The 144,179-nt window shown below is 35.3% G+C and overlaps 3 protein-coding genes across 3 annotated transcripts; 2 read left to right on the top strand and 1 right to left on the bottom strand.

Annotated features, from left to right (window-relative positions):
• Positions 1-39,056: 39,056 nt before the first annotated feature.
• On the top strand, positions 39,057-40,770 carry LOC105216916 (ficolin-1). The gene is made up of 3 exons (XM_011191669.3): positions 39,057-39,302; positions 39,400-39,927; positions 39,988-40,770. Exons 1-3 carry the CDS (start codon positions 39,106-39,108, stop codon positions 40,121-40,123), a joined length of 861 nt encoding a protein of 286 aa, XP_011189971.2. The 5' UTR covers positions 39,057-39,105; the 3' UTR covers positions 40,124-40,770.
• A 15,727-nt stretch (positions 40,771-56,497) lies between these two features.
• LOC105216915 (uncharacterized) lies at positions 56,498-117,720 on the top strand. The gene is made up of 7 exons (XM_011191667.3): positions 56,498-56,637; positions 64,404-65,061; positions 102,772-102,980; positions 107,762-107,897; positions 116,270-116,532; positions 116,591-116,714; positions 116,806-117,720. The coding sequence occupies exons 2-7, from the start codon at positions 64,791-64,793 to the stop codon at positions 116,919-116,921; spliced, it is 1,119 nt and encodes a 372-aa protein (XP_011189969.2). The 5' UTR covers positions 56,498-56,637; positions 64,404-64,790; the 3' UTR covers positions 116,922-117,720.
• A 24,249-nt stretch (positions 117,721-141,969) lies between these two features.
• On the bottom strand, positions 141,970-143,283 carry LOC105216914 (angiopoietin-related protein 1). The gene is made up of 3 exons (XM_011191666.3): positions 142,980-143,283; positions 142,328-142,906; positions 141,970-142,274 (listed from the first exon to the last, which is right to left on the bottom strand). Exons 1-3 carry the CDS (start codon positions 143,195-143,197, stop codon positions 142,136-142,138), a joined length of 936 nt encoding a protein of 311 aa, XP_011189968.3. The 5' UTR covers positions 143,198-143,283; the 3' UTR covers positions 141,970-142,135.
• Between the last annotated feature and the right edge of the window lie 896 nt (positions 143,284-144,179).

Below are 144,179 nucleotides of genomic sequence, written 5' to 3'. Positions count from 1 at the left end.
GATTACTTCCACTAGCCATATATCACACTCTGAAACCCTTTTTCTTTCAATGCCAAGGGCTATCAGAATTTATGTTGTTAACGTTTGAATTTTACATTTTTTTTGACATTTAATAAAGAAAATATAATATAAAACGAAGTTGCCGAAATTTATCAAGCCATCCTCCTCCTATTTAATTTGCACAAGTTCTATACCAAACATAAAAACTTCTTCCAAACAAATTTACTCGACATTCAGAGTTAGAAAGAATAAACCTTATATTAATTTAGAAATATTTTATTGACCAGACTTTGCTGAAAATAAATTGGAAATACACATGACATAAGTTTTGTGTTTAGAAAACTTTCAGAAAGTCCAGGCACAAAAACAATCAATATGAAATTAGCAAATCGAAAATTGTGAAGTTCATCCAAGCCAATAGCAATTATAATAGCATATGTTTGTTGTAACAAATTCCGCTGCTGAATATTGGTTTTGGTATTTGTTTTTATCGTCGGCAAGATCTCTGAAAGTAATTGGCACACTTGTCACATAAATCGATGATTGGAAAAAGTTTATATTATACTAATGCTTCATTGACACATGCGCATAAATTTCACACCAAATCTAATTAAAATTTTTAACAACTTTAGCACTTATACATTCGCATAAGCTTACACGAGAGTTAACTCATACTACTCTTTGGACATTGAGCCACATACAGGGTTTATTTTTAGATATACGGGAAGATCTTAGAAGCTTAAGGATGAAATGGTTCAAGATGGTTGTGGCAGGCAGGGTTTAAAGAACAGCTTTTACCATGATTTATACAAAGTTACTAGACATACGGAAAAGCTATTATGTTTCTATGAATTATATATTCTATAGTATTATATAGATAATCAAATATTTATATAAATCTTCTAGGCAATTTGTTGTCTACAAAGTTTTATTTTGTTGTTCTGAATAAAATATATATTTATGGACCCGATACTAAAAACTGCATCCAATGTTTCAAGAACCCACGGCGCTTTGTAGACCAGCTATCAAGAGGTGACTGCAATTGAATTGGGTGTTACTATCCCCATATCTCATCAGTGGTTCAATAAACAACTCTTTAAAGCGAGTTCTTTCCTACAAAGACATGGAAAAAGATGTATGTTAAAGAGTTCAGACCAAACGGACTTATGCTCGCAAGAATTATAAAAAAGGTTAAAATCCATGATGAATCATCTCTACATTGAAGACTACTACTCGACATCATTCTATAAAAAAATTGCTATTACGCTTTTCAAGTGAAACCAAAAAGGCACCCTTTCAAATAACTGTCGGAAATTGTTTCACCACACTGAAAACGTTTACTGTTTAGATTTGTTTTATGGATAACTTCTTCGCAATATATTCCCAAACTAATGCAGTCTCACTCCGAGCTCTATTGAAACCGCAACTGTCCACAGCTGAACGTCACCCAAAATTTATGACTTTAAGGGTGTGCTCACATAAATGCCGATTGTAATATGCGGTTGAATGGAAGGAAATAATGCGCACACATACACATAAGTGCAAACGTTCACGCGTTTATTATAGTTATTGAGGTTTGTATGTAAATAAGTCAAAGCAAATATTTGCACAAGAAAAATCAAACCAACACAGATAGATTTAGTTATATAAACATATATAGAGTACGTGTGAAAGGACCATGGAAGCCAAACATGGAAAAATTGCGGCGAAATTGAAGCCAACACAAAGGCGATCAACGGAAATCGTTATTGCAACAAATACTCGTACAAGCGTCGAGTAAAAGTTAAATTTGAAAATAATAGAAAAACTTTGTAAAAATATCAGCAGCAGTGCCAAACTACGTATATATGGTCATGGCAACAACAAGCGCCGCCGTTATAATAATAACAAGTGGTATTCAGCCAGTGCCACAACCGAGCCGGAATAACAAATAGCAAACACGTCGATGGTGACAGCAGCAGCAGCAACAGCAGCAGCCGACTCCAACCAGCGGCAATAGCAACAGCAGAAATCACAGTAACACCAACAAGTGAAACAAACCACTGCCGCAACACACACACAAAGTGTGTGAGAAAAAAATGCTTCAGAGAAAAAATGCTTCATGAATGCATTCAAATCGGCATAAATCTAACAAAAATAGTTGTTGTTTGTGTAGCAAAAAAATGTAAAATGTTTTATTGTATCCGTGATTGCGGTTCAATTTAACTAAAATCCACGAACGCCTCGACTTTTAGTTACAGACAAAGCGAAATCGTACTTATATTTGTTTGAAATAAAAATACTCATACACATGTAAATATAAATGTACTATGTGTATGGTGGTGTCAACAAATAAAAACCAATCCAGTAAACATTTGAATGGTGGCTGTGAAATAGTTTCCAGCTGCACCTGAGCAGTCCAACTCATTCGCCTCTATATTTCCTTCTATGACTTTATGACCGGGTACCCATATGATATTAACTCCTGCTAGTATACGCAGCGGATATCCTTAATTGCTGCTTGGCTATCCACAAAAAAGTTGTTGGACCTGCTAGTTAGGATGCAAGCCCAGTTAGCGCCTTCTCTTAATCCGACAATCTCGGCCTGAAAAACCGTTCTCCTCAACGGTCTCAGTTTCCGGGTCACAAGACCAATCTAGTTCGAGTTCTGTGAAAAGACAAGATCCATGTCCCCATCCAGAGACCCAACACTTTTAGCTGACTAGCTGTGAGCGCTGCATCATACTTCACTTGAATATGTAAAGACATATGGTGTTAATAACTAGTAGCGAATATGCTTTACTATTCTTTGAGAACAAAAAAAAAATGAGTGGCAATTTTTTCCGCTAACTGGCTTGACAATTATAATGACAACTCTATTTATCGGGGTGTCATAAAGTGATCGCTATGTCGCATCGTTTTTGAATACAACAACAACAACGTACTTTCGTTTCGGTGAGGGTTGGTAATGAAAATAAAATGAATCACTATATGAACATATTTTTTATGACTTAAAAAAGTAAGTTGAGCATTTATCGAGGCAATTTATTCAACGAGTCTCTATTTAGCAGAAATAAGTTACAAATCCATACAATAGCATCTGTTTGATGTAGTTTTGAAGTATGTAATTTACCTTCAGAAAGTTTAATTTAGCGAAAATTCATTTAAATATTTTTTACTTATAATAACTTGTTGCTGAGAGACTTTAGACTTATCATCTTCGGGTTCTATCAGCTCTAAATCATATTCGAGTGACTGTTCGAGAAGCAGTTCTAATGCAAAAAACTTACGTGCATATAACCTGTGAAGAAAGAACCCATACTTTTATCCGACCAAGGACTATAACTCCGGTAGCATTCATCAAAACTATTTGGAAGATAATTTCAGCCTCAACAACAACCACTACACCAAGTTTTAGAACATAATATCACATAAGATCATTATCTCTACGCTTACAGCCGATTATCCTATATGTTGAAAGGAGGCAGTTCCAGTCTTGGACTCGAAAACATACTTGAAAACTATGGTTTTAATGTATTATTGGACAGGACGTAATTTCAAAGAGTATTAGCTTGCCTAGAGAACAACAAAAACTCCTGTGCCACCTATATATCGCACAAAATATTCCATAAACATGCAGTGGAAGCAGACTATAAATTTATTGTACATTGTTATGTGGCTTTGCAGGTCCTAAAGAAATTTACAAATGTCTATTCACAATGGCTTATTGGGTTGCAGCATAATACTTTCGACATGTTATACATCATCAAGTTATTGTGGCAGCTACTATATGTACAGAAGAAAGTGTGAATTTAAGAGTGAGTTAGTGTTACTGATGGTCAGGAAGTTTGTGGTTATTGAACTGTTGTCATTTCCATGACAAAAAATAAAATGTTTTCATATATCTCTATATTTGTTATTTATTTTTTAACTGTCTAACTTTAAAATTTTACATATCTGTAATTGTCTATATATTTTTTTTTTATTTTTCGTATTATTGTTATAACCATTTGTTTCTTTGTGTTGTGAGTATTTTTTCAGCGTTATATTTGCTTACTGACTGTTTTATACTTCAGTCATACTTTGCCTCCCAACAAGCATATTGAATATTATTCACTAATAATTTACACATGTGAGGGAGGCTTTTTGGCAAACTATTATTGCCAAAATGAATGCCAATTCATGACTCTTCAAAGTGATGATGGAGTTATACTATCTTCTCAACATTAATGAAGTGTATTTATTATACAGCAGATTATCAAAAATAAAAAGAAGACTAAAAGCTTTAAAATAATTTCTTATTATCAAATTTTTTGTTGTTTCCAACACACGATAAAATTCTGTTTAGAACCCCCATTGTGATTATTTTACCTTAGCTTTAAATTAGTAATTTAAACTCGCTGTCCCGATTCGCTTTCTTAGCAGTAGGCAACATTTCCATTTTCACGCTATTAATAATTAGTAGTTAGTAGAGTCACTTGCTAATCTCTCTGAATAGTTTCTTCGCACAAAGCTATATTTATTTAGTTTCGTTCGTGTTTCCAAATGCTGGCTGGGTTATACATAAATATGTGGGTACGCGTTGGTTTATATGTAAATGTTATTTTATTTTGGTTTGATTTATTGATTGTGGTTTGTTATTGAGGGGTGGGTATCTCTTTGGTTTAATTACATTTTTTTGCTTAGTTCGTTGCGAAACAATTGCAAATTCCGTTTGCTTACACAAAGCATGCAAAACAGCTGAGCGGGTAGTTCGATTGTGTATTCAGTGATATTGAAAATAAGTTATTAAAGAGCATACTGTTTTATGACATTTTATTTTTTGTAGGTGTTGTGTTAACTCGGCCTCCAAAAATTCATTTGTTTGTAGTTCACGAAGTATAGAACCTTTTGTATTTTCAGTTTAAGCCATTAAAAGTACTTTAGAATAATTACTATATTCCACAGTGACTTACACTGAAGTTCATTTTAATTAATTTATTTTTTTTTTTGAGAAAAGATCAAAAATTGTGTGAAACATATGCAATGTGCGATGCCCTTACTGATTTCCCTCCATAACAAAATATAATAACTGTTCTATTCTGATAATGTTATCCTTAATCGAAATCTTTGAGTACGTTCTTTTCGACATATAACAAGCGACATCTCTCGTCGGTCCTTAATCGGTTGTTCTTAAACTATATTAAAAATTTGTACAAGATTGAAGGAAGTATTTTTTTTAACAAATTTCATACATTGTATTCAAGAAATAAACAATATCAGATAGAGTTCCATGATACTATTTTTTGACTGTTGTACACTCGTTTTTCATATCTTTCTGATTTATGAAAAAAATATATTTTAGAGCAAAAAAATTTTGTCAATTAATTGAGTTTAAATGAGTGTTCATTGTACTACATTTTCAACACTAAATATGATTATATTATGTTCGAAAATTGCACCGAACTACGCATCAGGTGTGATTAAATTAAGCAGACACTCACAATATGGACAAAAACTCAGCAATGTTGCGGCAAAAACAGACGAACGCATCTGAACCCCGAGCAATTTGTAAGCTTAGGTATGTGTGACGTTTTTGCTTCGGTGACATATGCGAAATGACATTATACGCCAGCGGTCACCAATCAAGCGCACACTCTTTCTTCTATGTGTGCTGGGAATGTGAAACTAGAAATACTGACATCTGCTGGCCGTTCGTTATCTGCGCTCATATCAAGCGGCATTACTGGTAGTACTTTTTTCCTGTCTACATTAAGTTGTTGCTTCACTTATTTGTTGCTTGTGTGTTGGAAGAAAAGTAGAGCATTTTTTGGGATTTGATGGCTGTTCGTAGGTTAGAGACGCATTTACATGTGTATATTCAAAATAATGAAATTAATTTTGTCTTTAAATGTGACATCATGAGAAAAAATTTAGGAGTAATTCTCGATACATTATCTTAGTGAAAAATTTATGTTAAAAACACTCGTGCTTCAAAACCTACATCTTAATAATGCATAAAACTACGTACCCGCCTCCTTAAAATTCACTTCGAGCCGCAAGACTTCAAACAAATTTCTATTCATGATATCTTCCAGTTCCGAGCCTATTATATTACAAAGCAAAATGATCTGGAAAGTAAGATTTGATTTCCAAAAATTTTCTGTAAGGATCAATACGAAAGAAACCGAGACTGCATTCCCAATAGATATGGATTATATGCGGTACAAAACTTGGTGCGCCAGGTCGTATGAGTGATATGAGTATTCGTTCTCACTAGAGTCGAATCTATGTTCAGGCAAGGACTATCAAATCGGCAGATTTCTTAAAAATTTTTTGGGTAATAGCCGCTCAACAACAAAAACAATAACATAGATACGAGTATTAGGTTTCATGTATACCCCACTATAACATATCTACAATAAATTGAGCTCTTTGTTGTTTCAAAGCGTTCGTACTGCACTTCACCAAATGAGTGAAATGTTTTTTTTTTTGTTGAGAGCGAAATCGCATATAGTCCAAGAAACGCCCAGCCATTTTAATTTTCCTTTAAACGAATCGTATTGAGAATTCACCAACCATGACGGATATTTGACAGACAGCTTGTGGCTTCAGTGCTTCGGCTGCGTTCCATTAATTCCATTCATGACCTACCAGCCGATACTGCCCCTATATACACGTATTTGTCACTGCTACAATATTATATACATATTGTTGTTGTTGTTATTTATATATTGTTAGGAAGTTGGCTTTTCTAGTGTTACCGCAGCTTCTTTTTCAGCAAATTTGTGTTATTGTCGCCGCCGTTGCTACTGCCACCGACCCCATTATACTGTTACAACATGTCTGAATACGCTGGGAAATGACGGGGAAATAAGTTTTATTGACTTCAATTTGCAGCATGCCACATTGCCGCTGGCGTTACAGTGTAAATTATACACAAACTTGATGTTTTTCTTTCATCTTCTTTCACATTTTACTTTTTCCTACATCCCAACGCCAAGCACACGCACACACGTACATGTAGTCATTCTGGTGCGGCCTTTTTAAATCGCTTGTGTGTTTAAGTGTGAACGTGTGGCTTAAGGGCTTTTCTTTTCTTAGTTTATATATATTAACAAAGCCGTCTGGGTTTGAGTGTATGTGCCTTTGTGTGTAAGAGTGTGTGTGTGCGAGTATGCAGCTTTCGTCGCTATAATGGTTTTTTCATGTTATTCTCTTGGTTAACCACGTCGCTTTTGCTGTGCAAATGTGTTTGGCCACATTCAAATGAAATGCATAAATAAATAAACGATAGCTTATACATGGAAGTATGTATATTTATATACATACACATACAAAAATATAAGAGTATTTCTTCATTTTATTATATAAATACAATCATATCGTTAAATAAATTGCATCGTTGACTTTGTTCGACAGCAGTTAAAGGTTAGTTACCAGTAAGTTGTCATTTGAGGTTTTTGGTTAAAACAGGGCGGACTAACAACCCCCGAGCGGTCACGTATTAGACTGCAATTTGAATGACTTAAAAATAATTAAAATACATTTGTTAATTGTTGATTATGATTATAATTTACTACGAACGTATTCGTTCAACAGATAAATGAAGAGTTTTCAAAAAATTATGTTTATTTTACTATACGAACGGATCCAAACAAAAGAAGCGCCTGGAGTTGGTGTCTTTTCAGAAAAATTTGTTATCAGAACCGCTTTCCGACTCTCAGATCTACTGTCAATCAAACAAAGTCTTCGTTTTAACAACAAGAGTGCTTATAACAATAAATATACAACAAGTAATGAAGGACTAAGTTCGGGTGTAACCGAACATTTTTATACTCTCGCAATTCATGTAATTCAATTTATTAATATAACACACAATTTGACTCACATATTGGGCATATGTGTGGTATAAAGTCCATTGTAGGCGTGGTTGTGAACAGATTGGGACTATTTTCATAACATATCATTGAGAAGCCAAGAAGACATTGTGAACCGAATTTCATTAAAATTGGTCAAGTAGTTTCGGAGATATGGTTTTTGATCAATAAGTGGGCATAACCACGCCCATTCAAAATTTTGTATACAATTTTGAGTGCAGATTTTCTGTACCATCTTTATAATGAAATTTAATGTTTTGGTGGTTTTCCTTACTGAATTAAAGCATTTTTAGTAGTTTTCAACATAACCTTTGTATAAGAGATAGGCGTGGTTATAATCCGATTTCCTTCATTTTTAGACTGTATAAGAAAATGCTTGAACAAAATGACTCCTGAGAGTTTGGTTGATATAGCTTTAATAGTTTACAAGATATGTTCAAAAAAATTAGTAGGGAACGGAGCCACGCCCACTTTCCCAAAAAAATTACATCCAAATATACCCCTTTATAGTGCGATGCTTCATACCAAATTTTCATAGCTTTATTTATGGCTTAGATATTACACTTGATGTGTTTTCGGTTATCACCATTGTGTGGGCGTGGCAGTGGTCCGCTTTCGCCCATCTACGAACTTAACCTTTTTATGGTGCCTAGAAACACATGTTTCAAGTTTCATCAAGATATCTCAATTTTTACTCAAGTTACAGCTTGCACAGACGGACGGACAGACAGACATTCGGATATGAACTCCACTCTTGACCCTGATCACTTTGGTATATATAACCCTATATCTAACTCGTTAAGTTTTGGGTGTTATAAACAACCGTTATGTGAACAAAACTATAATACTATCTAGCAACTTTGTTGCGAGAGTATTAAAATTACATCCAAATATGCTTTTCATAGTGCGATCCTTCATACTAAATTTTACTTTCATAGCTTTGTTTATGGCTTAGATATGACACCAAGTCATCACGATATCACAATTTTTACTAAAGTTAGAGTTTGCATCAGACATCCGAATTTGAGCTTTACTCGTCACTCTGATCACTTTGGTATATATAACCTTATAACCTTATATCTAACTTGTTAACTTTTAGGACTTACAAACAACCGTTATGTGAACAACACTATTATACTCTCTTTGGCAACTATGTTGCGAGTGTATAATTAAAGAATGTCTCGGAAGTGTGTCGTTCGACATCCACTTTACGTACCCTCCTACCCTAAACTTGGGAATATAGAAAAGTTGATTAGCAAAGTATTCCGAAAGACTGTCTATTATTGATTCAATAGCATTATCGGACGGAATGATGAGAATTCGAAGTATAACTCCGGCAACAAGTTTGAAAGGTTCCGTCGAAATTGTTGATGCTATTTTATTCATCCTTATTGTAAGTCATGACCACTGCAGGGTTTTGGCTGATTAATTTCAATATACACCAGGGCCTCGATGAATCTTTTGAACAATTGAATGTCTCTTCTAAGTTATACTAAATGGAAAAATTAAGATCATAAACAGCTTTATTATTTGCTTCGAGTGTTAGCTTTTTTGTCAGTAGTTAGCGCTATTTTCCGTCCATTGTGGACTATAGGATATAATTTACTACGTCATATGATCTATTCGAGAAGATATACTTTCGGACTATGAAAAATAATAATTTAGGCTCATTAGCTGGAAAGCTTTACAAAATAGCCCTTCTAAAACCAAACTGAGAGTTTTTTACGTATTTTCGAATATCAACTCAATTTGGGATTTTAGTCATTTTAGATAATGTCCACAACAAAATGCACTACATGTTGTAGCAAAAATTAGAAACACTGGATCTTAACGTCCCAATATGTATAATCCGCCTACAAAATATCTAATAGATATATATCTCCCAAAATATCTATCATTCTCTACACAAAAATTAAATTTACTTAAAAAGGCGTATCATCTCATTTGCATACTACAGACAAATCGCTCTTCGGCAAATGCCGAAATCAAACAAAATAATCGCATTCACCAATACTACGATAAAGTAGCATTGTAAATCACAAATGGTAATTTAAAGGAATTAACCACACTGAGGAATGAAGAGCAGCTCATTGACTAAATGAGAAGCACTCAAGCACCAACGCTGCTGGAAATTGAAATGACGATGCCAGTCGGTGGGGAGGAGGTCATGCAAACAGCAGTTGAATGATATTGAAGATTTGCAGTGAAATACGACTACACAAAGAAGGGAGTGGTGAATGAATTTAAATAGTACAAATAGCGACAATCAATGGGAATGTCATTTCACTTTCAAGTCAATTACTGTAAGTACTTACACAGCTCTCTACGTTCCTATTGAAGTATGTAATTGCGGGAGCTGGAATCTATTTACATATCAAGTTCAATGGTTTCTTTGTTTGTTCGGAAACGATATTTGGAAGGTGTCATTCATTGCAGGGATATGGGTAGATATGTTATAATTTTCATATACTTTCCATCCTCTAAGTATTCGTGATATAAAAGTAAATAGTAAAATAACTCAACTGTTTATGAAAAAATATTTAACACTTAAAATCTTAAAGTACAAATATGAAAATAGTGCTCAAAGAAACGCGTCCTACCTTAACCCCAATAGCGTTGCGCAGCACTTTACAGGCTTTTTAAACTGGTAGAACACTTGTAGAAGCTATTTAAATATGTGAATTTCCGCCGCTGAGTTCCGTCGCAACTTCACCAGCTATTTAACGCACATCATGCTTTAGTACTTCCCGTGCCGCTCTCATGCCTTCCATCCCTTAACATTACCGCGGGTTGACAAAGAGAGCATGACACTCTATGTACTTCTATCGGTAGTGTGCTACACTGTTACACGGCGTGGAAAGGTGGTAGAGCGGAACACCGGTTACTATGGACTAACTCACGCATACAATCCTTATGCTTGTCATGGTCGCACAGCGAGCGCTCAATCGCAAGATGCCTTAACGCGCACAAAGCTAAGCAGCGTGACACCTTCTTGTACGACAAGGCACCTCCACCCAGCTCCAACACTGTACGTGCTCCACAGTTTGCAGTGAAAAATCTTTGTATATATATCCATATAGTCGTGTCTGTATACTTTTGACGTCGTATAAAATGATGACACGCCAAATAATAGTGATTTTCACATTTTTTCACTTTTATCGTTGCAGTTGTTTCGAGTGTCATCCAAGTGAGTTCGCTAAACGCCCTTGCTAAAACAAATCTTACACCACTCTAGCTCACCACAACTTTACTTCTAATATCTATAAGTCGTTGCTTTCGTTTTTTTTTCTGTGTCTCATTCACATTTTATTTCGCTGCACAGTGGTTAAAATTGATGAGAATTATTTTCTGTATAATAAGATTATACTAGCTTCTTCTTCTTAACTGGCGTAGACAGTCCTTCTCCACTTGGTCGTTCCAACGAAGTGGAGGTCTTCCTCTTCCTCGGCTTCCACGGGAATGATTTCGACCATTTGGACAACGTCACCTTAGCCAGCGCAGCCGCTGTCTTATTATTCGTATAGCTCATACAGCTCATCGTTCCATCGTCTACGGTATTGCCATTGAAAATGTTCAAAGGACCGTAAATCTTCCCAAAACCTTCAAAAATTTCAATTTCGAGCAAAAACAAGCAAATATATTTATCTTTTTATATACTTTCTAGTCTTCGGGTCTGACAGTTTCGAAAGCAAATTTCATGCCTCCAACACAGATGGTCGGTTTATTTGGTTCAGTGAACTCACATTTCTTATTTTCAGAATTTTTACGCAATTATTTTAATTATAAAATGTCATTCCTGAATATTTTTTGCATAGCGGTGGTTGACCTGCCAACAAGTGATTTCGAGAATCTACGGATGATCTGTAGATAATTAGATCATTGGAGAACTCGGATGGGAAGGGCAACTAGATTCTAAATAAGGTTCAAGCAATTGGAGGTTGCAAAAATTCTTTATCGTTAGTCAAGTGAGACAACAGTACATTTCTTTTCAATGAAAATGTCTAAATTTGAACTGTTTATGACACCGGAAAGATGCCAATATCGAAAAATCGTCTACAACTGATGTCAAGAAGCCAATTTAGAGGAACATCAATAAGTTTTATGTGAAACAATATCACAATTTTTTACAATTGAGCTATTGACATGAACGCGGCTGTCTTTGTAACAGTACTTAAAAAGGAAACGTTCTCATGTATTTCGAAAATTCTCAATTTTCAGCGCTTTCAGTATATGTTTGTACACTCAAAATGACAACCCGGCTATTGGACTTCTCGAACTGAGATCTGAGCGAAGATTGCACTGAGGAACCACGCGATATTAGATGTAGTCGCCGACCCTAACATAGACATCTACATTTGTCTCAAAGCCAACTTTATTGCATGCTTTCTTTCTTTGTCGGCTTTGTTCTTGATTAACTTTAGACTTGATAGCTAAAAGGGCTGGTTTAGATCATTGATTGTGAGTTATTTTTGTAGAAATATTACGGTACATAAAAGTATTACGAAGATATCTCATATCAAAAAAAATTTCAATTACAAAGAGCTGTGTTTTTTGAAAACCAATATTAATCTCAAGTCTTAATTTATATAGTTTGCAGTTATTAGGAGATATCTCTGATATCCGTTTTGAAATTTGTTATCAAGATAAATCTAACTTCTTCAAAGCAGTGAAAAAATTCTACTATTCAAAGCAAAACATTACACAGTACTTGCTTGCTAGCTTGCCATTGTCTCTGTCTATCTTTGCCACTGTCATTGCCAGCGCCTTGTCAGCGTCATCGTCATCGTCACCAGCATTGATGGCTGTGCTGTAAGGTAAAAAGCTTTATTTTCGTTACTGCTACTTGCGGCTCCTTCACGGCAATGCGACTTGCTTTGGTGGATTTGGTTTTCGCCGACTTGCCTTACTTGCTGTACTTGCCACCCTCCACTTCGGCACGGTGGCAAGCGTGTTTGCTGCCGACGACTTCAGTGGCTGCGGGATGTGGCAAAGCGCTAAACAGGCGTTGTGGCAATGCGCAATTGTGAGTGTAAAATACTTTAAGCTAACAAAAGGGGTTAATTAACGTGAAAATGATTTCAATTACGGAAAATTGGATTTTCCCTCACAGACGAGTCGATGCGATGAGAGTGCGAAATGTGCTGATGCTGATGACGAGAAATCGTTGCGTTGCGTTATGTCAAATTTATGTGCAAATATTTGTAGCTACATACAGGAAAGCAACGCTGTAAGCTAAAAGCGCTCATACATACATATAAAAACATTGTAAGCATACAAATAGGTAAATATATTTGCTTGTGAGCGCTTAAGTATACTCATGCGTACTCAGCTGCTTGCTTTGACGGCGTACTTCCATGCGTAAAAGCGTGAAATGATGTGGCAGTGAATGGAAATGCGGAAAAAATGCGTTCACGCACCCACAGCAGCCCCACACACACAAACACATTACCCTATTACTACGCTTTCATTTCTCTATCTACTTACTGTCTATTTGATTTTAGACAAGCCCTAGCGCGTTTGCATTTTGAATTGATTACAGAAATTTAGGCGCACAATGGCAAAGTCAATGCGTTGTTAGCTTTTAGTAGACTACTCATGCTACACGCATATTACACGCTCTTCCATTTCAGTGCCACAACTCACTGACGCGCAGTTTGTTATTTCTTTCTATAGAATCCTCCTCACTTTGTATGTCGCTGCGTCGCTTATTACCGCCTGTCAGTGAAGCGTGCGCGAATGAATTTAAAGTGCGTGTACTCCCCCGCTTTCTATGTAAATCCACGCGATACATGTGTACAAGTGTTTGATGCACGCACACACGCCAGCACATTTATTCAACTACTGTGGAGGAGTGTGCGTGCTAGTTTTTTGTTGTAATGTATTGACGCTATTGCCGCCTCAGCTGTGTGAGAGCTGCTGCTGCCACTTTGAGCACTGGATTAGTTTTGCTTTATTGGACGCCTAGTTGTATGAATCGGTGATTTTGCAGCAGTTTGTTGTAACCATAAAAATGACTAGTATCAACTTAACTTCCTTTTTAGTGGAGAAACTTTTCAACTGAAGCATCACTGAAGCATGTATTAAATGCTTTTTAGTAAGATTGATCCGGTACTTTTACTGGATAGAGAGTAAATAAAATTTAAAGAGATTTAAACGAAACTGTTTGACGTTAATGTAAATATTTATCATTTTAGTTGTGTAATTGATTCTAGATAAAATCAGAGAAGATATTATAAAGTCAGCATCAGTTGTGAATTTGGAGAGAATTACTATAATATAATTATAAACTTCCAGAAGGTAAACTAAGAAATCATTTGAATTCTAATATGAAGATTTTACCAAATAAATAATGTCAATCATGAATCTCTCTACTTGTGAAGCATGCGGACAAGATGAACTTTCTAAGGCTTATACTAACAAAAACAAAAATACCGGCGAGAAAGTAAAGAATAACATAGGTTACCTTATTTTGATTGAAAAAACTATCCTTTGGCTCCAGGAAACTGTAATGAATCATATGTTCTTGTAAATTATCCATAAACCATATCTGTATTTTTGAACACTGTAGCGTTTTGAAGCCGAGGAGGCTACCACTACGTCTACTGCACCGAAACGATAATAATTCATTCCGATAAGAAGGCGGTGATAAAGATTCAAATCATTGATTTTCTCTTCAGATTTTCTTAGAAATACTATCAATGATATCGAGCTCTTTCATTATAAGGCTGTTGAGTTTACGGAGCCATTTGTGTGTCATTATCAGAAGAAATGAGTTCCGCATTATATTTGCGGTCTAATACTGAAAGTTGTTTAGAAAAAAATGTGGTAAAACATCAAAACACTGCATTTTTGAAAAAACGCCTTTCGAAGTCAAGGTTTAAACCCTTTGGATCAGACATCTTCAGCAAGGTAAACTAGCTAGAATAGAAATCAAACATTTGTACAGATTTTTGGATCAAAGATGTTTGTTCGATATATGAGTACCAGTTTCTATGATTTTCTATTGAAAATTAGTTTAGTGGTTGTTTAGTTCTCGTCAGATGATGAGGATGACTAGTGGAAATCATTCACAGCATAACTGGTAGCTCTTCGAAGTTACAAAATCGGAATAAATGAAATATAACCTTATGCTTAAATGTTCTAAGAAAAATTCAATAATTTCCTATAAATATTAACTCATCAAAATATCAACGCTTAAAAAATTATTTTCAATATTTTCTTTTCTATGTAAAAAATTAGTTAAATAATTCAAACTTTTTTCTGTTTTCTGTCTCATAGATGCATATTTAAAGAATAATTTCTGAAATTTTCAAAAGAAAATTAAAACTCCTCTATTGTGACACCTTTTCCGGTGACCCCTCGGAAAAAAACTGCGTCCTGACAGGATCATCTAAAATGAAAAAAACAACAATAAGTGTTTTAGGTAAGACCATAAACTCGTGCTTGAACGAAGGAAAGACAAAAAAAGTGAACTTTGGAATTTCGGTCAAATTTGCTTGACATTTTGTTTTGTTTTTTCAATAGTTGTAACTGACAACTGATAGTGCAAACAACGCTATATTTTTTCCCGCTCTTTTGACATTTCTCTTCGGTAAGGTTTGCCATTTCAACATGGAAAGGTATACGATCCATCAACGAGTCGAAATTGTTAAACTTTACTACCGAAATTCGGGGTCAGTAGCGCACTGCTACGTCCAATTTATTATCGGCTCATTTCTGGCTGAATGCATTCGTCAATAAGCAAAATATATGTTATTGGTCAGGCAGCAATCCACACGTACTCCATGAGTCACCTTTGCATCCCGAATTTTGTCATACTTCTTCCATAATGATCAAGACTGGCACGTTACTAACAATGGGAATCGCTGCCGTTCAATGATAATCGAATATTTTTGGCTTGAATTGGATGATATGGACTTGGACAATATGTGGTTCCAATTGGCCGGCGCCACAAATCACACAGCGACTGTCACAATCGATTTATTGAAAACCAAATTTGGTGAACGTATTATCTTACGAAATGGCCAAGTTAATTGGTCGTGCGATTTGACGAAGTTAGGCTATTTTCTGTGGGGCTACATCAAGTCTATGGTCTATGCCAACAAGCCAGTGATGATTGATCACGGATATCGAACGAGAAATTGCAGCACTATTGGCCCATTTATGTTTGAAAACCGTCGAAAATTGGGTTCAGCGTCCTTTTAGTTCTGTCAATGAAGCATTGTTGTGCACTCTCTTACATGTTTATAGTAAATTTTTGTAGGAACTTTTGAAGCAAAAAATCCAAAGAAATCACGAAATAATGTTAAAATTTCAAAAATTTCTTTGTTGTTGTACGCATACTTCTTTCTTCCATCTCGTTTTTATTACCCAATACAAATGATATATGTTACTCATACGTGCACATATGTTTCTGTTAAGTAGTTGTTAACAAAAGATTTGTTAAAGATATGATAATATATATTTCAACGACTTTACCCTATTCAATTCTTTTGTGATTGCGGTAATATTTCTATGAACAAATAAGTTCATCTATTATTTGTCGTTGATAGCGCATACAGTTGTTAAGTCAAGGTTAAACTCGCTGTTAACCGCCGTCAGCTGACCGTGAAGCAGAGAACTGCCGAACCCTTGAAACCATTTATAAGCCAAATAAGTGTGTATATTTATAACACCGTACTAATACGCGCATATAAACATGTTATATTGTAAATACTCAACGGTATTTTTCTCTTTTGTGCCGCGCAGCAAGCAAAGTAGTAGCGGTGAATAAATATTTGTAGAGCGCCATAATGACGAGGATAGCTTAAAATGTTTGCAATGCATTTGAAGAAGGTCAGCATGTCTGAAGGTCGATATTAATTTTCTGCTGACAAGCAAAAACCCTACATAAAAAGTCGTACGATATAAAACTTCGCCAAATGCCCAAGGGCTATGAAAATGCTAGACTATACATAAAATAAGATGCAACAAAGCCGAGCAACGAAATTTGTAACTTATTTCAACAATTTTGTCTGGCCACACAACCAACACACCGGCAGCAACACTCCATCCGATCTGCAGCTGCGGCACGCCACCAACCTCACATCAAGTCAGTCAAGCCGGTGGCATCAATCCCCTGCTACCGCTGACATTATCGGCTGTCTGGTATCGCACGTTAAATAATTCCAAGGCAGCTACACGAAGATACAAATTATTTGCTTCAGGCCAACACAAGACAATGTTGAAAAGGATTAAAATTCTGTGGTACTTCTTACAGCAGCAGCTACAGAATTTTTGTTTTTTGACACAACTTGACTTCACATCTTCGCTTGACTCATCATTTGGCTTTTGCTGGCGCTCGTCGAAAGTACGGCAAATTTCTACTTGTCACGGCGCCGCATTGTTGCGACTGAATGGAACTTCGGGCGATGGCTGTTTTTTTTTTTGTTATCAATTATGTGTAGAAGTGTGGTGAGTCCGCAGAAAAGGGTTTACGAAATTTTGTGCTGAAATTGGAGGCGTCGTCACCTGTATGTGGCAAGATTATATTGAATATTTCCATTCAGATTGTGTCGAAGTGGCCGATGGCATAAAGTGCTTTTTAATTCCTCTGTTTATTTTTGTTGCTTGATTTCGTAGAATTCCACAATAAGGATAATATTTTACGGATATCCTTATTATTCAACAACGTTTGAAAATAAAGGAAGATGTGTATTCTTCTTAGACGAAATATACAATGTGAATTCTTTCTATAAATTCTGCTAGACCTAAATACCATACAAATTTATTTTGGGGTATTCAATCTCCTTTTCTAGATTTACCCAGAATTTATTTACCGCGTTTGTCAATTCCTATATCACTATAGTACTCATTGTCCAAAAGGGACAAATAGTATAAGACAAGTCCAGATACACGATGTAAAGGTTAGGGTGAAGGTAGTGATCAAATTTAGTAATAAGTTTGGAGGATAGAAGTGGGCGACGCCATGCCTGTGCCGAATTTTCCAGCTGTACCGAGCCCAGAAAACGGAGTTACTGAAGTAAACAGTAGAGGGGCTGCTTCAATCGGAGCCAAAAGCATACTTTCTTTTATTTCACATTTTTATGTAATGTCCCATATTGATTTCACTTGTTTGCTATGGTTTAAACTATAACCAGCACAACAATAAAAAAAACGCCACTTACCGTGAAAATTACTCATGCAAACGTAGAAAATATGAAGGTCATGTTGTACATAACACACTGTCAACAGCAGAAATAACAGTACCACCGCACCAAACCTTCTTGGTTGACGCGTCCGCTTATCAATGACTGCGCTAAAGCAGCGTCAATGGCGTGGCGTCTGGTTCAATATGGCCACGGGACCACATTTTCGCACGGGAAGTTGACATGCCGACAACTGACAACGGCGACGAATGACGCAGCGAAAAAGCCGCCGCAATTGCCACCGGAATGAAACAGGTGGCGCAACAATGGCGTAGTAACGGTGTGCACTCACACTCAATTCGCATATGCAACATGCGTGTGTACAAAAATTTAAAAATAACCATGTAACAATTACAAGGCAGGAATAATAATGCAGTGAATGGCGAGAGTGACAACTCCCATGCAAGTGCTTTTCCATAAATATTTATACAAATGTATTTATTTACGAATTATATGCACTTATGGTATGGTTTACTTACAGGCATGAGTAGGTTGTTACCGTTATTGAACAAGGGAATTCTTTTGTTGAAGTTGACTGAAATAAATTTCATAAATAAATGTTATTATCTGGTATAACATTGTATTTAAGGATTTATCAAAACGATACACGTTTGCTTATCTAAAAAATAGATAAGCAGAAATCGCACCCAATTCCCCTAAAATCTGTTACTACAATTATTTGGATGTAATTATGAAGCAGTTAAAATTTCGAGATAGAATTTTTTCAGCGAAATCAATCGGCCAATCACTCTTGGTAACAAGTGCTATTTCAGACTCAGTAGACAATTGAAAAGTAGAGTTTCTCAGCAAAATCGAAGCTTATAATCATTATACCCGTCCAGATGTATGTTGTGGAAGCATGGACGCTGTCGGACAGAAGCATTCGAAAAAAAGTCCCTGAAGGAGTTAGCCATGCGTTGGCGAAGGGAAGTATCGAATGCGGTGTATTTACGAGCTGTATGAACTCCTCTGACATATTGCGATGGAATGGTCGGCGAAGAAAATGACGACATAAGCCCAGATGGAAAGATCCTGTGAATATAGTTTTGGCGAAACCTGTAAATCTACTAAGCGAAGGTTTATCGACGCGGTCAAGACCGACCCGCGATTGTAGTGCCAACATAATGATGATGATGAATTGTGCCCATTTACTTTAAGAACAATCAATTTCACTTTTGAGGATTGAGATATATCAAAAATGCTTCAATATATATCCACTGGATCTTAGCAAGGCCAGAACTATGATTGGATAACTGCTGTGATAAATATAATTGAATATAATGGAATGAGCAATGATGCTCCAAATTTTGGATAATACTTATGTATCTCTTAATATGTATCAATATCTCTGATCAATGGACTTGATCGAACAGTTTATGCAACAGACTCCAAGTTTTACAAGTCTGTAAAATTAGTTTCAGGTTTTTTACAAAATCCTTTGAATATTAGGAGGACCCTTAAAAATTCGCAAAATATTTCCCGTTCTAAAATATGTAATAATTTTTTGTCTTGATAATTTTAAATAGGGACTAGAAATGGCGAGAAACGAATTTCGACGATTTTTTGTTAAGATTTCTCTGATAATTTTCATAGATGGTTGCAAAATAAACGATATGCACACAGTATCAGCTAAAATAGTTAATAGCAGGTTGTGAAATGTGAAATTTCGTCTGGTGCCAAGCAGAATGTGTGAATCGATACATACTCACATATTATGTAGACCTAACTGTACTGATAATCCGTACTCTGGTACTCGCCCTAGTTTTATGTCATACCTTATGACGATGAAATGGCATATAACACCTACGAGGAGGGTTTGATAAGTACTTAGTTTGCAAAAGAAAAACCAGCATTTTATACATTTGACGATTCATCTCTACTACACAACACTGCACTCATCTCTCTAATACTTGACCCAATTTTTTAACTGGACTTGAATATATGTTTGCAAATTGCAATCTTTCCACTGCGTGATTTCTCTTCCAAAATCGAAAATCCAATCCCCGACCGATAGTGCTGTATTTCATTTTTTTCAGAAATACGCAGTCATTATGCATTTCTATTCAAAGTCACAAAAAAAAAAAACAAATATTAGCTGAACACATAGAACTCCTTACTATAATATAAAAAGAAAAAAAACAATAAAATGTTCTTACTAATTAAAATTAATAACATTGACATTTTATTAAAGTTTTGTAGTAATTAGCTTAGGGGTTTCACTAGACAATAATTTATTGCACTGAGAATATGCATAGTAACTTTTTATATCAAACCAAACAAATTCAGCGAATCACACGTTGGAAGTATTGTGTCCAAATCGGGCGTCCCCCACTTTATTTAACGGTAATATGTAAATACACAGCCATGCGATTACACACATAAGCAAACTAACATTTTTACTCCCTGACTGTAGGGTATATTATTATGACAGTGTGTGTGTGGGTGTTCGCTTATGTTTGTGCATTTATGACATGTGATTATTCCAAGACTGACATGTTAGTCACTGAATATTTGCTGCTGGCGCTGACATTGACTCATTTACTCCGCTGTCATTTTACACACCTTCGCCGCAGTTGGTGGCTATATTTCATTGTAGCGGCAATGCGCTGTCACTTATGACAGCTTTGAATAATGTCCATTCATAAGTTGCACGTTTAGACGTGTGCGTGCGTCTACACACACATCTACACATATGTACATGCCACATGTGGCAAACACGCGGATATGCCGCATAACATGCGTATCTGTGCTTATTATGCTGCAAATTGAAAAACTTTGTCATTTAATGCTGTCAAATATGTGGATTTACACACACACACCTACACATTTATACATACACCAACGCAAATGAACGGAAGAACCCCAATTTTTTTTTTTGTTACTACCCGGGTTAATTTCTCCTCAACTAACCTTTTTTATTGTTATAAATATTGTAACCGACTCGCGTGAGGTCGCCTAATGAACAAAGTTCATATTCGTTTTTTCGGCATGAATAATTTTTATGAACACCCGTTTGTTATTGTTGCGTTATTAATTTTATTAGCTCCTTGTGGGAGTTCTATATATTTTTAATTTGGCGCACATAAGCAGGAAACAGTCGCCTATACTTATAAATATATATAGCGTTGAACCTATATGGAGAGCAAGTAAGTATTTGAAAATGGGGTTTGTCCTGCCTTCAATATTTTGTGAATGAAAATCTTACCTTACATGGCTCAAAAAGTAAGAATTAGATAAGGTCGCACCTATAATAAAAACCGGCTGAAATGTTTAGATTTTTCTCAAAAAGTGTATTTTAAATAAGGAAGGTTCGTTTACTATCGAACACTAAATATTCTAATTGAAAAGCGGATATGCAACTTAAGACAAATATTGAATTGGAAATAATACAGAGAAAAATAAGCGAAACAAGCGTACATGATTATACTTAATTTTTGGTTCTGTAGTAAAAGCTCCTTAAACAGTTTTGTGATCGCTTCACTTCGTACTAACCACTGTTTGAGTTTGCGTTACAGATGAACATCCACAAAGAACATGTTTTTCCTCGATAAAAGCGAAAACGGAAGCCAGTCGACTATAAATTGAGTTTACGGTTTCGTCGATTCCATTCTGGTATTTTTGATATCAGAGATGCATCACGCTCTCGAAGACTTACTCTAGCAATTTATTGATGTTATTTTATTAAGATAATACAATTTGAACCATATATTTGGCATAAAGTGATAAAATAATCATACTTAGTAAATGAGGGCTGAGGTAATTCCTGAACCGATTTCATTAATTTTCACCACCAAGCTACATTATATCCAAGACTATATACTAACTTAGATTTGCTAAGATATCTCACATATTAACCGATATATGCGGAATAAAGTCCTCCGTATTTTTGAAAAACCTATAATTAGGGGAAGTTATGACCCGGTTTTAACCATTTTTGGTATAGAGACACACTATTCGAAGAAAAGGATTCCCTCTGAATTAAATTAAAATATCTGAGAGATTTACCGATCTTAGGCACTGAGTTCTTCATGTACGAAAAGTTATAGTCCGATTTTGACACTTTTTCCACAAGTGATGCCACAGCTCAAATACAGTATTTGTGTAATGCTTTATTCCGCTATCTTCATTGCTTCCTAATGTATATATTATAAAGTAAAGGAATTCCCTTAATTGGGAAGGTGCCTCTGCCCAGCTGGTTGATGTCCTCGTAAGAGTAAAGGCTGACATCACCGCAATCCAAGAAATGCGATGGACGGGACAAGGACGGTAGAAGGTGGGTCCTTGTGACATCTACTACAGCGGCCATATAAAGGAGCGCAAATTCGGTGTGGGATTCGTGGTGGGAGAGAGACTCCGTCGTCGAGTCCTGGCATTCACTCCGGTGGATCCGCATCAAAGCGAGGTTCTTCAACATATCGCTGATTTGCGCCCACGCCCCGACGGAAGAGAAGGACGAAGTGATCAAAGATACCTTCTATGAGCGCCTAGAACGTACCTATGAGCGCTGCCCCCGCCACGATGTCAAAATCGTGCTTGGCGATTTCAACGCTAGGGTGGGTAAAGAAGGTGTCTTGGGCACAACAGTCGGAAAATTCAGCATCCATGACGAAACATGACCAAACGGTCTGAGGCTGATCGACTTCGCCGGGGCCCGAAATATGGTCGTCTGTAGTACTAGATTCCAGCATAAGAAAATCCATCAAGCTACTTGGCTGTCCCCTGATCGAATCACTCGCAACCAGATCGATTATGTTGTGATAGATGGACGACATGTCTCCAGTGTTTTTGATGTGCGTACGCTTCAAAAACACAACATCGACTCGGACCACTATCTTGTAGCAGCTAAGATACGCACCCGCCTCTGTGTAGAAAAGCGCACACGTCAACAAACACAAGGAAGGTTCGACATCGAGAAGCTGCAACCACAACCGACAGCCGAACGATTTTCTAGTCGACTTGCACTCCTGCTCTCTGAGAGCACTCATCAGCATCTCGGTATAAGGGAGCTGTGGGACGGCATATCAAACTCCTTACGTACAGCTGCAACCGAAACCATTGGTTTTCGGAAAAGTCAAAAAAACAGCTGGTATGATGAGGATTGTCGTCTCGCAGTGGAGAGGCCGAAATGCGTGAGTATGAAGAGCTTGACAAGCTAGCCGACAGGGGTAATGCTCGAAAATTTTACGAAAAGATCCGGCGACTAACGGAAGGTTTCAAGACCGGAGCACGCAGAATCACTCTTGCCAACAGGTGCTACTATGGACTAAGTAGGCAATTGAAAAGTAAAGTCCTCTCTCGACGAACAAAAACCAAACTCTACAAGTCTCTCATCATTCCCTTCCTACTTTACGGTGCATAAGCGTGGACGATGTCAACATCCGATGAGACGGCACTAGGAGTTTTCGAGAGAAAGGTTTTGCGGAAGATTTATGGTCCCTTAAACATTGACAACGGTGAATACCGCAGACGATGGAACGATGAGCTGTATGTGTTATTCGACGACATAGACATAGTCCAGCGAATAAAAAAACAGTGGCTACCCTGGCTAGGTCATGTTGTTCGAATGGATGAAAGTGCTCCAGCTCTGAAAGTATTCGATGCAGTACCCGCTGGTGGAAGCCGAGGAAGAGAGAGACCTCCACTCCGATGGAAGGACCAGGTGGAGAGGGACCTGGCTTCGCTTGGTATAACCAACTGGCGCCAAACTGCCAGAAGGAGGGATACGTGGCGCGCTGTTTTGGACTCGGCTATAACCGCGTAAGCGGTGTCTGCGCCAGTCAAGAAGAAGAAAGGAATCAGATATAATTCTGTTATATATATAATTTTTGAGTTATATGGGAAGTAGGTGTGGCAGTGAACCGATTTTGCCCATTTTTCATCCGTGTCATTAGGATGTCAATAAAATATTATGTACCGAATTTGATTGAAAGCGATCGAGTAGTTTCTGAGGTATGGTTTTTGATCCATAAGTGAGCAAAGTCACGCCCAATTTCGATTTCGTAAAAAAATCTGAGTGCAGTTTTCTTCTGTAAAATTTAGTGTTTCTGATGTTTTATCTTTGTAACATTTTGCATGACGATGTATTGAAGAACATCAAATGGCCGTTCGATTGTTGATGGTTTGATTGATTTTGATGGCCGTAATTGTTTCAGCTCTTTATACAGCTCCAGTTCATTTATGTCCCAATCCTCTTCAGTTGTGAGAGCAGTGCTCAGCTTTCGACATTTTGACAACAAAAAGGGACCGACCCTGTATATTCCAATTTATGGCGAATGATTTTGCTTGAAAAATTTTATCTCGAGAGAAGCTTGTGAAAATAGAGTATTCCATTTTTTTTCCAATAGGAAAAGAGAACGTGTTATTATGAAATTATCTCCAACAAATTGATTTCTTTTTATAATCCTTTTGTCTTTAAAGCATACCAATGAGTTAATTGAAAAATTCTTCGCTGTGACACGAATGCGTTTATCATTATATAAGAGGACGAGGTCATTCTGCCGATCTTGATTTACTCCCATTTTCTCATTTGAAAAGAATGTGCATTTGGATTTACGCTTTTTGAGGTATATTAATAAGGATTTGCTTATGGGTGCTTTATTCTTGAGCAGCTAAGTAAATACTAAGCTGAGAAACAGCAACTGAAAAGTTTCGTACTTACAAACGAGCACACGCATGGAACTGCTTAACATACAAAAGAGAACTCACATAAATTTAATTCCTTTCATGTGTGTATGTTCATACACATATACATGAGATCCATGCATATAAATTGCCGTAATAATTCTGACTACAAATAAATTTTTGGTCACGAATATGTCAAACCGCAAACACACAGCAAATTTTCGTTTGCCAGGAAGAACAAAGTTAGTATACACCATACTTGTATATGTATCAGTTTACACGATTTTTATTATTCCAAAAATCTGCTATAGTTGAAGTTTTTAATGAATACACAAAAACGTATAAACACACAAACAACAACAAAAAGTTTTTGTTTTCACACAATAAATAAGGCAAAATGCTGTGAAAGAGCAAATCTCCTTGGCACCTACATGCACTACTTATATCATATGAGTGCACTTGTGTGTATGTATACGTATCCTGTATTATATCATATATACAAACCGAAAAAGCTCATATTCTGAAAATGCATTTGCTACAAGTGCAATTTACCCAAAATCCGGTCAACACTACCATAGGTCCTACTAACCGCTCCACTTCCGCTGTTTCGTTTGTACATACATATGTATGTATGTATGGTCGTTACAACTATTATGACATTTGCAAATTTCTCTTTCACTTTTTGTGGTCGCTTTTATTACTTTTACCTTTTCACATTTATTCTGGCTAATCTCACTTTTTCGGACGAAAGTTTGTTCCAAAGTGCACACAAAGCACGCACACGCATACTCTCACACGCGTACAATCTCACGTGAGCAGTATTCAGAGCTCACCTTTGCTATAGTAGCTGGCAGTTACCGTATTGCTAGTAGCCATTTAACCGCCCGACTGCCACCATACACGGTACACACTGGTGCGGGAGAGTTTATATAAACATACTTATATACATTAGTATAGTATACGTAGCAAAGTAATGGGTGTTGTTTTAGAGTTATAGAATATTTTCTGATAAAACGAAGGAAATTTAATGAAATATCCAATTGTTGGGTAATTTATGTTGAATCGAATTTCGGGCATACGTCCACAGGGACTGAGGCCTCAACTTCGTAGCTGGTTGTTTATAATCAGTGGCTTGTTGAACCCTCTGCTGGAACTACTGGTACTTAGATTATTTACTATTGTCTGTCTTTACTGTCACCATTGATCTCAAAATTTTAAAATTTATTCATATGGTTTTTAAACGTGGTTCCGGTGTAAGCGATTGCAAAAGAGATGTCTCACATATTTATGTGTCAGCCGTCATTTCAAAAATATCCATATCTCTAAAAAGAACACCTTATATATGTATATGGAAGCTACTTATAAGTTGAAATACTAACTTTTCAGTCTAATTTCACTCTCGATTTGAAAAAGACATTAAACTGACTGGGCTAAAAGCGACCACACCAAATATATTCGCGTATTGATGCATTGAGTTACCTGTATTGGCTTACTTATATATACATATCTTTACGTAGTCTTATAGTTTTTGCATGTGATATAACATACAGCACTTCATGATGTACAAAATACGCCACTGCAAATTAAGAATGAGCGCAGTTAAGAAATCATTTCAAATGAGCTACTCATACCAAGCAGACACTGAAAAAAATTTCAAGTAGAAATTCAATTCGTTTATATTCACAAACAGTTAAAAATCTTACACATAAGTAGCTACCTTTAATGCAGCAGCAAACATACAGAATCCGAAGCGATGCCTTCTTTAGTGAGGTATAATATCAATTTGATATCAGAGCGACAATACTAGCCTTGAGCTTGCCGTGTGTGCGCTCGAAGCTGGAGGCCCACTGAACTAGTAGCTGTTGTATGTATGTATGTGATTGGCGTTGGAACCGTTTAGACGGTTATAGCCGAATCGATGATAGCGCACCACTCCTCTCTTTCCTTCGCAGTTCGGCGCCAGTTGGAGATCCCAAGCGTAATCAGGTCGCTCTCTACCTAGTCCTCCAACGGAGTGGAGGCCTACCCCTTCCTCGGCTTCCTACGACGGGCACTGCATCGAACACTTTCAAAGCCGGAGTGTTTTCGTCAATTCGGACAACCTGACCTATCCATCGTAGCCGCTGTCTTTTTATTCGCTGAACTATGTCAATGTCGTCATATAACTCGTACAGCTCATCGTTCCATCGTCTGCGGTATTCGCCGTTGCCAATGTTCTGAGGGCCATAAATCTTGCGCAAAAATTTCCTCTCGAAAACTCCTAGTGTCGCCTTATCTGATGTTGACATCGTCCACGCTTCTGCACCATAAAGCAGGACGGGAATGATAAGCGCCTTATAGAGTTTGATTTTGATTCGTTGAGAGAGAACTTTAATTTTCAATTGCCTACTCAGTCCGAAGTAGCACCTGTTGGCAAGAGTGATTCTTCTTGTTGGTGTTGTTAATACTGTTTCCCAGGTATACAAAATTATCTATGACTTCGAAGTTATAACTGTCAACAGTGACGTGGGAGCCAAGCCGCGAATGCGCTGACTGTTTGCATGATGACAGAAGATATTTCGTCATGTCCTCAGCTCTTATTAAGGTTCAATTTGCCGCAATGATAATCTTTACTTGCCGTGAGGCTGAACCTACTTAAGAATGCAATGCAAGTTACCGATGTTGAATTGGAGAAGTTCATATTGAAACTTGTAAACATTTTTTTTGCTAGCATTAGTTTCGGCGAATCAGATGAATTGGTCCGCTTTGTCAAATCTTGACGGTCTGTGGTATCTAGTTTTAGGAGTTCGCAGCATTACAAAATATCGGCGATTTTAGATATCTAAATAAGATCATTGATCAATGGGTCAGCCTTTTAACCAAACTTAATTCATAAGGGTTTAACGTGCATTCGTATCCAGTTAAGTCTAAATTTAATTAAACCAAGATGCCTGGGACTATATCGCTTCGCTATTTCATGATAGCAACTATCTGTCATTTAGTTTTCGAAGCTTAACACTATTGATTCGATTGAACAGTCTCTCTAAACGATTCAAATATTAACCGATGTTCATTTTTCGCCCACATAGGTTAAAAAATTTGGGTTTTCCATAAAATCATGACTGTTATATTTATTTATTGTTTATTTTTTATCTGTGCCGCATCCATTTTTGACAGTGTATACTTTTTATTGAACACACCAAAATAAGCGATCTTTTGCATGCATCTAATGCGCATGTATTAACTGCTGAAGTTTGCCTTCTTCCATCAAAAGGCACAAACAAATTGCTAACGGTTTCTAACTTAAGTCGGAGCACAAAGTGCACATTTGTATAGAAATTAAATGGACTAACTGCAATGCAATGGGCAACAACAAAAACACTTTTGACAGACATTTGCCAAAGCATGTGTATATATGTAGTTAACCAAATATACTTGCATGCGAAGGTCTAACTTGTATACTTATACTTAGAAGCTGCCGAGCAGCAGAATTACTATTTGTATGTATTAGTTTACATCTAACCTGCTCTAACCTAGGTACTTGAGTAATTCAGCTGCCCTGTGCATGTGTGCTTAAGTAAATGCATGCATGCATACACTTGCAATCATACCACTTTGCATGTCCAAGTCAAGCAATTTGAATAGGAAAATCCCACTTACTTTAACACATATCAAATGCACACATAAAATCCAACGGTTGATGCAGTTTTGCTTCTATGAAAATGTAGTTTTCATATACTACTTTGCAGGAAAATTCGAAGTCAGCTAGAAAAATCATTGGTCCAGAACTAGACCGAAATTATTACCATTAGTTTTTGGACACCACTCTTTTAAGTTGCAGATGATCTTTTATAACGCAAAGCAGAGTTAAGATCTTTCGATAGTTCGGTATTGGAGAAATATTATTACAATAAAAGCAATTGATTTATTCTTGGATCAAGGAAGATTCTGCAGTATATAATTTATAGAAAAAAAAACTGTTAAAAAAATAGCATTGGCTTAAAATCAACCTGTTCCAAACTGCTTTACTTCCTTGCGGGTTATCCATTCAAGTTTATTTCAAAATGATTTGCATATGCATGCTTCCGTGAAACTTGTAAGTATCCATTATAAATTTCTTTCAATTGGCTTGGTGTATTTTTAGCATTTCGTATGCGCTTTTTAATTTTGACTGGTAAGGAGGAGTTAAATTCGAGTGGAATGGAACACTAAATATTATGATAATGCAAGAATTGTGATATACATATGTCAATGCTTAAATAGACCAGGACCATACCCCAGTTTCTGAACTGACCCATATTAATTAAACCTATTGCAACTTCAGTTATATAATATTAAAAAATATAAAGTATTTGAATAGTAAAGTTTGTTCAATTCGCAACATTCCAAAACTTGACGAATCGAAGGCAGCTATTCTATTAATTTTGAGCGATCAATTCGGTCCTAAAAGGCAAAGCAAGATGAGTAATTTCAAGAATCTGATATACATTATTTAACTATATCCATGCTTGTAAGGTATTCCCTTGAATTAGACATCTATTGTACTTTGAACAGTATGTTGCGTTAGTATAAATTTATATAAATATAATGGGCAATGTATACCAAAAGAGGAGGCAGACACACTATTCTAGTTGCTTTTTCATGTATTTTGTTGTTATTTTTCGGAGGAGTTATTTTTATAGAGTTCTTGGTATATGTTTTTATTAATTCATAAAAGAGTATAAAAGTAGGTCCTGCTGGCTAATAAGTTTTGCTATATGAAGAGAGTAATAAAAATAACACTTTTATATATATGTTAAACTCGGATACTTCTATACTTTTCTATACATTAGTTTTACGCGGAAAAAAAAATTTCCGAAAAAAGCTAACAATGCACTAGGGTAAAGATTTTAATAGTACTATCAGCCAACCGTATATTTTGTAAACAAAAAACACAGATCAGCTATTTATCTAAAGGAAATTTTGTGATTCATTAGATATTTTTAAAGAAAAGTAGTTCTACTTACGCACTCAATTTTTACACTAGAGTTTTTTTTTTATATTGAAAGGCCATATTTGATATTAGCTACGATTTATCAAATTAATATGTAAAACTTACGTTTTAAAAACTCTATTGAAACCATTTTAGTTTTTCTCTGTACTATAATCTTCAACTGTACTTTTACCTTGAGAAATGAGTTGTACATCATAATGTGTAAAGTAACGGAACACCTCTGTATTATGCAAATCCGCATGCGTTTACGTTCCGTCGGTATGCATAAGGAACGTTGTCGTCCTGTTGAAGGTTAATGAGAAAAGTTTACTGTCAAGGAAGAGTAGCTGCATTAATGTTCTCTTTAGCCACGGCAACTTCAGCGTGTAAATGCTCATCCGATTGCTTTCCGTTTTGACTCTGTAGCTTGAGGCGGGTTGACAAAAGTAACAATGGTGATTTTAGAAGTACATAAATTGAATGTATGCATGGCAATATTTTTTCAGAGTGATGCTGACATTCGTAAATGTGTTGCATTAAGTTTTAGAGATATCTATTTTCTAAAATATATAATATATGTTTCAAGAAATTTGTAACTAGAAAGTTGCATATCAAATACTACAAAAGGTGAAATAGACTTTGTTTCTGGTTATACGAGACTCTCACATTCATATCAATTGTTCATGATTCCCGGGTAGCTAAATGTCAGAATTTTAAAATAATCAACTGTGATGCCGCTCGAGTTGAGTCGAAACTTTAGTTTAGAAGCGTTGTATCAATACTTTTATGACGTAGTGTAGTCTATTATATAGACAGAAAATACAATTAGATATCTCAACTTTTAATAGAAACAGTTCCTGTTAATATTAAGCTTTTCATATCACTTGTCTAGGCTCTTGGTAATAACGATACATAAGGTTAAAAAAAGTGTATTCAGATATGAAGTGAGCTATTGTTGAACTAAGATATAATTGAAGGTTTAGAGTATGAAAAATAGAAAAGCAGTCGTCTACTCACTAAGAGAACACGGAGACCTCTAACCAAACGGCGATCTTTTCCGAGGTTTCCTACTTTTTTAAAGAAGAAAACACATAAAACTCAACTCTAATGGGTAATTTTTATTATCATTCGAAAAAACATTATTTGGCGTTTATTTTTCAAGGATTATCTCTTTCAAATCTTGGCCGCTGCTACGTCTCAGATGATCCATCCGTTGAATCCAATTTTCGTTGACTCGTTTGAGCAATTCGACGGGTAACTGGCAATGACATGCACGATGTTTATTATCCGCATGGGCTTTTGACTTTACATATCCCCGCAAGAAAAAGTCTTATGGTGTGATATCACATGATCTTGGCGGCCAAAACGTGAAATTATCTGCTCACTGAAGTGTTGTCTCAATAAATCCATTGACTGATGCGACGTCTTGTTGAAACCAAAAGTCGCCTAGATCACGAATTTTGATTTCAGGCATCAAATAGTCTGTTATCATGGCGCCATAACTGTCGCCAGTGACGGTTACGTTTCCACATGCATACTTTTTAAAGAAATATGGACCGTTGATTCCACCGGTCCACAAACCACACCAAAACGATGTTTTCTGGATGAACTGTCAGCTTTTGAATCTCTTCATGTTTCTGGATCTCCAGATGGATGATGGTGTTGCGAACAGTACGCTCAGTAGGCCGATTATGTGGAGTATAAGTTGAACGGAGCTCGGGAATCACGCGTGATCTATCAAAAAATGGGTATTTGAGAAAGTATCTCTACTTGAATCACCCGTTATAACTGAAAATCTTCTTTCCACACCAAGTTGTTGCAACGAATATGTGGATTTTAAATTTCAAATTTTTACATTTTTGCTTTAAGTATTAAACTTATGTCCCAAATATAGCTTACCGAGTTTTGTAATTTGCATTCCTTGGTTTGCTTAATGTATAATCACGTTTTGGCCTTTTGCATAATCATTTGATACACATGTGCTATTATTGTTTAATTTGATACTAAATAAAACGCTAAACTTCGCTGTAATACCACGCCAGCAACAACAAACGCTAACAGTGAATGATTAACCTAAAATTTTAATTTCTGCAGCAAAGCCAAACGCCGTTATTGCAACCATGCCATCCCATATATGGCACAGCAGCACTTCAATCCCATCGAAGCAATAAAGGACACAGGCGGACATATGTCACGCTGGACACGAATTTCCATTTAATTTTATAACAATCGTAAAAAACACCTACGTAATGAGCATTTTACTGCTGGCCAACACAAAAGCCCAGCGAATAATTTCAATAAAAGTCCACAAATGAGCATATGTTGCAAATACAGCGGGATTAACCACCAACCGGTTTGCCATGGCCGCTCGTGGGTTACAAACGCCGACCAAATGTTATGTCTAATTCGGCTGCATGTGATGCTAATACCTCAATATATGAGGGTCGTAAACTTGACGTTTCAGTTTTTTTTGTTTTTTTGCATTTTCATATCGCGTGTTGCGAAACAAAGTGAAAAAACAAGAACAACAAAAACAGCAGAGTGAAAATTTTAGCGAGTTCGCCACAAACAAGTAACGGTCAACGAGCGAACAAGCGTCGATGACTAATTTCAGCAGAGTCACGAAAGAGCGTGCGCGCGTTAATTTCGAAAGCAAATCCTCGCAATGGCGACCCAGCGGCGAAGTAAGAGTGCAGAACTCATTTATGCTGAGCCACGCTTAGTAACACACTCACACACACATACGCACGTTGGTATAGAGTCAGATAGAGAATATGTTTATATATATATGCTTCTATGTACATATATGTGGCTTATAAATGTAAGTAAGCCACTTTTTGTATTACACACTCACACACATTTGTTTTCTACGTGCACTTAAAACATTATAAATAAAGAGACTTACATCAATGTAAATGTTTGTATATATTTACATATGTATATAAAGGTAATAAAATGTGCGGCTGTGGGTGTTCGCCGCACTGAGCCATTTGCGTGAGTGTACAAAAGCATAAACGTTTGTGTGTGTGCTCGTGTGCGTCAGGTATTAATTTATTAGCAGGAATTAACACGCGGCGAGCGGCAAATAAAAACTTACATAAAGTAGCGCTGCGGCATTGGTGTGAAGTGCCACTTACAACGATAAAAGGACAGCCGTGGCAGTCATCAACTTTAAAGGCAGGTGCATACGTTGAATGGGGAGGGTGTGACATGATGGGCGGCGTTTGTGTATATGTCGGAAGTATTTGAAAATTTGCGGATTGGCGGTTTGTAATAAATCTAATTGAACACGTTTAAGCAAAGCAAAAATTAATAAAAACAAGTAAGGAAAGGCTAAGTTCGGGTGCAACCGAACATTTTATACTCTCGCAATTTATTTGCTATAATTTTATTAAGAAAGCACACAATTTGACCCATATATTCGGCATAAATATATTTCACATATTAACCGATTTATAAGCTATTAAGCTCATCGTATTTTTGAAAATCCTATAATTAGGTATATTCATATATAAGGGAAGTTATGACACGATTTTAACCTTTTCCGGTACAGAGACATACTATTAGAAGAAAAATATTTCCTCTGAATTAAATTAAGATACCGGAGAGATTTACCGACATTTTCGGTGAAAAGTTACCATGGGGCACAGAGTTCTTCATATTCGATATCCGGGGATTGAAAAGTTATAGTCCGATTTCGACAAATTTTTCACAAGTGATGCCACAGATCATAGACAGTATTTGTGTAAAGTTTTATTTTGCTATCTTCATTGGTTCCTTGTGTGTATATTATAAAGTGAAGGAATAAGATGGCATTCGAAAATGAGTTATATGGGAAGTTGTTGTGGTTGTGAACCGATTTCGTCAATTTTCCACACGTGTCATCAGGGTGTCAGGAAAATGTTATATACCGAATTTCATTGAAATCTGTTGAGTATATCCTGAGGTTTTTGACCCATAAGTGGGCGATGCCACGCCCATTTTCCATTTTGTAAAAAAAATCTGAGTACAGCTCCCTTCTGCTATTTCTTCTGCAAAATTTAGTGTTTCTGACGTTTTTCGTTAGTTAGTTAACCCACTTTTAGTAGTTTTCAACCTAACCTTTGTATGGGAGGTGGGCGTGGTTATCATCCGATTTCAACTATTTTCAGGGTGTGCGGTGGGGTATGTAAGAGAACCGACTGCAGAAAGTTTGGTTTATATAGCTTTATTGGTTTGCGAGATACATACAAATAACCGATTTGGGGGCGGGCCACGACCACTTCCTCAAAAAAATTGCATCCAAATATGCACCTTCCTAGTGCGATACTTTATTCAAAATTTTACTTTTATAACTTTATTTATGGCTTAGTTATGGCACTTTATAAGTTTTTGGTTTTCGCCATTTTGTGGGCGTGGCAATGGTCCGATTTTGCCCATTTTCGATAGCAACCTCCTCAGTGTGCCAAGGAATACGTGTTCCAAGTTTCGTTAAGATATCTCAATTTTTTCTCAAGTTATCCGTTGCACGGACGGAAGGACGGACGGACCGACAGACATTCGGATTTTGACTCGTCTCGTCACCCTGATCATTTTGATATATATAACCCTATATCTAACTCGTTTAGTTTTATGACTTACAAACAACCGTTATGTGAACAAAACTATAATACTCTCTTTAGCAACATTTGTTGCGAGAGTATGAAAAACAAGTAAGGAACGGCTAAGTTCGAGTGCAACCGAACATTTTATACTCTCGCAATTTATTGAAGAAATTTAACCAATATGCGAAATAAAGCTCACCGTATTTTTGAAAAACCTATAATTAGGTATATGGAAATGTTATGACCCGATTTTAATAATTTTTGGAACAGGGACACACTATTAGAAGAAAACAATTTCCTCTGAATTAAATTGAGATATCTGAGAGATTTACCCATATTTTCGGTTAAAATTTATCCTTAGGCGCTGAGTTCAACATGTTCGATATCTGGGGCCTTGGAAAATTATGGTCCGTTTCGACAATTTTTTCACAAGTGAAGCCAGAGATGATATGCACTAATTGTGTAAAGTTTTATTCCGTTATCTTCATTGGTTCCTTATGTTTACATTATAAAGTGAAGGAATAAGATGGATTTCAAAATTGAGTTACATGGGAAGTTGTCGTGGTTGTGAACCGATTTCATCTATTTTCCACACGTGCCATCAGGGTGTCAAGAAAATATTATATACCGAATTTCATTGAAATCTGTCGAGTAGATCCTGAGGTTTTTGACCCATAAGTGGGCGATGCCACGCCCATTTTCCATTTTGTAAAAAAATCTGAGTACAGCTGCCTTCTGCTATTTCTTCTGCAAAATTTAGTGTTTCTGACGTTTTTCGTTAGTTAGTTAACCCACTTTTAGTAATTTTCAACCTAACCTTTGTATGGGAGGTGGGCGTGGTTATAATCCGATTTCAACTATTTTCAGGGTGTGTGGTGGGGTATGTAAGAGAACCGACTGCAGAAAGTTTGGTTTATATAGCTTTATTGGTTTGCGAGATACATACAAATAACCGATTTGGGGGCGGGCCACGACCACTTCCTCAAAAAAATTGCATCCAAATATGCACCTTCCTAGTGCGATACTTTATTCAAAATTTTACTTTTATAACTTTATTTATGGCTTAGTTATGGGACTTTATAAGTTTTTGGTTTTCGCCATTTTGTGGGCGTGGCAATGGTCCGATTTTGCCCATTTTCGAAAGCAACCTCCTCAGGGTTCCAAGGAATACGTGTTCCAAGTTTCGTTAAGATATCTCAATTTTTACTCAAGTTATCCGTTGCACGGACGGAAGGACGGACGGACAGACAGACATTCGGATTTTGGCTCGTCTCGTCACCCTGATCATTTTGATATATATAACCCTATATCTAACTCGTTTAGTTTTATGACTTACAAACAACCGTTATGTGAACAAAACTATAATACTCTCTTAGCAACTTTTGTTGCGAGTGTATTAATATGTATAAACAAAATATACTTGAATATGTTGGCACTCATTGCACTCATACTTAACTCAAGTGATAAATTTACGCACTCATTCATATGAGAAGTTTGTAATGGTAGCCGTAAGGGATATCATGTAAAATTATTTAAATTAAATGTATAATTATTATATAAAGAAGGTGTAGGGGCCTATAAATTATTATTTACAGGGAAAAGAAGAAAACCGAAGAGGGCTACTGTCAAGGATGACCACTATATTATTAAATTAATAGAATTTGGAACTGAATATTGTATTTATGTTGGAAATACTTATATAAATCTAGTTGCATAACAAATTTTATCATATAACTCTTTGTTTTTAAAGAAGATCAAAAAAATCACACATTTAGAGAGTGTCCACTTTTATTGTCCGCTAATGTAACGGGTGATTTTTTTGAGGTTAGGATTTTCATGCATTAGTATTTGACAGATCACGTGGGATTTCAGACATGGTGTCAAAGAGAAAGATGCTCAGTATGCTTTGACATTTCATCATGAATAGACTTACTAACGAGCAACGCTTGCAAATCATTGAATTTTATTACCAAAATCAGTGTTCGGTTCGAAATGTGAAAATCCGCTTTTTTATCGACAAATTTTGTTCAGCGATGAGGCTCATTTCTGGTTGAATGGCTACGTAAATAAGCAAAATTGCCGCATTTGGGGTGAAGAGCAACCAGAAGCCGTTCAAGAACTGCCCATGCATCCCGAAAAATGCACTGTTTGGTGTGGTTTGTACGCTGGTGGAATCATTGGACCGTATTTTTTCAAAGATGCTGTTGGACGCAACGTTACGGTGAATGGCGATCGCTATCGTTCGATGCTAACAAACTTTTTGTTGCCAAAAATGGAAGAACTATTCCAGCTTTGGAAGACAACATTTCCGAAGAAATTCGGGCTATTCCGGCCGAAATGCTCGAAAAAGTTGCCCAAAATTGGACTTTCCGAATGGACCACCTAAGACGCAGCCGCGGTCAACATTTAAATGAAATTATCTTCAAAAAGTAAATGTCATGAACCAATCTAACGTTTCAAATAAAGAACCGATGAGAAATTGCAAATTTTATGCGTTTTTTTTTTTTAAAAGTTATCAAGCTCTTAAAAAATCACCCTTTATATGTCAGTGCTAGAAAACATATTAACATAAGAACTGTTTGAACACACAATAGTGTTGGTTTGGCTACTCTCCAACGCATGGCTAATCGAAGACATCTAATCACACTAACTGAACCTTTTTGATTTCTTTAGGAATCAAACGGTGTCTTAACGTAGTGGCTTCTTCGGGCTACGGGCTGGTATAAAACTGTTTAAAAATTTGATTCAGTATAGGCTTTGTACTGTATGGAGAATTCTGTCAATGCAATTTTTAAGTTTTTATTCACATCTTTGTTGATATATGTATGTTAAGTAATGTGATTAGAAATACAAATTGAATAAAATTTTATCAATGCATTTAAAAGAAAGCTGAATGTTTAAACAAACGAAAATATGGTGTATGAAACTCTTTAAAGACACTTCTATATTCCGTAGTATTCCGAAGTTTACGTTCAAAGGGCAATATACCTCAATATGAATATGTGTCAAACTTTTCAGTAATGTTAACGAATTAGATATTGTGAACGGTGACAAATTAACCAGTGTCAAGGATCAAAGAAGTTCTTAATATATAGTTTTCCTATTCCTTTTCTAAAAAACATCGGATTGAGAATACAATCTCAAGGGATTATATAGAGATGGAGATACGATACGATTTTGCGGTTTTGTTCGAAATTAATGAAAGCTTGTGTCCTCCATAAATAATTGTTTGTGTTATTTTTTTTATAAATATAAGTGATATTAGAACAAATATCTCTGGGCAAGTAGGGAAATGCGACAAATTATTCATCCAATAATTGATGTTGAATTATTACGCAATTTTTTATATGTATTAGAACTTCACTTCATATTTTTTATTATAAATACACTTCAGAAGAATTCGAAATTCCTTAATTCAGATATTATATTTAGCGTACGAACTTTACCCTTATAGCGTTTTTAGGCAGCCAACTTAATTGATCAATAAAAATTTTTATTGAGAAACCCTTGTTTTTTTTCACTGCCGGCTACTCGATAAGCGATCAGCTGTTATACATTTTTCTTTTCGATTTTCAGAAGAAGTTGGTAAGTTTCATCAGCTGATTAATAATTTTTAGCATCGACATCTACCATACCTTTTTTTGTCAAAAAATGCAGCCAATCACAGACAAAGAACCTATATCGTACGTCTTTGTCCCAGAGTTGCATTTGTTTTTCGAGTCGATTAATATTCAATTAAAAATAAATGTAGATTCTATTTTGTATGATAAATCGATCTTAATAAGCGTTTTAATCGAGCAAAGGCTGGTTAATTGACCAATTAGCCTCTGTCTAAAAACGCTATTCCCAGCTTAGTTTTACTTACAGTAAGACCCAACTTAACGGTCTTTAATTTCCCCCTGGGAACTCCCCGAAATTGCTCGCAGCACAACGCTAACCCGGGTCTTACTGTATTTATCAATTTCAATCTAGAAATCATTAATTAACAACCAGACCGACAACGCGATTACAAATCATCTTGTAATTCACCTTAATTTATTTGTATATGTTATATTTCACTCGAAAGCGATATATAAATGTATATAATGTCTACCGAAGAAGTGTTAGTAAGTAGTTTTTGTATTTGAAAAAAGATTTTGAGTAATTTTCGGTTAAACGATTACTTAAGGTTCACTAGTTTATGAAGTATAAATTTTTATTCAATATCATAGTACTGTTAATGTTATATATGAATTATTCATTTAACCCCTTTCTATGTAGCCTAGAGACCAGCAACATTTACATCGCCTTAAGTGTAAATTTATGGGAACATATGTATTTTATACTTCATATGTACATATATTAATTTATTTCAATATACTCACGCAACATGTTGTGCAGAGTAAAATAGTTTTGTCCATGAATGTTTATAACACTTGACACTAAGCGAGATAGATATAAATGCATATTATATCAAAATTACCTTGATCCCTGGTCACGTATTCCTTCGTATTATGAAAACCTTGTTATTACAAATGGGCGAAATCAGACACTTTCCACGCCCACAGAATGTCGTTAACTGAAGAGCTATAAAGTGCTATGAGTAAATATTCATAATAAAATTCTGTATGAAGATCACCTTGCTAAGGGGTTTATTTGGGTAAAATAATTTCTCACACACATCTAAAGCTGTATCAACCAAACTTATTCGACGTACTTTAATACCTCATTATACAGTTTGCAAATGGAAATCTATTCACATCCACGCCCACTTCCCATATAGCAAAATGTTACACACGAGCTTAGCCATTGCTTATAAACAGCTGCTTATTTACATACATGTATGTATATAAGTATCTATTATGCAGATTATTTCACTTAATCCATTCTACAGAAAGTGACAGTTTTAATGCGACACTCAAACAGTTCGAGCACCTCGCGGTAAAATGTTTCGCTTTGTTTCCATTATTTTGCTGAATTACATTTTATTTTTGCAAATCCGACTTGGCTTCAGTGAATATAATGACAAAAGTACAGTGTGCGATTGCAAATGCAATTGTGTTGTGCAATTAGAAGTCGTTAATGATGATCTCGAAGATTTGCGAAATAGTAAATGTTCAAACAAACAGTTACTTGCAAATCGGTAAGAGGTTTTAACTATTTCTGCACTTCTTAAAAGTATTAGAGTTTACACATAGTAATATCGAGTAATACTTCCAGTTATTCCTTTATTATTTCAGAGCGTCAAAACCATCCAGTTGTACGGAAGCAGCTTTTGGTTCGAAGAGCGGTATCTACAAGATTAAGGTCGAAAAGTTGAATATCACCGACTTGGCGGTGTTTTGTGAAGAGGACGTGGATTCCGGAGGATGGTTAGTCATTCAAAGACGTCAAAGTAGCTCCGTGAATTTTACTAGAAATTGGCATGACTATAAGGAGGGATTCGGCGACTTAACAGGGAACTATTGGATCGGTTTGGAAAAATTATACGCGCTCACTAGCAACTTTGAACATGAGTTATATATTCAAATGAGAAGGCGCAATGGCCAAGCATACTATGCAAAATATTCTCAGATTCTTATTGGCAACGAATCGGAGGACTATATCCTGAAGAAATTAAGTGATTACAGCGGAAATGCTGGTGATTCCTTAAGTCGTCATTTGGGAATCAAATTCTCAACATATGATCGTGATAATGATATTGATGACGAGAGGAATTGTGCATTGGATTTTAAAGGCGGTTGGTGGTTTTACGGTTGTTATGCAAGGTTAGAACAGTTTGTGTGTTAGAGTTTGTGATGATCTAGATATGTATATTTTTATTGCAGTCATCTAAATGGACTTTATGGAGATGATCGTGCCGGTGTGAACTGGCGTACTATAGAAGAAAATGAATGTTTATCATTTTCGCAAATGATGATACGACCAACCCAAAGTTTCTGGAGGCAATTAATGTTAAGTTAATAAGTTAATGTTGTCTAAGAAATATTTAATTTTAACGCTTTGTGTTAAGGTTTCTGTTAAGCAATAATGTTCTTATTTACATAATCTTGAGAATTGATACTCCAATATACTTGTATTCAAATGCGCCGAAATTGTGATAAAATGTTACGGACTTTTTAATATATAAACATCGATTAATTTGTGAGATATTTTGATGAAAATACTTTTCCTACTATAAATATAAGCCTTTTCAAACTTCCGGTTTTATATCATAAATGTCGATAATATATAAGATTATTTGTGAACGTATATACTTAGATAGATCAGCCCTATAGTCTGGCGGTAAATTGGATGTAATCAATCCACGAGTTACCTCAGCCCCCATATACTATATATGATAATTTTCGATGTTCTAGTGAACAAATCCTTACTTGTTTTGTAAATCCACTCGAATCTTGCTCCATCCTTACTTATTTCGAACGTATTTATCAATGTTGCCGTTTATTATTTTGAAACCATTTGCAGACTACTGATTTTATATATCGAATTGTTTTATGGAAATGTATCACAATTCTTTTTTTTTTTTTTACTGACACTATATTTTTTTTTGTTAGTTTTAATATATACAGACACAATAAAATGTTTTGTTTGCACTGTGTATTGATGTACGCTCCCTTAAACTGTTTTTCATCTCCCATTTTTATTGTTCTACGTGCATTTTCAATATACAAGTGTTCATATACTAGATATAATCGAAAGGTTGTTTATTGTTTTTGTGCAACCAACCTTTGGAAAATATTTGTGCATCGCTAAAAAAATATATATCAATTGTAAAACAACGCAAGCCTGACTGACATCTCTGCAGCGTAATAATGGATTATATATTGGTATATATTATAAATGACCTCGACATTATTTTGCACTTTTTATTTTGAATTGCAAAATGAAGCACGATAAAATGTGAACGAGCGTATTTTTGGCTCACAGCTGTTAGTTGTTGCAATACATCTGCAATTCTAGTAGTGCGTCGAATCAAAGCCCATGAAGATTAAATTCGAATTGCAATCCGCAGAATTTCATTGTTTCACTTGTTTACTTACTTTTGTTTATTAAAAATGATTTTGAATTTTTGTATTAGAAAATTCGAGTGTTAATAATTTAGAGCGCTTGTTTGAAGGTCAAGCTTGGGTTTTATGACCATGGCGTTTTCGCGACTATTTATTAATATTCTAGTGCAAATTGTGCGTTACATTTTGGTAGAATTTTATTAAACCCGTGCATTATCTCGATTTCAATTGCAAGGACAGCATTCAATTTTTTTTTTGGTATTAAAACACTCTGGTTTTTGGGTACCAAGTATTGTCATGATATAATATGTTTGGTAATGTTTTATCAGTTGTATTGGCATTGCAATTAAGATTACGTGCTTAGTATTTTCTTATCTTAAACAAATAAGTGAATCGCATTTATCTTTTGAATTGTAGTAGTTAAGGCATATGAAACATTTCAAGATGCCTGTGTGTTTTTACTGTAATAAATGTAGAGTTGAAACTCTATATTCGTTTTGAAATCAATATATCAATATCAATTGGTGCATTTTACGTGGAGATCTTAAATTGAAAGCGAACAAAATACAGACCTTCACAAGCGACATCGCTTCGCTCTATAGACTCTTGAAAAGTTTCAAGAAGATCCGACGTTTTCGAGCCAAATTCTGTTCAGCGATGAGTCCCAGTACAAGCAAACCTGTAGAGATTAAAGAGCTGCTGAACGAGTTATCGAAAATTAGACCCAACGGAGGTACTATCTGAAAAATATTCTTTAAAAAATAAATGCCAGAAAATTGTGTTTCAAATGATAATAAAAATTACCCATTAGATTTGAAGTTTCTGTGTTTTTCTTTAAAAGGTAGGAAAGCTTTAAAGGGGATCACCCTTTAAATGTCAGATATAAAATCAATCCATCAGTGCAATGAAAGTAATCAACACGTCGTCTTTGTAATAAGGCAATAAAATATCTTAATAAAGAACTAGGTTTAGTGTTATCAGTTCAGACTTTTACCTTACTTAAATTGCACTTTATACATATATCAATATACTGACTACATTGCTACTTTTTAATCCAAAATGTTATACATACTTGCGTCTTATATGTATGCCTGAAATAGGATGACTCGCTGCAGAAGAAAAAGTAAGCATATATGCCTAGTGTTAATTAGAACTAAAAATATGAGAGCACTGCACTCGAGGCAAAACATTGAAGCCGTTCCTAATGAAATTGTCCTTTTGTCTTACTTTTTGAGGGAACACAAGAAGCGACTAAGAAAGGAAGCGAACAAAAGGTAAAACATGCTCTTGAATATAGGCAAGCATGTTCATCCATTAAAATGCCAACATAAAAGTAATGCGAATGCGCCGAGGGAAGAGCAACGCAGTGCAGCAAGCTTTTAACACAGCTTGAAGTAACACACATTCCCCAAAAGGCATTAAAGCGTCGCAGTGAACAGCAGCGAAAGTAAGTAAATGGGCGTATGAGTTGTGTGTGCGGCACTGCAGTGTGTGAACTAAGCGGAGAATTTGGAACAAATGACCTTTCACACCACACATTATGTGTTCGCAGGAAACATGTGAAGTACCTTAAATCTAATTCACGGCTTAGCGCTTGCGCATGCGCAACTAGGGAAGCGGAGGAGCGCGTGGGACAAAAGGTCAAAGAGGAAAACGAGGAAAACGGCGAGCAGCACTACTTACACTGCAGGCATATAAGAAAACTAAAAGCGATTATTTTTTTTTTGTTTTGGTTTTTTCTTTACTTTATTTCCTTTGCTGAAAAGCATTTGCTGATAGAATGTTTTCGAACACACTGTTAATGCCATAAAAGGTGTCAGCCGATGTGGCCCAATAGTGCGGCCAACCACGAAATGCCAGCACTTCCATGAGGTTGAAGGAAAACAGGCATTGTGTGTGCGGTGCGCGTTGGGCGGTGAGCACTTTTTAGGTTGCGTTAAGATATTTATTGTGCCTCAACAAAGGCTGCTGCAACAAAGAAGTCTGTGTGCGGTGCCACAGCTGCCGCAATGTTTTCTAATAACGGTGCAGCGAATGTAATGCAACTAAAAGTGCTTAAAAGGTGCGCTTTGCCCATTGTATTTCTCTGCCATTTTCGATACGCAACACAAAAATAACAAAACTAAAAAATAAAAAAAAAAATAAAAAAACCTAGGAAATTGTGCAACACGACGTGCGCGCACAGATGCCACATATGCCGGCAGCGACATGCCCTTAAGTAACCTAAAAGCAACAACGCATGCAAGCGCTCAAACAAACGGCAGTTATGTGTGGCACTTTATATACATATATATGTGCAACAAATACGAAACAACGAAATGCGGCATACAACATGCATTTGAATTGGCCTAAATATGCGCGACAAGCTGTTTAAATTTCAGGCTTTAAAGCATCCGAATCCTTATACTTGTTCCTATTTGTTTTTTCCTTCTACCGCTTGGGGAATTTACTCATCGAATTATTGGCTTTGCGATGCGCCACAAAATAAGCTTGTAGCACTTAAAATGCTAAGCGACAAAAACCGCATATTTCGTCTGATACGTTGGTTGAGTGTGCCGCTTGGGCCACCTACCGAAAAGGCAACAGAAGCAACCAAAAAGAGAGCAGCGAATATAAAGACCAGCTGCAAAGTCAAAAGGAGAAAGGAGGAAAGACAACAACAACTCCTCAGACATGATAAATTCTTCTTAGCATGCGACACATAAGACTGATGACACTAACCGCTACATAAGTATGTGTACTTTGGTATAACGGTATATGCGACTGTGTAAATATGCAATATGTACACTTGGAGTAAAAGACTTCAAATACTCTAGCAGGCAACATTAGCTTAGAAAATATTAAATTCTTTGCTAAAAACCGTAATATCTGAGAACTACTAGTATATTGTATCACTTCCATTAATTATACAACCATTATATAACTATAATTCAACTTCCATTGATGTACCATATAAAGTATCTTCCAAAAATCAAATTTCCTAAAGTATGACAGCAAAAAGTTGTGGAACAATATTTAGCGCCACAACTGTATGCTTTTAGCAGGCTCACATGTGCAAAGTCATGTTCAACAACTCGAGCACTCTGTCGTATAAACCATTGCACTGACATCAGTGTATTTCCCATTTGAAGAAGGATGATGATGGCGATGAGGACTGGCTGCTCGTAGTGTGAAGTGTAAATCTCTAGCGGCAAAAGAAAGCCAATGACTTGAAGCACGCAAATTTAGGATGAATTCAGCAATAGGAGTGAAGCGACACGACGAAAATGCAGCGCAATAATACAGCAAAAAATATAAACTCGAATAAGATCTGTACGGCGATATCCATTTGTAAATAGCCAGCCTAGACGGGCAATAACAACGACTTGTCACACAAAGTAGATTCTTAAAGAAGAGTTATGCCTTTGAAATATACTCGCTTATATACAAATAAATTACATAGTCTCGGTCTGAATGAACTGGAAGTAGAAAAAAGTAACTTGAAATGTAAAAGAGAATAGTCTAATACTAAATATACTTTCTTGGTACCTAAAAGTTATTGAACTCTCCAAAAATATTGTACATAGCTATTTATAAAACCTATTATACGACCAGATAGGTATACTATGCAAAAATTACCTCTAGATATTTAATTGTCTTTCCAAGATTTCTTGATACAATATGGTACAGGCTCCGAGAACGCTGATGAGCGGGTTCGAACTAAATATGAGCATCACGAACACTGACCGTACAATGTAAAGGAGCGGAGTATATTATATACACCTTGATTCACTTGAATAGGTCCGCATTTTATTTTTAACCCTTCCGCTATGTGTGGGTCAATTTGACCCTATTTTCAGTAAAACTCGCCGAAATTCGCGCGTTAGTCTAGTCGTATTGTATTGATTCTTCTTCTATTTGTTAACTGCAGTAAAAGGAATAGATAAATATGAAAATTAAAATAATATCTGTTTTTTATGTTGCTGGAGGATGCCAAATGTAATTTCATTACACTTATTACGTTGTTGGGTCAATTTGACCCACCTAGTATTTTGAAACATTTTGCCGTTTATTATTACATCACTCGATCAAAAACGCCGACAAAGAAAGCTAGTTATCGGACTAATACTAACTACTTCTTCTAATATTTCTGCCAGAAATGAATCCACCAAAAAACGACAGCGATGCTTCTTCTGTCATCATACAAAAAATTCGAACAAATATTCAGCTGTTTGTACTACGTGCCAAAAATTTGTTTGCAAGGAACACAGCGGCTTAGTTTGTGAAAATTGTCGTTAAAACACACATATCTCAATTATTTTCTACAATTAACATACACTTAACTTGATTCAAAAAATATGAACTCTTTCAATAAAATAGTGTTATTAGTGGAGTTTTCATAAGTGGGTCAAATTGACCCAAAACACTATATGTGTAATTTTTTCCTAACATAGCAGAAGGGTTAAGTTATGAGCATATACCTCTTCATTTATACATCGCAGAAGCTTCATTTAAGCTTTGCTTTGAAGATCGGTCTATTTTCATAATTTAAGGCCTTTTAGACACAAGTTATTACCGTCTTCAATTGTTTACGGCATCCGAAGTCATATAAAACAAGTAAGGAAGGGCTCAGTTCGGGTGTAACCGAACATTTTATACTCTGGCAATTTATTTATTTAACTTTATTTATATTATATAATACACAATTTGACCCACATATTCGTCATATATATGGTATAAAGTCCATTGGAAGTTGCAAACCCTAATATTAGGTTAGAAGCACCGAGTTCCTCTTTGTCGATGTATGGGGCCTTAAAAACCTATGGTCCGATTTCGGCGATTTTTAGAATGGGGCTGCCACACTATAGACATAGTATTTGTGCAAAGCTCTGCACCGATATCTTCACTAGTGCTTACTTTATATATTGTAAAGTAAGCGATTCAGATAGTGTTCAAAGTTCTGGTATATAGGAAGTAGGCGCGGTTGTGAAGCGATTTGGCTAGCTATTTTCACAACATATCATTGGGATGTAAGGAAACTATTACAAACCAAGTTTCGTTGAAATCGGTCGAGTAGTTCCTGAGATATGGATTTTGACCCATAAGTGGGCGACGCCAAGCCCATTTTCCATTTTGTAAATAAATCTGAGTACAGCTTCCATCTGCCATTTCTTATGTGAAATTAAGTGTTTCTGACGTTTTTCGTTAGTGAGTTAACCCACTTTTAGTAATTTTCAACCAAACCTTTGTATGGGAGGTGGGCGTGGTTATTGTCCGATTTCTTTACGTTTTTGGACTTATTAAGAAGAAGAAAAAAAAACGACTGCAGAAAGTTTGGTTTATAAAGCTATATTGGCTTCCGAAATATGTACAAAAAACCTATTTGAGAGCGGGGCCACGCCCATCTCCCCAAAAAAATTACATCCAAATATGCCCCTTCATAGTGCGATCCTTCATACCAAATTTTATTTCCATAGCTTTACTTATGGCTTAGTTATGGCCCTTTATGTGTTTTCGGTTTTCGCCATTTTGTGGGCGTGGCAGAGATCCGATTTTGCTCATTTTCGAAAGCAACTTTCCTATGGTGCCAAGAAATAAGTGTGCCAAGTTTCATCAAGATATCTTAATTTTTACTCAAGTTACAGTTTGCACAGACGGACGGACGGACGGACGGACGGAAGGACAGACAGACATTCGGATTTGAAATCCACTCTGATCACTTTGGTATATATAACCCTGTATCTAACTCGTTTAGTTTTGGGTGTTACAAACAACCGTTATGTGAACGAAACTATAATACTCTCTAGCAACTTTGTTGCGAGAGTATAAAAAGATGAAAGATGTTTCCAGGTGAAAATTTCGACGGTCCCGACGACAATAATTAATAATTCCATTACCTTAGGTAAGAGGAACGTTTTCTAGCCCGTCATAATAATCGCGAAGGGCGTGTAATGGTTTGGGTTGCAGTTGAATGGTATATCACTACGGAACAATTAGCTACAGTTTCAAACATCAAAAATTATTGCATCTTGACACAACCAAATACTTGATTGTGCATTTTCGCCATTTTATAATATTTTTGAACCCTTTCCCTAAACATACTAACAGGTATTACAGTTCAAAATATGAATTTGTTGAAGTGGCCCACCCTATTATCCTGTCCATAATATAATGTAAAACTTTTGGGGGGTGGATGTCCCGCAAGGTTTATGAGTCAGGCAGTCAATTCGATTATCCCTTATAGAAGCGACGAAAATAGGAAATAGTGAGATATTCTGGGACTTACTTACACTTACTGATAGCCTTCCGAACAGAAATTTTTCAAATTATCCTAAATAAAGGAGGCAGAACTAAATACTAAAAGCATTAATTTGTGAAACTATACTGAAACATCTACAATTGTATGGTTCATCTAGATAAATTCTTGTATTGAGGCCACTGTACCTATTCAAGTGACGCAAATTTTAAAGCACATATCTTAAAGAAGTAGGTTTTAACATGATATTTATAACACTTTGGATATTTTTGTGTGGTCTAAATGCAGTAATTTGGAAAATCATATAATAAAATGTGGATAAAACTATAATGCTCATGTTACTCATGTTATACGTCTTACGAGAGCATATCCGGTGACGAAGTCAATTATTTAAGACTTCTTGTTTTTGTTCTAACAGTAATGAATTGTCCCTTAACCCCATTTGGTTAAATATGCGATCATTCCTTTTTGCTTTTTTTTTGCTTAATATATAATTAATTGGAACATTGAAATGCTTTCAATTAATTTCTCTGCTTCTATTTTGTGTTTGGACCGAAAGTTGTTTCGCAAAAAAAAATATTCTCTTTTTCAGGGACAACTTTTGTTGGAGTTGTAATTGTTTTTTTTTTCAACAAAATAAACTAATATTATAAGCTTCATAAGGCAATAGTAAATTAAAAATTATTGTATACTGATTATCACTAAATTTAACATTTTGAAGTCGATTTTAGTGCGAATACGTGATTCGAAAACGAAAAGTGCCATTTCAGCTCAATTAAGACATATTATTGTCGTAGTTATTAGAATAAAATATGATCGAATATAATCCATAATGTTTATTTCGTAATTGAAAAGGAGCATTCTTTATTCATTAGAATTGAAACCAATAATGGAATGAGCGATACAGTTAAAAATGGGGAAACATTTTTAAACACATTTTGTGAAAAGGTCAACATTTCTCAGATTATTTCTAAACATAAATAAGCCAAAGTATTTAATTTTACATAATAAAGGATTCATCCGAAAATAAACGAAAGCTCCTTTAATTCACATCTTCTCAATATTTGACAGAATTTTTTCAGCAAATTAACACCGGCTGCCATATTTCTTACATGTAAAGTGAATTGTTTGCCTGTTGGTTTCTATTAAATTTGTAATTGAATTATGAAGCAAAACCACACGTCAAATCAAATAACTAAAAAATTAGAAAATTGTTATATTATTTATTTCAGACTGCTGTTATGCTGTGTTATTGAATTCAGATGAACTAGTCTGCTAACTAGTCCGATATTTTACTGGAATATATTATAAATCTACCATTTACTCGATATGTATGTACGTTGCTTCTTCACTAGCTGAATTTCCAACCATATATGTGTATTTACCAGTGATTATTTTCCCATGCTCGAGGCAACACTTGTGCGAATACAATTGCATATTTTGCCAAATTAATCCAGAAGAAGTTAAATCGTCAAGCATATACCAGAAACTTCGCAAAGTAAAGAAATACCAAAAATCTCCGAATAAGCCACTTTTGTAAATGTTATTGTCAACTTTTCAATATACAAGATAGCACAACTACATTCACCAGTGCATAACTAGCTGCATGTGTGTGTGTGTTCGTGTTACAGTTGCGTGCTGCAACTAAGCAAAGTAAAAATGTTTTGTATAAATTGTATTGGCAAATCCAATGCAAATCTGTTGCCATTTAGTTTAGTGGTTTTAGTTGTTGGCTTAAATGTAAATTGTTTTTATTGGACTTTTGCTAGTTATTCGTAATTTGTTGTTTCTTTTTTCTATTGTTTTGTTAAGCAAATCGAAACACTTTTACTCACATATATCCACTCTTACAAAATGCTAAGTGTATTAGTAAAGTGTGTTGTACAACACTCCCCCACGGCGACTTCGGAAATTGTTGTAAAGTTTCTAATTCCACATATTTTGCTGCCATATGTGGAATATATGCGTGTGTAGTTGTGTAGTGCTCAATTGGGTTTAACGATGCAAAGTTTTGCATTTTTCTTTTATTTATTCGCTCCTTTCGCCTGCAGAGAATTGCATATAACCGGGATCATAGTTAATTTCTACAAATATCTTTTACCCTTTATTCCAGTTGATCTGGGTTAACTCATGTTTACATGTTTGTGATACTTTATTAAAATATGCTACTACTACTATTTATTTAATCTCTATACCAATTTTAAACTATTGTATTAGTAATAAATTCAGAAAACGTTAAATATAATTAAAAATATAAGCTTACATAGGGAACCCTACAGAAGGAAGGGAGGAAGGTAGCAATACTGTGATCTCTAATCACAAAAATGCTAGAACTAGGACCCTACCTTTTCCAGTCACATACATTGTTTGGAATAGAGGTTATAATATATACGGAATATAATATATATCATTTTTAAATCCTTTTAGTTTTTATTATATATATAATATTTTCGCTTTTCGACAATTTGTATCAAGCACATTGTTGTATTGTCAGTCTTTAACCTCACCATAGACCCTGCCACTATTATATTAGTTTCTAGAACCAAACTGTGTAGGTTTTAATTTGCGTCGAATAGTCTAACATCGTCCAACTAAGGAAAAAGCGGCGTTCTTACTTAGATAGTTAGAGCACTCTTACAACACATATAGAGTGATTTCTCATTTTCTCGAAACAAGTTATTGTTTACTTCCTAAAATTTTAAAATTGTTCCTATACCTTTATGCAAATTCTAGATTTGTGAATAAACCCACTTAAAACGATATATTTAGTGTATACAATTTTCAATTTGCGCTAATTTTGTTTTTTATAACACAATTCTTACTCTAGTTAATGTTTGCACTTTTAGAGAAAGGGGCAAACAAACTTCCAAAAATCTAATTTGCTAAATATTTTTGATATTCTTACTATTTTCATTTTGAATATTTTTATACATCAAACATCTCTTAGGAAAGAAAGAACGCATAAAATTAAATTAGAATAGAAATGAAAGAAAAAGCTAGCTTTTGCTAGCATCCGAAAATAAAAACAATGCAAATATGAATTGCTTGAGGGAACTGCATCTCCAACACCCATCAAACTAACTTCTAGACGCAAAATAAGTGGAATGAAAAGTATTATAATATAAATTAAAATTTACAAATTTTCTACGTTTACTCAAGGCAATCAGATTTATTCATTCGTATTGACTAACTTAAGATTCAAAGTAATGAGAACAGAAAATTACATTCGTCTATGGAGAAGTTTAAGTGTTGCCACTATATAAAGTACATGAATAATATAAAATGAAATTCTAAGATTTTATCTATAATGGGATATTCTCGATCATATTTGAGTTACCATTCAATTACATTCTTATAACAAAGGGAATGCTTTTTAAATTCAAATTCTTACAAACCTCGAAAAAGAGAAAATCATATGAAAATAACATTTTGACTTCCAACATGTATTCATTTAGCTACCATTAAATCAACCGCAAACTTAGATTGAGGAATGATATTTTTAATGAGTTCGTATGTATAGATTTGCATGAAAATATATAAATAAGTGATTGTTGCCAAGACACAGATCATCCCCAGATAAGACGAAAATTCGGAATTAGAAACAACAAAATGGTAACAAATAAAACAAACACTCTGATACTACTGTAAAGGTCGGTAGTACTAAACATACACACTATAATATTTTTAGCGTTGTTTTGTACAAAAATTGCCTTTATCCTCCTCGAAGCCCCAATCGACTACTATTCATGTCTTTGATTTGATCATTATCGTCTAATTTCAGTAATCTGTTTAAGGTTTATCGGCTCTTTGGAGAATGGTTATCTAGTTTTTTATACATGGGATGATTCTAAAATCGTCCTATAATAGCTTAATGTGAGATTATAATCAATACAGTTTATAGGACCATTATTGTGATACTTATGCTAGTTGGCCGATTCCTCATGACGGTTAACGAAATGGATTATTCTTTTTGTAGATTGCGTGGACCACATACTATTTTGAATAATCGCATATGCGAATATATATATTGTATTGTTCGTTCTAGAGCATTCAGTCTTACTTTTTTTATAGTTACACTTTCGCGTTGCACTTCCTACTCAAACATCTTAATCTCAGTTAAAATTTATTAAGGTTTATTTTTAAAAAATTTAGCTATATAAAAATTACACGGATCTGAATTAAGGAACCTTGTGAAAGAATTTTCAAAATTATTATATTCATTAATTACTGGTGAAATGTATCCCTGTATACGAATTATGTATAGGTCCAATGAAAGAGGGGTTTAGTTGAATAATTGTTTCAGGACCACAAGACCAGCACTAAGTTGGACCTTACAGTAGAATTGCTTTCAAATAGCAATCGACACGGGACTTTCGAGCAATTTGTAGTCCGATCTAACTTTCGAAGGTTTAGCTATGTGTATTACTATAGGACAGTTAACTTCACAAAATCCGGAAATGTTATTAGAGATGAGCATGATTTAGACCTTGGCGACATAGTTCTGTCTCATTTAGACTCTGGTAAATTAAATAAAGCGCCAAAAATAGTCTCCAAGGTTTTAAATTGAACAAATATTGAAACAGAATTTTCCATCTCACCGAATTGAGAGTAAGTAATTAAACCTCTTAATAATCGTAGAATATAAATTCCCGTTGATTTATACGGCGACGACAATGAAGCAATAGCGCATTAACTTAACTGCACAAAAACACTAGCAGAGCTTGCAATTAATTGCACACCGAAATTTCATATACACAAATATATTTGAGTGTGCAAACACCAAATAAGAACAAAGCCAACGGCGTGTGCGGGTGCATAAAGACTTTTTGGGCAAATTCAAATTTAACGCTAACGCAGCAATTACTTTGTTGCAAGTGTTGAAACGCCGAAACGAGTGTGCGCCCGCATTCCGGCTGCGGTTCTACGCACAGCAAGCGAAACGCACACAATAGTTGCACAAAAGCGCGAATATGCAAAAGCTTATGCAAAAGTACGGTGAAAGCAACATTTGGAAAATTCCGCCGACGCAATGCATTGCAAACAATAAACAACAACAACAAAAAACGCTAATGCGCACAAAGCGCCACATCCGCGTTTATTTACTTATGGCCCCGTGTGTGTGTGCTAACTATCTATCTATATATGTATATATAGATAGTATATGGGTTGCCTGCTGCGATGCGGGTCGCCGAGGTGTAAATGCGCGTCTGCGAGTGCGAAGCTTGTAAAACTAAGTATTGCCAACTAGTGCTACGTAGCTGGCATAGAAAATGGAAAATTCATACTTAATTACAAATCATACCGCAATGACAAATGAAATGGCGGCGCGCAAGGACAATATGTACGGCATTTGGCCGCCGGGTATGCTTTGAAATGCGGATTTGTAACGGTATTTCAGTGTTGCATGCAATGCATTGTTGTTGTGTTTTGCACAATATACCGTACGCGCGACGCAGCGCATTAGCGGCCACTACGCATTCATAGCATTTGAATAGCAACAACAAAAAATAACAACAACCATGCCTATACATATAGATGAGTGCGCGTAACGGGTTCACCAAATCCATGCACATCAATCTCGCCGCCATTCGCTCATACGTCCGTCAGTCAAACCCGATTCGACCGATGGCGGAGAGTACCCAGCTGATCCGTATTGCATTTGCCACAGCCTGGCATACTCATTATGTCATTAGCATTACCGCTGGGATTTGCACCGATGTGTAACACATTGTTCGCTGGTCATTGCATTTGCCCACTGCTTGTGCTGGTGGTGGTGGTGTTGTTGTGCGCTTTTAGGCGTTTCAACATCTGTTTGCGTTCATCTCCAATGCGCCAGTGCTGACGTTGATACACGGACGGCGCGCGCACATGAGTGTGTGTATGTGTGTGTGGTGTAAATGTCATTATCATCTGTTTACATTGCATTATTGACAACGCAGTTGCCTACTTACTAACATAACACCAGCACATGCATGCATGCTGGCCACACTGGCTTGTACATACAAATGTCGTGCAATAATACACGCAGGAGTCCCTCTTTGACAGCGTGACAGCTCCTTTTTAGTGCGCGCCTGTTCGACAAGCAAATACACATGTCGACACACACAGCGGCGGTCGGCAATTTACACAAATGCACTGCCACTTTGGCACTAAGCACATAGCTCACAGTCACACATACACTGAAGCACTCACATGCAAGTAAGTTAATATGTATGTCTGGGTCCATGCTGCATTGTGGTCATTACGTTGCAAAAACTGCGTTGGTATTTGTTGTTTTATGCCTCGTCACTGAGTGGTCACTTTGCATAATGCACTGCGCTGGCTCAAATTAAAGAAATTACTGTTATGTGGTACTAGTGTGTGTGCATGTGTTAGTTGTCGCAATGTATCTATTGGTGTCATTCCATTATACTCTGGGGGCATACAAAGAGAGTGCTCTTTATTGACAATGTAGTCAAGGCCAATTCAATTTGCAATCTGTACTAATTAATGTATCAAGTGAAATGGGTTGTTGGCTACGCGACCGGTTTGAGCGTAAAACAAGCAGCGGGGCACTACACAATGAAAACACAGAGTCTCAATACAGATACTTATGGTTCAAATGGAAAAATTGCACTTGAAAAGGTGCAAAATACTTCAACGTAAGCTCTTCTAAGAGGCTGTGTTAGCTGCATTAACAATATAGAGGCTTATACTGTTTATAATTCAAGAAAGACTAGATCGATTGGATTATCTTTGAATTGCTTTACTAAAAATTACAGAAAATCTATTAGAATACTGTATATTTAAATCGAATTGAAATTAAAACCAAAATATGTTTAGGAAATGTACCAATTCTCAAATCGGTTGATCTCGTGTCTTAATATTTACCGCACAGAATGTATATGAATTGAATTCATAAAATACTTATTGCAACAAGTAAAAGCAACAATATGTATGTATGTAATTAGCGTAGAAACCGTTTAGCCGGTTATAGCCGAATCGATGATAGCGAACATCTAGTATAATGTGTTCGATTCGCTACTCTCTAACGTTTAGCGGTTTGTCGACTGGGCTTATATAATACTAATACAAATATTTATTTTTATATTCACTGTTTTGTTTAAAAAAAAATCTCATAAAAGTTGTTGGTAGTTTTTTTTATTATATGCAAGTTCACATTTCGAGGATAGCGATGATCACGTTTAAGTGTTAATCGAATTCAATTTCCGAACTTATGGTTTCATATAAACATAATTTATCTTCTCGCGGTAAATTTTACATTATTTTTACAAATTTATCCGCATTATTTGTTGGAATGAAAGACTTAATCTCAGTAATACGATATATAAAGTACCTAACAATTACGAAGCAATATGATTATATAAACCTTTATCAGACAAATACATTGCAGAAATACTTTCTAAATCCTTTGAATGTTTATTTTCTTTACAATATATATATTTTAGTAGGAAATCTTGAAATGTTTGTAATGAAGTGGTGATATTAAAGAAGTTCTACTCGGATTTTAAAGCAGTTGCGTACAACATTCGTATAAAAATCAGTATATATGAATATATTCATTAAAATTTCTCCGAACAGTCGATATGATAAGTCTGGGACTACTTAGGTGGGTAGAAGCATCTTGGTTTGAAGTGAATAAAAGGTAGGTAAGTTAAGGAAAGCTTGCTTCGCAATTACCGATAAATTTTTAACATTATACACTGTTTGAATTGAAAATCCTTGAAAAAATTTGCATACTTCCCATATAACTCAAAAATAATATATAACTGAATTCCATCTGATTCCTTTACTTTATAACGTATACATAAGGAACTGATGAAAATAGCGAAATAAAACTTTACACAAATACTATATATCATCTGTGGAAAAATTGTCGAAATCGGACTATAACTTTTCAAGGCCCCGGATATCGAACATAAAGAACTCAGTGCCTAAGGGTAATATCGAAAAAATCGGTAGATCTCTCAGATATTTTAATGTAATTCAAAGGAAATCTCACCCTAGCTACCTAATTATGTGCGGGCTTTATTCCGCATATGTCGGTTAATATGTGAGATATTTTAGCAGCATTAAGTGAGCGTATAGTCTTGGATATAGTGTACCTTGGTGGTGAAAATGAGTGAAATCGGTTCAAGAATTGCCTCAGCCCTCATATACTATATATGTTATTCTAGTGGCCTTTATGTCGAATATATGGACCAAATGGTGTGTTATATTTATAAAATTACATCAATAAATAGTATAAAATGTTCGGTTGCACCCAAACTTAGCCTGAATCTGTCATACATATTTAAAAATAAAATTTTTAAAAGTTATGACATAATAATAATAACACCTCAGGATCTTTTTTTGTCTGCTGCCTTTAACGCGAGGACCAAAACTACAAAATAAGTAGGAAATTAGGGATATTATTCTTGCAATTTTTTACCCCAAAATATATAACTATGTTGCTGCAAAATAGGTAGAATATTAGTATATTAGAATAGAACTTGATTGTCCTTTTTAATTTGGTCATACGAAATTCTTCCGCATACGTACATATATATATATATATATTTATAGGAAATTTGTATTCTAAAATCGATTTACTATTAATACTATATTTTGAAATAGAATAAAATTTATGACAAACTGTTCATTCCATTAGAATGCTTATTCGCAATTTCAAGCAAAAATTCTATGCTATAACAAGGACTCAAACCATAAAATAATGAGAACTGAGAATTATAGCTTTTTAGCAGTTGCTGCTCTCAGTTCTCATAAAATCTCCCAGTTCCTACAATACTCATTCCCTATCTCTCTCTCCATAAAACTTTACTTTCCAGGACACATTTCTCTGCTACTTGCGCTCATTGCATTGCACTCTTTTCGCTCCCGCTCTGTTAAGCTCGCGCTGCTTACAGACCCGCTGAGCTTTGCGTGCTCATTACTCCCGCACGTAAGCACGATATGACGAAGGAGAACAACAAAAATGAGCATAGCAAGGATGCGCGACTGCTTTGAAAGCACATAACAAACCGTGTATTAGTGCAGGCAAACGACATTTGGTGGCGCTGTAAGCGTTCCACAAGTTTTTTTAGTCACAATCTATACTTCTAACGGTTCGCATGTTGCTTTGTCACGCGCGTCGCGAAAATAAAGGCAGACAGGCCGTTTTAGTGAATAGTAAATGTGTCGTCTAACTTAAGTTACAAGTGCAATATTCACGTAAAAGTCGAAAGTTGAAAACGGTAAATACGCGCGCACACACACATATATATATATACTGATGCAAAATAATTGTATTGGTGTGAATAGAAAGAAAACAGCACGAAAGGAAGGCAGCGTGTAATGAGAGCAATGGCAGCAGAGCGAGGCACATCAACAAATTGCGCTAATGGCAACTAAAAAGTGCAAAATTTGCATAAAAGTGATAAAGTTGGCAATTTGTGTGTGCCAACAGCAAAATATCATACTAGAATGTGAGCTGAGCAAATGACGAAAACTGTGAAGTGAAGTAGGTGCAAAAATACCAAAGAAAAAACTACAAAAACAAACAACGCAAAAATTTAAATGAGAAAAATTTCTAATCAAAACGCAATCGAAGAGAGAGTGTATCTGTGTGTTTGCAATTGTTGGACGTTTGTATATATTTAGATATACATATATTCTAACGGTAACGCCACGTGTCGTTGAACGAGCGATCAGGCGCTGGAAGTTGGCAGCATTTGTCTAGCTTTGTCATTGTGGTGTAGTGTTTTTGTGCGAGTGTGTCTGTGTCTTTGTTGTTGTGTATTTGCGTGTAGTTTGCGGTTGTTGTCCGCATTGTTTTGGTTGGTGGTTGAACGACTTTAATTAATAGTAGTGACAGCTTAGGTTGTCATTCGACAACTTTAAAAAATTATCAACACGAAACAACAACAACAACAATAACACAAACAGTGTCAACAAACGAATGCTAAATACAACAATACAGCTGCTTTCTACAACAGTTGTTCGAAAATCCATATTACAGGTGTATATAGGTATGAGTATGTGTGCGTGTAAACGGCACATGTACGCCACATTATTTTGGCAGAATTGGGACGCAACGCACACCTTATTTAACCTCATTAAATTGCAGCAAAAGCGTACAACCTCCTCTCGTGGTACGTGCTACACTTCTATGAAAATTCACTTATTTTGGGTGATGCATACTTTTAGGGGCAGCAGCTGGTAACCAAATGCATTTATGTGTGCATAGTTGCCATTTGCTTAATTTAATTTGCAGGTAAAGTGATGATGCTAAGCACTTATACAAATAATAAATAAAATAATTTCTAAAAATGTCACAAAGAGACTACATGTATATTCTATGTAGTCTCTTTGTGACATTTTTAGAAATTATTTTGGAGAGGTTTCTTCAGTTTTCTGTTATAAACTATTAGTGTGCATTTTGTATCAGCAAACAATGCATATAAGTTTTTTTTAATAAGAAATGAGAGTTTTGTTGGAAAGAAATATAAAATAAAATAGAAAAATGGTCCGGAAAGGTTTTTTAAGACCCCATTATTACAGAAAAAGTTTAAATAACTTAAATTTGTTGAATCAAAATCAAACAGGAAATCCAGGAAAAGTCGAAATTAACTAGATTTCAGACTGTCAGAAGTATGTATATATAATATGGATTTTGTTAGCTCTTTTGTTCTAATTATCGAGCATAATCCTAAGCATTAAGAATTTTTTTAAACAAATCAACTTAAGAAGTAATGTATAAATTCGCTTAGAAGGAGTTTTTACTTTGTACTATATATCAATTTTTACAATAAAAGATCAGAAATTAATAATACTTTATACTAATTTAGTTAGGAAGTTCATAAAACATAGAAATAATTTTATTGCCGAACAATTTTAATATTGTCAATTTTAAGTTAAATACCAGAATCATTAAAATAAATTATATAGGTGAATAGAAGTAGATCAGAAAAATATTTTATGTTGCTTTAAAACAGTTGAATTCAGATAATATTTCACTCAGGAATATACAGTTTATAACGCCCTATTGTGAAACGTTAAGCGCTCAAACCTTCATATAGTATTTTAGCTGGCGTAAAGAACTAATGATTCTGCTGTTAAACTCATTCCAAAAAGTTATAATACAAAACTGTGAGTATTTCCTATATTTTTCGATTTTAAATTATTTGCTCCCCCTAACATAATTTCGAAAAAAAAACTTTACCTATTACGAGCTCGCTATGCATTACATAACTTAAAAGGGTCTAGTTCATGTTACTCTTACGATCTAGGCAAGGAAATATGTTTCAGATATTAAAGATTTTTTATTGCGTAGCCAGCCAAGAATATTTCAAATAATTGAGAACAGGTATCAACATTATTTATGACGCTCTCTATTTTATAATATAATTATTTAATATGCCAAAGACATATTAATCAGCTATTTATACAATTAAAATATATGTATAACTAGTGACCGGGTCACGCTTTGCTGTGGATAAGCTTAAATTATATTCTAGTTAAATGTTTGATAAAATTGAGGGAGGCACTAATTATTTAAAAATATAATCAATATCAAATATTTTTTATTTAAAGTTTGTCGGAAATCACCAGGCTGTAGAAACCCCTCCACTATTCGAAAAACTAATTGTTGCAAATATTTTGCCACGTTTTATTCTAAGTGTAATTAAGTAATTCTTTTAAGTGCGTCTAGTTATATTAGGATATCCAGATCAGGTTATCGCTTGATCAATTGGTGACGGATGGACATTGCGAATAAATTTGATATATAAGCTATCCTATCTTTTAAGTTGGACCGTCTGCAGTTAGACGTGTACAAAATTTCATTAAAATCGGTTCAGTCGTTTAGGCGCCAATCCTGGACAAACAATGTGACATGAAGTTGTTATATATAGAATGAAGAAGATATAGAAAATTAAGAGAGAATAATATGTCTTATAGCCGTACTATATTTTTTCTGATGTCTACAAGTGGATATATTACCCAATTGGTACTAATTTTTGTCTCTGTTAACTTGTAGAGAAAGTACTAAATCAAGATCTTAATTGAGCAATGAATAGAGAAATTAATTACGAAGATGTTTGAATAACAAAATGTATCAATTAATTTATTTAGATACAATTTTTTTAGCCTATCGGGGTATTAACTGTCGATGATGATGATTCTAGTTCACAATAAAAGCTCCAAAAGATAATAATTACGATATACACGGATATAAACCCAAAGTCATGGCCTTTGTTTTATGATATTCTATATTCTAATATATGTTTTATATTCTAATCGGAGTAGCCTCCATATAAGTGAGCAACCTTGTTATTAGAAATATGAATAATTATGATTATCCCATATTGTATTGCATCGTACTCCAGTCCAAAGTTAACAAATATATTTTATTCAAAATAACTTTTTATTGAATTAAATTAAATATAATTTAAATATTCTGTAAGAAATCTCTTTCTCTATATAAATAAAATAAAATATTGATAATAACATCATTTATAACAGAAAAGTGCATGGTCCGATTTTTAAGATCTGATTTCCTTTCCGAATTTTAGAATATCTTAAAAATTCACATTAAAGCTAGTCTCAAAAATATAGAAAATACTCGAATCCTAATGCCAATAATTGTCAAAATAATTGGTCTCAGTCGTTCCCTTATTAGACGGTATAAGGTTAGCAGGCTTTGCTGGTGTATAGAACAAAAGCAATAATAATATTACTCCCTTATTGCAGTTAACTGAATTCAGACATTGGGTAAAAAACTAAGTAGCATACTCAAGTATCCGACAAGTGGAGAAGCCATATAATGAGCTGCCACTACATAAATAGCAGTAAAGCGATTTTAAATACTCGTTTTTCATTTAATTGCACTTCAAAGTCTTACAGAAGTGTATCATACATACGTGAGTAGTATTTGCTATTTTTGCTGATTTGGTTGATTTATCCAACACAGAGGCAAACAGGATATCACTGACTGTTGAGAAGTTCCACTCAAGGACACTTAATGGGTACTTGAAATGCATTCGTGTATTTTACGCACGAACGGACACGTCATCGCGCAGACGAGAGAGTGTGACCTTTTTGAAAAGCAACATGAAAAGGGCTGAAGTGTGTACGTATGACGAAAGAGTGAAGCACACACGCCTATATAGTATGCTAGATATTCACCCAAACATGCCATAGGTATGTGTAGCCATTGGACGGAGAAAGTTGAAGGATTTTCAATAAGCAAAAAGCGGTAGCATGTAGACGTGTATAAATATAGGTATTTAAATTCGATCAATGACAGGCATACCCACTCACTGTACAACATTTTTTTTTTAATGCAAAAACAATAAATTCCCACATTTCACATTTGACACGACCGAGAATAAACCAGCCCAGTGACTTGCACATATACATACTTGCTCACGTGACCCCGATTAAACACCAGAATGTTCATACTAGTTGTGAAAGGATATCACTTCCCCGCTTCGCTCTCCTTGTTGGCATCATTAAATTCGGCAGCTATCAATTTCGCTTATCTGTATTAATGTCAATTTAATTGCTCACCATTGGCAGGCGATATTTAATTTTATCGATCATTGTTTATGTTTATAACGTGTGACCTCAAACTGATACATCAACACCAGCGCGTAAGCATGTGGTAATACTAGGAACTTCGTTCTAAGCGCTGTGACATGTAGACATGACTGCGAACAATATCGTAAAAGTAATCACCTGAACGGACATAAAAGTGAAAGCTGTAATCTTCTGACAAGCAAATAAAAATTATGGTTACGAACGATTACAGTTGATTGAGTCGATTGTTGAGCATATGTTCGTGCACGACGTGGCCGTAGAGCAGCTAGTTGGCTGCTTGCCTAAAATTTGCGGGAGCTAACGGTTTGTGAGAGTAGTTGTGGTAGAGTACGAAAGCAATTAGTTCTTGGGGACTCTCGTTGGGTGAGTAAGAAAAGGTTTATTGCTTTTCGCAGAGTCACAATGATTATAAATTTATTATAATGAAAACACTAAAACACGGTTTGAAATAACTTTCGTTGAAACACTTTAGTAAACTATTCGATTTTTGTAAGTTTCACTTTAAACGGAATTAAACTTATGCGCTCGATTTCTCAGGATATTTAAAATTATAATTATCAGTTGTTAAATTTCAAAGTTTTTGTTGATATGCATATTTCCACTTACTTGAAAACCTGAAAAATAAATTCAATAGTTCGAGTTATGGAGACCTTCGAGATATAGAAGTTCGAGTTATGAAAGTTCAACTGTATATTCGTCTTAAAATTCAATTTGGTTTAGTTTTTGAAGGGCAGTATGGACTTCTAAGGCCAGGAACGTTGAAGTTAAGTTTCATTTAATAATCGAAATAAGCTCTATAATTGCTTCAGCAAATCAGTAAAATCGTGCTATAAGGCAAGACTCTTGAAATTTAGATTTTAGCGTCATCTACCTGGTCGAATAGAGAATTCGAGATGTATAGGTCAATTTACTAAATGTCAGCACGACTGATGCAGCCATCTGAAAGGACATTCAAGGATGCACCATTTATATATGGCAGTGCTACCGAGCACTACTTTTTTGATCCATACACCATCACTCCACGATCACCGGGAGCGCGACGATCACCCAAAACCGATTTTTACAACTTTCGGAACTTACTTTCAATTTCGTCTTGGGATCAGCATACTTTGTTTTATATTTGAATTGGATCTCACGTTATTGGACACCCTCGCGAATTAGGTAAAATATAAGCAAAACCCTAATTAAGATTTGTGACAGATTCAGGTTATTTTATCGATACTTAATACCCAACTAAAGGAGACCTTCTTGTTTCATAAACGATATATATAATACATATAATCGCGATCGCTCCTTGTGAGGCGGTTATTACATAAAATATAGAAGGATTGTTGACACCTTATAAAAATCGACAAAGTGATATCATATTTCGGCATTACAAGTATAATCTTATAAATACGTACATTCGAAAAAATCTAAAAGCATGATTAATGTTAGTGAGGAAAAGTAGAAAGAAAAACATAAGAAAACCCATGCTGGTAATGAAATAATAATGAACATGAGTAACTTTTGGAAGCATCCTGAAAGCTTAAGGAGAATCATGAGTTTCGAAAAATTATAAGTATTCCCAATACAGAATTTACAGTGTCTGTCGTAATCACTTAATGTTAATAAAATTTGCACAGTCTTTAAAATATACATACGTTTATTTAATATACCAATCGCTAGATCAGATTTTGTACTACGTGAACCAAGGCATGTCAGGGTTGGTGCTTTCGTGCTCTTATATATCATATCTTCATACATGATAAAAAATTCGATATATGTCTGTTCCAAGAGCGGATCTGCCATGCAGTAATAATGAATATCATACATTTATGCCGCCAAGTTTCAATTATACATCAACCATTTTGCAAACGACATAAAGGCACGACATATTGCCCATTTGAGTAGTCGTCTAAAATAGCTGCAATACAGTCAACCACTCATAAACACAAGAGTTCACTATCTACTCGTATTGAGTAGCAATAACGGCGATAGTTTCAGCATTTACCACATCAATATATACCATACATATGTACAAGCACACACATACATAGGCAGACAGCCAGGCATCGATACTAAATGTATATTAACAATTTATGTTCAATTAAGTGAAATTTATGATTTTTGACGAGTCGAACAGCGCGTGCCGACTGGCACAAGAGTAAATGACCACTTGACTGCCTAAATTGGTCAGGTCACTAGCTTCAAAGGCAGCACGGTTCGTTGGCCATGCGGCAATGGAATAAAAATTTATGTGTGTTCGCCAGCAATTCGTGGCAATCACCATTTAACTGAGCGGTTGACCACCAACAACCGTGTTAGAGGGCTGCATTTGCCAGAGTATGGGTGAGTGTGGGGGTGTGAGTGTTGAAAGGATAACATGGTGCGTAGAGAGGTAAGGAGGGGTATGCAATTGCTGGTAGGAGTTGCCAACAATTCAACGCCATCCGCCGTTCTAATGACGATTAATTGCGAGGGTTGAACCGAAATGCAGGACAAAAAAGAGAATGCGACGACGAGCGTCATTGTATGCTAGGAGCAGCGGTATGCGAGAGCAAATTTGTATAAAATACGGTTGTTGCATTCGAAGGCTAGGCAACCGAAGATGGAACAAGCTGCAAAGAGTGTGACCGCAAAGATGAAAAAGGTTATGAAATGAAAGCGCTGGAGCACACAGAGTGTGCGAATGCCTGCAGTGACGCTATGTTATGCTATGCAAGCAATGCAATGCAAGCTGCCGCGTTGCAAATTTATATGGCGAACATTGCTGATGCCGCTAAATTGCGTTGCATGAATTCATGAATTTATGCACCATAATTTACATAGCTAATGCTAATTTTGTTGTTCTTGTTGTTGTTGACACTCGTACATATTGATTTTATGGCGCAAGTTAGCAGCTGGCTAGCAGCAGAACGCTTTGTAAGGCGTGTGGCATAATTAATCTCAGCTTTGTGTAAAAGGCAACAGATTTATGAATAGAACCTGCAAGCATTGCTCTACTTATACATATAAACATTCATTATGTCTTTATAACTGCAGTTTAAGCGCGCTAAGAGATTCACTTTGACAAGCCGTTACGCGATTAAGCATTTGCTCAAGCGGTTAGGTTGATATATGGCAATGAAAATATATATAATATTTATCTTAAGCGCATTAGTCATAAAAGATTCCTTTCTAAAGACTTGAACTTATACAAACACAAACAAATTCACACACACGCTCACAAATAATCAGTGATTAATTAATTATATGTTTTTATTATATGTCGCTTTATCCTCACGCTCTTCAGCGCTCGCGTATTTATGCCCGGGTTCATGCTTAAACAATTTGCCGCCTGCCCTTTTACTCTTAACGCTGCCTGCCCTTCTCGCCGCTGTGCTCCTCAAATGCTACGACTTATTATATGCCATAATTAAATACTTTTTTTATTACAAAGTGATTATTAATAACAAATGTGCACAACAACTTAATAAGAGCACTTAAGTACACATAAGCTGGCAAACCTGCATACAATTATGTTTATTATATAGTTAAGTGCATACTTACTAAAGGACATCATCGAGTGAAATTAATTGTTGCTCCTCAACAAGCAAATGCGGCAGGACTAATTTATTCACAAATTTGTTATTGTGCCACTACACATGCCAACAGTGCATACAAACAGCCAAACAAATACATTCATATATACATATGTGCGCACGATTGCCCTGAATGTGTACATACATAAGTGCGTGAAAAATAGTGTTATGTATTAATTATACACGCATGTGTTAGTGGAAAAGGTGTGTGGGTTTGTAAGGTGGCAGCAAAAGCGAGCAGAAACATGAGTTGTGAACAGCATCATCAGCAGCAAAGGCATACACATCATCGTCAACAACAACAACATCATCCACATTATCACAGTCGACCGTATCGTTGTGCGCAACAACAATTACAAAGGCCAAAACACACACATCAACAATATAGCCAATATCAAGAACATCATCAGCAACAACAACAACAACAACAGCAACAACACCTCAGTTGTTACACACAACAACCGCATCAGCAATATCAGCTATGGTTTATTATCTCTGTGATATTGTTCTTAATCGGTAAGTAAATTGTTATTACTCGCTTCAAAAAGAGTATGATTAATAATTATTAATAATTATAATTCGATTAATGTGTGTATAACTAATTAATATGAAATACAATACAATATGCGGCAGAAATCAGTGTGGGGCAATACCAAGTGCGGAGCTACAGGAGAAATTTCACAATTCGAAGCATATTGTAATTAAAAATCTGTGAAATTAATAATAATACGATTAAGGTCTTAATAAGTTTTATAGTTTGTAGGTTTTAACTATAATATATAATTATGATCTTAATAACTCGGAATACCGATACACGATCGTATATAAACGTCCATTTTAATACAATTAATTTACAACAGGGCGTTACAATTCATAATCTGCACTACTTAACTCCACACACAATCGCTATTGAGACCAATAATCGTATGTGGCAAAAATACAAAGAAAAGATGTTGGAAATCTAACATCGGCCAATTATGAACTACGCAGGACCAATATAATCGCCTGGTATAGCTGGACGCAGTGGAAGAAGATCCGAATATGAGCATAACGAATGTTTCCCCAAGCAGTTTCTTCTGGAATGTTTTCGTCCCTGTAGTTTTTTGCTTTTTTCGGAGTAAAAATGGCTTCAAGTATCATCATAATGAAATCATTCTTATAAATTCTTTCGACATTCAAACAACGACTAGACTTCGAACGGTGATAGACTCAGACATTCCTTAAGTGTCATCCACAGTAGCACCATTTTTCCTAGATTCCCTCTTAGTAAATGGCCTCCTTGTAGTCAAATCCGATTGCAGACGATGAGCTAGAGTAAATTTGAAACAACTTCACTATGGATATTGTAGCAGGCTCAACTTCTATTTATTCCGTCTAGATTTCGACGTACTCACCCTTTATAACTCAACTAAATAAAAAATAAAATCACGAATATCTAATAGATTTTCGCAAGAAATGAAACACGTATTTTATAATTTAATTAATATTTTTATGTTATTTTATTAAATCTCCTATTTTTCTAATATAGTTGCTATATATGCTCCAGATTAGTTTAATCAATTTCTAAAGAAAAGAGATTTGTGAGCACAACAATAGGTTCATTACCTTAAATATTTTTTAACCTGAATAGTGATTTTTTACGAAGTTCACCAATCTTGAAATTGAAATAACTTTTTAGGCACGTGTTAAAAAAATAAACTTGCAATTGTATAAAATGATTCGTACCAATGATGTCACAAAAAGTACAAATTATGAAACTTAATTTTTCATCGAATTAGATCCTTAAAAGGGGTTTGTAACATATATGTTACATAAAGGGTTAAACGAATTTAATACTTTGATAAATTTAAGTGTCATCAAACACCAAAAAATTGCATTGCTTTAGCACTAGTTAGTTTCAACATTTGTATCTCAAAGGAAGAAGCAGAACGGACTAAACCAACCCAATGATGTCTCACTCTAATTGGAGCAAACCAATACGTTTATGTAATACTAAATAAGTTATATAGGAAATCCTACTTAAACAACGACCACAATTTTTCGGTACGCATCCTTTCACTTATCGGAAAAATCGTTTTAAAAAATTTTCTTTTAGCATTAATTGTTGTTATTTGCAATGCAAAATTCACATTTAGTTTAGAACAAGACGTTGAACCTCTATACTCAAGTAAATTTGCTATATTTTTCCAAAGAGAGGTTTTGAAAATATTATTGTGAAAGCTGTGATGCTACCTTTTTTTAAAATAAATAAAACAATAAAATTGCTTTCGCAAAATACGTATGTATACATACATATACCAATGCAATTTGAAAATAAAATGGTCACACGTGTTTTTGTAATTATTTGGTTTTATCAATGGGGATGTGTAGTTGACAGATGGTACTAACATACAGACATTTGTTATGAGTACTATGATTGTGTACCAATCGGTCGAAAATTGAAAAATCTCATCTATCAGATTTTGCAGATTTTTCATTTCGATTTCGTTGTGAAGATGAATAAAAGAATTTTCCCAGCTGAAGAGCTAGGTACAATTCTGATAACTTATAAAAACGAGTATGTTCAGATATGTGTTCAAGTGGAAACCAGGTTGGAAAAAATTATTTTGAAAATAATTGAAATTTCGTAAATTTTTGTAAGGCTGTTGCACTTTAGTCTTAATACTACCACAAAACCTTTGATTTTATTCATTTCAAATTATGTGTACATATCTTCTGGCACACCAAAACGCATTTTTTACACTATAGTATTTTTTTGTAAAACTAACCTTAAAGAAAATTTCTGTGATTGGGATAAAGCCGGCATAAATAAAACTTATTATTCTAAGTTTACTAACATATTTTATAACACGAAACTGCCTCTAAATGAAATGAAAAATGTGTTAGTAGAGGGATTAAGGAATGAAGATTTCTCATTATCGATTTGAATGGTGGTATGTTTACTAAAAATCTCAGTATAGAGAAGCTTAATGAATTAGTTGGCTAAGTACTGCACATTGTACAAAATTCTATATGGATCTGAATAACGAGCTACAGACTAAGATAGATATATCATTTATCCACAACTCTCTTCAAGTGTAGTGAAAGTTCAAATATTTTATTTTCCTTCATCACACCTTGGTTCGTTTGCGTTACTACATTTCACTTCTGTCGATCTTCAAAAGGATCGTTCATGTCATGTTTAACAACTCTATGTTTATTTGGGTAAAGAACTACAACTTGATATAACAAAGATAATAAAAAATAATCAAATATCACAAATATACAACAATATTAAGATAAATGAAAAAAGAAAATTAAAGCCTCGCAAATCCCACACGTCACCTGCAGTCTTAAAAAAGTTATAATTAATGCATATGCAACACCATTTAAGGAATCGCATAATTTTCCACGATTCGCACGTGCCTCAGCCAAACAAACACGTACTATTCGAGAGCAAAATACGTGAATATCAACATGTGAACGTTCAACGAACGCATGATAACAAATTAACTAATTGCATTAACGACTTAAATCTGCAGTATACACAAAATATTGCTGAACAAGCAAATAAACACACGAGAAAACACGAAAAACCAAAAACAAAAACAAAAGCTTGTGAATGAGCCAACAAGCGAATCTGCTACAAAATTTTGCCGCGTCGCAGGCACGAACGCACATGTTAATGGCAAACAAAGACACTGAAGTGCCGCTTTCCACGCGTAACTCAAACAACTCGCAAATAAACAAGACAAATACCCGGGCATGAAAGAGGACACACCAAAATGTATTTACATATAAACACGCACACACTCACACATGCTTGTAAGAGGAGACCCAGGCATGCTTGCTAATAAATATGCGTTCGTTTGCGCTTCATTGGAGTGCTGGTAAATAATTAATGTCAAAATAATTTTGTTACAATGATTTTCGCTCAAAGCATACCAAAAGAGTTTCTTAAGTAAACAAGAGAGCAAGCATGCGGGTGGGAGACGGTGAATTTGCAACAGTATCAGCAAAGCTGCGTAAGGTGCCTGTAATAGACACATGTGGCTGTGAGCGCACAAATAAATTTGTATATAGTATATTCGTGATATACAATGGATTTTGCCGGCTGAGCAGGCAAAGACACATGCGTGTTTTTATTTCCTTCTTTATCTTTGTGTCAAGCACTCACACAATTAAAGGACAGCAAAACAAAAAAAAACAAAAAAAAGGTACGAACACATTTTGTGCTACTAAAGTATGCCAACAATTTAGCTGATTACGAGGATAAATACTAAAGGTTACGTATACGCCATGTATGCGATTCAGTTTGCGTGCGTGTGTTTGGCGTGTGGCTCAACCGCGACAGAATCAACAAAAGACAAAGAATGTTATAAAAAATTTCAGCGATGCTTTCTGAAAATAAGTGAGTCTGCTCGACAACAATAACAACATCGCATTAACGGATCGGCTATAATACACATACACACACACATGTGTTGCAAAAATACTATATAGGTGCTGGTAGGCGGATAAGCACCATGCCATTTAGGCGTAATGAGCAGACAGGAAATCGGAAAATCGTTGTATTCAGCAGACAAACGGGCATAAGATGAACGCAAGTCGTCGTAAGCTGTCACTGGCGCACACCAGCGCCGCATACAAATTACCCTATTAATAAGCATCCATTAAGTTTGGTGCCCCGCAGCCGCTACCGCCACTGTAGCTGTTTAGTGTGTTTAGTGTGCCTTCGTCGTCGACTAACTACTGATTGCTGCTAACGAGACTGTCAGTGGCACTTCCGCACCGCTGCGTAGTACTCTTGTTAGCATTACTTGGTTACTGTAACGGGTGATTTTTTTGAGGTTAGGATTTTCATGCATTAGTATTTGACAGATCACGTGGGATTTCAGACATGGTGTCAAAGAGAAAGATGCTCAGTATGCTTTGACATTTCATCATGAATAGACTTACTAACGAGCAACGCTTGCAAATCATTGAATTTTATTACCAAAATCAGTGTTCGGTTCGACCGCTTTTTTATCGACAAATTTTGTTCAGCGATGAGGCTCATTTCTGGTTGAATGGCTACGTAAATAAGCAAAATTGCCGCATTTGGGGTGAAGAGCAACCAGAAGCCGTTCAAGAACTGCCCATGCATCCCGAAAAATGCACTGTTTGGTGTGGTTTGTACGCTGGTGGAATCATTGGACCGTATTTTTTCAAAGATGCTGTTGGACGCAACGTTACGGTGAATGGCGATCGCTATCGTTCGATGCTAACAAACTTTTTGTTGCCAAAAATGGAAGAACTGAACTTGGTTGACATGTGGTTTCAACAAGATGGCGCTACATGCCACACAGCTCGCGATTCTATGGCCATTTTGAGGGAAAACTTCGGAGAACAATTCATCTCAAGAAATGGACCCGTAGGTTGGCCACCAAGATCATGCGATTTAACGCCTTTAGACTATTTTTTGTGGGGCTACGTCAAGTCTAAAGTCTACAGAAATAAGCCAGCAACTATTCCAGCTTTGGAAGACAACATTTCCGAAGAAATTCGGGCTATTCCGGCCGAAATGCTCGAAAAAGTTGCCCAAAATTGGACTTTCCGAATGGACCACCTAAGACGCAGCCGCGGTCAACATTTAAATGAAATTATCTTCAAAAAGTAAATATGCGTTTTTTTTTTTTAAAAAGTTATCAAGCTCTTAAAAAATCACCCTTTATTTACTCACTGTGAGTGAATGACATTTTACAATGGAATGGCGAGCAGCAAATAAAATTTCACAACAAATTGAAATTAATTGTTGACACGACACGAAGAAGAGTTGGCGCCACAGCATTAGAAATAGCTGCGAATGACGCTAACACACCGTTCGGTCAAAGTAAATAAGTTTAAAGTATTGTTGTTTCTTTATTTTTGTTTTTGTAGCGGCAGAGCCGCCCAGCGAAATTTACGTGTATACTACATGAAGTATTAATTGCATGTAAATATTTCTCACAAGCTGCTTACGTAATTGCGTTAAGGTAATGAAGGGGAGGAATTGTAATTTTGAAGGAAAATTAAGTAGTCTTATTCATCTGCATATGAATTCATATATTTCTAACATATGCTGTTATAACTAGAACTTATTATATAAATATATAGTAAATCTGTGGTCTTGATCTTTATAGATAAATTACTAATTTATTCACATAAAGTACCATCTCTTTAAAAACTAGAACTTCTCTTAGATTAGTATTTTTTTCTTTTCCGGACTACTCAAGTTTTGATTAATTAACTTAGGCTTATAATAGAAAGAGCGCCCGTCTTTTTGATATATTATTTGACATTATATGAACATAGTAATATCCTCAAACAACTCAAGACAGATGTAACTAATCAGACTATATCCTTCCAAAGTTGGATTTCGATAGTTACTTCCAGATGAAGATACCCTTTAGACGTGAATGGAGAAGAAGGAGATCAGTCTATGCAGACATAGTCTACATATATCGTCCAAAATAGTCTGCGAAGTAGGCACTGGGTTACATGTATGATGATCTTGACATCTTGACTCTATTCAAATACCAAACTTAGCTAGTATCTCCCAAGCGGAAGTACTGGGCATAGAGGAGCTCTATTGAAAAACATACTGGAGTTTAAAGAAAGGAACTATATACTCAGATGGCCAGTCGGCATTGCTCGCCTTGTCGTCGCCAAATATTATTTCCAACGTTGACAACAACTGCAAGAAAAGTCTGAGCTCACAGAAACATAAACTCCACTTAGGCATTGCCTGAGTTCCAAGACACAGGAACATATTCGGTACCGAAAGATTAGACGGGTTGGATAAGGCAGGTGACTCCCTGGACGAATCTGAAGCAGAGTTAAAGCTTTATTCACAAGTAACTCAGAACACTTGATATATATTATGACGTTATAGCATTTTTAGACAGACAAATTAATTTATCAATTAAAATTTTGATTAAGAAACCCTTAAAATATATACAAGTACCGATTTACAGCTACTATAACCGGACATTGGCCATTTGGAGAACAAGCGATGAAAATTTGTTCCATTATTTTCACAGTAAATGTATTCCTATAAATGCTAAATTCCTGTAAATGCTAAACGTGGGTGTAGCGAAACGCCTTTCAGCGCCCTCGATAAAACAATGCTGCAAAGCAGGTTGCGCAATACTTAAGAAGTAATTTAACACATACTTTTTCAAATTTATTAGGAGCGAAGTAGTTTTAAAAGTAATTTGTTTTTATAAAGTTAAAAGGGCAGATGTAAGCATTAAATTCATTAAGTTGAATACTAGGGCTCCTCTAAATATCAACATTAGTGGATAAGTGAATGTGAATCAATTCATTAAATAAGACGATTTCAAAAATTTTTGGAATTGTTCAAATAAGTTTACTTATTTCGATATAAGCAATAACGAAGCAGTTGGAGAAATCGAAATCGCCAGCATATAGGGCCTAAAAACAAATACAGATTTCCCAAATTTTTTAAGGGAAATAAAACATTTGCATAATTCTTGAATTTAAACTCATACCAAGAGAATAAAATAATATTCTTACAACCCAACCATACGCGAATCCAATGCTTTTTCCACGAGTGTTATAAAAAATTCGCGAATTTTTAATTCCGTATCTTCATTTGATCTTTGACTATTCCCTCTAATTCATATATGTATGCACTACTTCGCTGGTAACGAAAGACGAGCGCGTGTTTAGTGTGTGGAATTCTTTTGATATCTCATTTGCCATTTCGGCCGAATTGACACGTGTTGTCATTGAAAAAAGAAAGCAAAGAGATAACAAGTGAGGAAAGGCTAAGTTCGGGTGCAACCGAACATTTTATACTCTCGCAATTTATTGAAGAAATTTTAATAAGATAACACCCAATTTACCTATAAATTCGGCACAAAGTTTACTAGAATAACGAAAATCGTCCTATATAGTGCATGAGGGCTGAGTTAATTCCTGAACCGATTTCATTCATTTTCACCAGCTAGGTACACTATATCCAAAACTATACACGCACTTAATTTCGCAAAGATATAGTATCTCACATATTAACCAATACATATATGTAGATTAAAGCCCACCGTATTTTTGAAAAACCTATAATTAGGTACGTGGGAGCTAGGAGATGTTATTATCCGATTTTAATAATTTTTGGAACAGAGACACACTATTAGAAGAAAACAATTTACTCTGAATTACATTAAATTATCTAAGAGATTTACCAATATTTACGGTTAAAATTTACCCTTAGGCGCTGAGTTCAACACCCGATATCTGTGGTCTTGAAAAGTTATAGTCCGTTTTCGACAATTTTTTCTCAAGTGAAGCCAGAGATGATATGTACTATTTGTGTAAAGTTTTATTCCGCTATCTTCATTGGTTCCTTATGTATGCATTATAAAGTGAAGGAATCAGATGGAATTCAAAATTGAGTTATATGGGAAGTTGTCGTGGTTATGAACCGATTTCATCCATTTTTCACATGTGTCATCAGGGTGTCAAGAAATATTATATACCGAATTTCATTGAAATCGGTCGAGTAGTTCCTGAGATATGGTTTTTGACCCATAAGTGGGAGATGCCACGCCCATTTTTCATTTTGTAAAAAAATCTGAGTGCAGCTTCCTTCTGCTATTTCTTATGTACAATTTAATGTTTCTGACGTTTCTCTTTAGTGAGTTAACCCACTTTTAGTCATTTTCAACCTAACCTTTGTATGGGAGGTGGGCGTGGTTATTATCCGATTTCTTTAATTTTTGGACTGTATAAGGAAACGGCTGAAAGACACGACTGCAGAAAGTTTGGTTTATATGGCTTTATTGGTTTGCGAGTTATATACAAACAACATATTTGAGGGCGGGGTCACGCCCACTTTTCCAAAAACATTACATCCAAATATGCCCCTCCCTAATACGATCCTATGCTCCAAATTTTATTTTCATAACTTTATTTATGGCTTAGTTATGACATTTTATAAGTATTTGGTTTTCACCATTTTGTGGGCGTGGCAATGGTCCGATCTTGCCCATTTTCGAAAGCAACCTCCTCAGGGTGAATACGTGTTCCAAGTTTCGTTAAGATATCTCAATTTTTACTCAAGTTATCCGTTGCACGGACGGACGGACGGACAGACAGACATTCGGATTTTGACTCGTCTCGTCACCCTGATCATTTTGATATATATAACCCTATATCTAACTCGTTTAGTTTTATGACTTACAAACAACCGTTAGGTGAACAAAAGTATAATACTCTCTTAGCAACTTTTGTTGCGAGAGTATAAAAATGCGACTGCTTTCGATGCTGTTATTTTTGCTTCGGCTCTTTTTGATATGGCACAATAAACGCATGCAAAATCGCATACGGCACACTCTAACTTTTAACCTCTGGGGCCTCATTTTCAGTTTTGAGCATCACTTGCCTACTCCAAGCAAAGCACTCATACTTGTTGTTACTTTGGTATTTTTTTCCTTCACCGAAGTGTGTATTCTTACAACTTCCTGCTCACATGCTCAACCTCGGAAGCATGCAAACCCACGCGTATCTATACATATAGATGGTGCTGACATGCTACTCTGCATATTAAAAGCGTAAAATTAGTATTGCTTTCGAGAAAAGCGAGGAAAACAAACACTGCGCCATCTAACAGGCGTGTTTATGTGTGGGTCTTACGTGCAGAAAACCCATATTAGACACATGTTATGGCAAATGAGATGTCTAAAGGCTGAGGCTGGTAATGTAAGACTGCTTATATTTTATTCTTTAGTTATCTTAAAGACTGTTTAGTTAATAAAGTTTCTTATCTTGGAGTCTATAACAAAACTGCTACTGAGCCATAATTGAGGTGATGGCGAAGGTCGATGATTCTTCTTTAGCATACCATTTGTTACCACTCCATGGTGTTAGCTGATTAAGGTGCTAATCTAGTATCTGAATTTAAAATGTGATCCAGGATTATCATTAGATCGGTTGACTGTAAATTTCACGACCACTATAATGATTTATTGGTATTAAATTTGATTCGAGTCACGAATAAAATGAAACCTCCAAAATTAATTTCCATATACTGTGATGCTGTTAAAATTCTTGGAGGGTTTTAAAAGATCTTGATGGTGTCCTGAATGTCTGTTGGATAAATCTGTATACTTAAACTTTATATGCGTTCTAATGGGTTGCTAGGCCCAACTGAAGCTTGGAGAAATTTGTTCAACAAACTTTTTGTACAGTAGCGAGTTCCTGAGGTCGTTCGGAAAGAGAATTACGTAGAATGAACGCAATATTTTCCACATGTTAAGTATAATACTTAAGTATTTTCCATTTTTTATCGCAGCCATCCACGTAAACCAGTTCGAAATAGAACACATATATAGATTTGTTATGAGTTCAAAGCGCCTTTCATACAACTTCAAGAGTTTAAGAGTGATTACAAACAACTTTTATTAACTATTAAAGTCATGAAACCGAATTAACCCATTAAATAATCCAAATGTACAATTTTATTGGCGCAAATCACTAATCCCAACGTCGTTCTATAAGATGACGTGTAATTTTGTTAACGATTTTGGCTTCAATAGCTCATTTTACTTAACAAAAACTGCATGTTTTATTTATGACTCATTAAAGTTATTAAGGTTAGTAATAATATATGAAACTTGTTATGGTTTGAGTGGGCATAAAGAGACTTCTGCTGTCATATAATAAGGCGGTATATTAAAGTAAGTACATTATAAATGTAAACTCTAGCAAAAAATTACAGTTATTCAATAATTCATGTGCCGACCTCATTTCCTTTGTTGACGAGCAAAGTAAGTTGTAAGTTGTTAAGTATGTACTTACAGTTAAGTAAATGTTGTGCTTATTTACTGCTACGGTTCGAGAAACCTCCCGAACTCGTTGGTCCGCACCATTCAACTAAGGACACAAGCGGCTCATCCTTAATACCGTTAGCTGCGGTCAAAATCCCTTCAATTAACATAATTGCATGACAAATGAGTGGCACACTTTACAAATATTTATCAGAATCAATAAAATCGACACAAAAGCGAAAGGAAGAGCTCTTCTATGTACGAATGTTGGCGGCAAAAAGAAAAACTCAAGCGTTTTGAGAAGTGCTCTCCATTAGCGTTGGATTTTTATAAGTCATTACCAACACATTAAACAAACCGTTCAGTGCAGACAGAAAATACCGAAAACAACGAATCGAAAAGCCAAAACAACAAGTGAGCTCAACTCAAAATGGGGAACGTGGCAAAGTGAAATTCAATGGCTTTAAAGTTTAATGTAGCTTACAATTACAGCGGCAATCTTAGCAAAGCATAGCAACAAGAGCCGTTACAAAGACGCTGGCAAACGCCAACAATGACTGCCACAACAAATTTGCCGACATCTATCAATCATGAAAGGTACACGATCCATTAAACACGCGCATTTTAATCAAAGCAAAATAAAAAATGGAAATGTATTCAGCACCCACACACACGCGCACATTCTTATTGTGTTTAAAACAAAGAAGGGAGAAACGAAACGAAAAAATGAATGGAAAGAAATACATAATAGCGATTGTATTACTTAATACATACCTTGACAGATCCTTCACCAGCATTCCAGTGAAGTACGTAAAGTTATTAGTGCACCTCACCCTACATATTGTGCTAAAATCAGCCGAGCATAAGTTAACGAAACGCACAAAATCACCCACGCTTTACACGCTCCACTTAAACCATTTGCCGTTGCCACCTTTCGGGCCAACTCAATGACCTAAAACTGTGAAATTAAAGAGAAAATGTGTACCTTTTCGTGCGCGCATTTTTGTATTGTGTTCTTGGAAGGAGCTGCTACTTTCTGTGCCCAACAGCTGTGTGTAAATTGCATACAACATCTGCTAAGTTAAATAAATATAAACTTACTAATTGCTGACACTTTGTATATACTTATGTTTATACACAGAGTTTTGCTTATTATTTTATTTTATATGCTTACAATTTTATGAAGTACGAATTCAGCTGAGATTTTGAAAACATATCCTAAATCCTAAAACCGCTAAGGAAATATTTTATGCACAGTTACAATGACTTTTCTTCCTTTATTAAACCATTAAATAGCTTTCATCTCAGTTAAACTGTTTTGACACATATATATATGTAGATAAACCCCAATTTCCATCCCCCGTAGAAAACGTTGATCTTTATATATACGTTGTATCTCTTTCGATATCCGTACTCTTGAGATACATATATTTAGCTCGATGATATTGTACCCATCAATGCATGCTAGCGGTTCTACGCTGCAGTAAGAGTACTGTTTCTGAGAGGTTCCGTTGCTTAATGTTAAATTTCGAATTTACTTCGAAAAGTAAAACCTCTAGAAAAAGTTCGGCGAAGATCGAGTGTATAGAACATTAGTTTGTATACGTCAGCTCGAATTGCGAATTAAAAATGATAATAGCTAAAATTTGTTTAAAAATGAAAATCTCTGTCAGCTGCTATCTAAAATGTTTTAGTTCACTAGAAGAGTTTGGTTCGAAATATTCGAATATAGTTGTTGTGATAAACATCTTTGGAAAAGGTTTAATGGACTAAAATCTGCGACCTAGTGAGGAACAATTTACACTAGGAACAAAAAAACCTAATAAGCAAACAATTCTTCAACCATTCAAATTAATCTTATTCCCATTTCATAATTATTATTTGCGTGTGCTACTCAACATAAAAAACTATTGAAATTTTATTTATATTTACCCAACTTTGCGTGGGAAGAATCTAATTTCCATCTCTTTATTTCTATATCAATATTTTTTTGCATTATTATTTAATATTATGATATCCTTAATCAAACCCGAATCTTCAAAACTGCCAAAGTCCGTTACGCCGACATGGATCACTAACAATAAATTAAGTACTGCTTTCAGATACCGTTTTTTTTTTTGAATGGGTAAAGAAAAAATATGTCAATCAAAGAAATTGCTCTCGACCATTTTCAAGAATTTACCAACAATTGCAAGTATACCGACTAACACAACTCAAGTCTGCACCTGTTAACAACTTCATTGCGAAACACTTCCGTTACAAGCACTCGTACGACTTCACACTCGAAATGCGGGTATGGTATTTGCGAATAAAAAAGGAAGAAGTGAAAAAATGCAAGGAAGGAGACTAAAACTACAGATTTGTATTAGGTGTGTGTGTGTAAGTGACAAACACGGCAACGAAAGTGAGGTGAGTAAGGAAAAGATGGTCTTCCTCATGTCTCACCCTGATTTTCAGTTATCTGTCTGTTATCGCTGTGCACGTAAGGAATTTGTGGTGATTGATAAGAGCCGATAATGCGATGACACTTCTTATTTATCCTTTCGCAAACCTATACTCTATATCCTGCTGCTGTGTTTGTCGTTGCCAATAACTTCATGAGCGTACTTCTTCTTCTACTCAGATGCGAGCGTGCATTTTTTGTTATTTGGTATGTGTTCACCTTCTCCTACACTCTTGATTACTTAAGCATTTGTTGTTGGCGTGCCGAGGTACATACTCCGAGTAATATTATATTTACTTCAAGCAAAGATTGTTACACACACGAGTGTACAGTTAGCTTGCTATACGATTATATATTTCTTACAAGTCGCTGCTGTCTCTTGCGCAAGCAGCTGTAATGTCTATGTCGAATTATACAGATATACAAATATATATATATATATCAATATTTTTGGTACATAGATAATCTGCTCAACACTCAATTGTGCAAAACGGGTAAGCAGTTTCACTGATGAGACAAGTGTAAGTTACCTTTTATTTCACCCAGCGAGCCAAACATGGTTTTCTAGTGTTATAACACATTACACAGCAGATATCTTAAACTTGGATATTCAAGAACTGGCGCTTGAAAATAATTTCTAAAAAACTGGTCTGGATATGAATTTGGTTTTAAGGTTGACTAGTCTATAGATGTTCTGTTCGCTTCCGTACTTACCTCAGTGACCTTTGTATATTCTTTAAAGGCATGACTTACTGAAAATTAAGCATTTCTTCTTATTATAGAATGCTGAGTCGTGGTAGGATACCCTGCTAACCTAATTCAAAGGAGATGAATTTACGGTTCGAAGAGTTAATGGGTTCTTTCTATAGTTTCTTACAATATGGAATCTCAATTGTAAACACTTTGTTGTCAATTTTACAACAGAGTCTCAAGTCAAGTTTCAGTTAAGCTTCATTTAGCTGACTATTACCAAAAATTAGATTATTGCTAATTATTTATTGAAATTGTGGCATCGTGATCACTAAATATAACCATTTATTTAAAGCACTTTTTAATATCCATTGGGTTCAGCACAAGAATAAAATGTATTCAACTAAGAAAACAAAACTTTAGTGTGGGTAGTAATTTTAAGGTTATACCCGAGAGGTGACCTTAATACAATATTTGAAATTTGTCTCTAAAGGTGATGAGAAGGTGTTAGGCTACAGAGGCACAACCAATTTAAATGCAAATACGTGGTTGCTGTATTTTCTCCAAAACATTCGGACAAGTAAACAGTGTCGTACTAGCCATATAAGCTAAAATCTGTTGCCATCCAAACACTCTCAGAGAGGTGTCTGTTTCTTTGTTTACGCCAACACGTTAACTATACGAAGTACAACATAAGACCTAGACAAAACGCTTTTGTACAAACATTTATGCGGTTCAGACTGTGAAATATACATATATATATATATCCAAATAACACTGTAAGATAATGTAGATATGTGTAGAAGGGAGTACACTTCGTTTGCTTCATTCATTCGCACATCGGTGTGCTGGTGTCCTTTATTAGATTATAAAAATAATCCGCACTTGAAATTGGGTTAGGCCCGGCATGATGAACAAACAAAGCGAAGCGTCTACGTTGTTGACTCGCTCTCTACGAGCCGCACTGACAGCCTGATAGTTACCACGACAGTTCGCGTGTGAATGGCAACAACAGCAAACGCAACAACGCTTCCGTAATATTTAGCACTTACTACATATAAACACTAAACATACATAACTACGCTACCGTTATCTCCAATGCTTACTACAAATACAGTCATATATGTGTGTGCGTGTTCCCGCTTTCCTGCTGCCATACAAGTGGCATGTGGTGGGTTGCTGAATTGGCTGCTTGCCTGCCTCTTTGCTTGGATGGTTGTCTAACAAGACGCCTTAAGTGTTTGCTGATAGATTTTATTGTTTCTCTTGTACGTGCGCGTGTTGGTGTTGTTGTTGCTGGTACTACTGTTTACAACAGCACTGCGCTGACACACTTATTTATTTGCTTAGATCGTCACTTCCTTTAACCTCGAGTGTTTTATATTGGCCACTTGGCTTACAGGTCGAAAAGAAAATATTTCGTAGCTTCCACGCTGTAAGTGTTTGCACTAGATTTAATAAACAAATTACAAAATTAGTAAAATACTCCATCAAAATGACGGCAGCCCATCGAACCTTTGCCGCTCACTCGCAGCCATCCTTATATGCACGTATATATACAAACAAACACTAGTGTGTGTGCGGGCGCTTATTGAGACGTTGCGTATACGCCCCGTACTATCTGCGATAGTGCTACGAAATGTAAACAACAAATGTTGGATGACTTGTGGGTGTGTGTTGCTCCTCGCGGATATGGCCCATCAATCAGTTAGATTTTCATGCCCTTACAAAAGATAAATCGATTTAAGTGTGATTTTGATCAGTTTCATATTCACTTTTGGGACGTCGCAATCACACTTACGTAATAGCCTCCCCCTTCCCCCCTAACAATGGTGGGCCATAAGAAAACATATCTATCATGAAAGGGTTTATTAAAATGTACATATGGTTGGTAAAATGATGACTCCAGTAACTGGAAGTGACAATAGCATCATTTGGTATCTTTGAAAAATGAGCAGCATATTTGAAATATGATAAATGATATTCTCCATGTGCATGCTGCAAGCAGCTGCTGCAAAAAGGACAATAACGAAGGTAAATAGTCAAAATCGTAAATATTGATGTAATTTATAGTTTCAAATGACTACTCAGTGAGTATGTTTGCATAGTATAGTATATATCTCTGACATTGAGTATGAAATTTCAGTATTTTCGTATGGTAATTTGTTGAATATTAGATTGATGAACCATAAATCATGATTAGTTTGTGTAGAACTTTTGCTAAATTCTAAGTGGCTTCTATACACTATTCAAAATGATATACTTACTGGGTTAAAGATGGATGGAAATACTTGAGTTTCGGAGTGTAAGGTCACTTAAAGTTAGCGAGAACTAAGACTCTTAGTTACTAACACTTCGAAGTATAGAGTTTTAATGTAGAAAGGAGTCGATTAAGCAAACGAAGTGGCAAGATTCTCATTTTCTATCATATTAGGTGAACATTTATATTAAAAAATGGCGAATTTTCACCGATATTCAAAATAATATTTTGCTCAAACAGCGAAAAGGTAGCTATTGAATCTCTTTTGGATTTTTAATACTTTGAAAAGGAATATAATATATATAATTAATATTTTTAAGATTTCTTTTTACATAATATATTTTATATATTCTTATAATACTAATTTCAACGCCGCATATATGTCAAAAGTTTTAATTGAATCATTCCTTTCATGCATAATTAATAAACTTATTTGCCGGTCAAACTGTCTCCACTCCCTCATTTTATTTATCTTATTCGACCGCATAGCCATTCTACAGTTGAATTTACTATTGTTCCACAACAGCCCTACAGTGTCGGATAATCTGTGTTTCCGCCACATTTGCCAACACACACATTCCAGTAACCAAATATAAATGGAAAACTTTTAAATACACTCGCTGCTTGATATATATATGTGTATGTGTTAGAATAAATATAGGAATGCGTGTGGTTTTTACATGCACGAAAGTATGCTTGGACACTGCATTATCTACATTTATATATGTATGTATATACGCTCACAAAAGTATTTTCACTTCTGTCATCTTCTTCGGCATACTTCAAATTCCAACGATGTTTACAACATATTCTCTATTAAGTCTTTGTATTTGTTTCTGTATTTTATTTGCCTTAGTTTACTCAGCGATAGCTTGTGTATTTCGTTGGGTGACAGAAAATTCATACTTCGTAAGATGTGGTACGTCGTATGTTAAATTCATACCGGCGGCTATTTCGTAAATGAGTATACTATATCTGTAGGTTTCAAGACATGCAGACAAAATGGAATTGACGTTAAAACACAGGAAAGGAATTTTATGTTATGTATTTCCTTATAAACTGGAAACCATAGAAAACTAAATCAGAAGAATTTAACAGAATCAGCAATATTCATATATCTCAACTCCATTTGCTCAGTTTTCACTAGTTCATACACTGGAATGTCTCGATCTGGATTGAATGCCATACTCTTTAAGCGAAGAGTGGAATAAAACATATTAATAAATCATAAAAGAAAGCGGCTATCTACAAAAAAAAATGTCATGGGAAAAGTGTTAAGTTTATTTATAACAATTTAATTTGTGCCTATAAATAACATCCTGTAACTAACGAACCAGGATACACTTACTTACTTCATATTTGAGTTGATATATATCTGTCCTAAAAAACATGTTAGCTTCGCCCATTTTAATTCGGGCATGATAGGATTAAAATTTTATGTATGTATAATGATATACGTATAACTTCAACAATCAAAGATCAAAGATACCTTCTATGAGCGCCTAGAACGTACCTATGAGCGCTGCCCCCGCCACGATGTCAAAATCGTGCTTGGCGATTTCAACGCTAGGGTGGGTAAAGAAGGTGTCTTTGGCACAACAGTCGGAAAACATCACTAAACGGTCTGAGGCTGATCGACTTCGCCGGGGCCCGAAATATGGTCGTCTGTAGTACTAGATTCCAGCATAAGAAAATCCATCAAGCTACTTGGCTGTCCCCGGATCGAATCACTCGCAACCAGATCGAACATGTTGTGATAGATGGACGACATGTCTCCAGTGTTTCTGATGTGCGTACGCTTCGTGGTCCCAACATCGACTCGGACCACTACTTTGTAACAGCTAAAATACGCACACGCCTCTGTGTAGAAAAGCGCACACGTCAACAAACACAAGGAAGGTTCGACATCGAGAAGCTGCAATCACAACCGACAGCCGAACGATTTTCTACTCGACTTGCACTCCTGCTCTCTGAGAGCACTAATCAGCATCTCGGTATAAGGGAGCTGTGGGACGGCATATCAAACTCCTTACGTACAGCTGCAGCCGAAACCATTGGTTTTCGGAAAAGTCAAAAAAACAGCTGGTATTATGAGGATTGTCGTTTCGCAGTGGAGAGAAAACACACTGCCTACCTCGCAATGTTGCGATCGACAGCAACACGAGCGGGATGGGAAAGATACCGAGAGCTGAAGAGGGAAGCGAGACGCATTTGCAGACAAAAACGAAAGAGGCCGAAATGCGTGAGTATGAAAAGCTTAACAAGCTGGCCGACAGGGTTAATGCTAGAAAATTTTACGAAAAGATCCGGCGACTAACTGAAGGTTTCAAGACCGGAGCACACTACTGTAGGACCCCCAGAGGTGATCTAGTTATTGATGACCAGAGTATACTGAGTTTGTGGATGGAACACTTCTCCAGCCTGCTGAATGGCAGTGAAAGTACAACAACAGGAGATGGCGAACCCGATTCCCCAATCGACGACGGTGGAGCAGATGTTCCACTGCCCGACCGTGAATAAATTCGAATAGCAAAAGCCCACCGTCAACAAACTGATTGGACCTTATCAGTGTGGCTTTAGACCTGGAAAATCAACAACAGACCAGATATTCACCATGTGCCAAATTTTGGAAAAGACCCGTGAAAATAGGATCGACACACACCATCTCTTTTTCGATTTTAAAGCTGCTTTCGACAGCACGAAAAGGAGTTGCCTTTATGCCGCGATGTCTGAATTTGGTATCCCCGCAAAAACTAATACGGCTGTGTTAGCTGACGTTGAGCAACACCAAAAGCTCCGTCAGGATCGGGAAGGACCTCTCCCACCCGTTCGATACCAGACGAGGTTTCAGACAAGGTGACTCACTATCGTGCGACTTCTTTAACTTGATGCTGGAAAATATTATAAGAGCTGCAGAGCTAAATAGAGAAGGTACAATCTTCTACAAGAGTGCACAGCTACTGGCGTACGCCGATGATATCGATATCATTGGAAACAACACCCGCGCCGTTAGTTCTGCTTTTTCCAGACTGGATAAGGAAGCGAAGCGTATGGGTCTGGTGGTGAACGAGGACAAGACGAAATATCTCCTGTCATCAAACAAACAGTCAGCGCATTCGCGTCTTGGCTCCCACGTCACTGTTGACAGTCATAACTTTGAAGTTTTAGATAATTTCGTCTACCTGGGAACCAGCATTAACAGCAATAACAATGTCAGCCTGGAAATCCAACGCACAATCACTCTTGCCAACAGGTGCTACTATAGACTAAGTAGGCAATTGAAAAGTAAAGTCCTCTCTCGACGAACAAAAACCAAACTCTACAAGTCCCTCATCATTCCCGTCCTACTTTACGGTGCAGAAGCGTGGACGATGTCAACATCCGATGAGACGGCACTAGGAGTTGTCGTGAGAAAGGTTTTGCGGAAGATTTATGGTCCCTTAAACATTGGCAACGGCGAATACCGCAGACGATGGAACGATGAGCTGTATGTGTTATTCGACGACATAGACATAGTCCAGCGAATAAAAAAATAGCGGCTACGCTGGCTAGGTCATGTTGTTCGAATGGATGAAAGTGCTCCAGCTCTGAAAGTATTCGATGCAGTACCCGCTGGTGGAAGCCGAGGAAGAGGGAGACCTCCACTCCGATGGAAGGACCAGGTGGAGAGGGACCTGGCTTCGCTTGGTATAACCAATTGGCGCCAAACTGCCAGAAGGAGGGATACGTGGCGCGCTGTTTTGGACTCGGCTATAACCGCGTAAGCGGTGTCTACGCCAGTCAAGAAGAAGTATAACTTCAACGCAATTGCCATATTGTGGGTCATTATAAAATGAAATACTTTTATAATTATTTGCATTTACAACTTTATTCTGATATTCAGTAAATTTCTCATTTATGTGCTTTCATACTCACCAACATAACCACAGTTTCTATCAAACCGATAGCTTCTCCCTACGACAGCTCGACTGTAAACACAGGCAATATCTACTTCCACAAGCGGTCAATTCTAATATCTTTGGTGAAACACAAACACATACTTTTGTCTTCCAGGATATTAATAAATGTGCGTATGACTTTGTTTGTACGTTTGACAATTGAATGTCGCTGTGTCCTTTTTTGTGGTTTGTGGCAAAATCATGGTATGTGATGTGTTCCTGGATGCTAAGTGAGCTGCTGGTGAAAGCAAGGATATAAGTAAAAGAGAAAAGGGATAATACCTTAATTCCTCATAAGTGGTTATACGAATTGTAATAATGTAGATATATATGTGTATGTGGTGTATTTGAACAAAAAAGGTTTGGTGAGTGTAGAAATAGTAAGAAAACATAAGAGCTAAATATAGTTACATTTCTTCAACTATACATATATAGCAGCATATATATTTATACAGATGTACATATGTTTAGTTATATATAACATATTCGTGTGCTTATCTTCACATAAAGCTCAAAAGTTTACTCAACTCACATACACATGCGTGCATAAGTGTTAGCACCAGTAGTTTTCCTGACCTTACCAAGTCATCCCTCCCAACCAAGTCCATCAAAGAAAGGCAATGAGCAGTGAAAAAGCCGAGCTAAGTACATTTGCCAAGGGTGCTGCTGGATTTGAACGATAATCGATGAGATGATTTTACAATAACCCTAAACCCAAAGCCAATATTTGTATTTGTTCATGCGAGCACTCGCAGCAAGCGAAATGAGTGTGATGCGTGCGGTTGCCCATACATACATACGCCATTTAACCGATAATCCCACTTAATAGGTTTTTAGTGTAATTTACAAGTGTGTGATAAGCAGCCGTTTGCTGGTGGTTGGAGCAACGGTGTTGCTGCCGTCATTACCAGTGATGAGGTGTTAATCATGAGGTTCGTAAGGCTTTAAAATACTCGCAGATAATTTCATTTGTAGAAAAAGTTCACTTGAAGAGAACGTGAAAATGTGTACGTATTAAATTCGGCTGAATTCAATAAACATGAAACATGTGGTAGCGTTCAAAAAAATAAACCTGTTTGCTTGCTGTCTCTGTTTAGAATAATAATATGAATATTTATTGCGTATACGCCGTGTACGACGGCTGGTTACTCATGCGCGCTGTGTGTTGTAGTGATGGCAGTGAAAGCATTTCGCCTATGCATGTACGTGTGCACACAGCCACATATCTATTATATGTTTGATCAACTGATAAAAATCGCAAACGTACAAAAAGTCATTTATTCAGCTTTTGCACACATTTTAAGAGTAATTTGTATGCGTAAAGATTGTTCTCACAGCATGGTTTTATTACACTTTTTACAAGCCCTTCGCTGGCAGCCGAAATGCTGGTATCGCTGTTCTTTTTTGTATTTTTTTTTTGTAGCACAGACAACAGCTTCACTTTCACTCATTCACTCAGGCGATACGTCAAGGTTTCAAGGGCTCATCGCAACCTATATTGAAGTGTGTGCAAATGTTTGCGCTGCACAAATGCTTACATAACCATTTGTCGGGCTGTGTGTGCAACTGTTTACCGTAGCCGTTGTTTATATTCATTTGCGCTGCTTTTGAATGCTTCTTCTCTACCCCCGTTCGTATGCTTCATTTATACTACGCTCATTTTCGTAAGCCCCTGCTTGACGCCGTTGCGTTATGAGTACAATAAAGCATGCTTTTTACCGCGTTCACGCCCATTTCTAAGCCCCAACTCACGCGCCGCATCAGCGGCCCAGCACGCGTGCATACCCATTCATCTGGCTTTGGCGGGAAATTGATTCCAATCAATCAAACTCACTGATTGTTTTTCTACTTTGTTCGCCTTATTTGCGCGTTTCTCTGTGTGTGTGTGACAGCGTGTGTTTTGCGCAAATATTCTATACACCAGCGTTATGTGTAATTGTGCAAACAGCGCGCATACACTCATACATGTCCGTTCATTGTGCAAAAATGCCTAAGCAGACATAAGTGTATATAAGTGGCAGTGCATAGACACTCACACACATACTCACCCCTGTTTACTTGCAAATCTTATTCACGCTTTTGCTCTCTTTTGTAGCTTAGCTAGGTATTTGCACATTTGTATGGCTGTGCTGGTATTGGTGTAATTGTGCTTGACTGCGATGAGTTATTAGGATTAATTTAGATAAATGACTCTACAATGAACGTAAATGGTGCGCATAAATATTTCATTGAATTTCTATTAAAGGCGTACGAAGGAAGACAAAAAACGTCCGCCCCTTCACTCGAACTATTACAGCGTGTCTGTAGGAAACATGTAATATAACATATCTATGTAGTTATGTATGTATGTGTATACAAATTTATATATATTATTGTATAAGGTGTCTAGTAGGACTCACGTAGACTGACAGTCTCTTTATCAGTATTGCTCTTTTAGTGATTATAAGTTGGCTTTTTTTATCGAAGTTAATATTATTTCGACGAAATATGTTAACCGATCCATATGTATATGTCTTCGAAGTTCTTTGTTGGCAAAATGTTTCGTTTGTAATAACAACGTGATAGATGACAGGTGTAACCCAGTATATGATGCATTGCAGAACAACTTCTATAATGAATTCAGTTGCAGTTTAATTCATATTGACAAACTGTACTAAGTTTTTTTTTCTAAACTTAAGATCACGATTAAGAAGATTTTAGCCGATTATGTGGGCATTTTTACATATACAGACAACAGAATGCGTCAATCCATTATCTCCCATCTTCGTTCTAAATATTTGTGTATTTACCTGGAATTAAAAACAGGTTTTCCCAGTCTACAAGCGTTTTAGAATTGTTTTACTGTATGTTGTTTCCCTATATCTGGAATATTTCTGAACCAGGCCCTAGTAAAGATCGGATTCGGATAATCAGATACTCTTCAAAATAATCGCATTTCTTCGGTTAACATAAGAGAAGATCAGCAAACTTTTCTCTCTTATCAAGGAATCATACGTATTAGGCAGTCGAATTTCCTAATATTTTACACTTCAATCTCAATAGCATTCACAAAAGAATGATTGGATTTCGATGAAACTTAGTAACCTGTTGAGAAAAACCATCGCTTATGTCGAAAATTTCTTATTTTATTATGAAATACTACCCAGACACACAGTGTAACCTTAAACTAAAGGCTTTTATGTCACGACATATGGAGGTTTGTTGAAAAGTTCATATTGTTTTAAAGAAGACTACTTAGGAGAGATCCATTTTCAATATTAATATGAATTTATACCAAGACCGATATAGCGACTTATTGATGTGTGACACTGTTTCATGTGGTATTATTCAATCACACAATTTGGAGATATTAGAATACGTATTTTAACTCGTAATTAAAACTTGGTTAATCAAATCCAAACAAAATCCCAGCAATAATAAATTGGTACTGAATATCTGATTTTTGAAAGAAGCGGCTAAGACGGGTATGCATGGATTTAGGAACTGATCTTCAATGTAATCTACTCTCTCTTGTTTCATTTATTTTACTCAAGCCCCTGGAATAGCAATATTTTTTTATGACAGCGAGCATAAATTTTGTACCCACTTGTGTCTTTTTTCCATAAGAACTACTGCAGTTTTTTATACACATGTCTTCATTAGTTTTTGTTACATTTTCTAACTTAACAAAAATTCTTCTGGATTGCGCTGGCATAATAGGTGTGGCAACCACATAAAAGTACATGACAGCACTTTATGCAGTGCATAAAAATCAATTGTTTCTTTTATCGTTGCGAATTATTGTCAAAGCTAGTCTAAACAGCATAACCTGCAAAGCGAAAGTTGTGTTTGAACTTGCATTTATTATGCGCTTGCCACGCAGCTTCCGGCTTTTAAAGATGTTGTTGTTTGCAAAGCCGCGGCAGTTAAACACAAGCGCTAGTATAAGGATCAACATATTAAAGAGATGTTTTTATACTTTAATATACATCATACAACACATAATACTTATGTATATTATAGAATGCATTTCATGGCACTGCTACTCGTTATGCCATAAAGTTGCGTATACGCCGTGTAGGCCCACAAATCCATTTTGCGTTACTGCTTAAAACACCAGTACCGCTGGAAAGAGAGTAGATAACTACTATTGTTTTGCCTTTTATGACCAAATCAACGCTGGCATAAATTTTGTTTGTTTCAACCATCCCCAAATATAGCGTTGGCTCCGTGTATACTTTGCACCGTTGCACAGCTCAATATTAATAATTCCATTTTGGCGCTTTTATATTTATATGCATATCAGTGTATTTTATATGCCTCATCTGAAGCGTCCGATTTATTTGTACTTCCATTTGTTCTGGTTTGTACGTCATATTTTTTTTTAGCATTTGCTTTTTATTACTTTTTATGAGCATCTGCATTGATCAATTCCGTGCTGATTTGGCGGAGGCGTGAGGCGTGGTGTTTGATTTCTGTTTCGCCTACAATGCTTTCCGCTTTCGGTGCGCCCATTTTTTTCCAAGGAAAACAAGCAAAATATGGAAAACAGGCATTACTATGTTTGACTTATAGACTTACGGTCGTTTCATTCAGGACTTCAACGAGAAGAGGGTGTGCGATTGTGTGTTGCTGCTGCAAAAATATTCAATAGCTCGAGATACTAGGTACTGTTTATCTATGTATGTGTGCTTTCATAAATACTTAAAATTGATGAGCTATAAACACAGCTGCTGCTATTGCTTCTGCAAGCGATTTTATTTTCGCATTTGGTTCTTTGCTATCCATTCTCATGCGCTTTTATCGGCAGCATTTTGTTTGTGCATTAGACTTTTTTCATGAATTTACATTTTTCTTTTCATTTCATATTTTAAGTATCGATATTTTAAAGACACAAAAGCCTTTTTTAATTTCTTTAATAATACCTTTAATAATAATGAAAGAGCTAGAAAGTTTACTTAAAAAGAAATACTATACTTCCCTTCAACTTCAAAGCACTATATCTACTTATCCAATTACTCATTCACTTTTAACTTATTTTATTTGCTATTTTATATTTATTTTCATTTCAAAAGCATTATTTATTTTCGCCATTTTTCCTTAAAGGTCAACTAGTGTAGCTACAACAGCGATAAATGAATTGAGAATAATATGTCCAAAGTTGTTTGCGAAGAAAAGCTACCAAGCTGCTGCCAAGAAATATGTTGCAACTTTTCAGTTATTTTATTGGACGCCATTGCCAACTTTCACTACTTTCGTATGAACACAATTTTAACACAATTTTTCCATCAAATACAGACATACACAGGCGTTCGCAGACACATACTATATAATAATAAAAACACATGTTTTCGTTGTATAATCCGCATAAGAAAAATAAAATTATATAATCTTGTTGCAACTTATCGATACTTTTATTTATTTACAAGCTTCCGGCATAAAATATGTCTTAAGCAAGCTTTTCACTTGGCACTGCCAGCTACATATTCGCCGTAGAAAATAATAAAGTATATTTACTTATTGGCGCATTCACAAACTTTACTTTATCATTCAACAAGGTCGCAATATATATAATCTTGCCAACGGCTTGCTAAGTTAACTACTACAGCATGCAAATGTCTGTGCCTCTTTTGTGCGTCACAGGAGATATGCTAATAACGAGTTAATTTCATCTAAAAATGTATTCTCCTTTGAACTTAATATAAAATAGATTTGGAAATCGACCAAGGTATTCTATCAGATCCCTTGCATTAATCATATTTTTCTTCTCTGTTATTAAATTCATAGAACTATGGTGATTCTATTATATTCTATAGCTGTCTTCAATAAATTATATTAATTTTTCTTGAGAAAGTAAACTTTATTTGATCTTTAGATACAAAAAATATCCTATACTTTCATGAAAGGTGGATATGGATGAATTGAAGCTGCTGTTATGTTGTTTCCTGTTTGAAAATATTCAGTGAAGTCTCGCAAATAGTCTTGCTTTCATCGTGGAAGCATGGTTAGGTTAGGTTAGGTTAAAGGGCTGATCCATGCGACAAGAGCCGCAAGAAGTCCCACTTAGATAGCTAAAGTCGCCAGTATTTTAATATGCAGCGAACTCCAAGAAATTGATGACCAAGATTCTTAAAAATCCACAAAGCGTTTTGAGCTTTTCACTAATTAGTGTAACAGCTAATATGTTTTCGGGCCAATTCATCTAGGTTGCCGAATTTCATTCTACCGAGATGATAGTATAATGTATATCAGTATAGTAAAAGCTGGACAATAAAGGAGAATGTGGGTAGATGTTTCAGTCTCACCTTCTTTCATGCAACTTTAGCAATTTGCATCTGTCAGGATGTTTAGCCTCATGGCATGTAAGCCCATTGGACAGTGCCCAGTATAGTCCCTTACAATTGCAACGACAGTCAGGCGGCAATATTCCCTTTCTGCGTATCAGCCAAAAGCGTCTTGTGTAGCACGGCAACAGTGGAGGATATTACCAGAAATAAGCGACTCCAATTCTACTGTGTGTCAGGACCCAGGGGCATCGAGGGTAACGAGGTAGTGGACGAAATTGGCAAGTGAGGCGTTAAACTGTCATCTGAATTCGTGATCGACGTAGGTAAACCCATGTACTGGCTATATGATGATCTAGAAAAGAAGTTAAGAAAGTTCAAAGCGCGCCGGAGGGATCTACCGGGATGCAAAACCGCAAAAGTTATGTGTAAAGCAGTAGATCTGAAATACACGAAATTTTTACTGACGCTCAACAGAAAGAAATGTAAGAACATGGTCGGCAATCTCTCTGGTTACAGACTGGTGACGTCGTACGCCTACAAGATGGGGCTTACAGAAAGCGAATACTGCAGGAAATGTCAAGTGGTACCAGAGAAACAATGGAACATTTCTTGTGTGCTTGTCCAACAGTGTCAAACAACGGCTTCAACCTTGGGGTTTCACAGTACGATAATCTGGAAGAGACATCGTTAGTAAAACCACATCTTCTCTTGACATTTGCGTATCGGAAAGGACCAAAATCGGTCTATGTGTGGCTCATTGGTCTACCAAATTAACCAAACTTAACCTAACCTTGTTAAGAGCAAGTATCGTCAATATATCTTGGATTCCATTCACGCAAGTACTGGTCGTTAACCAAGGCCTACCGAGTTTATTCGAGGTCCACTGACCCAAAAAGCAGAAAGACAACGAGGCGCCAGCTCGTTCACAATCTGATGATATCGCGCCTAGAGTCACCTCATGTGCGGGTCCATCTGCTTTGCAGTTTCCAGCGATTCTGCTATGGCCTGAAACCCAAACGAGTCTGATATTAAATGACTAGATGATATTGATAGCGAAATCAGCACTCCTTGATTTTTGGTATTCATTCGTTTTTATGAATCATTTATTAAATATAGAAATTTTGGAGAAAACTTTGTTTTAACCAACCTTGGCTATACCTTACAACTTGGCTTGTAAGGATACCTACGAAATATCGAGTAAAAGTCTTAAAGTGACAACGTATCAGATTTCTCCGTTTTTTAAGGTTCTGTACACCTTCCGGATATTTGTAAGCAATAATATCCTTATTTAATCGTATTGATTTAACATTAATAATTTATTCCAAATATGTAATAAATTTAATGAGATTGTTGGCGCGCAACAACAAAAAATAATTATATAAATTATCTAATTAAAATTCAAAGCATTTTATTTACTAAAATGCAACTTTGTCAATTTATTAAAAATTACATATGTACATTAAAATGCGCCAACAGAGATGATATGTGCTATCAAAGATGTATAAAAAAATATTAGCTCTGAATATAAGTTGATTCATTCAGAAATAGGTATCTTTGGCAATTGGGATTATAGCGTGAATTTTGGGTTTATAGCATGAATGACTTAAGCTGCATGTGACCATCATGACCTCTACTAAATGAGGTGCCCTTTTTCAGTAAAAAATTTCCATTTAATTTAAAAAGGATTACGTGTACACGTATACTCAAACTTCCATACAACAGTAATATTATTTATACAGTGGCTACATACCAAAAACCTACATTAAAGTATATAATTACAACCATATATAAAAACTGCATATACTAACTACATGCAATAAACACTTAACTACACTACCATGCAACTCCTTTATGCATGTGCAACAACAAGCGAAATATGAGGCGGCCAGTCAGTCAACTAGTCACGCTGTGTGTGTGTGCGTGCGGTTGTAACAACATCATGCACAGCTGATCAAATCGCATGGCGTTGTTGGCGTGTAATGACACTTTTCCACATGTTGACTGACATTTAGTAGTGCAACTAGCGCAACTACCCAGCTTGCCACTTTGGCAATATAAGCCACATATGTCGCCAACTTTTCAGTTTTGCCGTTTTATGAGCGTAACTGTGACGTTACTGCGCACCGCACATCAAATGCACAAACACACGCAACTCAGGCGACACACTTCACTCCTTACAACACCACCAACCGCGCGCACACACATAACACCCTTTGTCACCTACATACATAAGCGGCGAACATCATCATAAATTCTCATTATTATTGTTGTTATTATTTTGCTTCCGTAATATCAGGCTTTGCTGCGCGTTGTTGTTGCCTTTGTGTTCCAGTTATTTGTAGCTAACAAAATGGTTGCATTATTTTCTAGTCTTTAGGTAGTGGCGAAAGCTTCTTGCCGTGTGTGGTCTCCTCTTGCGCTCCTCTTACTCCTGCTCTCCAATTACCAGTTGGTTGTTTATGCACCTTCAGCGCAGTGTTGTTGCTGTTGTATTTAGCGCCCGAAGTGGCACCGAAAATCGTTAAAACTCTTTGTGGTGTCGTGTGTGTACAGTTAGTTAGTGTTGCGCTTTTTCGCCGCCAGTTGATACTGCCAGTTTACGGTAATTACAATGCATGAGGGTAGAGGTACATATATTTGTAGTTGCATGGGTGTAAACATATTTGTTCAACACTTACCACATTTTTGGACGCTGTAACTTTTTACAACCGAGAATTTTTAAACGTTTAGCGGAACTGAGTTTTACTACAATTTAAGCAGGTTTGTTTACATATTCAGCGAGAAAATTATTATTTTAGTTGAGGTAACTCTTCAGTAGACGGTTGAATTTTCGATTTAAACTGAAACCTAAAATCTTTAAAGTTCTTTAACTAGGTTCATAAAGTTCTACTGCATTTCAGGAATATTGCGTTTCTTAAGTTTGTTTTTCTAGTGAAAATTCAGCTCAAAAGAGGGAAATTAAGTAGTGGGGATGTCTCATAATGATTTTGCCTACGCGCGCTATAATATATTTCTTGACTTGAACTTTTATTATATTACCTATTTGATATAACATTCTTCCTAAGAAACGGCTATTCCTATCATTAAGGACTTTGAATTGTGTTCAAGCCACAATTGTCCACCAGAGGTAGCTTCGGCTAAAAAGTCTCATCAAAGACATTAAAATGGTGACACGGAGAGCAAGAGCCCAGGGAGCTTTGCTTCTGTGGTTTGAAACGTAAATGCAGGCAGAGGGCCTTTGATTACTCGGTGTGGAGTTGCATAGCAACCGGGTGCCGGACCCAAAGAACGGCAGAGGTTTTCGATGGGCCTCGGCCCAACCAAGGTGGTGTTAGTGTGTCCATACCACACGCCAATTGGTACTAAAAGGTGCATAGCAAAATCAGGGCGCTGATCAACGCTGTAAATTTATACCCTTGTGTTCTTGAGCACACGTGGAGTTAAGCCTTTCATCGGCAGGTATCCACGTTAATTAAAAACACTAGTTAGGATAAGTTCGGTATAGAATTAAACGAAGAAACGTGTCGTTATTTCGCTAGGAATTTATTACTTAAAATCTAAATTTAGTTTTAACCTCAAATTCAGGGAAATATCGACGTATCGTCAGATAGTCATATTCATAAACTGTTTTCCGTTCAGTTGATTAAATAATATCGATTATATATTTTTTGATAAAAATTTTGCTATAAAAGCTTAGAAATATTTATCACATCTTTTAATTTTTTATTTGCAATTTATTTAAATTTGTTGTATTGAAATATTTATTACTATTAATAGTATGATTTTAGAGATATAAGTTTTATTTTTTTGCCACGGTTATTAACTATCAGTTAGACACGATGGGCAAATTTATTGCTTTACCCAAAAATTTCACTAAAGAAACTGAAACACATTCGATTTTATGCGCCGAAAAAGAGTTTAAAGTCAACAATTTAGCCAATACACAAGTTTGTTATTATTTGCCGTTCATTAGGTTTTATGTTATGGCTGAAATGAATATTTTTTGCTACTATTTCATGGCATTTTAAAGTGGCACTTAAGCCGGCATTACCAACTTCGAAAAATTACCATTGCAAAAATAAAGAATTAAGTTCATAAAATTCCAGGCAATTTGACAAAAAGGCTTAGGCAGACTAAAGAACGAAACGAAGAAGAAATATGTAAATACAATAGCACAACACTTTACATACAAACAAATATATATACATACATACAGTTGTACCCTTGTATGGTATGTGCAACAAACGTTGTGTTGCTGAAACAAAAAAGCAAAAGCAAAAACAATGCATAAACCAACAAATGCCGAAATGTACAAATGGGTGAGTGTGTGGCAGCAGTTGAAGCAATTTAAAACAAATAAACACCGACTTTGACACCAACAATAAATAAAACAGCAACAACAATAATAAGCATTGAAATGGAGAACGATGAACACAAGCCACACAAGCTAGCAACATTGTATATATACATAAGAACCTCAACAGCACTAGACAAAAGCAACACATTCACAAACACCAACATTTGTTCTGAACACACATACAACGTATGTACGGTTATATATGTATATGTGAAAGAAATCACAAACACGGGATTTTATTAGGTGGAGGGGCGTGTGCACATTACCATGCGCTTCATATAATTTTATTTTATTTTGTAAATTTTCATCAAATCTAACTTCTTGGCAATTTTTGCCAAGGAAGTCAAGGAAAAAATAAATATTTCCATTTTCAAAGGCGCTATGAAGAAATATTCCAAAACAAATTCACTGCTGCATTTGCATGAGTATGTGTATGTGTGGCTGTATATGTATCTGTCAAACAAATAAAGTTGTAGTGAAATAGTTTAGTAGATAGAAAAAAATTAAATATATTCAAATACCAGCTGGGAAAGCAGTGTTGCACACAACACATATATGTAAACATAATACAATTTGCAAAGCCATAAGAACATAATGGGTTTACACGCCACCATATACATACATACATATATACTATGGTGTTGAAAATATCTACGGCAGATGAGCAGATGGCAAGGAGGCATTTTGTAGAAAACTAAAGTAATGAAGGCAAAAGCGCAAAACTGCACAAATTAAACCCGAATGAAAATTAAACGATGCATGAAATTGCTTCTTCTACAAAACTCCAGCACAATCAACTTGCAGCCAGCGGAGATGCCATACTTCTCTCGTAACAACAACTCTTTTTCTCACAGTTATGCGCTTTGTAAAGTAGAAATAAACTCTTTGCTTCACTGTTATGCGTTTTGTAAAGGAATTTTCCATTACTCCTTTCTAACTTTTTATATTTCTTATTCTTAATTATTTATTTGTATGTTTGTTTTTTATTTTCATCTTCACTCTTCACCTTTTTGATTTGTAGAATGCGTGCATAAATTCTGAAAAAATAAATAATATAAACATAGAATCCACACAAGATCCTAGACAAGCTTGGGTTGTTTTATTCGTTTAAGTTACTAAGGTTACTAAGAAATCGGGTTGAAACCGAGCCTTTGCTGTCACTACTTATACCCTTAACCGAATAACTTTTCAAAGTAGAGTAACGATTTACATATGTCTTGGAGCTGTTAAAAGTGGATTTCTACTTTCGAATAGTTGCTTGTGTAAGTACTTTTTACCTTTAAACAAATTTAAACTGTTTAAAAATCCATCAAGATCTGTGGGGTAGTTCTCAAGAACTCTTGTTCAACGTAAGCACAGTTTTGTGAAAAACGCCGCAGGATTAGGTTGGCAAATATCTTCCTTCCGCCTTTTTGTCTTTTGAATTTCGCGGCTATGTATAAAGCGCTACAGAGTTCGTATCTGGCTATACTATACATTTTTGAAAGGTCTTGACATAACCTATAAAACGACGCATGATTAGTTTGGATTAATAGATTATAAATTTAGATTTTACAAAGACAAACTATCGCATCTAGATATTTTGCGTACTCGCATGAAGGTTACTTTTAAATCTCTTAATCATTTGCTTACCCTTTAAAAGTAGTCAATCTTAATCAATCAAAGCGATCACAGCATATAACAGCTTCCGGGGCAATACGGTTTTTAATTATACCAGGGAACCGATCTCAGATTGTTTGTTTGGAGAAGGACCTTATTCATTTAATTTATGGAGATATAACTCCCTCTATGGGCAAGGAATTCTTACTTAAAAACATTTGAAAACAAATAAGGTTGAATATCGAACATTATCCAATAGTGTATTTTTACCTCTCTTAGGCAAAAAAAAACATCCTTTCATCGGATATATACTTCGATAATGTTGCTACGGAATTGAAGTCCTCGAGAATTATACAGTACGTTTCACCATTTAAAGTGATGATGTCTATAAATGGTATTCAAGAAAAAATGTCTTATTAATGTGAAGTTCTTCATTTGAAAATGTATTTTGTTGAAAGAGAAAACGTCTCTCTAAATTTTTTATCGATTGTTTTTTTATTGTAAAATAAGTTCAAACCTTCTCATATATATTTCATATATTTTTATTATTTTTTGTTCCTCATAGAAAGAATTTTTTCAATAAATTTCAATACTAAAACAAACACATACTCAGAGTTCCCAAAGAGAGATATAGAACGAAAAACTAGAAATATTTTTAAAATGAAATCGAAAGAATTCTGAATGGCGACTATTTTGCAAAGAACTAACTTTAACTACCAATATTTAAGCTTCCATAGTAAAGTCGGAAATTTGACACCTCCCATATAACAACCAAATTTGTACCCGGAAGGCGCTTATGCAAAACGGAAACTGCTACTTTGAAGTACAAAAGATGACGGTTTGATCAGATCCGCATTTGCGACAACAAATATGAACAAATCATGTACGCCAAGGCAACTAGCGAAGGCGACAGACTGCCAGTCTGCACAAACAGTTTTGCACGCTAGAATACACATATGTGTACATATACACTCACCTTCTCATCCAAAGATCAATAAATATAAATGCATATGTATGCAATTATAAAATAATAACAATAACACAAATTCCACTGTATGTATGTGCAAAAACTGCGTGCTTGCAACCGGTGTTTTGATGCACAAACACACTAACTGCTTCATATGTGAACATACTACATACACACAGAGAGAGAGAGAATTTATTACATTCACATGTAAATTGCGCCAAACGACCTTATTATGCAAATTGCCAACTGCAAATGAAGAACGAAATTGATTTTCTACATAGTTGCTGCCACAGGGCGCTGCTGCCGCGCACATTGGCGTCGCATTCTTCATAAATATACATATGTGGGGGGGAAGTAATGCTAGCGCGTTTGCTTGTTTTCTTTCCTTGGCTTCATTGTTCAACAGTTTTACCGCCATGATTGCCCCGCAGCAACACAAGCACCCGCTCACCGCGGCTGTCGGCAAAAACGGCGAAAAGCGCAAGCAAAAGGCAACCGAGCAAATAAACGGTAGACAAGGCGGGAGGAGTGTTGATGTCGTCACGTTAGTGAAAAAGTGAAAATGCTAAGAAACCACATAACCACACACACACACTCATACGCTTTCGAATATATGTGAGTATATGTGCAATAATGCGATTTCCATACACATTGAAGCGGAGAGAAGGTATTTATGAAGCAGACAGTCTTGTGTAAGCAATCACTGTACAAATACAAATTTTTAAATAACCAAAGCGTTTGAAATAATTTACGGCTTGATGCGCGAAATTTTCAGAATTCCTTTTGTGATAACGGTTTTGCAATGGCCACTATTTGTTGTAGGCTATGTTAGGGTAAGTTTATACATATGTATATAAGCAGGAAATTTCCAAGTAGTTGGAATGCAATTCCATGTAGTCGATGGTCATGGTAGGTAATATTTAAATTCTGTGGAGGGAAACTTCTCGAAGCTCTAAGCACTTTCAAAGGTAAGTTTTTCAATGTTTCTGAGCATTGGATTGCAATTTGTAAAAACTTATTTATTTAAAAACCTGGAAAATTTCTAAAATGATTATCCATATTTTAGATATAGCTTTATTGAATTTACATATTGCTGGATATTTTCAGTATTAAGTATATGTCTCTATTGAATCTACTGTAAATTTGACTAAACTAATTATTCCGAATAGCACTATTGGGCATGGTTGTAGACCATTCAAAAACTTATCATTAGAATCAATTACTTTTGTATTAAATTGAATGATTTAGTTACCATAGTTAGAATGGTTCGTGATCGGTCAAATATGCATCGTTTCGTTCCATATTAAAGGTAATTTCATATGCCACCACTCTCGTAAAAACCTTCGTCCCTATTGACAAAAAAAACGAGTACATTCGATTTTCACAATTTTTAGCTAAGTAGAATTTTTCTCCTCAAGGTGGTACTCACTTGGTAAGTCCGGACTACAAAGAAGATGCGGATGAACTTCCTCTAACTCCTTTGGTCCAATAGTTAACTGATGAAGTTCGAATTAAGATTTTGATCGTAGGGGACCAGCTCATAGTACATAATTCCCTGCAAATACCCGATTGCACTTATATATCACGGGATACAGATTACTAATCTATTCTAATCTATTGGAGATAAGGTGGATTATTTTTCCTAGACCATAATATTTTTTCGCAATACGTCATTTTGTTGGCGTAGCACCAACACTCCTAAATCAGAGAAGAGTTGTACCAAATTTTATCGGACATCCGATTTTCTTGCCCTTACATCATTTTGTTGGTTACGATCTATTATATGAATTTATTACTTATAGGTGGCACTCTGACTGACAATCTTGAGGTGCAAAAACTGAATATGTTGTTTTTACAGGTCTCATGCCTATAAAATCAGAAAACTCCTACTTTGCAATATTTTCGGAAAATTTAAATTTCAACAGAGTACATGTGAAATTTTAAAAATTTAGTTTCTCAACAGTTTTGTTTTTTAAGCTCGACTTAAATCATACTCAACATTTCAAGCCCTCACGTGCATATGTGATTACATTACAGATAACAGCTGCAATAGTTAATCGCTGTGCCTCACTGCTACCACCACCACCACCACCTTTTAATCCTGCGTTGTTGCTTTTGCTGCTGCAGACTGCAGATTGTTGCTTTTGTGCTGCTGCTTTCAGAAAGGAGCAACTTTCAAGCGTCCTGCTAATGCACGCAAATGACACATCGGCTGTCACATAACTAACACTGCTTGTAAAGTTCAAATAAACAACGTGTCTTAGATGCTTACAATGCACTCACACACGTACACATACAAATGCAAAGATACATATATGTATGTATGTATGTGTGATGCCTGTGCTAGGGTAAAATATGCCATGTCATACTGGCGGGCATAATTTGTTTTGCCAGCAAAAGGTGCGCACCGGCATAAGTTTATCTTTTGATGTCATACGTTGGCACACGGATGCAGGCACTAACACATATTCACACACACATACACACTCAACTATGCACGCAATTACAAAGTTGACGCAGCGCCTGCAAACACTTATTTGCATTCAAGTTCATACAAACGTGTGTGTGAGTTTATCCCTGCGACATGTGAACTGCATTCACCTTCTAATGCGCCACTCTGCTATGTAATTTCGCCTTGCCAAGCAAACGCTTTGCTATTTTACGCTTTTATTTTCGTGCTGCAGTGACTGTCGACATGTAAGCCTCGGCGGTGTTGATAGAGTTGTAGGCATACTTCATTCATTCATCTCATCTTGGCTGCGGCACAATGGCAAGGCAAGGCTCTGCTAGAGTTAATGATATTTCATCCGGGCTTAAATGTCCATTGTTTTCGCAGCCGCCCCGTTTACCATCACCACTACTAATGACCTTTTGTTATTGCACTCGGGCTGTCAGTCAATACATTTGTATGTGTGAAATAACAACAGCGATATGCGTATGTGTGTGTATCTGGAAGCGGATGCTCGCTTAGACTTTGTCGCAGTTTCATAGTTTCTGCAACCTTTCCATTTAGCCTTGTTTTTGTTTTTCATTCTTTGAAGCTTTCAAGTCCGGCGTTCGTGTCTCGAGGTGTGACGCCTTATTTGCTTTGTCTAAGCATTGTCGCAATCTTGCTGAATTATGCATCTGGGTGCCTCCATACCTTTTGGATGCGTCGTCGCTTATGGAGTGTTTGCGTAAATAAAAACCGACACAGCTGTTTCACTTGCACTGTGCCGTGCTACTTTGTTGCGCTGTTTTGTATGCGCTAAGCTTTCACAGAAAGCTTGTAAATGTGGCAAATTGCAGTCATGAATATGCAACTCTGCGCAGCTCGAAAGCTTGGTTTGTGAGTACAGGGCGTCATGCTATTTTGCATATGAGTGAAGATAACACACAACTTCCGGTGTTGGTAAGTGATCATTAGGTTTTCTAAGTGTCAATGTCTAATTGCGTGTGGAAGACTTGTTGAAAATGTCATAGAAAGTCGGTCTCACGGTCAATTACGGTCTCACTTGTAAAACTGTGTTGGGAATATATACTATTGGGCAATATTTAACTTTAAGATTTGACCTACCAGCATATTTTACGACATTCTCTTAATGGGTTAGAGCTCCAGAGCCAGTCCAGGCGGCTACCTTATCAAGATCCGTGATTTCCTTCTTTAAAACGACCTCTACGGGCGACTGTGAGTCTAGAAACCCGAAAACTCAAAAGTAAAAAAAAAAAACAGAAAAATGGATTTACATAATTTTTTTTTCAAAACGATAGAAATTAATGATATAAAAAAAAAACAGAAAAATGGATTTACATAATTTTTTTTTTCAAAACGATAGAAATTAATGATATAGGTTAATTAGCTATTTGGAAATAGCATTATTAATTATAATATGTAGATTAGGTTAGGTTTTAATGTTGACAATAGTTGTCGCGATGTATCCCACTTGGACAGCTAAAGGCCATTTTGATATCAATAGATTTTTGAGTATGGGTCACATATCGCATAGTTTGCCCGTTCTAAGGTGTAGCTGCAGAGAAGTTTCAACCTTAGTTCTCCACATTGGAAAAAGAAAGGATTTGGTGTTTCCACCTCGCCTTTCTCCATACAGCTATTGCTGTTTGTGTTCGGATTATCAGCCTCATCGCATGTATGCCTATCCCGCAGTGTTCGCTGAGTACTTTACTCAGCGCCGACACCTGGCGCTCCACCTTGGCCACAAACCTTGGTAACCAGCATTTACTGAGCTTGCGTGAGGTCCACCGATTCAGCGCAAGAGGAGAATGGAGCTCCGTTATGTATGTTACTAAATATCGAAGCCACTAAAAATGTAGAAATAAATATGGGCATTATTCACCTTGTCCTCATATTTCATTATACGGGTTCAGTTTATATTAGAAATGCTGTAGAGTCAAAAATTAAAATTTTATATTTCCAAAAATAGTTGTCCAAAGTTCACATTTTCAGAATTCGACGCCTACCTATCTCCCTTCAGTTCGATTCGAGCCCTTCTTGCAGCATTTAAGAGCGAAGAATGGGATCCAAGGGTCTTTGCCTCTTGCCACAAACAACATTCTCCGCTAGCGGTGTCTTTAAGACAAAACAAATTTAATAGACTGGCTTAGTTCATTAAGACAATACACAAAATAAAATATTAAACATGTTCTCAGAGTATTATATAATACAAAAAATTGTAGGAAGAGCTCCAAAAAATCTCTTCATGATTCTCAGAACGACATTCAAAATACATATGTTTATACATAAATATGTATATAAAAGAAATTGATGTTTTATAAAAAATGTTCCAATCCTATAACATCAATTTATGAGATATAAATATTATTACCTCCATATATATATTAAATACGTCTCAATTATTAATCACATTTAAGTAAAAATAAATATAATCTCCTTAAAAACGTTATTCTCTCTCTTCCAGACATATCCAACTCGCTCACGATGACGGAAGTGAAAATACCCAATCATATAATGCGTTTCAAGAGCGCCGAACTCGGCTGCCGTTACAACTTGGACGGCGAGTCATTGTACTCAGTGAAATGGTACAAGGATGGGCATGAGTTTTACCGTTATGTGCCGCGCGATAAACCGCCAGGACAAGCATTTCCACTGCCCGGTGTCAATGTAGATGTAAGTACTTACACACTTGAAGGTTATTGATGATGTTGAAGAAGAAGTAAAAAAGATGTATATATAAAGGGGTATACAAACTTGTAAAATAATGTTTTATTTATACACGAAACATCAAAAAGGTGGAGTTAAGACAACTTTTAAAAGCTGAGTCAATAACACTGTTCAAATACACATTTAACTAATATTTCCTGTGGAAAATTATTAGCTTAGACCTAATTGAAAAACCGAATCCAATAAAGTACATAATTTTTCCTTATTATGCCGCTACTATTCGCGTATATAATTCAAAATTATATAATGCTGAACGTGAAAGCTCCAATATATTTACGACCGCACGCACAAGCTACAAGCTGACCTTTGTAGCAACCTCATTTGAATCATCTTAATTTCATTTTGCTCGGCGTATACTTATTTATGGCACCAACGTTGTCTATGCCATTTGTATTCGTTTAATAAATATTATAACGGAGAATTTTTCTCGCATTGCGCTTTTGCAATTTAAATCGATGGCAGGAAGGAACGTGCCTGTTGTGCTTTCGGTCCCCAGTGTCCTTGTCGATTGCCTTTAGCTAGCTGCATGGCTAGGCATGAATGGGACATGCACCACACCGCACCCAGAATCAAACCAATCGAACACTCGCCGGCACATTCCATATTCCACATACTACAAATAGTGGGTTAATAAAAAATTTAATTTCAGTTTTATTGCAATTTATTGCAATGCTTTTACACACCGCTATAATAATGACCAATAAGAAACATGACTTTTGCGCCATTCGGAGCGACCAACCGCCGCGCACAGGCAGGCAGTCAGCCAGCCAATAAACTCTATGGGGCGAATATTGCGGTACCTTTTCGCTTTTTGCGGTCTGCTGAAAGTGTACGTGCCACTCGAAATTCGAAACACACATTTGCACTCTCACACCGACATACACATTTACATGTGTGCATACGCGAGTGGGTTTCAGGCACTTACATAAACAAGTTCTTTGGTAATTTTTCTGCTGCCATTTTTTCGCACCGTCCGTCCGACAATGATTAATGTTACCACACAATAATGATTATGTTAATGATGATTTCTTAAAAACGTGCAACAGTTCGCAGCAGTAAAAGCGAAAAGTTTCCTCAATATATTACAACGCAGTGAAGGAAAAGAATTGGCGGTGCAATAATATACATGTATATAGACTAAACGAATTTACATATTATATATTTATACTTTCTCTTGAAAAATTAAGCAGTCGAGTTTATTTAGGATGGTTCAGTTAAGCTGGTTTGCAGTTCAATATCTCGTTTATTGCCGTTAAGTTCGGAATTTTATTGTGTCAACATTAGTTTACAAAGAATTTTGTGCATTCACATAATTTAACAAATCAACAGACATATAAGCTTATTTAATAATTTCGTTTAAATAAATACTAAAAGTGGTGTGATCAATTAGTTGTAGCTGGTGGTTCAAAGGATCGATTTTAAGAGCATGCTTTTAAAATGTATGAAAGCTTTCATCGAAAGCTTATTTAAATTTTTGTTTTAAATTATAATTTTCATAGACGGGCCCAAATGCAGAAACATGTGCTTAACGACGATCCATTAATGGATCTCAATTTCGTAAAAACTATAAAAGTTTGACTGTTGATTGTTGTACTCCTATTTAAATTGGTCTAATGAAACAAAAAATAATAAATGGCATCGAAATAATTGTAAAAAGTACAAAACCGAAAGGCAATTAGCTGACATACTTGCATATAAAGCCATTGCACAGTGGGTCCGCTTGTATGAAGCCGCCGCCATAAATACTTCCCATTGAGATATCGCTATGAAATTTTCACCAAAAATCTAGAAAAATATTCTAAATATATTATAAAAAAATTGAGCGACTATATCGTATATCTCCCATAGGAACGATCGGGGCGAGTTATAATAATTTTGTTATATTCGGTTTTAAACTTTGTCAATTTATTGTAATAACAGAGATCTTAATATAAGGAGCGAAAAACGGCGTGGTTCAGTCCCGCCCGCCCACTTCTTTACATATATACATAAACAGATTGTTAATAAGACATTATAATTGGATATTTAACAAACAATGTTGCTATAATAGTATCTGAGAGATTTACCGATTTAGCCAAAAACACTGAAAAAAACCTTCATGTTCTATATCTGGGGCCTTGAAAGGTTATAGTCCAATTTTGGCGATTTGGCCGCGATGCCACACTCTAAATGTAGTATTTGTATGAGATGGACTTCAAAATTGCGGTATAAATGTTGTAAACCGATTTCGTTAATTTGTAACCACACTGTAGTATTGGGAAGCAAAAAAAAATTGTGAACCGAGTTTCGTTGGAATTAGTCGAGTAGTTCCTGAGATATGGTTTTTAACCCATAAGTTTAATGCAGCTTTTCTGTACCATCTTTACGATAAGATTTAGAGTTTCTGGTGTTATTCCTTACTGAATTAAAGCATTTTTATAATTTTACGAAAATGGGACAAACATGCATTAACAAATATAAAAGCAGCAAGTTTAAGGAAGCAAGAAATGAAAAGAAGTACAACGACTATTGGAAGGCGGCCATCAATGCCACAAACAGTCATGACTGCATATAGCGCCACAGTCACAAACTTTGGCAATTATAATAATTTCTAGGCGAAGAAACTACTTGCGCGTACATGCAGCTGTAGGTTGCAGTTCGCGTTTCAGGAGATTTTGAGACGGAGGAGGAGCCACGCATACAAATCTTATGTACTTGCCCTGGCATAATCTCGCACTCATATGCGTGTACGCGTCTGAAGAAATAGCTGCAGTTGTGTGGTCGTGTTAGATGTTTAATACATAAAACAAAAACAAAGTAGTGCGTTTAAGCGTTTATTTTTTACTGCTTTTACAATTGAGTCCAGACTCTCTTACACACCCTGTGACGTTTATTTATTATGCATTCAGCTTTACAGCTTTTTTTGTTTAGTAACGTTGAACCATCAATAGCTAAGTTTCTTTTGGCAAACTTCTTTATTCAATAACGCTACTTAATAGTGCGCACCAATAATTCTTTAAAAGTAGATTTTTCCCCCAACTTCTTTAGCTCCGCCCAACGATTTCAATGCCACAACAGTTGGTTGCGTTCTTGCAGCATCGCACGAGTTTTTGGTAGCGCCGCTTTTTTGCCACATCCGATTGAATAATGAAATTTTAGTGGAAAATTCAAAATACATTAATCTTTATTTCACTAACGCAAATTTAATTGCATGACTGACTCTCTTTCTTTTTTGCAAACATTCACTTTGCCGCTCTGCCACTTCAAACTTTTTCTTAGCATGACTAACTTTTTCCTCCAACATTTCAGCCACCAAAGTTTGTGCACGAAGTAAACAAATTATTTCGATGCCAAGTCATGCTGTGTCAGCATTTGCCAGGTTTGAAATTACTGCCAGAGCGCGAAAATAGTCGTTGAAGTAAAAAAAATCCGACAGTTTTTATCTCATTAGCTATTGTTTGTGCAAGCGGTTGGGGTGGTCCCTATAACAGTAGCTTTAACTACTGGTGCTGTTAGTAAAAGCTAAATCTGAGCTAAATCACGCCAAATATATTGCACCAAGAAGTAAGAGTCAATTATATGTATATATTAGGGTGGCCCTTATTTTCCAAAGTATTCCGATTGTCGATCGCACCCCCTAGAAATATGCGAATAGCCCAAAAACTAGTATATACAAAGTTTTGGGTCAATCAAAAAAGGTTTAGAGGTTGCGCAAGGAGCTTGAAATCCTGAAAAATTAAGAATTTTTGCCATTTTTATGTCTCCATATTTCAAAGCCACACCATCTGGTTTCCATACCGTAATAAGATCTGCATTTTATTACCTTTCCAAAATTACCACAATCTTAAAAATCGGTCGATTGATGATAGAGTTACGGAAATACAAATATGAAAGTAAATTTAATGTGGTGCACGTGCATTCTCAAGCGTCGCATGCTCGTGATATACCGTTATAACGGTTCTAATGTTATTCTTATTATCTTATTCCGGTATGGAAAACCAGTAATGGATAGTGTGACTTTGAAATATGGAAGTCTGAGACAAAAAAATGGCAAAAATGGCTCTAAACCCTTTTTGATTGACCCAAAACTTTGTATATACTAGTTTTTGGGCTATTCGCATATTTCTAGGGGGTGCGATCGAGAAACCAGAAACTGTTTTTATCCTCCATACAACTAAGGGCCACCCTAATATATATATATACAATTTACATATACATATATGGATATTTGTTAGATGATTGGCCGAGTATCTCGTTTTATTTTTGGCTTTTCATGTTAATTTCTGTGGGATTTCATTAGAGTAACTTGAAGATTGTATGCCTAAGTAGTAGATAAGTCTAACCTATAAAACAGTGACCCTCCTAAAACCTTCCTTAATTTTTTTATTGACAAGAGAAGAAGTTCTTATAATGATATCATCTGAAAATATCAAATTATGGACTCCCACTAGATACATTATATGCTAAGTGAATTTATGTGAAAAATATTGAAAATTATATGAAAATAATCGTATATAGAAGTAAATATATCTTCTCAACATCATTATCTTCATAAAGTGTAAACAACAGTGTCTCATTAAGAAATTAGCTGAAATTCTTTACAAATCCGGTAACATTGACAATGAACGTTTATTCAAGGGCAATGCCTTTTCAAAATCTCATTAAATCTTTGTTTTCTAATAAAATAAAAAAAACTGAATTAACATTGTTCTCACACTCTCTGAACTTTTATTTGTTTTTCTTTCAAGGTTCGCAATTCATCAGATACAAAAGTAACACTGCGGCGCGTCACACTGATGTCGACTGGCCTTTACAAATGCGAAGTTTCCGGTGAAGCACCAGCATTCAACACAGTTTCCGAATCCGAGACGATGACCGTTGTCAGTAAGTAACAGAATGCATAGCCTATCATGAGAATATATACAAATACTTCAGTACTGGGATGTATATTGCAATACAGCAACATCACAGCGAAACAATGGCGGCCACGGCGTACACGGCCAACTAAAATCCTATTCTATCAAAAATGCGACCAATTAAGCAGTTGTGGAATTTCCACTCGCTCAGCGTTTTAAAGTTGCAGTGAGAAAATTGAGTGCATGCACTAATAAGCCAGCTAAAGTCTATTTAAATGTTAATTAAGCGTCAAAATTATTTATAAAGGCACTATGTCTGTGGGGGAGCTCGATTTGACGTTAAGACGTGCAACTGAGTAAAATTTCTACATTTCATATTTCTAAGCGAGTACACATCTGAAGTGTTGAGCAACTTTTATGTTCAGTACTTTAGAGATTTTGCGGCGAAGCTTTATTATTATTTTAATTTTATTTCGCGCTAAAAAGTTTGAGAAGATACGCAGCAAATGCAAGAAATAGAGTACTAGTTTCAAGTATATTTAAGTTTCGGAAGAATATCAGTATTTTTCTATATAGAAAGACAAAAGCTGCTCTAGAAACAATTTATTATTAAGGCTAATTTGGCATATTATTACAATAGAACACAGGAGTCACCATGATTTTATTTCCTAAGCAGAGAGTATCTTTCTTTTCCGCATACTTTCTAATTCGCTCGAATACTTCAATATTCGCCTCATAAGAATAGCATTGTCCATGGAATATATAATATTACTAGCAGACCCGGCCACACGTTGTTGTGGCTAAGGTATACATTAAATTAAGTTGGTCCAATCTTGGCTTCGGCGACGATATTGATTACTCGAGGTCGATTTATGGTACGCAGCATGATGACAACTCACACTACTTTTAATTGCAAAGTGAGTGGTGATAGTATAGGCAATTTTAAATGGTTTGGGATAATTGACTACGTCATCCTGGTTTGTAGCTGTGTCAACTCTCCTGGACCGAATTTCTAAATTGTCGCATTAAGATCATCGATATCTTTGTTTTTTTACCACCAATATAAGTCATTAAATCAGTCATTTCTCTTTCAAGTCAATGAAGTGACAGAAATCTGTTGGAAATGCTATTAATCCATCGCGGTGTCAACTGCGATCCTACAATTTCTAACTGCTTCTACAATCGCAATTTGATATTGTTGCAAAAACACTCATATGTTAGTTAATTGGCGATTCTTTATGTTCGCCACAAATTAAATGATTTTAGGCATACGATCAGCCAGTCAGTAACAGTTGATCCAGGAATAATTGGAAGAGTCTGGCGTAAATCACCTGTTAACAGAATTCTGGCTCCACCAAAAACGTTTATCGACAATCAAGATCTTTTAAAGTCCTGTGCAGTACCTCCAGCGACTTCTTGAATATATGGAAAATCTTCGTTGTAGCGCTATTTTTGGCGATTTTGCCGACTGGTGTTTCGTTCATTTGCAATTTAGGAGTAATTTCAAGGCCGAATGTGCCGTTTGTTTGCCTACTAACAGGTGCCTATTCCCATTAACCTTGGAAACCTTGGAACCTTGGTTCTGGAATTACATCAGCCCTCATATACTATATATGATGATTTTCTATTGTACTTTATGCCGAATATATAGGTCATATTGTGTGTTATCTTAATAAAATTACATCAATAAATTGCGAGAGTGTAAAATGTTCAGTTGGACGTGAACTTAGCATTTCCTTATTTTTTACAAATTGTTTTGGGCTATCGACACAACCTTATACAATTGAACAATAACAAAAATATTTTAATAAAGCACAATGACAACCTTCAAAATATTATTTTTTTGTTTTCTCTTTTTATATTTTTCTTGTCAAGTCGAATAAAATTCTCTTATTAATATCTTCCTCGCAATTTTTCCATATTTACTCACGTTTTCTGGCCTTCCACGAATATTTCAAGACTAAAATTAGCCAGATCGGTTAGAACTTCAACAACCAATAACGAAAGTTGTAGAATGTTTAAGCTCAACATATTTTATCAATATATAACATTTTTTTATTTATTTGACGACAAAGAGATTTTCAACTGCCTAAGTGAGAGTTTTCGTGATGCTTGTCACAATGGTAATCTCTATAATCTAAACTCAAATAATCTATATTCAAGGATTATATTATTCTCACAACTTTGAACTGTCATAAAGGCATTTGAACTGAGACGAGAGAATTCATTTGATGATACAAGAATCTTGTAAGAGATCTTACGAAAATTTACTTTATTATCAAAGTATATGACCCAAGGCTTGTTGGCCCTCTTTATTCCAATTCTTAGCAGAAAAGCAGAAAACTGCCCCGAGTGGCTCATATTTTCCTTATGGAATATCTGTAATCCGATCTAGCAAAAGTTCCCCATCCTTTAGCTAAAATTTAAGATCTTACATTAGTTTGTCAAATATATAAATTATTAATTATTCGTATAAATATATAAATTATTAATTTTAAAGAATAAAATATTTATTAAATAGCTTGAAATTTTTAAAATTTATTTTCCATATTATTTTTGTGCAGATTATTTTAATGCAATCTTCTTCTTCCTTGTTTTTCAATTTTTATACCGAGAGTTTGTTCTTTCGTATGAACGCAGCCAAATTGCATTTATTTGACCTCATAAATTACCAGATATTAACAAATGTGCACATGTGTATATGTATGTATGTGTTCGCCTACAAGTATATTTGTTTGCTCATAAGTGAAGTTGACTTTGGTTGAGAGATTCCCAGTAGGGAAATCTAGTAATTTAAAACTACTTTCTTCAATAACTTTAGAATTACTATCACTAATTATAAAAGGAAAATAATGATGGCATTCGCATTCAACCTCTTATATAAATCGATTATATTGCTTCGTTATTTTTACTAAAAAATAATTTTTCGGCAAATTTGGATCTTCAATCGTTATAAGTAATATTGAACAGAATGTTTTATTCTGATACTAAACATGTAAAGTGTTACATTCCAAACGAGCCTTTTATTTTGGCAAAAAAATTCACATCCAAACTTTTAAAATTCACACTGAGCCAATATCCATTTTTCGTTACCTTTATAAAAATGTCAGAGGATTTTATATTTGCTTATACACCAGAGTGTGGTAGCACTTAAACCTCTACATACATACATACATACGCGTACAGCCAGTATATTATGAATACAATTACAAGTGGAATAAAGTATGCGCCCCGGAGCGTCAATATTCCGTGTGCGTGGAGAGCGTTAAGCTTAAGTAAGGCAATATTTAAAATCCCACAGGATAATATAACATATCACACTTCCAACGCTATACGTGTGAATATACGCACATACTCACACACTCAAGTCTGGTATGCTTTTGAGCCACTGCCCCGGCATTAGCAACAACTGGTGTGCTTTACCCCAAATGATGGCTGCGATTTAACCGCAAACTCTGCGTGAGCTCAAGATGAGTTGACTCAGTTAAATACCGTTAGCGCTGTGTATTTCCTTTTGTTTATATTTTCCACGGATTCGCAAGGTAATAATATTCACATCCCTGTCATACTAGCGCCACTGCAGTGACAACATCCACCAACTATGCTTATTGACAATAAACTTCAACGATTTAATCTGTCTCTCATTCCACCAAAAACAGAAAATTATGCAATTATAAAAACTTTTTTGCATATCTTTACGTATATTCTATATATGTATGTGGAAGGTTGGATATGGAAGCAAGTTTACCATGAGAATAGAATACACACGTTCTTGAGAAGATACAGAAATATGTCCCAGTTAGTGGTTGGTTCCCCTATTTCGCAAAACGCTTTGTCTACGGTTTCTACTCTAGTAACTCTGTTCACGTTTTAGCACGAAGTATTGTGGTATTTATTATTCCTTGCTATGATTTATTTGAGTGTATCGCAGGGAAAAGTCAGTTTCAACTTAGTAAATTTGTGTGGAGTTAAAAGTTTACTTTTTGAACTTCTACTATTACTATATACTAAAAAATAGTTAATATCAAAATCAAAAAATAATCAAAAAATTTGTCGCCATTAGACTCCCTACTCTGATCGAAGCAACCATCAAAATACTATGTCCTATCGTAATGCAAAGCAGCAAAGGGTGCCATAGTTTGAGTATGAATAAAATCAAATAAAAACCAAACCTACTTTGTATAGTCGTATTACTTCCAGGAACAATATATATATTATATACATACAAAGATAAAACTCGGCACATATGCTCTCGGGATATATCTTAATGAAATTATGTAAGCAAATTTCCTTCATTCCTTCAGTAGATGGGTATTTTACATTTATCATAAAGTTTAGTACGGTACTTTTTTTACTTACACATATGGTACAGAACATATGGCAGATGTGTAAATTCGAAAGAAATCCGTGCGGCAATAGTTTTTATTAACTTGTAACACAGGGCATTGTCTTGGATGTAAACTGTTCTTCATTATATTAGATGTATTTATCGATTAGTCAGTGTATACATTACCCCAGACTGCCTATGATTCAAAGAATTCGAAATACAGTTTGTCAAGAAACAGTTTACACATAGAAAATAAATACACTTTTTCACTTCCAAGCAAAATTTTTTACTTTTTACTTCAGTTCAACTTTTTTTTTTAATCAGGGCTGGTTACATACGGTATTTAAAGACAATTTATTCAAAAAAACTGCGAAAGAGTTCTAGGAAGACAGATTTCTCATGAAACTGCGCGCCAAAATATGTGAAGTATTCTTACCATCTATTACAAATTTCCTCAGGCATTACCGATATAGTTCGCTAGTGTAGCTAGTTTGAAGTATTTACATGGTAATTCCAATATATGATGCGAGAGCGCTACCCACCTAGAAAGTTAAAATATAAGAGATCTACATAGACAGTGGTAAAATTCCGTTCACTATGCTGTTCGATTAATCACTTGATAGCTAAGCCACTTACTTTATATTAAGTAAAAGAAGTTATATCTGGCTTCTTATTATACAAATATTTTTAAATTCTTTAGACAGTTAAAATGACTGTTAAGAAGGAGAGTAGGCTAAAGATAAAAATGTTTACTATATGATAGAAAAACATTATAACTACAATCATTATTATTATTACATTCCATCAAGCTCTAATGGAAGGACAAAATCGTTGAGGTGCTGCAGGTAATTTTCATTATTAGCTAACTGCCCACCTTTTTCATATGAAAATTGAATTTTAAACTTTCCATTTCAATCAAAAGTCTAATACTGCTGGATGCTAAAACTTTCTTTGTCATTAATTATTAATTTACTACGAACAGCAAGGAGCAAGCATCATATAATTTGGCAAAAAACTCGCTCACTTCACATCACTGTTGCTGTTGTTGTTGCGTTTCAAGTTACTTTGCGGCTGCGATTGACGACTTTTGTTTCAAATAATTTTTGCTTTTGCATATTTTATACCCTGGCCTTTGCCTCCTGCATTGCCACATAGGGAAACTTCACCCTTTTGCTGAGTGTTTGAAAGCGGTTTAATATCCTCCAGGCCAATAATAAAAGTGAGTAGGTTGCCTACACGCTGTCATATTTATTCACAAATATGTACGAGCACAACCTTTGCTGAGTATATGTAAAATTCATTGTTTCGCTATTTCCATATTTTTCTAAGAACGAAAAACATAAACTTTTTGCATGTAATTTGTTTTTGTAAGTCGAAAAAATTTATTTTTTGGTATTTGTCCGTCTGATTTGCATATTTGTCCAATTTTCATAAGGTACATAATAATAAAAATATGAAGAAAAGGTTTTGGTTTTTAATGGAATGCCGCATCGGAATGATGAATATGTCCCCCGGCTCTGTCGTTGGCTTCTTCGTAAATTGTAAACTAGTCCCTTCTACGTTCGATTGATTTTGCATTCCTAATGTAAATAACCCAGAGCTACAAATATATATATGCATGATGTACTTGAAAATGTATACCTTTGCACTCAATCTCCTGTCACTTACATATCGAATGTGTGTGTTTGTCCCTTTATTACTGAACCGTTATAATTCGTGAAATGTACATATATTGCCGCTGAGTGTCCTCTGCGTTGCATGCTTTCAGGCATAAAATTTGGCATAAGTAGAAAAGAGTAATTTTACTTTTTATGAAAATCTTGCACAAAGTTATCAACAATGTAACAAATATTCAATTTAACTTGCTACTTTTCGACGCATTGGTTTGTCAATATATACTATATAATTTATAAGAAACAAGAAAATATTAGTATTATTTTAAGTGAATATGTATGTATACTTTTATAGTATGTGGAAACGAGTAAAAATTTGTATTCCAAAATAGTAGAAAATAACCCTGAGGTGTAGTTGAGAAAATGTAAATTACTTTTAAAGCTCGAAATAATTTAGATGCTCAATAAATACAGCTCCAGATTTTTTTATGTTAATCAATGTCAACTCATGGTGGAATAATCAAAAGCCTCTGACAATTGCCAATGATGGCTCGCCAGTCTTTTCCTTTTTCCGTAACTAGGTGTAAAAAGCATAAAATCGTATAATTTGTATACATGTTTCAGGACTCGTATCGTCAGAAAGTGACTGCGATAACGTTTCCGCCCCGGAAGAGGCGTAATGAAATGTCTATAAATTTCCACTAAATACTTATGCAATTCTAAAAGGTCTACTCATTCCAAAGCAGCAGTTAGTGTTCTGAATGAATCTGCCTTGAATATCAAACCTGTCATTGAGTTGATTGTTTGAAATTGATTGTTACTATAATTTTGAATGCTTAACGGTCATTATATTCTCAGAATATATTAACATATTCTTACAATTTTTGCTAAATGACTCATTTGTATAGATTACTATAATGTATGTACAGAGGTAGTCAAAATTATTTACACATCGAACGTTTTTTTTACAAGTTTCACAGAAAAAGCTTTCGCTTGTTGTTGTTGTTGTCGCAGGGTAACAAAATGCTATGTTGTTGTAAACCTTGATCTATTCCTGAGCGAATGAAGCCAAACCGGCTACAATAGCTAGAAATATGGCGGAGAAATACGCAAATGAACTGAAGACTTTCAGTAGTCAAAAGTATTTACACACCGCGATTTAGCCTTTACCTTGGATTTGGTTTAGGCAAGAGTAGTGATTGGCTTCTATTGCATTCATAACTAACTAACAAAGACTTAAAATATAAAATTTGGTAAATAAAATGCCGAGACCAGTGGAATTAAGGACTATAACTAGATCGGAGACTGTTACTAAGTTTAAGACTGGGGTTTCGGCTTCGGAGTTAGTAAAAATTTAAAGAATTTAAAGGAATACTGTTTATAATGTTATTAAAAAGAAGGACACGAACACTTATAAGGATAATTTTAAGATAATTGGTCAGAAACCTGTGATAACTCAAAGATAATATATAAGATTAGTAGGAACTGTCATAATAACAATTTTGACTACCTCTGTATATCCATAATGTCACTGTGATTTTCAAATTCCATTTTAATATCGACGTCTTAAAACTAACATGGTTATCTATTTGGAAAAAAACTATCGAAATGTCTTTATGAATGAAATTTAGTATTTAACGAAATTATTCGTATATTACTAGAGTAATATCATTAACGGAGACGATGTCATAAAGATTCTCCTAAAATTCCGCTTTCTAAAAAAGTTTTATTGTCTAGATGATATGGTGATCTTCAAGTAATTAACTATATTTTTTCTGGCTGACGAGTTTTTTAAGTGTTTGAAAATTCCATAGAGTATTTTGAATTTTTTATATTCTTATTCATGTTTATTAAAATTTTCAATGAAGATGACATAGTATTTCTGAAAGACTTGGTAGCACGACACTAATCCGATTATTGTAAGATGGTCTTCCTTTGCATATTTGTAAGGGCGTAGTCTTTTAAATATGGCTCGTAAATTTATTCGACCGGCCTTGTGACGATCCGGTGGAAGCCTCTTTATCATATACATATTTAGCTTCCCAACGACAATATAATTTCTATAACAAGAGTATGAATGCGTGGAACCTTCACGATTATTATCATTGGTCACAGAAAAATACGTTTACTTTAAAAACTGAGTACAATTTTGGTTCCAAGCTTCTTGAGTAAGGTTATAAAAAAGATATCAGAAGCTTTCGTGTTTAGACATAAGTATATCGTCCAGGTTAGACTTTTACCTTCAAATAGAATAGATGTTGTAGAGTTGTGGTTAGTTTACACTTAGGGATAGAGTTTTTGCTTGCATAAAGTTATATTATGACTTACATCAGTGGAGGCAATATGTTTGATCTCGGAAGCATAGAGACGTATTATTCGGAAATAATCGAAAAATTGTTTTATACAGCAAACCTGAAAAATATATAATTAACAACATTTCTTAAATTATTTTTATTACAGTGACTCCCAACCATGGTCCGAAAATTAGCGGCGGAAAACCACGCTACCAAATAGGAGATGTTGTGCGCGTAAACTGCACCTCAGCGCCATCCAAACCGGCTTGTCATCTCAGCTGGCTCATAAATGGCGAACCGGCAAATCGTTCGTATCTCAGAACATATGAAAAGTATGTAGTTGGACGTGAGGGACTCGAAATAGCGCGTTTGGGCTTGGAATTTCGTGTGAAGAGTAGCCACTTTCGACATGGCGATATGAAATTAAAGGTATGTATAGAAGCCTATATTTTTTATAAGACTAAATTTTAATATATACCTTTGCTAGTGCGTGGCCAAAATCTCCTCGCTGTACTGGCAGAGTAATGAAGCAAGTGTGGAAAGTGATCGACAGCAGCGTGCACCAGCGTTGGAATCACGCGAAACAGTTGCAGCCAAATCGCGTGCACATGGTAACTTTGGTTGCGAGTTATTAACTCTAAACCCTTTATAAAATTTATTAATTTCTCTTGGACATATGTACTAACCGCTTTATATTTCTAGGTTCCTCATCGGCAAAGCCACTTTCTCACACAACATTACAACAACTACAATTGGCAACACTATTGAGCTTATTAACGGCATTTAGTACTGCAAACTACAGCATAACTTTAAGATAACTAATTTAAATAATAAATTCCGTACTAAACTGTGTAGGTGACAGTAACACTAACACCTGAAAGGAAAGTGAACAAACCAACGTTGTCATTAATAGCAACGGTAAAAATAAATTAAAAAGGACACATATCCTATGCCAAATTCAAAATCCTGCATTTAGTTGTTAGTCTTAGATTTATGCAAAAACTAAAGAGAAAAAAATTAAAAAAAAACTTATTTGTAAATAAACAGAATTAAACTAAAAGAAAATTTACATATAATTAATTTAGTGATTAGTTTACAAATAGAAAATTATTTAAATAATTTTGCAAAGTAATAATGAGAATATTTGTTAAAGATAGATTTACAATATTTGTATACAAGAGGATTGTCTACATTTTCTCTTATTAACAAAATTTGGTATCTTATATGTAAGACTACATCTACTCAAATAAGGTAAAAAAGCACAGACATTTACTATTAGGTACACGCAGTATTGAGTGGCATGAAAAATTTGAAAAATTAAAAAACTACAATTATAATTCTACAAATTAAGTCCAATTAATAGTTCGAGACCTCAAGAGGTTATTTCAAGGTGGGAGAAGTCTAAATGTGTACGAAAAATGTGTGTAGAACAAAAGCATATATGTATGTATGTGTGCATGTAAAGTCAGCTAAGCTGTAATAAAGAAGAAACGATGGCAAACCAAATTGTTGGGAAATTGAAACCAATATTTTACAAAAAAAAATAATTATTTCCGGTTTTATTAGTTTATACCATACACAGCATTTCAAACTTTTATAGCTGTAGATCATAATAGAACACATATTTACTTTTAGAGGTTTTTAAAATTTTTATAATTTTTACTTAACAAAATCTTCGAATAATATTTCAATTACGCTGCTAGAAGTTAAAATTTTCTAAGTGAGGAAAACTACTGTTCTCAGTATCTATTTAGGAATTCAGGAAAGATTAATTGTTATAGTTTTAAGCTTTTCTCTGAACATTTAAGAAACTATCCTACTCATGCTTATTATGTGAAAATTTTCCAAGTGAGGAAAACTACTGTTCTCAGTATTTATTTAAACCAAAATTACAATGTACAACACTCGGTATTGGACAAAACTATTTTTTTCCGGGAGATTGGACATGTGTAAAAAATTGCATTCTCCCATTTTCGAAGTTAGCCTCCCATATCGAAATATTTGGTTTCGAAGTTCGAGAAAAGGCTTTTTTAAAATAACAATTTTTGATTCTAAAAATCCAAAATAGGGATATTATCTACATTTTCCTCTTAATTTAATGGTGTATACAATTTTTCGCTCAAGCTTACATAAAAATTAATTCATGAGGATAATAAGTATTGTATGCCTCTCACTGTTAGACTACATATTATAACTTGTTCTTAATCAATCTTGGTATCATAAGTATTATCGAAATTTATATGTTGCAATTTAGATTACTGAATCATGATATTCAGAAGTGAGCACTACTTATGTGAGAGCTAGGTTTAGGCTAGGTTAGGACTATGAAATAACTGGACGGTTATTACTCATTATTCAAATTCTTTATGTTGCGCCGATTATTCAGATTTAATTATAAAGAGACATATTGAATTATGATCGTTAAAAACAATATATCATAGATCAAGTCAAGACCGATTTATTTTTAGTCATTTAATAATCAGAAAAAATTCCTCACTAAAATAAAATAAATAAGTCGATTTGTGATAAAGTAAAGTACAGATGAGTCAAGCGTACTAAGCTAGAGGAAGTTGTGAACTTCTCGACGACGTTACATATATTACTACAGCCTCTCCGATTTTATCAATTTCCAAGCAGTGTTCATGTTCTCCATCATTTGTAGAATCTATTTATTTATTGCATTTCATATTAACAGTCCTTTTCTTCAAGTTAGTTTTCTATCTTCATTGGTTACAATTCATTGCTGCTTTCCATAATGGAGAGAGAATACATAGGACAAAAGGCAAAAATACGTCTTTTATTATCACCTAGGTTTAGATCATTTAAATATTAGAAGGGAAGTAGTCCTTCGTGAAGGGATATCACAGTTAAACAATTACAGATTGGGTATCTTGAACCCATCGCAAATCAGCTAAAGCGATTTTGATGTCGGTTAAATAGTTCGCCTAAATAACAAAGCTTTCGCTTCAAAAGGATATTGACTAAATTATAGGAGTTATGACCTTGTCAGTTTAGCAATTTGTATTTAATCACTGCTGTTCCATATATGCAGTAAGAACTAAGTTTTAACTGAACCAATAACTTCCCATTGTGAATATTCTGTGCACTTGACATAATTAAAACAGAATATTTTGATAAGTGTTTGTTTTAACCGAGACTTTTATATTGTTGCTTCATGGAAAAGTTTGGTTTAACACTGACTATATATCCGATTCTAGTTTGGTTTTTATACAGATGATAAGGTTATATCGCTTTACTCGGTCGCCAGAGCCTCGTTTATTGCTCCCCCGCAGAGCCCTAGAATAATATGTAATATAATACACATACATAGGTTTTTTTTTATTTTAGACACAGAATATGAAATTTGAAAATTTTTAAATTCAAAATTCTTATAAATTAGAAATATGTTGAATTTGTAAATAGGGGTGTAAAAATAAGTAAGAAAATGGAAATTGAAATGATATAAAGAACAATACGAAAATTCAAAACCACGAGTTTAACAACACATTCGTATTTATAATTCTGCTTCTTAATAAAAATTTAACACGTCCCTAAGCGAGATAATTATTTTAAAACTATTTATATGAAAACTAAATGTAGTAAGTGGGCTTTATGTAAAGTTAAGAGGGCATATTATACGCCTCGAAAAATGAGATATAACCTTAGATGACTAAGTTTTGGGTACTCTGTTTGTCAATTACTATTAAGTGTCATTAAGTATATTGTGTTTTTAAAAATTGTTTAGACTATATGTTCTATGATATGATATATAGCATACGCTCTTAGTTTTAGGCAAAGTGTATTCAACAAAGTGAACTAAGTATTTGACTTACCCTTATTTGACAATAAAATTGTAAACAATTCAAGTATCAAGTAGTTTACATTAACCCGTATTTTTTTATCTTGAATAATATGAAGTCACTTGCATACATAAATATATTTAATATATGTGATTTGTCAGTTTATTTTAAAAATATTTTTTATCGTTTGAATTTTTTTTCCATTGAAATTCAAAATTTGTTTTTTTGAATAAATATAAGGGTTAAATTAATAACATACATTTCAAATAAGGGTAAAGAAAAATTACATATTATACGAGTATACATAGTTCACTTTGTTAAATACACTTTGGCTTTAGGTAGACTACATTATGCTCTTGAACAATATATTCATACAAGTGAATTCCACCAAATCTCTGGAGTTGTATTTTCAATATAAATTTTTAAATAGACGTTCTTCCTAGTTCCATCTCACCTAGTACTGTTGCCATTGCTAAAATAGATACATATACCTTATTTATGGTTAAGCATTGTAGACGTTCAAAAGGGTCACAGAGAGGCCATAAAATATTAATTACGGATGAATGCAAGCTAAAGCTCTTTTAAGGGAAATTTTAATGATTCCAAACGAATCTTCAATCTTCCTCTACATAGGTTTGGATGTTTATATAAAACTGGAAATTACACATGCATTGCATGCAAATTTTCCAAATGATTTCCAATAAAGGTAATCAGTCATTTTTAACAACTTTTAATTTTTGGAGATCACATATAATCTTTCCGATTGGTAGAAAGTTTCAAATAATGTATTTTATTCCATATTGTAATAATCTAATCTAAGGGAAATTTAAAGCAAAAAAACTACAGAAATTAAACTTAAAAAAGTAAGAAGGTAAAATATCTCACGTAACACCTCAATACGCCTGGTGCAATATTTTTCAAGCAGGTCAGTGAACTTTGTTCAAAGGGCGGTTCTGCTAACATTTTCCAGTTACTCAAATAATTGGATAAGCGTGCTTGCGGTAATTATCTTGTTACAAAGATAAGCGAACTACTCGAATTAATTGCGAGTGGAAAGTGGTTAAAAACTGCAACAATTATAGCAAAGTATTTTATACATATTTCGTATAATATACGCAAATATGTATTTGTATATACTCGAACAATTGTAATTGAATGAATTTAAAAGTGTACCACGAACTGTCTGCACTCTTGGGTCACGCAAGCTTTTTCGCTCGAGTTCAAATGAAATTGAAAGCAAATTTGCACACGAATACCCGTTTAATGACTCACAGGCGTATTACTCTCTACTCCATATATAATAAGAAATATTAGCTTTTACATATTACTCATAAAAGCAAAAAAAGAAACATAATTACATGAGTCATGAACAATTTATGAGTGGCAAAGACATTTCTCACTGCGAAATAGTCAAGAACAATTGTGCCATATTTCCTTGTAGATAGTCATATGTAGTCCACACATTGCATGCAACAGCAACAAATTTCGTTCAGTTCGTGGCATCCATTGTGTGCTTGTTGTTATTATAACCGCAAAAATTAGCATAAATCGCCAAGAAATACGACGGTCTGCCGGTCTGTCGGTGTGAGAAAGCCGCATGTTGTACACCTATTAGCAGCTAATTTGCATACAAAGCGCAGCATACCAGGCACGAATTGCTGCCACACTGAAAACGCAGTGCGCAACATGCAAGATAACAAGTAAGGTGGCCTGTATTCGAATGCAACCTAATTGAACTGAAACACTGACAAAGTGGCGATCACAATCAAAACTAAATAAATACACATCAGGTTTTTGTAGCTTTATACTTGATTATTTCTTTGAATATTCGCAAATCGTCTGAAAACTAAAAAAAAGAAAAAAACCCACTGTTTGCCAATTTTCTGATATTCAGACAGTTGAAAAGCACTTACGTAATCCATGTCTAATGGAACAAACAATCTCTACGTCGCCTCTGTTTGCTTAAATCTTATGTCATATTTAAAAAAACAGATTTTGACGACATATTCTTCTACCCGATTTAATGAGGCATCTCGTAATGGAGAATATCTGCTCCCATGCTTCCCTATTCAGAAATATATTTGTTTTTTGGCAGGAAGTAGTTCTGGAATTCCTTGAGAGTTACTTTTTTTTCATCTTGCGAAGCACCACTACTTTTGTTACTTAACGGTTTCCTTTTTGAAAATCATGAGGAGAAATTTGCTAATAATTGGTTCACGGTTGATTCGGTATAATGCGGAACTCTTCGGATGCGTTGAGAGCTCTCACTGAAGGTATCTCTCTCGGTATTTGTAAAACAATAGTTTCTCTGCACATGATACTAAACCTAATAGAGTTGGTGCATTATGTAAAAGGATCAGTTCTGATGGGGTTATGATTAAGGTTTAAATAAGATATTGGTTTTTCCTCTCTCTTCACTTCCGATTATATATAAAGAGGTGGTAAAAGCATAAGTTAAGAAAGCTAGCTATTACGCATTTATGCCATTTTATTTAAACAAATGACGAACAAGTGTTTCAAACACGATCATATTTATGGTTAGTATGTTTCTTGCTATAAGTGGAGGTACTAGTACACTTAAACGCCTTTGTGTACCGTTTATGTAAAGCATTCCGTTACTAGTAAAGAGCACTCTGTTCACTACACATTTTTAAAGCGACTTAATATTCCTAGACCTCCTTATTATGCTGCATTCCACTTTACCACTTATAAATTAAAAAAGTTGGAAATACTTACTGTAACAAATTACGCTGCGGTGTAAAACATGAATTCAAGTTCCACACGTGCATTTGATATTTTCATTTTATTGTATTGCTTTTTAATTTAATTTCGTTAGAGCAAGACCGTCCGATCTTGGTAACTTTTAATGCAGTTTCGCTGAGTTTACGCACAGTACATAAAAGGGTCAAGAAAATATATGTACACACATTTTACAATAACAACAATTCGATTGGTCATGAAATGTCCAGCTAAAAACAAGAGATATATGAAGCGATAAAGCGTTCAGCTGAGAGAAGTCAATGTTTTAAAATAAATAAATTTGTAAATATTACAATTCCGTAAACGGTCAAAACTTTTAGCATGCCATACATTTAGATATTTAAGCAACTAAGTGCATAGGAATGTATGTAAGCTATGTGCTTTAGGGATATGTACACTCGAGCTCATCCATATGTATATGTGTGTGTGTAATAAGAGAAAGAGCCACAGAGCAAAATCATGTACAACATGATTGCAATGAAACAAAACAAACCAACATTTCATGATATACGAACAAATACAAATAATTGTGTATTAATTAGTTTATATTATAGTTTTATTTGGCAGTTTTTGAAAATATTTTAAAACCACACAGACATACCAAACATATATCATTTAACACATATAAATGAGTAATATTAAGTTTTTAACACAAAATACTAAAAAAGATATATGTAAATGTTTTTTACTCAGATTTGTTTATATATATACTTGATTATTAGACAAGAAGAATTGATTAAAATAAAATAAGTATTTCAAAAACTATGGAAAATCTTTCATTAAATTCTTTGGTTAAAAAGAGTCAACAAATTGTAAGAATCTGAGGCGCATAAAATACTAATAGGTTCAATTAATATTTGATCACGGTTCGGTCAACCTGTAGATGGAATTTATGAATAACGTCGCCTCCATTATTCGAAAACCATCCAGCGATTTAAAAGTTAACCTACCTAACAAAATATATTTTTCTTTCATACAAAAATTAGTTATTAGAAGTGATAGTTTCACAATCAAACCAACCATCAAACCAATAAAATTGCAATTGGCAAGATTTGCAGGGTTCGGCCATTACGTAAAATTTTCTTTTAGGATATAATCTTTCACATAAATGGACGTGTATAGGCCAACGTGTAGGCTTTGAAGAGGAATTTAGCCCAAACTACTCCGCAAAAGTATCGTCACTCTTTTGTATTTTTTCAGAAGATCAAGCAGGGTTGCAGTGCATAAGATCAATTCAAGATCATGATGTCGAACTTTCCAGTAGTAGTATTTTAGATTTGCCAGTATTTTATTTGCCACTATTGGGTTCACCACTATTCTTTTCCGGAATATATTAAAATTATTTTTCTACTCAATAATTTATTCAAAGGTAGATACTGAAATATGAGGATGAAGAGACAAATTTAATCTTAAATTGAGTTAATACTAACCGTTATGTACAAAATTACTAATAGTGCTTACTAAAATTACTAAAAACATAAGAAACCTTAAATTTAACTACAATACCTCTCGAATTGCGAAATCATCATTATGCTCCTTAACATATTGAATACCATCACTTTATTTGCTCATCTAACATCTGAAAAAATATAAATAAAAATGGCAGGAAAACAGTTTTTCATTTCTCACAACTCCCAAGTAAGGGATTCGTTCTTGTTGGTTTTTAGAAAAACCTCTGGGTTTAAATTTGTTGGATATCCTATATCTGGTATGTATAAATATCTTCGTCTTGTTACCTCATCTATGCCACGTGATGAAAGAGATATCAGTATATCTCCGGACAGGAAAGACTCGACAAAATAGTAAAATCATTTTTAAGTTCTGTTTGTATCAGCACAAACTTTCAAATTATTGTCTACAAGATAATATTGTTAGTCATGAGAAACAGGAATCATGTTTCTTCTTCTTAACTGGCGAAGACACGTTTAAGCACCATAGGGTACTGCATCGAACACTTTCAGAGCTGGAGCACTTTCGTCCATTCGAACAACATGACCTAGCCAACGTAGCCGCTGTCTTTTTATTCGCTGAACTATGTCTATGTCGTCGACACGTATGTGTAACCCATACAGCTCATCATTCCATCGTCTGCGGTATTCGCCGTTACCAATGTTTATGGGACTGTAAATCTTCCGCAAAACCTTTCTCTCGGAAACTTCTAGTACCGTCTCATCGGATGTTGACTCCGTCCACGCTTCACCACAAAGTAGGACGGGAATGATGAGGGACTTGAAGAGTTTGGTTTTTGTTCGTCGAGAAAGGACTTTACTTTTCAATTGCCTACTCAGTCCATAGTACCACCTGTTGGCAAGAGTGATTCTGCGTTGTATTTCGATGTTGTCATTATTATTGGTGTTGATGCTGGTGCCTAGGTGTACGAAATTATCTAAAACTTCAAAGTTATGACTGTAAACAGGGACGTGGGAGGCAAGACGCGAATGCGCTGACTGTTTGTTTGATGACAGGAGATATTTCGTCTTATTCTCGTTCACCACCAGACCCATTCGCTTCGCTTCCTTCGGAGTACGCCAACACCTGTACCCTCTTACAGAAGATTGTACCTTCTCTATTTAGCTCCGTAGATCGTATTATTTTCTCCAGCATCAGATTATGTTTACATAATTGAATTATTAATCAACCGCTTAGTATTGATAGATCGGCGGATTGTTGGTTACTTTATTAATAGAACTAGCCGACCACTCCGGCTTCGCACGGGCTTAAACAAACATTTCAAAAGTTATAAGTTTTTACACACTTATACACACTCTTCCATACATATATATGTATGTACTTTCCCGTTTCTTGCGTTCAAAAAAGTAAAATGAGGAAAATTCGAACATGAAATTATATTTGCTATGAGCTAAAACTTGATTACGACCTCTAGTCTTTGGTGTCCGCTCAGAGTTCGACGCCCTAGTGCGAGCTTGTAGATTTCTAATATTATGTTCTTCAAGCCGCTACACACGCTCCGTACTCGACTCTCAAGCGCGTACTTGGGAGGTTTTATAATTCTGTTCAGCAAGCAGCTGCGAGCGCTCTTTACTGGGCCCTCTGGCACGCGATTGCGATGTGTAGAGAATGACTTGCAAGATGGTTTTCATTTTCAGATTAAGATTCTTCATCACGGAGTCTTTTTAATAAGAAGTGTTTATCCGAAGAATTGAAAAAAAAAATCCGTCTCGTCCGTTGCTTTCTACTCTTTTCGGGTTTCACGATAATCTCCCTACACTACACAAAGGAATGTGAAGGTGAAGCCAAAAAAGCGGAAGCAATTTTATTTTATAATTCAACAAAGGCCGGCGTTGACTGCATGGATCAAATGGTTACCCTTTACACTACAAAACGGCCAACGAAACGATGGACATTTGCCTTTTTTTGCAACTTGTTGGATGTGATGGGATTGGATGCTTTCGTAGTTTGCAAAGGAATCGACCATCTAGAGGATGCAAGACGCTCTTTTCTTTACAATTTATCAAGAACGTTGGCAACTCCAAATATCGAAAATCGTATGAACAATCCCAATGTCATCAAACATCTATCTTGTCGTTTGGCTTTTGAATCCTTTTTCGGTCGTTCACTCAACATCCCATCACGATTAGGAGCTTCAACATCAAAAGGTGCTGACATTCAAAGGAAGGAGAGATTGCAGACTTTGTTTGTAAGAAAGCGATAAATTGCGTCGTAAAACTCGATTTTTCTGTTCTAAATGTTCAAATCCAGTTAGTCAACAGCATTCGATAGGAAGGTTGCTTTCGAAAATGAGCCAAATCGGACCACTGCCACGCCCACAAAATGGCGAAACACATAAAGTGCAATAACTAAGCCATAAATAAAGCTATGGAAATAAAATTTGGTATGAAGGATTTTGGGGAAGTGGGCGTGGCCCCGCCCCCTACTAAATTTTTTGTACATATCTCGCAAACCAATAGAGCTATATAAACCAAACTTTCTGCAGTCGTTTTTTTAGCCACTTCCTAAAACAGTCCAAAAATGAAAAAAATCGGATCATAACCACGCCCACCTCCCATACAAAAATTAGGTTGAAAATTACTAAAAGTGGGTTAACTCACTAACGAAAAACGTCAGAAACACTAAGTTTCACATAAGAAATGGCAGATGTAAGCTGCACTCAGATTGTTTTACAAAATGAAAAATGGGCTTGGCGTCGCCCACTTATGGGTCAAAAAGCATATCTCAGGAACTACTCGACCGATTTCAATGATTGTATTTGTAATAGTTTCCTTACATCCCAATGATATGTTGTGAAAATAGGCACAAACGCTTCACAACCACGCCTACTTCCTATATACCAGAACTTTGAAGACAATCTGAATCGGTTACTTTACAATATATAAAGTAAGTACTAGTGAAGATATCGATGCACAAATATTATATTAATAGTGTGGCAGCCCCGTTCTAAAAATTGCCGAAATCGGACCATAGGTTTTTAAGGCCCCATATATCGAACACGAGGACCTCGGTGCTTCTAACCTAATAATATGGTTTCAATGGACTTTATACAATATATATGACGAATATGTGGGTCAAATTGCGTATTGTGTAATTGTGTATTATATAATATATAAGTTTAAAAATGCAATTAATATTATAAAAACAGATAATTTATGTATATATTTGGAAAAGTAAATTATTCGAAAAAGTAAATTACCAAAAATACCAATCGATTTACTTTTCGAGAGAATACTGTATTATGGTTTCCAACTTTCAATGGACTTTATAGAATATATGACGAGCTCACATATACGGCATAAAGTCAATACCAGAGGCGGGTGTTTTCATTTGATATACGGTAGCATATTTAATGATATGAAGAGTGCCATTTAAAAGAAAAGAACGTGGTCGGATTTGTTCGCTTTTCAAGCACTAAAAAAAGTATTTGATGCCATGTCCGTAATATAGTACAATGGATACATAATGATATATTTTTTTGTAGCATTTCGAAGAGAGTTGTCGAGCTTTTAGTAGTTCTAGAGAATGATACAAGGATACACTGATACTGGTTATATTTTTTTTTTTCATTTCGAAAATAATATGAATTGACTGTCGTGGCGAATTAAATTTGTTTAGTTATTATGATCATTTTAATTTCCATTACTCTATAATTATTGTACTTCTATGAATTTAAGCCTTTACAAACATCCGTAAGGTGAACAAACCCGTTATACTTTTGTGTAGCAAGAGGCGAGAATAATAATTATTTGTCCCTAAGTACTCGTGCAATACATAAATATTTTACAGCGAATTACTATTTCCGCCGCCATTAAAAGCGCAGCTGTCATCATTCGTTTTCTTTACGAGAATAAGCTACCAGGATGTTTTAAGCGTATCAGTTAGCTTATTTGCCGGATATCCGTTTAGTTTTTTCTGCAATTGTTTGTTTATATTATTTTTTCTGTGCACTGTTGTACTCCTTCGTTACGCAATCGCACGCTTCCGCCGTTGTGACTAATTTGAATTCCATTCGCCAGGAAGCTGTTGCAATGTGCGTTCGTCTTTAATTTCGCATTAAATACATTGCAAGCTCAAAATACAAATACAAACACATTTGCAAGTACATACATGCAAATAAACGAACTATGAAACAGAGAAAAATGCTATAGAATGAGGCGAGCTGAGAAACGCAACACCAAAATTGTCTGATTACAACAAAAGCAAGTGTGGGTGAGTGCCAAGAGGCAAGGAAAAACAATGAAAAGTTATAATAGAGAATGGGTGAAAATAAACCAACAAAAAACTTGTAAAAGAAATCGAAAAATTTGCTTAATGTTAAAAAGCACAAAAGGAAGACGCAACAGTAACAGCATATTTTCAATGTAAGCCCCGACCCACCCTACTAAGCGAACCATTTCTATTTACGAGTACTACTATGAAGTGAAGTCGCTTGCGCTCTGGTGCGAATTGTCCACATGCTGGAGCGGAAGTAGAGAAATTGTAGTAGCCAGCAGCACACGTTCCCTGGACAAATGCGCATTGCAAATTGAGACAACAACGACTTTTCTCGTCGTCTTTAAATTGCCGGTGACATTTTGAGGCTGTGGCTGTTATTGGATTAGGGAAATTGCTCTGAAGCGGACAGCATTCACTCGACTTTTGGACTTTTGCTGCTCGTGCCGTTGTCAATTTTGTTGTTGTTGTTGTAGCTGTTGCTGTTGCTTTTCCTGTTGTCATCAGGACTTTTGGCATTGGTGCGTGAAATTATTTAGAAAATGTCAACTTTACTTTTCACTTGCATTAGTGTTCCTTCTTCTTTATTCTGTCACTTCCTTCTTTAATTGAGTAATTGTATTTATTTGAGCAACTTGGAATTGCTTGTTGGTAAATTAGTTAAAGGTCAAATGTATGTGTTGTTGCTAGACTTGAGTGGTTAATTTCAGTAAAGAGCGTATATTAATGAGAATGTACTTACCCAATTTGAATATAATGACATTAGTTAGTGTTTCCATATGAAAAACCGATAGAATCTCACATCGATCACATATATCCATATAAGAACCATGCGATTTAAGGTCTTAAAGTTTGATCTCAGGATTTTTACTATGTTTTTTTCAATTTTGCAAAATTTCTGTTCTGACATTAATGTTTTCATAAGGAATGTAAATTGTTTGGGGTATTAGATTATAAACACCCGAGTTTTGCTCCGACCGTATATCTAAACAACATTTAAGATCTTAAAGTTTAATTTTATTTTCTGACCATATCTGATGGGTTCATATTTAAAAAAAAATGTTTTTGAGACTTTTATTTAACTTTTAGAGGGAATATTCCATTCCTAAAGTATTATTATATTTTGAAGATCCTTCATTTAATAGATAAGACAAAAAGTATATTTTGTAATGGAGAAAATCTTCTGACGAGATAACCTTAAATAAAACCATATTCTTCGAACTACATGATTGCTACCAGTGAAGAATTGAATGGAGTAACTATTTGTTTCCAGAATGGATTCCAACTCGTATTGGTCCAAAACACTATGTTTGTGATCATTGCGGTGTCACGAAATGCGCAGAAGAAATCTCTGGATTATGTTGCTTCAATGGGAAAGTCAAATAGGATTGACACTCTAACATAAGCTGCTGCTAAACTACTTGTATTAATTTTATACCATTGTTTTGAATCTTCGAATAGGAAAATGACCGAAAGGACACGTCTAAATATGCCAAATCTTGTTTTTAAGCCAATATTGTGAATGTTATGGAATGTCTCTAGATCTGAACCCTATTGAGAACTTGTAAAAACCGATTAACAGGCGCATAGAAAGGACTAACATGAAAATTGCGATGAACTACTTAATAGACTTCAAGAAGCCTGAAAATCGATTCCGATGAAAATCTTTGACAACGTAATTGGCTCAATGCCAAGGAAATGTCGTGAATTGATGAAAAATCATTGTAATTGCAACAAAATATTAGCAAAACATATTTTTTACCTTTGTTTCTAAAAAGTTGCATATGTTTTGTTCACGTAATTTTAGAGATGATATCAAAATGGTACCTGTATTTTTTTTAAATAATGAAAATATTTGTTTTTATAAACGTTAAATAATAGTAAAAACACCAAATTAAATAATTTCAATTTCAATCAACAGTCTGCGAAGTTTAATCGTAAGATATATATACTTTTTCTAAAATCGCGTTCCAGTTGCATATGATATGGCCACCACTGTATGTACCTATATGTCCTAATATCTATTGCGTAGGAGAAGATCTGTGAAATCACAAATGGTGGTATTGATGAATGAAACTAAATAAGTCAATATTAAAAGGTCACGGCACTCATATCTCTTATGAATGCTAGACCAAGTTTTTCCGCATACTTAAAAATGGTAATACTGTAAATCGAACGCCCATACAATTTATAAACTGCTTCCGAATAATTGATGGTTTATCGTGAAATGCTTTTTGATGGTAAAATCAGAGGCTTAAGTTTGCTATTTGATTTTTACTTTTTTATCAAAACATCGATCGAATATTGCATATTGCACTTTCGAATCTATAATCGCTATAACTGCCACATTTATATATACATACATATATGTGATTTTACTCTGAACTACGACTTTCCTACACGCATTTTCTCTTTTCACAAACAACTATGTCATAAGTCACAGTAACTATAAATTTAACGGTTCTTTCACTGTCGAAAGTCGAAAAGCGCTTCGTATTAATTCTTTCCCTCTCCACTGTATTCGTCTCGCTTCGTCCGCAATATTTACTTTGGCTTCAGTTGTGAAAAATCTTCAGTTGCATTCAGTTCATTAAATATGCTGCGGTTGCCGAGTTTATCTTTTCAATATTTAATATGCTTAAATATTGTCGATAGATGCAACATGTCAGTGAAATTATATTTACCCACCACTTGGCAGTCACGGATTGCCCTGACAAGTATTTACGTTAATACATGTTTTTTTTTTTTTTGTAGATATGTATGATATGTATTTCCATATATTAATGCGTTTGATCAAAAAGTTTAAGCGTTGAGACCGGCAGTCCCGAAATAAGTAGGGGTATTCAAGGTATACACATATGTATATTAATTGAAGAGTTCTAGGTGTGTCTGACATTATCTCAAGAATGACATGGATCTTACGAGAGACTATTTAAAGCATATACTGTTTATTGATTATCGAATGAAGATAGCTCTTTATAGTTTTTTTTGTTACATACCACGCAACCACGATGCCTTAGATGGTGGTCAGCAATCGTGTTAACTAAAGAGGTTATAAGACCGTCTAAGGAAACAGTATTTAAATTTTATGAAGCCGATTTCCAATAAAAAATTAATTTGCTCCAACTTCGATAAGCTATTGGTAATCAAGTAAACCACAAACTCTACTCAATGATTCTTTCGAAATAAAGTGTGAATCCCGATCCCGTGAGTGAAGAACCTGAAAAAATAACATTAAGTCTCCATAACAAAAATATATGTAAATTAAATTTATGAGAGCTCATGCGTATGCTGGAGTTTATATTAAAGTTTTTATATTAAAACACCGCATTAAACAGGGCCGCGCAGATATTGCTGTGAAATACAAATATTTCGTTTTCAATGCAAACGATGATTACCTCATTTTCAGGGTGACATAAGTATATGTGCATAAGTATACGGCAGTACAAAAAGTTTTACCATTAAAAAAGGAAAAAGTGCAATAAGTCATTCCTGGAAGTGAAATACATTTACCAGCGTTCTACTAAATTATGAAGTTGATGCATGTTGAGGGGAAATTCTTACCAACGTAAAGGTGAATGTACTGTCGTTGCTTTATTATTATGGTTAATGCACTTTTTGTACGGGTATAATATGAAGTATGCTGTATCTGCTCTCGAGTCGAATAATAGATAATGAATTTCGAGAGTTAACCACTTACACAGTTTTTTAAAAGTCGATATATGATGTTTAATTTAGTTATTGAATTATATTAGGTGCCAAAGTTTTATAAATATATCCCATACTAAATGAAGTCATTGCAATTCTCAAATAGATATTTAATTAATTAATTAAATCTATTTCAATACCTTCGCATCTAGGGTCCCCATATGTTAGTATCAACGAGAGAGATTTACTATAGTTAAGTACTTATGTATTGGGGTTGGATTCAAACTTCAAAATACACATTTATAAACAAATGTCGGACAACTATCTGGAGAGCTTTAATATAAGGTTGGAAAATATCTCAATTTCCCCTTTTTGTTTTTTTGTATCCCGCGGCCACGTATGAAGCACTACAGAGCTTGTATATGCTAATTCTATAAATTTTTCAAAGGTACCTACAAACCTACAAACGACGCTATGCGTGACTAATTGGGATATTGCGTTCAAGTTAAAGTTTTCCTTCGTTAAAGGCAAATCCGCTAGAGAACCGTTCCGTGAGATTAATGGTGTTTTGGGGGATGGTACTCTATCACTTCGACCTGCGGAGGAATGGTTTCGACGATTCAGAGCGGGTGAAAACGATACCATGGATAAGCCAGCCGGCGAAAGACCTGTGAGGAAAGGTTTTGCTGCGGTTTGGTGGGATTGGAAGAGAATCATCCCCTATGAGCCCGGACATAGCGCCTGGTGATTACCACCTGTTCCTGTCCATACCGAAAGCTTTTGGTGGTGTAAAAATGAACACAAAAGAGGATTGTCCGAGTTCTTCGCAAATAAGGAGGGGAGTTTCTACGAGGGAAGTATTATGAAATTGACAAGACTGAGTACTATTTTAAAGCATTATACTAATAGGACTACCATAATGGTATCTAAAAATATAAGATAATTAATATAGGTGTAACACTTTAAAAAAATTAAACAGAGGTCCCAGATATCTGAATCATAAAACCAAAATTCATTATGTTAAACAAGCCAATTATTATTATTTTCATTTTGAATTATTATCCAACATTTCACTTAACTTTCGAAATCACGTGATTCCCAAACAATTACGACTAATTTGTAGGCAAATAAAATACAGTCAACAACAAAATCTTTATATAATAGATGTGCATATCGTATATAATTTAGCATGTAAACTATGTATTTTTAACCCACTCAACAGTAGAATGTTGTACCATACTTAATTTGATTGCGAATGCTGCTTAATCAAATTCATTTGAGTTTAATTGAAAATTAGTGAATTAATTTGGCAAAGACGTGCCAAAATTTGCATTGCCATGCATTTGATGAGTCTATTTCGCGGTTCGCTTTGACACAATCAACTCCATTGTGTTGCATGCTCACATCATTGCAAATCCCATAAGTTCCCAAGCAACGATGAGAACCACTTCGGCAAAGCTGCATGAAAGCTAACGAGGAGCGAGGTTAATCGTAAATACAAACCCAGATACATATGTACAACGACATATATGCGCATGTTGTCTCGTTGTTGTTGGGAAACGTGACCCAGCTGCACTATTATCAAATTTACACGACTGCAACTCAGCCAACGAAAATAAGCTTAGTAGAGGGGGCTTAGATGCGGCGTCGCACTAGTCCAGTTAAGTATTTCAGACAACTCAGCAGATGAAATTTGTGTCCAAATTTTAGACTTTTGTCAATGACTGCACTCAGAGGTGATCATAGTGAACTTTAATAAACTTAATGGAGTTGATCCTAGCTTATAGCTCTATTATGTGACCCATAGTCCAACTTATTGAAATACTTGACTGTTGAAGGAAGCTAAACCTCTTGCTATCAGAGCGCACAAAATTGCGGAAAACAGTTGTTAACTAAATAAGGGAATTTTTTTGAGGTTGTAGTTGACTTCCTCTTAGTTCCAGGTTATTACAAGGGACCAAACCACCAGTACCAAATAATCGAATATATATTTCAGCAGAACTTCACTACATTATAATTCACCATCATAGAGACCCATCCTTTACAAGATATTAAACTAAAATAACAAATATTCAGATGTTGATGTTTCGTAGTACTAACAATTCCGCTTGGCAACCTTAACACACAAACATACATATTTGTGAGCTTGCACTACTTATTTGTACCATGATAAATGGCACAAACGCTGCGACGCATAAACACCGAGTTGAGCATCTCCGACAGTGGCAGATATTCACACACTTACTTTGTTCGTGTGCTAGCGCCTAAAAGGCCACAATGACAGACGAGGGAGGGTCATATACATACAATTGACACAGTTCACAAGCGTGCGAAATTCTAAACTTGGCAATTGATGCAATTGCACACAACAACAGCGTAGACAGGCGATGTTGTACCAGCAACAACAACAATTGCTTACTTTAATATACTTATAGCCCTGTCCAAGAGGCGTTGGCGTTGACAACGATCACATAAGAAAGTCAAAATCAGCAAGGGAACGGACAAAGGTGCAATGTCGTCGAAATTAACTATAAATTGTTGATTTTGAATTTTCTGGCACAAATATTTAAGAATAGTTTAGAATATTAACATTTTTGCTCCAATGGATTTCGAATGTCCTCGGTATCTTCTGATATGAATTAACTGGCCTGAAAGGAATAATAGTTTGACATATCTGATTAATAACCTTGAGAGATTTGAATATCCGTATTAAGCAAAGATTGATACAGAGTGGCATCCACCTTTTATACTTGCCAGTAGTTGGACTAAGGAGAAAATATAATGTATATATCAGATATAAAACAATTCATAGATAAATAACCTAGAGATAAAGATTTTCATATGTCCAGAATAGTGGCTTGCATTTATTAACCTCCTCAAAATTGAGTTTTATTTTAAATTTAATGTCGGAGTATTCTGATATCAACTCCACGGACTTATGACATGTAAAACGGAAATTAATTTATGTATATTCATCTATGGAAATGTTGTGGGGAAGGTATCAATCTTCTATTTCGTATTTTTAGATTGACAGTTATCTAATTTATTTTAATAAGATAATATGAGAATAATATCGGGACTTTCATGACCATGACATCTTTCAGGCGTTTTGAAAGCGCAAGGATATAACCTTTGTGATTTCCTGTGATATTTTTTACTTTTACAGTTTAATATATGAGAGAATTATAAACTTTTCCAGCAAGATTGGATTTATCTTAAACATTTTTATAGTTCTGCAACATTGATCACCGAATTATCGTATTTTATGTTCAAAAAGCAATCGACAAGCAATTTGCGGTCCTGAAAAACTGAAACTTTACAGCCGAACTCCGCACTAGGTATGTTATAGACATTGTAATTTATGGTGTACCTCTCGAGTGATTATAGTAATTCTGATGTGTGCTATGTTCTTAAAAAAATTAGACGAAGTCCTTCGCCTTTAAAGCTACTAAATTAACAACGCACATTAAAAAAGTATCCAAACTATTAAACTATCCTGATTTCATCCTGCTGTTTAAATTATCTGCTATCAAGTGCATCTTTCCATTTTCATCCCACTCAACCCTTTAAAATTTTGCAATAGCCAAATCCACAAAGTATTTTGAGCATTAACCTCATGCTTAACTTTCCAACGAAATTTTCTAATCGTGGGTGCAATGCAATTAACTGTCAGTCCGTAAGTTCACTCGCCATAATACCGTTTAGTGCAACAAAATATTCATGAACATTTTGCTAATTGCTCGAACCATAGTGTTCTCGTATAACAGTTGGTTATGCCGACAAAAGTTTGCTAATACAAAATGGAAACAAGGTTCGGTAAAGTTTAGTAATTTTGTTTCAGAATTGCAACATTAAATTAATTAGAAGGGAAAAAAGCACAGCTTTCGAGTTATGTGCAGAATTAAAGCAGAATGAATTGGCTTAAAGAAATTTTAGCATGAAAATTTTGGAACTTGTTTTTGAATGATGAATATTGAATATTGGCATAATATAATGTGTGAATAAATGTACTCGCCTTTACATAAGTATGCACCCAATGTTCTTGCTGAGGATCGTTTATGTTGAGATTTTCACTCTAAACCCGTTTTCGAAACATATTAAATACGTTTCTGAATCGAAATGAATATTATTACACAAATTCAATTAACGCACATATGAATTTAAATTGGAGTTCGTGTACATATCTACGTTGGCTATCATTTGAATTGCCAACAAATTTCTAACAATTAACCTTCCAGCTACAAACAGGCAGATACATCAAATGTCATTACACACGCATAAGATATCTTCTTATCGCAAAAATATGAAATTTATAAAATGAAATTGCGGTTAGGACAGTTAACTGTACATGCGTATACATACAACTGCATTTACCGCAATTCAGCATTTCATTGTATGCCTGCATTGCTGCGGGCCTTCGATAGGGTACTCCATTTCATGCAATTAATTAAAATCATAATTTACTTTGCCTATATTGTCATTCCTGGAAAACACATACTCGGACCAAATTTGTACTAAAATTTGTGCGTTGATATGCATGATATTGTACGCATGTGGTGAACGCATGTAAATATGTCGAGCATGAATGTGAGGTGGTTGGAAATGCATTACTGTGAACCCAAATTAACGTAAAACGTGGGAATTTGGAAAAGATTTTACACTTTTTGGATATGGGCATGCAAACCATTTTTGTGTACCTCGGAATTTGCTGCAACTCACATTTATTTACGATATTATGAAATAAGTATGATAAACCCTGCAATGAAGTTTCAAACTAGTCAGGATATACAATATATATTCCGACTTGATATCCAAGATAATAATAATGCCAGGCTTATACCAATTATAGAACGCTATTCTCGATAAACTTTGTCCATAATCCAATTAATTTTTTTTTATTTCTTTAACTGTCTGACAACCTAATATTAAGTATTTTTATTCGAGTAACGGAAGTCAAATTTATGATTTTTTTTTTAATTCTCAGTTTTTCTGCCTTCTGTAAACCAAAGCTTCCACAACACTTCTCGAATTTTGCAGTACGCAGTAACTAACAGGCTTAAATTTTTCGTCAGAAAATTTTAGGTGATTGGATTACATTTAAACGCTTTATGATTTTTAAATCAGATGTTTTTGACTCATACGTAAGAGTGATTCTGTACTGTTAGCTAGCAAACTTTTTACTGCGAAACTATGAAACACACAAATTATAAGTTATTATAAAAATTAATTAATTTTTTATTGTCATTCATTGGCTTTAGTTTAAAATATCTTCACAAGAAATCTATATTGATAAATTTTAAAAATATAATACGGTGGTACTCTTTTTCTTCTGAAAGCCAGCAGCAACCAGCACCTACTAGCTGTAAATAAACACTCTTCGCAGATGTTGAGGGAAGCTGTGACATTTTTTTTACATTTTGTAGTGAAAATCAGCTCTGATTAAACAAATGTGACCAACAGATGGCGCTTAATCAGAATCGCACAAAGGGATTTAGAGAAGTTCAGCTTCAAATCACTTTGGTGAAGTGATTATGAAGTGTAATTTTTGTATGACCAAATCTTGTTAAACCTTGGTTTAGTGAGTTAAACTACTCAACAGCCTAAACCTCTCGGATTGGTGTCTGTGGGAATATAACATTAAATCACACTCTCTTGGATTTGTTTCGAGCTCTTGCAAAGGACTTAATGGTTCGAATATCACAATATGTTCGAAAGGTATTATATAATTACGTATTTATGAATGTACCTTGCCGTTTCTTGAGTGGGTCCATTTTAAAGAAGTAAAAGGAGGAAAATTCGAATATGAAGTTATATTTTATTTGCAATGAGCTAAAACTGGATTACGACCTCTAGTCTATGGTGTGCGTTGTCTTTCTCTCTGATAATGTTTTTTTTTTGTTAATTTAAGGCTTATTTGTATAAAAACGGTTACAAAAATGTTATTCAAAATATTGGCCGTCGCTAGCTACTACTTTTGACCATCTTTCTGGCTGCATGCGTATTCCGTGCAAATGTCGAGAATTCGGCTCAAAAAGAGACATTTTGACAGTTGAGAATATGTTTGGGATGCAAACAGATCTCTACAAATATTTTGTTGGGTTAATGTTGACACAAATGTCCAAGATCGATATAAAACGATTTAATCGACCAGTAATTTCACCAGTATTTTTAATATTTTATTCTGCAACACGCTCCGTACTCAACTCTCAAGCAGGTTTCTCAACTGGCAGGTTTTGAAATTTTGTTTTTTTTTTTGTTCAGCAAGCTGCGGCCCCTTAAACATTGGCAACGGCGAATACCGTAGACGATGGAATGATGAGCTGTATGTGTTATTCGACGACATAGTGAATAAAAAGACAGCGGCTACGCTGGCTAGATAATGTTGTTCGAATGGACGAAAGTACTCCAGCTCTGAAAGTGTTCGATACAGTACCGGCTGGTGAAAGCCGAGAAAGAGGAAGACCTCCACTCCGATGGAAGGACCAGGTGGACAAGGACCTGGGTTCGCTTGATATTACCGATTGGCGCCAAACTGCCAAAAGGAGAGATGCGTGTGGCGCTGTTGTGGACTCGGTTATAACCGCGTAAGCGATGTCTACGCCAGTCAGCAGACATCAGAAGAAGAAGCAGCAGCGAGCGACTCTGGCACGACGATTTTCAGATTATGATTCTACATCTCGGAATCTTTTTGATACCCTCACCTGGGCACTATTTCCAGAGAGTTGAGATTCTAGCAATAAATATAGCCTATGTTACTCAAGGTCAATGTGGCGCCTCTTTATAATAGTAGTATAGATAAGTGAAAATCAGAATATAAAAAATACATAACTTAATTTTTGGCCATAACTCGTACGCTGAAAAATTTTATTTCTTATAGATACACTTTTGATTATCAAGAATTTACTAAAAATAAAACAGAACTTACAGTAGATGAATTGAAGAACGTCTGGCATTATTTTAATGCATTATTTAATGCAAACGTCAAAATCTAATTTTCTTTATGATAGAAAATAAAAAACAATTTGTATTACTAATTATATTATTTTCACACAAATAACTTTATAATGGCTTACCTATCCCTACAACTATCCCACTGTACAGACACGTATGTAGCTATTATGGTTCACCAGACTTCATAAGGTATAAGAATATACGTAGATACAATTATTCCGGCCATATTATGAATTATTGTCAATGTTTTGTTTTAATTTTCCAACGTCCTACACATTATCTACAGGTATACGTAGATAATGTGTTGGCCGTTGGAATCTGCTGTAGGTATAACCAAAAAAATGTATGACTGTATACTTATGTGTACAAATATTATTATTACTATTGTGGATATATTATTATTTAAATATTTTTCAAATAATTTATTAAATTATGTTTGCAGGTAATTTATTTTTTCATTTTTTTATATTCTACATTATTATATATTATACCAAATTTATAGTTTTATAACTTATTTTACACGCATACATACATATACTAAATACAATTGTGTTACATTTAGCGATTTTCAATAATGCATACGTACAAGTCATCGAATGGGATCAGTACTGTGAAAAATAAACTCTTTCAAAATTTAATATTCATTATAATCGCTTCACAAACAATACTGCATTTAAGTCAACACAAACATGTTAGTGGTTATTCAAATATTCCCAACTCTTGCTATAGGTTTCAGTCGTGATGGCAATGATTTCATTACACTCATAACGCGTTTCTGAAACTTCAACTTGTCACAGATTACCTAAACTATTATTTGAGCCGATTCCAACAGCATCTAGTTTAATAACAAAAGTGCTGAAAAGTTCGTAAAACACGATTTTGTTATTCAATATAGTTTACATTGAGAGCGATACACACTTTACAACAAACTTCCAATCAACGATTCCTTTCGTTTCGAAACGGGTCTCTGACTTGACAAGGCTAAATTTCTTTTCAACGAACATTCTCTAGGATCATATTATTTTCTTATAATTGGGACGAAATTGTATCTTTCTGTACTGTTCCAATATATAGTTCTCATCGTTGAGAGTTCTCCATTTCTCGTTTAAAATTGTTCCAAGATCATTGAATAATAAAGACGTCAAAAGACTGTAAAGTCTGTCGACATTTCGTATTCAATTTATCACGATCTTACTACTCGTATAGCAGTCATCCCAAAAATTCGTCTTAATTACGATAGAACATCACCTTCGTCAAACAAAACTATAAAACCCTATGCTGAAAACTGCGCCCGGGTATAAAACTCACCTACATGAATACTTATATGGGAATACGCGTATATCGCTGCCATAATTACCTATTCATAATTAATTAAAAGGCAATATGGCGAATAATTTTAGTGCAGGCCAAACAATTTCCAGCCTCTATAACGCTTTGGCTGGCGCATTGCAGACTCATGAGTTTTCCACACACATATACATCCGACCCATGTCATGCATTTATTCGTATACACCATATATGAAAGTATATGGATGTGGATGAGCATTAACAGGCAAAGGCTTATTAAATTACCGGCAAAAGCAAAAATCAGCGTAGCATAGCAAAAACTGAAGAAAGAAACAAAACTGCGTAATATGCGAAAATAGCGGTATATGCATAAATTTCAAATTATGTTTCACGGATTAACGATGGTGTTACATAACCAGCGGGCTAATTCGCATGGTATATTTTCTCGTCTACAACTAAAATAATGGTGAATTTGCCAAAATTAAAGGTTCGCAGATATGTTTATATTTGTGTAATTTTGAAATATATATTTAAATTCCAGTTAAATTATATGTTGTTCAGTTTTGACGTAGCTATTAACATTATCCACAAAACCTTCTGGGCCGGTGAATCGTCCCAAACAATGGTGGGATCAACGGGCAAAAAGGTTTTGCTGTGTGTTTAGTGGGATTGGCAGGGAATCATCCACTATGAGCTGTTCCCATATGGCCAAACGCTTAATTCTATTCCACTAGGACAACGCCAGACCACACATTTGGTTGATGACTCGTCAGAAGCTACGGGAGCTCGGATGGGAGGTTTTATCGTATCTACCATATAGCCCGGACATAGCGCCAAGTGATTACCACCTGTTCCTGTCCATGGCGAACGCCCTTGGTGGTGTAAAGTTGAACTCAGAAGAGGCTTGTAAAAAGTGGCTGACCGAGTTCCTCACAAATAAGGAGGGGGCTTCTACGAGTGCGGTATTATGAAGTTGTCGTTTAGATGGAAAGAGATTATCGAACGAAACGGCGCATATTTGAACTAAATCCGATCACTGTAACACTTTTTAAATAAGCATTGAACCAACCTAATATAAAAACTTCAAGTTTATTATTGAAATAAAGTACAATTTTATTGATTTTTTTCACCCAAGGTCTATGTCCTCCTTTGTACTCAGAAATACTATCATAAACTTCCTCATACTGATTTAAGAAAGAACAGGGAAAATATTCTTTGGTTGATTGAAAAGGGAGTTCGAAGAAGCCGCCCTTAACCCTTTATTCAATATCTTGCTTTGCGTTCAGCGCATTCTTCACATTCTTTTTTACCAAAATTTCTGAAGATAAGTTCACAGGAAATCATTTTTAAAAGATGAGATATTTTGGTCTGTCAACAATCCAATCTTTAACAAAGAATGTTGTTCGTGTTTCAAAATCTGAAGATCTTACCTAACATCCATTGTCTGTCCATGTAAACTGTTTTTCGAGATGCTTTAAAGCGGACCAACCCGTTCCATTGTACTGGTTCGTATAAGCAAACATTGACTGACCTGACGGATCTCCAGAATTGACCCCTTCTGTCTTCTTTATGTCTATTTATTTGAAAAGCAAAGTGGAGCTAAGCAACTATCGGTTATAAGGCTAAAGATGTCCGAGCAAGTAATGTAAAAAAGTAAAGAGTAATTTTTGGGACCAGTAAAGGCGATCACTGAATATATGTTGATTTCAAACAAGCAAGGAAGTTCAAAGTTCGGTTTTAAATGAACACTTTTAATCTCGTAATTTGTAAGGCTCAATGTCGTAGAAATATTGCTTTTCATGATTTTAGATTAATAGTCAACATTACTTAATTGCATGATTTTACACACAACAATAGTTAATAGAAACATAAAATTGAATATTATTTTAGATACATATATTTTAATTGCTCAACATCAAACGCCTCCAGCAATTTTGCGTTGGTCGTATCATCATTTGTACAAATGCCAATGATTCATATTCTTTTATGGCACACCAATTAACACCGGCATTATCATCTCCATAGACTCCATTTAAGTGACTGCGAAATAAAAAATAGTTTATTAAAAGCTTTGATAATGAAAACTTGTTTACCTTCTATAGCAAATGTGATACCACCAACCGCCTTCATATTTCTTTGCACAATTTCCACCACCCCAAGTATCATTATCACGATCATATGTTGAAAATTTGTATCCTGACTGAGGTGTTAAGGAATCGCCCGCATTTCCCTTATACTTACCCACGTTCTTTAAAATGTAGCTCTCAGATTCATTCCCTATAAGAAATTCTGAGTACTTTGCATAGTATTTTTCGCCATTACGCCTTTCCAGTTGAATATACAACTCTTGTTCGCAACTGCTAGTGAGCGCATGTAGTTTTTCCAAACCGATCCAATAGTTTCCTGTTAGTTCGCCAAATCCCTCTTTATACTCATGCCAGTCTCTAGTAAAATTCATGGCGCCACTTTGACGCCGTTGAATAACTAACCATCCCCCAAATTCCATATCTTCTTCACAATACACCTCCAAGTCGGAGATATTAAACTTTTTCAAGTGAATTTGGTAAATGCCACTTTTCCAGCTTTTAGCTGCTGCCTCCATGCAACTAAATGGTTTTACTGCCATACAAGTAGACGGTTCTGCTTCCATACAACTAGACGCTTTTGATACTCTGAAATAAATAATTGATAACTATGAGTAATATCCCATCGCAAATAATCAAAAAACTAGTTCAGCATTTTTACCGATTCGCAAGTAACGGCTTTTTATTGTCCGATGTTCTAATATCGATATTAACATCAGCCATTTCCACATCGTCGACGAGTTCAGCATTAACAACTTCTATTTGCACATTACAATTGCAATCATGCACTGTACACGAATCACTATTTCGACTGGAACCAAATACGATTCGAAAAATTAAAAAATAATTCAGCAAAAGAATGAAAACAATACGGGACATTTTTCTGCGAGTTGCGAGAATTGTAGGGTGCTTAATTTGAACCGACACTTTCAGAAGATTGGATTTAAGTGAAATAATCTACTTAGTGTACTTCTTATAAATATATTTTCTACGAATATTGCTATTTATTAAAACAATTCCTGGAATATAATGATAAGCATTTTAAGGTTCGTGTGCTGGTTCATCTTAGTTAGTCAATATTTGCATTGTGCCAAAACCTAATATTATCATTAAAATGTCAAATTTTATTAAGAAATGTTGCAGTATTTCAGTAATCTCACTTTTTACTCTCGCAACATTTTGCACATACTAAAGAGAATTATAAACCGATAAGTGATCATTTGTAACACCTAAAACTAAGCCTGATAATTTGTATACTCTCGCAACAAATTGCAAAGAGATTATGAGAGAGAGAGAGCAAGTATACAGACAGTGACCGGTGAGAATACCAATCATGTTCCTACATTTTCTTCTATCGAGCGACAATAGGAAATTTGTATGTTTCTGGTCTATCGATTTACTCATGGCTTTAGCTTTCTTGCACCCGGTATATTTTTCCAGCGCGTTGTAATCTGCCTTGTCATGCTCCTGTCTAAATCATCGTATAGACAATACATGGGTTTATCAATGTCGGTTTGGATGTTTCCGTATGACAGTTTTACACCACTTTTGGCAATAGACTAGCTACAATCTCATTGCCCTCAATGCCTTTGTGACCTGGCACCCAGTAGAAGTGTAGCCACTTGTTCCTAGCAACTCTGTCCACTGCCACGCTGGTTCTCAATACACTTTTGGCAGAGATATGATACGAGGCTATTGCCTTGGTAGCTGCTTGACTGTCTACATAGATATCAACTTTAGAGTAACTGGCTGTTGCACTGAATGCTAGCTCTGCGGCTTTCTCAATAGCAAACACCTCCGCTTGAAATTCGGTAGTTTGAAAGGCTGCCTTACACCATACACCTAACTTCGAACGCGCCTA

This window comes from Zeugodacus cucurbitae, chromosome 3 (genome assembly GCF_028554725.1).
Source record: "Zeugodacus cucurbitae isolate PBARC_wt_2022May chromosome 3, idZeuCucr1.2, whole genome shotgun sequence".
In the NCBI taxonomy this organism is placed as follows: domain Eukaryota; kingdom Metazoa; phylum Arthropoda; class Insecta; order Diptera; family Tephritidae; genus Zeugodacus; species Zeugodacus cucurbitae.
The sequence above is the reverse complement of the archived record's forward strand: the minus strand, read 5'-3'. Positions and strand labels throughout refer to the sequence as shown.

Excerpts from the sequence above, each read along its gene's own strand:
- LOC105216916 (XM_011191669.3), top strand. The coding sequence starts at position 39,106 with ATGTTTCGCTTTGTTTCCATTATTTTGCTGAATTACATTTTATTTTTG. Across the intron at positions 39,303-39,399 it reads AAACAGTTACTTGCAAATCG|AGCGTCAAAACCATCCAGTT; the intron begins GTAAGAGGTTTT and ends TTATTATTTCAG. Across the intron at positions 39,928-39,987 it reads TTTTACGGTTGTTATGCAAG|TCATCTAAATGGACTTTATG; the intron begins GTTAGAACAGTT and ends TTTTTATTGCAG.
- LOC105216915 (XM_011191667.3), top strand. The coding sequence starts at position 64,791 with ATGAGTTGTGAACAGCATCATCAGCAGCAAAGGCATACACATCATCGT. Across the intron at positions 65,062-102,771 it reads TGTGATATTGTTCTTAATCG|ACATATCCAACTCGCTCACG; the intron begins GTAAGTAAATTG and ends TCTCTCTTCCAG. Across the intron at positions 116,715-116,805 it reads AGCCAAATCGCGTGCACATG|GTTCCTCATCGGCAAAGCCA; the intron begins GTAACTTTGGTT and ends TTATATTTCTAG.
- LOC105216914 (XM_011191666.3), bottom strand. The coding sequence starts at position 143,197 with ATGTCCCGTATTGTTTTCATTCTTTTGCTGAATTATTTTTTAATTTTT. Across the intron at positions 142,907-142,979 it reads AAGCCGTTACTTGCGAATCG|AGTATCAAAAGCGTCTAGTT; the intron begins GTAAAAATGCTG and ends TATTTATTTCAG. Across the intron at positions 142,275-142,327 it reads TATCACATTTGCTATAGAAG|TCACTTAAATGGAGTCTATG; the intron begins GTAAACAAGTTT and ends TTTATTTCGCAG.